The following is a 144,179-nucleotide window of genomic DNA, read 5'->3' on the forward strand; positions in this document are numbered from 1 at the left end:
AGGATAATGACACGATAACACTCCAGAGTAATTAAAGCTGAAAATGGGGAGAATAATTGCACACATGAATGAAATAAACAAGATTGCGACACCGACAATTCCGTTATTTTAATGTACTCTTTTATTATTTTTTCGTGACGTCAACAGTGCTTGTTTTGCTATGTTTTAAATATAAAATACTTACTTTGCACATGAAATTTTAAAACAAATAGTGAAAAAATAAAAATTAGTAAATTAAAAATTAAAATGCGGTGTGCAGTCAAAAATTGCAATAATAGTAATAATAAAAAATCAAAATAGTGTGCAATAAGTTTTTTTTAACTTTCCTTCAGATCATAGCTTATTAAAGCAATGGATAAGTTTTTGTTGCCGAAATAAAAAAATTAACATTAAAACGTCTAAAATCTGTAGAGAGCATTTCAAAACCGAAGACTTTGAAAACAATTTACAATTGGAAATGGGTTAGTATGAAGCAAATGATTTCTGTAATAAATAGATTAGTCCCTATTATTATTTAATTAAGTTTAATATTTAAATAAGTTAAATATTCCTAATAACATAAAACGTAAAATACATTTTATTTTATTAGAAACAAATAAGTTTTAAACATAATTATTTACTTTTCTATAATAAATCACAATTTTCATATCATACAATCAGTTCTAGGCACTGATGACGTCACTGAGCTTAAGAGTACTTTTTTAAGAGAGCCATGTCGCCATCTGTGTTTATTTCTTTATGAATTGCACATATATCAGACATACGCGAAGAGCAACCATAAGAGCTCTCTGGTTTTTCCTCATTCACACGTACGTACGTCATTCTCTTAATTTTGAAGTTTTTTGATTGAGATACACACAGAGAAATCTCTGGTGTTAAACATGAAGATAGGTTCCTGTTTGCCGAATGTTATTTTTTCTGAGTGAATGAGTTAAATAATGAAAAATTTAAAAATGTTTAATCATCGACACAAATTCCTAAATAAATGTAATATACTATGTTATTTCCTGACATATAAGCCAATTTCCGTGAATGCCCTGATAATAGTTTCATTTAATTGACATTTAGAGCACTCCATATGAGTGCAAAACATCATGGAGGATATTTTTATACACATAACAATCCATTATTTGTTAAATTTCTTAAAATCTTCCATTATTTATTTAGTTTTAACTGCACGAAGTATATTGCAAATGCATTTCCGATGCAATTAACAAAAATAATAGTTTATGCTTTAGTTTTTCCAAAAATATATTCAAACAAAATCCAAAATGTAACGCTTTTTTGTCATTTCATATAGAGTACACTGTAAACTATACAGCACTAGAAAATGTTACAAACTTTTCTTTCAGTGCAAAGAATGCAAAAACAAAAACTGAAGTGGTGTTAGTGAGGCAAGAAAATTTTACGGTCTGCCGATGTCGGACATACATACATATCATACAAGAGAACCCCAAAAACGGAGAGATGTATAATGACCAAAAAAAGAATATTATACCCTACACCGGTATATATCGCACGTCAATCCAAAGAAATATTAAATCCGCACCTTTCAATACAGAACGTTTGCAAAACTTTGTGAACTTACTTTATGTAAATCTTGGATGAAAACCTCCACATCGACACAAATATGATGCTAATTCTCGGACCTTCTTCTAGTAAATTTTTAGATATTTGCTTCGTTTGGATGATGTTATAATTATTATGTTACTTGAAACTTTCTTCTTTACTTTAATTTTCATACAGATATTTCCACTTTGATTTTCATACAAATATTTTCTCAATTTTCTAAATATTTATTTTTGTAACTACACGAGGCAGTTGAAACAAACCACAAGGCAAAAAAAAACTAAGCTGACTTTTATGAACGTTATTCAATGCACTTTTATGACTAAATCACTTTTTAAATAAAACATACCTTTTCCAATATGTAGAGAGACGAAAGGAATGAGTGTAGATTTAGCACAAGATAATCCAATGTTGAAATCTCAGAGAGTTGTTGTTAATTTTTTCCACCCGGTTCGAACTGGACCAAATATTTATTCAAAAGCTTTTATGGAATCTGGATGGAGTATAATTAACTTTCTCAGAGCCAATGTTAGATAAACAAAATAAATAAATGTATTATGTTTATCTCAGGAACAAAACCCCAATTGACAATGCAATGAAATTTAGAAATAAAACAAAAGGCAAGAAATTAGGATTTTGGAAAAAAAGGTGTTTATTGATGAGTAATATTACCTAAGGCTTTGGATGTTGGAAAAAAACAAGAAGAGCAAAAATCTTAGATTAGAACGGAAGCTACATTTTAGACACCTTGGCCAAGTTGACAGTTGGTTTTGGGCGTTATGAGGGAAAGAGATAGCCTCAGTTTTCATAACTTTCAGCCTTTATATAGATTAGAGCAAACAGAGTAAACTTTGCTCATCACTTATATTAAGGCCAAAAGAATGAAGTAGGTTTTTTGGCATTAACAAGTATGTTCTGTGTATAGATAAATCATTTTGATTATTTTTTTTCGAATTAGTCCGTTATTGGTCATAGTTCCCATATAAATTATCGGCAGGATCGGCACATATCTGAAAATCACTTAATACAAATGTTTCTGGGCCTAATCAAAATTAGTTACATACATACATGCATAAATAAGTTACAAAATGATAAATAGTATCTTAATTACGGAAACAAATCATATGCCGGGTTTTACAGTTCTCCATAAGGGAAATAAAGTACTTTTGTACTTAGTATGTATTTTAATACTTAAGTAAAATTTATTTCTTTGGTATAAATTATAAATTCGGCCCTATAACTTTAACCATTTATAACATATTTATATTGGGTTTTAATAAAAAGTAGTTTGCAGGTGGAGGGTATTTAAGATTCGGCAGAGCCAAATATAGCATTCTAACTTGTTTTTTTTTTCGAATTGGTCCATTATTGGTCATAGTTCCTATATAAGTTATCGGCAGGATCGGCACATAATAGGTCAAAGAATATTCGGTCGGTATCTGAAAATCACTTAATACAAATGTTTCTTGTCCTAATCAAAATTAGTTACATACATACATGCATAAATAAGTTACAAAATGATAAATAGTATCTTAATTACGGAAACAAAACATATGCCGGGTTTAACAGTTCTCCATAAAGGAAATAAAGTACTTTAGTACTAAAGTACATACTTAAGTAAAATTTATTTCCTTAGTATAAATTTTTTGTATGCTTGAACGTAAATTTGCAATAATAATTGCTTTACAAAAAGTTGGCGTAAAAAGGGGCGTGGCGTCCTATCCAGATCTTATATAGTTTATAGTTCCTTTCTATAAGTCTCGAATGAAAATTTTGTATAACAATTATATGGAAAAAAGTGAGCATAAGAGGAATCATGATTTTATATAGCCTATTGTTCCACTTAGAATAGAACTATTAATGTTCTAAATTTCATGCAAATCGGTTCAGTAGTTTGGCCGTGAAAGCTTAACAAACAGAGTGTCTCTTTCACATAATTATAGGATAGGATATAGGTAGGGATAGTTTTATAAAAAGTGGGCGTAGAAAGGGGAGTGGCATCAGATCAAGATCTTATATATATAGTCCTTTTCGAGATTATACCTATCGGTATGCAAAATTTCATGTAAATAGTTTTTGTAGTTTAGTTGTACAAAAAGTGGGCGGAAAAAAGGGCGTGGCATCCGACCACGATCTTATATAGCTCATTACTTCTTTTGGGGTTAGACCTATTAGCGGTCCAAATTTCATGTAAATCGGTTAAGTAGTTTTGCCGTGAAAGCGTAACAAACAAACAAACAGTCTGTTTATACCCTACACCACTTTAGTGGGCATGGTATATTGGGTTGGTGCTGATGTTTGTAACGCACAATAATATTGGACCTATACCTTAAAGTATACCAATCGGCTTAGAATCATTTTCTGAGTCGATTTAGCTAAGTCCGTCCGTCTGTCGTCCTTGTAATCAAACTACAGGTCGCAATTTTGAAGATAATTCAATGAAATTTTGTACATGATCTTCTATTGTCACAGGGACGAATCCTATTGAAATTGGTTACGATCGGTCCATTATTTCACCTAGCACCCATACAACTGAACCCCTGAATAGGCCTTGTAATCAAACTACAGATCGCAATTTTGAAGATAATTCAATGAAATTGGCACACGATCTTCTCTGTTACCGAAGACGAAGCCTGTTATAAATGGTTAACATCGGTCCATTATTTCACCTAGCCCCCATACTACTGAACCGGAATAATAGGGCTTTTAAGTTCATAATTATTTTTAATATAATCGTATCTCGACAAAAAGCTGCAAAACCAAGTTATATACTAGCCTTGATGACCCTCATGAATTTTATAATTATAGGGTCTCATCTGACCATAGCACCTATTCAAAGCCCCCTTCAAAATTCGACTTAAATGTCCACAATTTTATTCAACAATAAATGGCTTCAGTATATCTGAGGCAAGGTACAATTCAACTTAAATGCTTTATTATAAAAACTAAATCACATTTTTTTGTAACAGGTGTAGGGTATTATATGTTCGGCCTGGCCCGACTTACTTGTTTATATATACATATTTATAGGATATTATATGTTTTGAAGATGTTATGTGTCGTAGTGTTCTTTCCAAAACATTCATTATAACAGATTTTATGAAAATCGGATTCGTACATTTTTGTATGCTTGATCATAAATTTGGTATAATTATTGTTTTACAAAAAGTTGGCGTAAAAAGGGGCGTGGTGTCCGATCTAGATATTGTATAGTTTATAGTTCCTCCTGAGGTCAGACCTATCGATATACCAAATTTCATGTAAAACGGTACAGTAGTTTTCTGTAAGTCTCGAATGAAAATTTTTCTATTTAAGGCATGAGAAAATTTACACATTTCTTCAAATATTTGATCAATTAAAAAAATATTAATATAAAAGTAGCTGGTGGAGGGTATTTAAGATTCGGCTCAGCCGAATATAGCACTCTAACTTGTTTATTTATATTTTATTTAAAAGACTAGCTATACCCAGTGTGCTTTGCTACCCTAAAAGCAATATAAAATTTAATTCATATAGGCCAAGACCCCATTGAAAGTCCGCCCGTTATTCTCTAAATGTTCACATTAATGTCAAAGATCTTCATGTAGAATTTGAAGATTCTAGCTCTAATAGTTTCTCAGATATACGAATTTTTCTATTTAATTCATATGGGAACTCACAGCCCCCAGATGAAAGTCCGCCCTTTTTTTCTCCAAAATGTTCATATGTATAATAAAGTTCTTCTTGCAATATTTGAAGAATCTTGTTCTATTAGTTTCCCATATAAGCGAAATTTTGTATTAAATTCATATGTGAGGTGCCAAACCCCCCATTGAAAGTCCGCCCGTTATTCTCAGAATGTTTACATGAATGTCAAAGTTCTTCAATTAAAATTTGAAGATTCTAGCTCTAATAGTTTCTCAGATATAATAATTTTCCTATTTAATTTATATGGGGGCTCCAAGCCCCCCATGACGAAAGTCCGCTCTTTTTTCTCCAAAATGTTCAGATGAATATTTAAGTTCTTAGTGCAAAATTTGAAGAATTTAGTTCTATTAGTTTCCCAGATAAACCAATTTTTGTATTTTATTAATATGGGAGGTGCTGCTCCCCTCATGGGTAGTCCGCCAATTTATTTCCCAAGATGTTTACATGGATATTAAAGTTAATCGTGCAAATTTTTAATATTCTAACTGTAATAGTTTCCAAGATAAACGAATTTTTGTATTTAATTGAGCGTAGCCAAGGAGTAATCGAGTTTAAGTTTTGAAGATGAACCCTGCAGATGCGTTGTGGCGGCTCAAAGTAGGGTACCTACGACATGTAAAATTTTTAAACTCGTGCCATTGTTTTTGTTTGTTTCACCCAAATACAATATTTTCTGAAAGCGCTCGACGAGATCTTGAAAAAACATGCTTGGACATACTACTTATCTCTCATAATATCCAAGTTATAGGCATTTAAAAATTTAGTGATACAAAATTTACCATACCTTGGTCCGCCTTTTTTTGAATACATTTACAGATCCAAAAATATACGTTTTTTAATTTAAAAATTCAAAAAATTTTAGATTTTTGCCGTTTTTTTTTGCCAAAAATGTGTTTTAACTCTTTTATTAATAAAATAAAATTTTCTTTAAGAACATATAACATATAACTGCGTCCTTCCGAATATGACCTATTTTTTATCAAAACTTCAACTTTGGGCGACATGTTCTAAAATCAAAAAGCTGGGATCAGAAAACTGAAAGCAGTTTTGGAAACCTCAATATGTTTTCTATTTACTCCAAAAGAATTTTCCCAGCCCTGAAAGAAATGTGGACCCTGTGGGCAAAAAAGTAAAAAATCCCATTTTTGGGATTTTCATTCCTATTTTTGGGAATTGCGGGATGCCCTTTGACCTTTTCAATTCATTTTTTTTGCATTTTCTTATTTGAAATGACAAATTTAAATTGAAAATTTCATTGAGTTTTGTTCATAAATAAAGATTTTGTCATATATTACGTACTTGTTTAATTTCTAAAAATATGATTTATATCAAAATTTTAATAGGATCGCAGATAGCTACAACAATTTAGTCCATATTTATCCCTTAATATCTGTTTTTAGTTAGATATGGAAATTCTCGATTCTTTACAAAAAATTTCAAGCCAATATCTCAATTACATTCAAAAATATGTTCATTTAAACCTGTATGCTTTAATTTCATATTTTAGTATTAAATATGACAGAACATATTTAAATCTTATATTTACCTATTTTCTATTTGTTTGCTTATCCTAATAATTGAAAGGTCCTATTATGCTTAAATTTTCAGAAATTTATAACTATTTTTTACCTAAATTTTTTCGACAGATCATTTCGTTCTGTTTCGTTTATGATCATGTAGGTAAAAATATACAGGTAATGATAATTTCGATTCATTCACTAATAAGAAATATCAATGACTGAATTACAGGTTATAGTAATATAGTCCTTAATGTTAATAGGTAGACAATTCGTAATTTTTTACTTTGGAATATCTGTATCGGAAATGACAAGAATTGGTATATAAGTAAACTTCTCAGATTTTAAGTACCATATTTAATAAATCTACAATGAAGATTACATTAAAGTACGTTTTATGGAGTGTATCTTCAAAAGGGCCAGAAAGAATTGAAGACATTTCAAATTATATAAAAACTATATATAGTAGAAAAGTAGACAAAACAGGCATATCAAAAATTGAAAACTTTTTGATGTAAAAAGTAAGTCTGTGGATGGAAATCAAAAGAAATTTGGATTAAAATTTTGTAGTTGAATGGAAACTACTACGGAAATCTCAACTTACAACACATCAACAGGAGCGCCTTGCAAGTCATACGAAGACTTATGTTCAAGGTCAAAAAAAAGAGGGTCACACAAAAACTTTTTTCAATCTCAAATGAGGAAATTGCTGATACATTTAACGAAATGCTGAAAAAGGAAAACCAACCTATGGATGCCGTACATATTGCAACTATTCTTCCTAATGCATCACCAAAACGACTTAAGCGAATTGTGGAAAGTATACCAACTCCAACATCACAATCAAATTTTACTGAAGAGGAAGCAATAGCGCTTATGTTGGAACTGGTTCTCAGTCGAAATAAGTACTAAATATTAAGGAAAGCTCTGCATGAAAAAGGACACAATATATTACCATCATACAAGGCGATCCAGGAAAAAAACAAACTATCCTACCGTCACCTGTTGCTGTTAATGATGTGGAAGCTTGTATTGATATATCATCTTTGCTCGAAAACACAGCATCAAGAATTGTGTTAGACTTTTCAGAAGACCAACTAAGAAAAATTCATAACTGTGATGTTGTCTTAATGTGTAAGTGGGGATGTGACGGTTTATCAGCACTTCCAGAATACAAACAAGCTTGTGGATGTCGGATATTAGCAGACTACAAAAGTGTATTTATGTCATCATTAGTGCCATTACGAATTCGTTCATATTCCCTTAATCCATCATCGTCAAGCATCGGAAATTCATTTGAAGATATATGGATCAATACAACTCCGGGTTCAAAAAATTTTTGTAGACCCATTGGATTTGAATATATAAAGGAGTCAAAGAAAACAACAAAAGATTTAGTGGAATATTTAAAAGATGAAATAAATGCACTGGAGCCCATTTGCATAAAAATAAAGGAATTCTTTATTAACGTATCATATCAGCTAAGCTTAACAATGATTGATGGAAAGGTCAGCAATGCCATAACAGAAACTTCTTCCTTCTGGAGATGCTCAATATGTAATGAGAAAAAGTCGCAATTCTCAAATATAAACAAAAGCAGAAGTATTAATGAAGAAGTCCTGTCTTTCGGAATTTCACCACTTCATGCCAGAATACGATTTTTGGATTACTTTTTACACATAGCATACGACCTCAAATATAGAAGTGTGCCAAAGAATCTTACTAAATCAACAAAAAATAATGAAAAATTGAAAGAACTGAGAGCTGCGGAAAAGGTTTTTTCGTGATTTTGAAATTACTTCAAAAATAACTGGTATCGACAAGGAGTTGCTTCGAAGAGTTAACACTATTTTAATGGCACTGAATAGTAAACATAAAATTAATGGAAATCGATTTGGGGAATATACATCTGAAATTTCTAAATTACTTGTATCTCTGTATCCATGGAGGGAACTAACACCAACAGTACACAAAGTATTGTGTCATGGTCAAATAATAATTTAATCGAATATTCTTCCACTTGGAGAGTTAACAGAAGAAGCCCAGGAAGCGAGGCAATCACAGAATGAAGATATTTTTAATAGTTTACTTCTATCTTCTGATCCTGTTCATTCAACTATGCGAAAAAGATGGATTTGTTATGAAACTCTATCATCTCAAAACAAGGAAGATTTAAAGGACTTATATTACCTTCTGGATATGTATACCGATATGACAGATTATTTTATAGAAAATAAGTAGTGTTAGGAATTAACTATATAAGTAGGTTGTAAGAATTAGTTGTATTATGTTTAAGATAAACAGTTCAAATAAAAAAAGCTATTATACTAACTGATGATATTGTATTAAATTGTGTTTCATATTTCGGTGGGCGGGAAAGGTGGTTTGTGTGGGGTGATTCAGGTGTTGTTGTGCGTGGCTCATAATAAAATTATAATTTTTTTATTGTATATACAATGTTATAGTCTTTAATAAAATAATTAACTAAATAATTTTTAAAAATGGTCCAAATATTTTATTCAACACCAAATGTATGTTCTGTCATACTTAATACTAAAATATGAAAAAGATGAAATTAAAGGACACAGGTTTAAATGAACATATTTTTGAATGTAATTGAGATATTGGCTTAAAATTTTTTGTAAAGGGTCGAGAATTTCCATATCTAACTAAAAAATGATATTAAGGGATAAATATGGACTAAATTGTTGTAGCTATCTGCGACCCTATTAAAATTTTGATATAAATCATAGTCTTAGAAATTTAACAAATACGTAATATAAGACAAAATCTTTATTTATGAACAAAACTCAATGAAATTTTCAACGCTTGTTAAATTTGTCATTGAAAAATTGAAAAGGTCAAAGGGCATTCCGCAATTCCCAAAAATAGGAATGAAAATCCCAAAAATGGGATTTTTTACTTTTTTGCCCATAGGGTCCACATTTCTTTCAGGGCTGGGAAAATACTTTTGGAGTAAATAGAAAACATATTGAGGTTTCCAAAACTGCTTTCAGTTTTCTGATCCCAGCTTTGGGATTTTAGAACATGTCGCCCAAAGTTGAAGTTTTGATAAAAAATAGGTCATATTCGGAAGGACGCAATGGCAACATTTTCAAAAAATATTTTCAAAAAATAGGACGCCAAAGCGTTCTGTGTAAAGATACCTTTTAGATAACTATAAAATTGTTATATGTTCTTAAAGAAAATTTTATTTTACTAATAAAAGAGTTAAGACACATTTTTGGCAAAAAAACGGCAAAAATCTAAAATTTTTTGAATTTTTAAATTAAAAAACGTATATTTTTGGATCTGTAAATGATATTGATCTGAAATTTTTTTGTATATTATTGGAAATTTTGTTGTCTAACTAACAAGAATTGAGTCCATTTGGTCCAAAATTACGCCCGGTATTCAAAAAAAGGCGGACCAAGGTATGGTAAATTTTGTATCACTAAATTTTTAAATGCCTATAACTCGGATATTATAAGAGATAAGTAGTATGTTTTTTCAAGATCTCGTCGAGCGCTTTCAGAAAATATAAAAATCTTTGTATTTGGATGAAAAACAAAAAAATGACACGAGTTTAAAAATTTTAATGTCGTAGGTACCCTACTTTGAGCCGCCACAGCGCCGTCCCTGGGGCATCTGCGGGGTTCATCTTCAAAACTTAAACTCGAATACTCAGTGTGACCAGGTCTAAAGAAATGTTGCTGCTAAATCCCATCCAAAATAATGCTAGAAAAAATGCTAAATTGATTTTAAAAAGCCAAAAAAATGCTAAAATTTTTTAAGTGTTTTCATGAACAATTCATATTAATTTGTAACTGAAATTCATTGTAACTTATAACAACTAAGAAAGTATATTCTGCCGTGGTTGACCATATGAGTATAAAATTTGATTTATTTTTCGTAATAAAGCATTTTTGTTGAATTGAACCTTGGTTCCGATATATTTAAACTAATTTTCTGAGAAAGGCTTTATACATTTGTATATGTATGGGGGCTAGGTAAAATAAAGGACGGACTTTAACCATTTTTAAAAGGTTTTGTCATTGGACCAAAAAGCATACGTGCTTATTGTTTTGAAGATTTCAACCTCTACCAGACGGTCAGACTTACATGGCTTAATCGATTCAGAAAATGATTCTTAACCGATTAGTATACTCAAACGTAGTATAGTGGAGTAGGGTAAAAAATTAAGTTCCGTGGTATTAAGATAAACAGAAATGCTAAAAATTATTTCAAATTTTTTGTAAATTTAGCAATATGTAATGTCTCTAACTTTAAAATATTTCTGAATGCAAAAATTACATTAAAACTCTATTAATTACACTAGTTGCTCATGGTATAAAACCTATATGTGTTTTCGGAAGGAAAAGTATAATATTTCTAGTTTTACTTTTTTTATATAAACAATTTTATTTGTCTTCCTCAAAATACTTTAAAAATGGTTTTAATGTCACAAAAATATTGAAAATTCCGTTGAAATAATTTTAAATCTCGGTGAATACTTGTACCAAATTTTATATGATCAGGTTTATAACTAATACTTCCAAGATCAGGTTTATAACTAATACTTCCAAGATTTTTTCGGAAAAATATATATGAGAATGTATGAAATGAATTGAGAGATATATTCAAATCTGTAAGTTTGTAATTCTGGAATAAATTGTCAATAATATTTTCATATTTCTTGTTGCTTGTGTTTGGATAGACATTTAATTCTGATTTTTTCCGGTTAAACCTATTTCCAATATAAATCTTTTTTGCAAAAATTTGTCTTTTTTTTTGTTTATATACTAAAATTGCAAAAAAAGCTAAAAATGCTAAAAATATTTTATAAAAATGCTAAATAAAATGCCAAATGCTAAATTAAAATTTTACAGCTAAATCAAAATAAAAAATGCTAAATCTAGCTGCAAAAATGCCAAAATGGTCACACTGCGAATACTCCTTGGCTACGCTCACGCCAAATTTTATACCGATCGGATCAGCCGTTTAGAAATGCCAGATTTATTTCCAAAAAATTTCGATTCTGCCCCACTGTGCTATGTTAATGTTAATGCAATAAACTTTCATTAACATTAATTTTTTTTAATGTTGAAAAAATTGTTAATGCATTAACATATTTAATGCACTTATCCCAGGTCTGTCTAATAGTTTGTATTGCTAGTCCGCCAATTTATTACCCAAATATTCACATTTATGCCAAAGTTATTCGTGCAAAATTTGAGTATTTCAGCTCTAATAGTTTCTGAGATATACAAATTTTTGCATTTAATTCATATGGGAGGTGCCTCGCCCCCTATTGCTAGTCCGCCTATTTTTTGTCCTAAATATTCATGTTGTTAATAAAGTAGCTCCGAAAAATTTTAGAACTCTAACTGTTATATTTTCTCAGATATACTAATTTAAGATTTTATTTATGTTCATATGGATGTCAAAGTTGTCCATACAAAATCTGAGGAGCTGTTGCAGTTTCTGAGATATGCAACTTTTAATTATTATTTTGGATGTAGGCGAGGCACCTCGCCCACTTAAAATTTCTAAATAAAAAGTAGCCTATAGTTCCTTCCAGACATACAGGAAGGCACTGTGAAAATTTCAAGAAAATCGGTCCAGCAGTTTAGCCGTCTATAGACTTCAAACAAACAAACAAACCCACAAACAAATAAACACACATTCATTTTTATATATATAGATGCCGACTACTGGGTGATGCCGACATTAGGTGCATTTACTCTATACCCTTCTCACGAAGATGAAGGGTATAAAAAGAAACAAATTAAAAAAAGCAACTGGTTCAATTTTTTGTTAGTGTGTTTTGATTTTTTTAGATTTTACCTACAATGTAAGTCATTAAAAAAGTAGTTCATAGTCGCCTAGTAAGCGAAGTTTTTCCTGGGTAGGGAGGAAAAAAGTACCAAAAAACTGGAAATATTATTTTATTCAAACACATTGAGTCAATTTAGATAAAAATTTTAGATGTAGAAACTCTAACTATGCTAATGGGGTGTTATTCGGAACCCCGGTACCAAGTGATATTTTTTGCTAATTTTTCATTCTCCAACTGGTACTTTTTGAGTTTTCTATCGTACTTTTTCGTTCTTCACTTTTTTGAGTTTTCTTTAAAATTAAACCTAGAAACATGAAATTAAGCATGTAGAGCCTGGAGTAAATGAGAATCTACAAAAGGGGACTTTTTGATTCTTTATGGTACTTCGACTGGTTCTTTTTTAATTTTGAACCTACAAACATAAAATTAAGCATGTAGGACGCGTAGTAAGTGAGAACATACAAAAGGGGACTTTTTAGTACTTTTTCGTTCTTCAAAAGGTACTTTTTGTGTTTTTTATAATATTGATTCTAGAAACATGAAATTAAGCATGTGCAGCCCAAAGTTAATGAGAATCTATTAAAGGGGAATTTTTCGTTCTTTAAAGGTACTTTTGAATTTTCGATAATAATGAACTTAGAAACATAAAATTATGCATGTAGAACCAGAAGTAAATGAGAACCTATAAAAAACGGACTTTTAGATACTTTTTTAACTGGTACTTTTTATTATAATATTGAACTTAAACATGAAATTAAGCATATAGACCTCGGAGTAAATAAGAACTTGGACATTTTGGTAATTTTTCGTTCTTCATCTGGTACTTTTTGAGTTTTCTATTGGTACTTTTTCGTTAATTAACTGGTACTTTTAAAATTTTCTATAATATTGAACTAAGGAATATTAAAAAATTAAATAAAAGAGCTCTATTGGTACTTTTTCAAAATTCCGATCGGCCCATAATTGGTCATAGCTCCCGTACAAGGTACTCTCCAGAAAATCACTTAAACGCAAATAACTCATTGCTAAATTAAGATATTCATATAAAATTTGGTACAAGTATTGCTCTTATATACAGAAATATTACTATGGGATTTCCCCTTTTTTCCATAATTGGTCATTGCTCCCATACAAGGTCCCCAACCGAAAATCATTTAAACGCATATAACTCATTTCTAAATTAAAATATCCATACAAAATTTGGTACAAGTATTGCTCCTATACACAGAAATGTTACTGTGTTCCGATCGGTCCATAATTGGTCACAGCTCCCATTCAAGGTCCCCTCCCGAAAATTACTTAAACGCAAATAACTCATAATTGGTCATTGCTCCCATACAAGGTCTCCAACCGAAAATCATTTAAACGCACATAACTCATTACCAAATATTGATATCCATTAATTTAGCACAAAATTTTGTCTTTATATACATTAATGTTACTGTGGAATTTTTTTAGGAACGGACCATAATTGGTCATAGCTCCCATACAAGCTCCTCGTATGAAAATCTCTTAAACGCACATTACTCATTACCAAATAAAGCTATTGATACAAAATTTGGCACAAATATTATATTTCTCTACATAATTTCACTATTAAATAATATTTTTTTTTAAAATACAAACAATTTGCACGAAATTGTATTTATTTATTAATTTTCAAATCAAATTTTGTTTACGTACTGAATGGGGTGACCATATTTCTAAATCAAATATTATTTAATTTCAAAAATTAATCAATGTTAATAAAAATTGTGTTAATTTAATAAAATGTAACTTTATTTAGAAAAAACAAAAAATCTAAAATTAAAATCGATAACTCTAAAACAATTTATTCGTCGTTCGTCTCTGTATGAAATAGAAATAAACCTATTCGTTATGTACGACGAATTTCGTCATATGCACGATTGTGCGTATTTTCATACACTTTAGTTCTATATCTGACGACCAATTGTGCGTATGGCATAAATAATTTTTTACGATCGGTCTATCATTGGTCATATCTTGTCCTGCACCGAAAATTACTTTAACCGTATTTAACTAGTTGCATTATCAATTTGTTTAGAACAATATTATATATTTTGAATTTCCTTAAATTCTTCACACACACGCATACATGCAAATTATTAAATATCGCTAAAACATATCTTAGGGCGCTATAAAAATATACAAGAAAATGGCGTTTGTAATGTTCAATAAATCTTGCAATTGTAACAGATTTAAGCTGTTTAAATTTTGGGGTTTTTCTATTTAAGACATGAGAAAACTTACATATTTCTACAAATATTTAATCAATTAAAAAAATATTAAAAAAAATGACTTTAACTCTCAGTACTGCCTTAAAAGTACGGATACAGCGATGACACTTGACGTACAAGCCAAAATCTCTGTACCAAATTTTTTGAGGATCGGTTCATAATTGACCCTAAACCTAACATAAGGTCATTAATGGCTTAAAAATACGAGTATAGTGATGAAATTCGACATACATAAATAAGTTTGTGACAAGTCAAAATCTCTCTGCTGAATTTTATGAGGATTGGTCCATTATTGAACCCTTAAAAAGAGATTTTCATACATGTTTTTTGGTTCAATATTGAAAATCTGCGAAACTCCCTTTCAATAAGGACTCTATAAGTTTGACTTTATGATTCTAGTCTCAATATTACAGCAAATTTAAAAAACAGTTTAAGAACGGGCAAGTGTCCTTGTATCTGACCTACTATCCAATAGTACTAACCTTAGTGCAAATTTCGTCAAAATCGATTTTTTGAGTTAGGTCACTTGACATTAAATTCCCCATATATGTATTTCTTAATGGCCGATAGTTGGACACCACAGAATTGGTCTATGTTCAGAGTAGCCATTCTTGTCCCAACTTTCGCCAAAGTATCAGCAATGTTGTTGCCGTTTGTGTCCCCGTGTCCTTTGACCTAAACAAAGGAGAGACGCCCGGCATTCTTGGACAATTCTTGATGTATGGCGGCTTGACTATCTGTATAGATTCTGATATCTCTGTTTTATATCCAGATTACTGATCTCTTTGCCTCGTTAAATAATCTACAACACATCCTACGAGTTTTCGCAATTTCGGGATCCCACCAAATTTACATGCTCTCTTTGTGGCTACACTTAGAGAGCTAGTAATCCAATTTACGGCTAACTCAATGTCATCTCTATTCTCTATACTAGAAACAGGAGGAAGAATATTTGCTAAGGTCACTTTGTGTACATAAATTGGAAATACTTTTGAAACGACATACTATACCTTTGAAATGATCAGAAATTAAAATCGTAAGAATTATTTGAAAAAGGTCAGAACCATCAGATACATTTTATTGTTTCGCTTATGTTTAATAATAATAATTATAATATATATGTATGTACATATTCAGTAAGTACTAAGTGTACGAATATTGAACTATATCTATACTCGTATGCGTATATGTTGTTGTATATATAGATTTATTATATATATATATTTAAAAAAATATGTATATATATACTTCAGATACATATACATATGTATATATGTATAAACATATTTCCATTTATTTTTTTTTTCGTTGAGTTCCTAAAATTTATTTTATCTGAGAAACAAAGTGTCTATGTTAGCGTTTCGGTCCATGGGGTACTAACTAATCAGCAGTTGTGTCAAAAATTATAAATAAATAAATAAAACACATTTCGATCCTGCTTCTTCCGCTCTCTCTTTCTAAAAAGGGTAATAACAAATCTAATGTTAAACAAAAAATGTATATTGAGAATCTTTTTAAACAGTCCTGCTGTCAAACATTCTGATAATTAATTGTTTCCTTATTTTGTCATTTAGAACATTCGACACTGGACTCTTTAAACTTCTTTGCCTAAAGTTTTGAAGATAATTAAAGTTCTCGGGGATCAAATACAAAATAAAAAAACGTATAAACGGCATAAATTTCATATTTGATTCTTCTCCATATCCTATCCGTGGTTGTTGCAGTTTTTGTTTTTCTAGCCAATATTCATAAATTGGATAATTGTGCGTGAAGCTTAACTATTGTTTTATAAGTTGAAACAATTTGTGTTATTGTTGTTGGTGCTGTCGTAACGTTCTAGAACATAAATCGATATTATTATTGGTGTTATTCTGATGATCGTTGTTGGTGAGGTGTTGAGGAGGGTGGTGGTGATGATGCAGATAGTGATGATGGTGATGATACTGGGCATGTATCTGTTGTGACAGTCGCTGATCCACAGACTTGGACGTAGATGGTTCGAAGGTTTTTGTAAATCCCTGTTCCAAGGACTCATCGAGATCATTTGCATGGGATGACAGATGCTGCTGATTAGAGCTAGTCAACATTAAGGGAGATGATGATGTACGCTCGTCATAAATACTTGAATTGATTTGATGTGAATGTGTTGGTGCATCGCTGTTAGCTATGCTGGCCGCGGCTTCCAAAGCTACAGCAGCTGCAGCAACAGCTACTGATGCTGCTGCCGAAGCACTCGTACTACTTATATCAAGGTTTGCACTGCAGGATGAAGGGACAACAATCGACGGTGTTGCTGTGATAGGGCTGTTGCTGTGAGACACACCAGCAGCCTTTGTGAGCAATTGTGGTGTCAAGTCAAAGAACGTAGATCACTGAAGACGCGGCCAATAATTCGCTCCCGCCAAATCACTGCTACTTTGTGTTGCTATTTGTACTGGTACAGACACTCCAGCGGAAATAACGCCTGCAAATGTATGGTTATCTGAAAATTAATTAAAAATAGAAAAATAAAAAACTGTTTAAAAGAAAATTATTTATTATTTCTAAAAAATTAGTATTATTGTGCCAGCATGCTGATGTTGTGTATGGGCCTTTTTACGTTCATTTATGGTCAAGGTAGAGAAAAGGTTTCTTTATTAAAGATCCATGTTTCTAAAATTTGTTGCGATTGCAGAGGGGTGAGCTGAGTATGTAGCTAAGTTTACGGGAAAATAATATGAGAAAGTTGGACTTCTTCGATGTTGTTGCGGAATGCGTTATCTGCATTATATATGACTTGAACTCTTCGCGAAAGTTCTGTGTTTTTGGAACTTAAATTTTAATTTTAAAATACATACGAATTATTTTACTGAGTGCTGGTTTAACATATTGAACACAAATAGAGATCACCTCTGTTTCGGAAATATATTATGTTAGTCCTTTCAAACGATAACACGTTTGCTTACAATTTGACAAACTTAAATTTGCTATAATCTTATCATTGGGATACCAGTATCACTTATTTAATTGTAAGGCAGATCATTATCCGTCTGAAAAAAAACCTTTATTTCAGTACATATGTATACAGGAAATACAAATTTCAAATCACGTAATATTGATACAATAAATTTGTAAGGCCTAGCTTTGTCATGATAAACAACCGAAAAATTAAATTCAAAAAGTCACCAACAAATCTGGGATTATTGAACAAAAATTGTGTATTTTAGTATTTATAAAAAATTTGTAGATATTTTTAGTATTTTGTATTATTCATAGTTTTTTCGTACGTCTTCGCGGACCCTCTAGGAGCTTGCTACGGAACACAAGGTGTCCGCGGACCCCCATTTGGGAACCGTTGTTTTAAGCAACATAAGCAAAACAATTGCAAAATTATATAAAAAGAACATCTGTAACTTACCTGAATTATTTGCTCCAGCACTTGAACTGCTACCATAAACACTATGCTGGGGAGTCTGCTGATGGGCCGTTGATGGGTTACATGAGTTTCGCGTATGAGCAGCGTATGGTGAGCTAAGAGAAAGCGGATCATGAAACATATACGTGTAACTTTCACGTTGTTGTAAACATGGCGATGGCATTGAACTTAGCGATGATGTCATGGAGCTAAAAATTAATAAATTTTACTAAATAATAGCTTTTACTATTTGAAAACAGAATTATAATAAACAATTCGCTACACAAATAGCATTTATTATAATTTGGAACAAATCCGAAATAAATCTGTTTTTAAAATTCAGAACTATTTCTTAAAATTCCAGCCATTGTACTGTCTGAAATTGTATCTTTGTAGGATCAAGTTCGGGTTTCTCATTCCATAAAGCAATTTCAATTAATTACCGTTTAGACCATAGTCATGACCTACCACTTACTTGTAAGTTTCTGCCATTGTTGCAATTGGCTGGGAAATCGGTGAATACATTGAATTAAAGCCAGAGTTCAATGATAACCTGGATGTGACTGTTTGTAAAGGCGGACTAACAGAATTAACATGGCCAACGCCAGCGTTACCGCCACTGTTTTCCGGTATATTAGGTGCTCCGTTTGTACTATTTGTAGGTACACTTGATGACGCTGCCGTTGTTGGTGCTGAATCGTTTGTCGTGTTACTACTATTTGAATTGGGTGTATGACTAGATGTATTGCTTTCGACTAAAGATGTTGCATTATTAACGCTGCTTATAACAGAGTTGGTACCTGTTGGGTTTGTGGCACTTGTTCTACCACTATGACCGATGTTGTCGGCCGAACGTCGCTGAGTTCTCAACTTTTCTTCTCTACGCCATTTGGCACGTCTATTTGAAAACCACACCTATTTTTTTGATAAATATAATGATTTGCATTCTTAGATTATGATATATTATATGACTGATTAAATAATAAAAATTGTAAATCAAATAAAATTAATAAGATTTGTAATATAAAAAAGAAAACAGTTAAATAGTGGGACAAAGCGCCTTTTTGTACGTCATAACAAAATTTTAAGCCTAGATATGTTTGCAAATGTTTAAAACCATTAAGCATATAATTCAATACATTTCAGTAATTCCTTATGTACATCACACTGAAATATTACATATTACTTAAGGAATCTTATTAATTTTGTTCTTTTCAAGAAATTTTTTTAGTTTTGAAAAATTTTACAAAAAGATTTTATGTTTTTTTATAAGATTCATGAATGTGCTAGTACGAATTTTTGTTCAAATTGGATAATGCTTACTTGGTTTAGTCTGTGGCCATTATTTTAACAGCATCTCCAAAACTTCATTTCCAAAAATTTTGTTAAATGAATTTAAAAAGAAATTCAGTTTTCTATGCTGGATGTTATAAGGTCACGATCGGCAACGTCTATACACTGTGACAGGGATGGCAAATTTGGTACGATGGTACTTTTTTTGATACTATTTGATGTTCAAAAGTACCGTGGTACTTCCGAGTCTTATTTGATACTTTCAGGGCCAATATCTCAACCTCCGGTTATCGTTTAACAGGTGGATATACTGCCGGTAAAATGATTTTTGTATGTAAAATGTCAATTTATCGTTATGATAAAACATAATCAGACAAGTTCAAATTTGAAATTCTAAGAATGTTTTGAAATCTAGTTTTAAAAGACACTTTTTAGAAGTATGTTTTGCAAATAACCTATGCAGCTTACTTCGAATTTTTATCTTGATTGACATTATATGAATAATTCCATTGTTAATATTATATGAGAAAATTACCAAAAATTTCAATTTTGAAAAAATATTTGACTTTAAAACTAATTATTTCCAAATGATAGAAGATCGAAGGACTCAATTTCTATCTAATATAAAACGATATGTTTTGAAATTAAGAATTCAACCATAGATAATAAGAGAAATTTTTGGTGAAAATTATTTGGACTTTAAAGCAAATTATTGTTTCATGTCATGAATGGTCTTATGTATGGTCTCATGTGTAGAATTTGATATGACTATTGATTTTTTAACAAATGAACACCTATGTACATCGAATTTTAATTTAATAATATGTATATTAGGGTGGCCCCAAAATGGAAATTGCTGATGTTCCCACCGAAAAGGAAATTTTTTTTCATTCTAAGATACCATTTCTCAAAATTTTTGTCCTGACGTCAATATTTGGTGAGCTGGATCAAAGGATAAAAAGGTCCTTTTTAGGGTTTTTATGTTATTTTTTTCAAATTTTTGACAAATAAACCTTATGCAAATTTAGTATCATATGAAAGGTCCTTGGGAGACGATTTCAATGACATACACAAATTTGTATACAACACCAGAATGATTACAAATGTCGTAATTTTTCGGAAAAATTTTAAGTGTTTCATATTTTTACATAGAAATACATATACAATGTAATTAATTGAAATTATTATATTATAAACCTCACCTCACCTAAATTTCACCGAAATGTTTTTTTCTGTTTTTCTTTATGTTTTGTATTTTATCTTAATATTTTAAACTCTATTTTGTCCCAGGTATTCTGTTAGCTATATTTATCATACTTAATATGTACATCAGCATAATTTCATTAGCTTTACAATGGTATATAACACTTTATGGTTTCATTCTATTATCAATCAAATTTTTCAGTTTAACTAACATAGTAACACAATTTATCCTAAATATCTACTTGTTTGTTACGCTTGCTTTGTAAATATAAAATAAATATAAATATAAATAAATAAGTTGAATTTCTAAATTCATCCTTGAGTAGCGCCAAATGTGAATTTGGCCTGAATTTCTTTAAGACAGGATTTATTAAAATATAACAAATTGTATCATGACTGATTTTAATATACATATGTACGAAGTACAATAACGGGGTAATATTTTTATGGTAGCTATATGATACCATGGACATGGAAGTTCATCAAATTATATCTAAAAGGTTAACATTGAGGGACGGGCAAAGATTCATTATATCAATATTTGTATATTAGGGTGATCGATTCAGTTTTTCAATCGGTCTTAAAACCGGTTTTTCTGATTTATCAGTGTCGGTTTTTTCTAAATGTTGATTTTTTCGAATATCGAATAACCCGGTTTTTTAACTTTTTAAAGCCGGTTTCGAATACTTTTATTTGCTTTGTATTCAAAGATTACTTCAATTAAATTTTGAAATTAATAATAATACAGCCTGTCTAAATTTTAAAATATTCGAGTCAAGAAACTAGAGTATATTTTTCTAAAGCACCTTTAGTTAAACTTTTTTGATTTTCCTTATTAATTAAAAAAATTTATTTGTAAAATTGATTGGAATAACTGTTGGATAAAATTTTATCAATCTTAAGATTATATTCCAATTACAATAATTAATTTGTCGCCGAAATATTATAGCAGTGTTGGAATACCTATGAAAATTTACTAAACAGGGACTTTAGAATAAACTAGGATTATGATTCTTCCCAATTTTTTACATTAAAGAAATAATGTTTATTTTAAAAAATCAGTTCGGGTCATAATTTTTTCTCAAATTAAACTAGATGTTTTTATGTATAATAAAAAACAGTTTTCTCTGAATTTGAAAAATATCAACCGGTTTTTTTCAAATGTCAACTATTCGAACTACTCCAGAACCGGTTTTTGGAAAATGTCGAATAATCGATCACCCTAAAGTATATATAATACCTTTTCTACTTCTGTTGTTAATTATTTAAAAATGTCTAAATATGTGAAGGTGTATTTAAAAAATTAACAACTTTCAGCAAAAAAAAAAATATGTTTTAGTACTCTAAGATCCAAGAAAGTACCCTCTGCAATATTTTTTGATACTGAAACAAAATCTCATTTTCCATCCCTGTGTATTATGTTCGTTACCATAGTTGCTAGATGATTTGGGTGCAAAATCGTCAAATTACGAGGAAAAAATCGTCAAAATTGATTTTTGAAAATCGTCTTTAAATCGTAATATCGTAATACGAGTTTAGTGATAAAATTTAACACACATAAGTTTCATATGATCCAAAATCTCCCTAACTAATTTTATGTTGATCGGTCCATAATTGACCCTACCCCCATATAAGGTCCCCTTCAGAATAAGACTTTAACGCTCATTACTGGCTTTAAAATACGAGTATAGTGATGAAATTCGACAAGTTTCAATGAAGCCAAAATCTCTCTATCAAACTTTATGTGGATCGGTCCATAATTGACCCTACTCCCCATATTAATTAATTAAACGATCATTGCGGGCTTAAAAATACAGAATACAGAAAAGCGATGAAATTCGACATTTGGTAGAGAGTTAAAACCTCTCCTCCTCAGTTAATTTGATGAGTAATATCACCCTGATATTTATAGGGGAGCATTCCTTTTAAGGCATACGGTTTGATGGTGGGTATATCAGATTCGGCACAGCCGAATATAACACTCTCACTTGTTTATTAATTAGTTTAACTATCCAGACGTTTTTATCAATTTCGATTGATTTCATTTATCATTATCTGCTTAATTTAACAATTATACTTCAAAACACATTATATTGAGTCCTTGTAAACTACATACATATGTGATATGATATATGGTAAATACGAATATGAGATATTTTTTTTTTATTTAACTTTTTTACATGTTTTTCATGAATTTTTTTTAATATATTTATTGAAAATTACATACATATGTGATATGATATATAGTAAATACGAATATGAGATATTTTTTTATTTAACTTTTTTACATGTTTTTCATGATTTTTTTTTTAATATATTTATTGAACATTTTTTTCATAATTTTTATTTATATTAAAAAAATTTAAGAATTTTTTTTTTCAATCAGTGTTAGTCAGGAATGTTATTTCCGGAATAACATCACTTCCAAGATACTTGAATCTAACTTAGACGAATGCCTGATAGTGGCATAGAAAATGCTCCAGAGTTTCAAGTTTGTATAGTATGCTCGTAATTCTGTGCGTCCACTCAGTATACGTACAATCATACTAACCTCGTCTTGCTCTCATCAGGGTCACCCCATAGGATCTTTGTGATTCTACCCACCGTTTCATTATTCCAACAGGTCTTATGGGATTCTCTCATCCATATTTTTAATTCAGCTTTTGTTGCCGCTAACGGTTTTGCGTTCGTCAGGTTAACTACCTCGAGCTCCCTTCCCTTTAAAGCTATTACATTCGCCCTTTCGTTGCCGACTAATTTAAAAACTTGTATAAAAATCCTTTATTAAAAAATCGTCAAATTTAGAGGTAAAATCTTCAAATCGTCATCAGGCTATTTTTTACACTGAAAATCGTCAAAATGATGATAAATCGTCAAATCTGGCAACAGTGGTCGTTACTAAATTTTAAATTGCAACCATGCTTTGTTTATTTTCACGTTCTAAAATATAGAAGACGCAAAGTATTGTTTTTAGTAAGTCAGCTGTTTGTGTAATTTTAGCAAATAATTTCAACAAGCATCAACTTTAAAACTGATGAGCTGATTGCCATTTCGCTGCGTTTTTAATACTTGTCGATAACGTTTTGAAACAGTATGCATTGTCAATGTTTTGTACTGCGGCGTTATGAAACGCTATACTTTGTTCGTATATATATATTTTTGGACGTCAGCCTTATTGTACCCTTTTTATATATTTTTAACCCCTCCACCACCATCAGTGGTGATAGATGGTATATATAACTTTGTCATTCCGTGTGTAACATCAAGAAATATTCATATGAGACCCAGCAAAGTATATATATATTCTGGATCCTTATGAAATTCTGAGTCGATTATGCTATGTCCGTCTGTCTGTGTACAACACGTTAAAACGAAGCAATGGAAATTCACGAAATTCACTCAAAACATTCACATATGGCTTTATAAACAAGGATCAACTATGTCGAAAATCGGACCATAATTTAGCATACCAACCATAGAATAGGTCTAAAAAAGTGTTAGTAAATTGTTTAAAGTAGAAACTTTACGAGAAGACTGGGTTTGAACCTAGAGCCTTACAGTCGCAGTTTCCACGTCCTAACCACTGCACCATTAATTACTCTTGCTATTGTCTGTTAATTGGTGGTTTTTACATAAAAATACAATTTTCACTCTTAACGCGTGATCAAAAAAAAAAAAATGTACATATTGAGAAAACGTAACTGTTTAATTTGTTATGCAATTCAGCAAGATTAGCGTTGACAAAAATATATTCAGCAAATGTTTTTTTTTTGTACACAAAGGTTTTTATATTATAAACATTAGTTATTAAAATGAACAACCAACCAACAACCAGGGCTGCGGGGTTGGGGTAGAACAGTAGAATGAGAAGTGGAACGTCAGTGGTTCGAATTTTGGTCAAGTCATTCCTTTTATTAAAAAGATTTAATTTTTTTAAGAAACAAAATTAATTGTCGCAAATTTATAAGTACTTTTGTAATTCCCCTTCAAAAAATTGGATTTCTGAAACGAAAACTTCTGTATCTTTACACCTCCACCACCATCGCTGGAGCAGGTTTCTTATTCTGAGTGTAACACTGAGAAATATTAATCTTAGACCCAACATATGAATTTTGGGGGTCCTTATGAAATTTTCAGTCGATTTAGCTATGTCCGTTTGAATAAATAGTGTTTAAATTTAGAGAATCAAATTAAATCTCTAACGTATTTTTTCCATACATGGGCTAAATCAGAAATCGCACTTCAATTTGCAAAATAATTAGGTACTACCCAGCAAATAATAGAACGAAGTTTTTCCAAAAGAATAAAATTTTTCTGTGGAAGTGATGTTAAATAACTTCCGAAGAAGCGAAAATAATTATATTTTTTCAATACTGAAGTTATATTTTTTTGAGTTACATTTTTATGACTTAAAACATATTATTTTTGGCCTTTTGGGTTAAATGTGTCTATTTCTCTTATTAATGTTAATATTATTTATGTAAAATTTGTTATATTCTATAATATGTACTACAATTTCAATTCCAAATAACTTCCAAAAAAATTACATAAAAATTACTTCTTGAGAATGACTTCAAAAGTAGTGAAATTGGAACCAAATAAAAAGAACATCGTTCCTATACAAGTCTGTGTCAAAATCACCACTTCTACTCTAAAACATTTTAGTGTTTAATTTCATTTTCATTGGATATTCTAAATACATTGATTTTCTTTTAAATATTAAAATTAGTACGAAAATCTTCTTTTGAAGAATCATCAAATTTATCGTCAACAGGCCAGTTTTGATAGTGAAAATCGTCAAAATGACGATAAATCGTCAAAACTGGCAACAGTCCGCACACGCACAGAAAACACAATTTAGTCTCATATGAGCTGTCACAGAAGAAGGTAGTGCTGTCGCTCGTTTCTTGCTTTTGCAATGAAAGTAAACGAAAATATATTAATGTAGAGATGGATAATTATTGCTGTACTTTTGTAGCATCTATACAACATATATATATAAAGAAGTTTTTTGAATTATAAACTATATATATATATATATATATATATATATATATATATATATATATATATATATATATATATATATATATATATATATATATATATATATATATATATATATATATATATATATATGTATATATATATTTAATTAAAAACACAGTTAAAAGGTCATATTTCTCTTTTGGCTACTTTTAAACTAAAAAATATTTGTTCTGTTTTAGATTAATATTATTTTTTCAGTACCTGCGATGTGAAGTTGAAGGATTTCGGGAAAAATTGCCAACAATTAGTAAATATTATATTATTACAAATTGTTGCTTAATTTTGATCAAGTAACTTTAGATTATTATTTTTCAGTCCATAGAAAGTTATATCTGATCAAATTTCTCAAATTAAGAATCATTTACCGTTTTAAAAAATTATTAATATTTTATGTTCTTGAAGAAACAAGGGCATGAGGTTGTTAATTTTTTAAGGACATTGATGAAACTTCTTAGAAGTTATTTGTAGTAAATACAAATCATACGTTAAGCCAAATACTGGTCATATATACATTATTTTTTACGAAAACTAATTTTACAAAATTTCTATTTCAAAGTGTTTTTATTGCTTAAAAAGATGGTGTCGAATTGACCTCAAGTACGACAGAAGAATTTTTAAAGAAATTTGATTCCTCGATTTCTTGATATATGTTCGTGTATTTCGTCAAAATGAGTATCAAATATACAAAAACTTGACCGGTTTTAAAGGGTTAATGATTTTTAATTTCGGAAATTTGTTCAGAAATAACTTTCTATGGACTCGGAAATAATAATTTCAATTTACTTTATCAAAATTAAGCAACAATTTGTAATAGTATTATTTTTACTTATTTATTGATTAATGGTCTTTTCCCGAAATCTTTGAACTTCACATCGCAGGTACGGAAAACTATAAGAGGTATTGAGCTCATTATATTTGTGTTTAATTCTTATATATTTCCCTTATAACATCAAGTATATAAAACTTTACAAAGTTTGAAAGTGTAGTTTTAGAAATGCTGTTAAAATAATGGCCCTTTTTATATATGAATTTTTTATGAATCTTGTAAAGGTAAACACAATATTTTTTTGTAAAATTTTTCAAAACTAAAAAAAAATTTCTTACATTAATTTCGCGGGAAATTGTAATAACTCAAATATTTATAACCAATTTTGAGTTTTTCGATCTGTTTAGAAATACAATTTAGTAGACATACCGTATTTCTATTAAATGTTGCAACAATTAGTACTTAAAGTATTGAAAAATCTTCAAAAAGTGTAATTTTTTCCCTTATAAACGCATTTACAAACTTTGGCGGCGATAAGCGTGCTCTTACATACCTTCAAAGTAATTGAATAATATTTTACAGTTTTCCATTTGACGTTAAGCTACAACATAATTACACTATTATTATTTGCGACTCATACATACATACATACATACATACATACATACATACATACATACATACATACATACATACATACATACATACATACATACATACATACATACATACATACATACATACATACATACATACATACATACATACATACATACATACATACATACATACATACATACATACATACATACATACATACATACATACATACATACATACATACATACATACATACATACATACATACATACATACAAACATACATACATACATACATACATGTACTACATAAATAAAATTTGTATATATAATTCTTCATTATTAGGCTTAAAACTTTATTATCATATGTATCACAATTTACTAATAAAACAAGTGGCGCATAATAAGTGTTGTCATATAAAAATATATATAAATATAAAAAAATTAATTGACACAAAAATCAGAAAAAAAAATAAACTTAATTGAAAAATTAAATTAAAAATATACTTTCACACAATTACTTTAAGGAATTCTTTGGAATGTAGAGCCAACAATTTCCATTTTTTTAGATGCTGGATAGTGTTAAATCGAATATTTCGTATTAGGTATTGTCTTTGAAATTACAATAAATTTTTTAAATTAATTAAATTTGGCATCAACAAAATTTTTTTTTTATTGTCACGTTTAAATGGTTTTGAGCCTTGTTCTTTTTTCAATTGGACCGACATTCTTCTTATTTGTGAAAATATCATTCCTCCATCACATATCGTTCAGAATCTATTATTACAACAGAAGTACATTCATACTAACTTGACGTGATGGCAAATTTTACCCCTTTTATTTTTTTTGGAAAAACATCAACTACAAGATAATTTTATTATAACTAATTGTTTCTTAAATATAAGAGACAACATTTTGAAATTAAAATAATACAAAATTTTTTTTTTTATTATTCAGTTTTATAAAATAATATTTCATTTGAATCGAATTTTTGGGACAATTGCCAGAAAGTGACAATAATAATACCAATAATGATTCGGGAACAGTTAATCATATTTACTTGAAATCCTTTTAAGAAATGTTGGGAATTAAACAATACCAAAAAATTCTCAAATTCCTAAAGAAAAGTGTAATTAAATTTCTTACTATTTATGTACTGACAAGTTGTCAATTGGTATCGATAGAAAAATCCTCCCCTCAACTCTAAAATAATTATGAATAGGAGAATTATATAAAAAAATTTTAATTTCTGATTTGTTTTATAATCTTTCTCGATACATTACTCGTATTTAATTTCCTTGAACATAAAGTGCAGATAGAAACAAAACAACCGAAACTAAAAAGAAAACAAATAAAAGACAAACCTGAATACGTGCCTCTGGTAAACCTATTTTTTCTGCCAGCCTTTCTCTAGCAAACACGTCAGGATAATGGGTCCTCTCGAATTCTAAGAAAAAATAAAATATTAACAGTAAAAATTAATAAATTAATAAATAAATTATAACAAATATTCTAAATATGTTATATATATAAGTAGAAGCATACGATTGGCTCAAAATTTCTTACTTAGGTTATGATCTAATTTTTTAATATAACTATAAAGTAACTCAGAATTAAGAACTATATTGTTAGAAATATCAAAAATCAAATGCTTTTCATTAAACAAAGGATACATGAAGCTTCTGAGCTGGTGTACCATAAGAGTAAAGTGTTATAAAAAAGACCCCTAAAATTTACACAGGCCAATTAAATAAAAAAAACTAACGCAATTCTTGGGCTTTATTTGACACGTTTTAAAAGCTCAAGTCCAATCGACCTTTAAATAAAGGTTTAACCTTTATTATATATTCTCCCTTTTTCGAGATATAATTACCCTAAAAATAATGTATGATTTGGACTCTGGGTTAAAATGGTTGGCCGGTGTTATCAATATTATACTACAAGTAAAGCCATATCATTATAGGAATATATTTTAATAGTTTCTGTTCTTCAAAATTTTACTTATAGTCAAGATTTTTTAGTTGGCATATTTTTCGAATAAAAAATATAGCATTTAAATAAATCTTTAATCTTGACATTTTTACAGAAAAAATATAATAATTGAAAGGGCAATCAATATATAAAAAGAGTAAAAGGTCTAAAACAATCCTGTTTAAAAAACTTGAATTTTAAATTACTTAGGATAGTATTACATTAAATGTACGATATCTGTTTAAACAAAAATAATAAGTATACCTTTCTCCAAACTATCGATTTGTTCGTTGGTAAATGATGTCCGATTACGCTGTAATTTACGTTTTAAACGCAAACGCATTTGAGAGTCTTCGTCGCCGGAAGAATTATGATCGGAGTTTCCATCTGAGGTACTTTCATGCGAATTAGCATGGGATAGATCTCCCGAAAATACATCTGCAATAATAACGAGAGAAATAAAATAAATAAGGGCAAAAATATATTTATTAAAATAATATAAAAATTTAGTTTACATCCACTCTCAACCTTACCCTATCTTGAAGAAGAAAAATAAAACGAAAGAGAAGGGTACGTAAATGCGGAAAGACTTTCAGATTGAAAATATTTGTCGAAAATTACAACTTTTTTAAATTTAAGTTAACTTTATAGACGGTTAAACGGCTGAACCAATTTCCTTGAAATTTTCACAGTGTCTTCCTGTATGTCTGGAAGGCTACTTTTTATTTCGAAATTTCAAGTGGGAGGGGTGCCACGCCCACATACAAACTTAGTACTAAAAGTCGCATATCTCAGAAAGTACAACATTAACATTTGGTACCTTCCATATGAAGAAAATATTAAATAAGTATATCTGAGAAAATATAACAGATAGAGTTCTCAAATTTTGTCGGAACCACATTAGTGTCAATGTGATTATTTAAGGAAAAAGAGGCGGACTAGAAGTAGGGGGCGTGGCACCTCCCATAAGAATTAAATACAAAAACTCGCTTATCTGGGAAACTATTAGAGTTAAAATCATAAAATTTTGCACGAAGAACTTTAACATCCATGTGAACATTTTGGGTAATAAATTGGCGTAAAATATACAAAAATTCGTTTATCTGGGAAACTAGAGCTAGCTTCTTAAAATTTTGCACGAAGAACTTTAATATTTATCTGAAAATTTTGAGGGAAAAGGGCGGACTTTCATTAGGGGGGCTTGGAACCCCCTCCCATATGAATAAAATGGAAATTTTCGTATATCTGAGAAACTATTAGAGCTAAAATCCTTAAATCCTTTGACATTAATGTCAACATTTGGGTAATAAATTGACGGACTAGCAAATTGGAACCTCCCATATGAATTAAATATAAAAATTCATATATCTGAGAAACTATTATTATTTATCTGAAAACTATTATAGTTAGAATTTTCAAAATCGTAAAATGTTTTTTTATTTACATTGCTTTAAGGGTAGCAAAGCACACTGGGTATTTCTATAAATAATGAGATATGCATGAATTGTACCTGATTATGAGCAATAAACGAATTTATCTAAAGTCAATTCATACATAGCGAATTTTCAGAAAATATATTAAAAAACAAGTAGGAATGTAAAGTGGGGCAATAACGACACTCTACAACAGTAGGTATCAAATGGTATTTGTGAAATGATATAACATTTATATTAATATTAATTCTGAAATTTTTCCAATATGTTGACAACAAAGAGTTTTCTAAAAGAGGGGTTATATGGGGGCAAAGGTAAATATGGTTGATGGATTTATGCAGAATTTAGTGAATTTTGAACTTCAACTCATTTTACGAAGTGGAAGAGGACTATGGTGTGACCCTAGCGACCATAGTCCTCTTCCCAATGAGGACCGATCATTACCAAAATTATTAACTAATTTTAGAAAATAGAAAGAATTTCGAACATTTCGAAGGAGTTCATGTGCAATAACTAGGAATTTGCGAAATTTGTATTTTAATTCGAAGTTCCTTAGTTAGTCGAATGGTTTTTATTTATTAATATTTGTATGTATATTGATTAAACAAACTTTTAAAGAAAATAACAAATGTTTTGTGCAGGTCGCGTATTGAAATTTGGCATATACACTTATTTTGAACCAAATATTTAGCTTATTAAGACTGGTTAAAATCAGGACTTGAATTTTTCTAGACCTAAACAATTGATCGCATCGTATATGACTTCTTCATTCATATATATCGGAAGGCATTACTAGTTTATGTATAAGCCAAAATTACGATGTGAAATTTAGAAATGATCGACCCATATTTCGTTATTACGATAATTAGACAAATGTTGATTATCTCATAAACTAAACACAATATCGACAAACTGGAAAAAGTACCGCAAAAATACATACATGTTGGGTCAAAATAATAATATTCGTGAAGTTATATTTAAAATTAAATTAAAATACACTATTTCATGTAGAACAAAGGAAATGCAACAGCCATTTTTACACATGTAAAAAATCGATGTAGGAGAATCTAGAGACAGAAATTCCGTAATGATCCTAATGCACTTTCACTTTTGCAGCATTATTAAATTTTTCCATATAATCAATGATTCATGCACGATTTCCAATTTTGCTGTTTCTGCTCATCTTTGTTATCATTAATCAAAAATGGAAAGGTATGATATCGCAAAATCGGGAAACATTTTGTTTTTGAAACAAAACCTAATTTATACTTACTCCAAACCCCTATGGTTCAGTTGACTTTTGAATGTTGAAAAATAACTTTCTTTAATCTTTCCAATATATGTACATTAGGGTGGCCCCGTTTTTATGGATGAAAAATAAGGTGTCGATGTTCCCAACTAAAATTAAAGTTTAATTGATTATAAGATTTCTCAAAAATTTTGCCCTGGGGTCAAAGGATAAAAATGTCCTTTTTTGAGGTTTTTATGATTTTTTCATATTTCTTCCAAAGGAAAGATACAAAATTTTGGTATCATAAGAAAGGTCCTTGATTTTAATTTTTCAGATTTTTAACATTTTAACACATACGAATTTAATATAATTAGTTGAAATTAATACACAATAATCCTCAATAAAATCTACCGGTTTTTTGCGTTTTTGAAAATTCAATCTAGATCAAAATTTATTTTACTTTATAGACGTCTATGTATGCTACCAAAACATTGCGAAATAATGTAAACAATAATATAGAAACCGTTATTTACAAAGCAAGCATATCAAATAAGTAGATGTTTGGGATAAATTGTGTTAATATTTTAGTTAAACTGAAAAATTTGATCGATAATAGAATGAAACCATAAAGTGTTATATACCATTGTAAAGCTAATGAAATTACGCATATGCTGATGTACATATTATGTACGTTAGATAAATATACCTATCAGAAAACCTTTGACAAATTAGAGTTTATGATATTAAAATGAAATACAAAATATAAAGAATTTCGAAAAAAAAAAAAAACATTTCGGTGAAATTGTTTGAGGTTTATAATAATTTCAATTAATTACATTTATAATTCCATGTAAAAATTTGAAAAACTTAAAAATTTTCCGAAAACTTACGACATTTGTAATAATTTTGGAGTTGTATACAAATTTGTGTTATGTCATTGAAATCGTCTCTCAAAGACCTTTCATATGATACTAAATTTGCATATGGTTTATTTGCCAGAAAGAAAAATCATAAAAACCTTAAAATAGGACCTTTATATCCTTTGATTCAGCTCACCAAATATTGACGTCAGGAATAAAATCTTGACAAATGGTATCTTATAATGAACTAAATTTTTATTTTCGGTGGGAACATCAGCAACTTCCATTTTGGGGCCACCCTAATGTACATAATTTTTTTTATTTTTTACCAAATGTGGTGTTCTCTTGAACCATTGAACCTTTAACTACAAAGTTGCAGTATAAGATATTTCTGTTAAATGGTGTTAAATATAAGCACAATCGGATCAGACCTGGGATAAATGCATTAAGTATGTTAATGCATTGACAATTTTTTCACCATTAAAAAAAAAAATAAACTTGCATTAACATTAACATGGGTACATTTAATGCATTAAATTTGCATTAATATTAAATATTTTTGAATTTAATGCATTAATTTTACATTAACATTAAATATTTTTGAAACTAATGCATTAATTTTCCATTAACATTAAATCATATGTAATAAAATTAATGCATAAATTTTACATTAACATTAATGTATATAATAATTTATACAAATAAAAATACAGCGCCAAAGACCTCGATCTAACTAAATTCAAGTAAAATTCAATGTGTTAAAGTCCTTTCTAATTAGTCCCATACTCGATAATATATGTCGGAAGAATAGTATCACTTCCCACGTATTCTTTTTTGTTTATTTTGTCACACTGTGCAATCTTATACAACCTTAAATGTAAATATCATATTTAAAACTCACAAGTTTGAATGGAATATAAGAAGTTTTAGAAAGGACTTTAACCCATTAAATTTTAATTGTATTTATTTAGATCGAGGTCTTTGGCGCTGTATTTTTATTTATGTTTATCAATTTTATATATGTATATTAATGTTAACGGAAAATTAATGCATTATTTTTATTACATAATTAATGTTAATATAAATTAATGCATTAATTTCAGAAATATTTATTGTTAATGCAAAATTAATGCATTAATTTATTAAAATATGTATGTATGTATGTATGTATGTATGTATGTATGTATGTATGTATGTATGTATGTATGTATGTATGTATGTATGTATGTATGTATGTATGTATGTATGTATGTATGTATGTATGTATGTATGTATGTATGTATGTATGTATGTATGTATGTATGTATGTATGTATGTATGTATGTATGTATGTATGTATGTATGTATGTATGTATGTATGTATGTATGTATGTATGTATGTATGTATGTATGTATGTATGTATGTATGTATGTATGTATGTATGTATGTATGTATGTATGTTGTATGTATGTATGTATGTATGTATGTATGTTGTATGTATGTATGTATGTATGTATGTATGTATGTATGTATGTATGTATGTATGTATGTATGTATGTATGTATTTAGTATGTATGTGTATGTATGTAGTATGTATGTATGTATGTATGTATGTATGTATGTATGTATGTATGTATGTATGATGTATGTATGTATGTATGTATGTATGTATGTATGTATGTATGTATGTATGTATGTATGTATGTATGTATGTATGTATGTATGTATGTATTTATGTATGTATGTATGTATGTATGTATGTATGTGTGTATGCATTGCATGTATGTATGTATGTATGTATGTATGTATGTACGTATTTTTTTATGTATGTACATGATACATGGTACTTCCAATATTCCAAACCTTATGTCTGCATTTAATGTTCAATGTGACCATCACTTTGCAACAAAAGAACCCATCCTAATACAAATTAAACATTTACATTTGTATGTATGCATTTTTTTTTGTTGCGCAACAAACCAGTCAGAACAGCCCAACAAAACAGTCAGCCAACCAAAATTATGAGGTTTGACTATGAAAGGTATGACCCGAGGCGTTGTTTGGTTGTATATTGCAAGACACACCCTAAAATGTAACCAATTATATGAAATATTTTTATTCAGTGCGTGCGACAGGGATGGCAATAGTGTGCATTTCCTAAATAGTTGTATATTTTGAAGTCATATAGGTACATACATATGTAGGTACATGTGCGTATGTTGAGGTACGTGGGACATTTATTCAGTATTAAAATCAATAAAATGAGGCAAATTTTTGCTGAAAACTTTTTTATGGTTTTTTTCAAGTATATTTACCAACTAAACATTTATAAATCCACCAGCAGGCCACTTTTTATTAAAATTTTTAGATAACTTGACACAATTTTTGTTTCCGTTGTAAGGGTACTAACATTTATGCATATGTGGAACTAATTTTGATTAGGTCCAGAAAAATTTATATTAATAGGCCAGCTCGAAAACATTTTAATAGAATGATTTATCTATACACAGAATTTTATCTGGATATAATCATTTAATAAAGAATTAAGTGGTATTAAGTGATTATCAGAAGTAAAATTCCGCATAACGAAAATACACATTTATGTCGAATTTTATCCCGATAACTTTGATTGTCAATGTGCGTTTAAGTAATTTTCGGTAATGGTCCTTATATGGGAGTTGTGACCAATTATGGACCGATCAGGAAAAAATTTCGTATAATAATTTATATGCCAAAAAATCAAGTCGAATTTTACTCCAATACATAGCTATGACCAATTGTGGACCGACTGAGATCTACGTTGGTAGTGTTATTTCCGTTAATCTTATATTTGCATGTACACCTTGGTATGGGGGCTATGGGAAATATTGGATTAATTGTTATGAGTTTGAACATACTTGATCCCTGGCAGAAAATAATAATATTTGACAAAATTCCTCGAAATATCTTTGGTAATTTCTGAAAAAACTACATAAGAATTGGAATAAAAACGTTATTTTTTTTTGAAGTAGTCTGAAATTTTAACTTATAACTTTTTACTTTTACTTTACGTGAACCGATTTGACTGATTTTCAATACCAAACTGTACCGGATAATAAAGAATGTTATGGGTGAATTTCGTGAAATTCTATTCCTTCGTTTTAACGTGAGCGTGTTTTACACAGACGGGCATAGCTAAATCGACTCAGAATTTCATAAGGATCAAGAATATATATACTTTGTTGTCTCAGATGAATATTTCTTGGTGTTACATACGGAATGACAAAGTTATATATACCCTCTGTCACCACTGATGGTGGTGGAGCGTATAAAAATATTTAACTTTTTATATATTTTAACAATATTTATAGGTTATGGCAATTTTTTTAATAAATTTAAGAAATTTATGTTGTCAATTAAAATACTTTAAAATATCATAATTTTTTAATTTTCATTCTCTTGTGTGGAAGCAACCCAACAAAAATGCCATGTACTTCCAAAAAATTACATTTTTCACCACTTCAAAAGTTGCACTCATTCTATCCGGACAAAATTTCATATCAGCGCATTTGTGAATCTTAGAAAGAAGATTCGATTTTTTAGAAGCCTACTATATATTCCGCCTATTTCAATGTAACTAAAAAGGTTGAATATTGTTGAAAAAATCTTAGTTTAACAGCTAAACATTTTAAAATATTCGACACCCTGCCAACAAATGGGAGTTCAATTTTGGATACATAAACTAAATCGCCACTCAACTTTATGTTTCTCAGTGCTACATTACTTTTGAATTTTGATCATATTTATGTTAAATTTCAGCTCGTATCAATATACCAAAAATAAACTTAAATGATAATAAACAGATAAATAAAACTGTATACAAAGAACACTTTTTTATATACTAACAAGATATACTAACAAGATAACTTTATAACTTTATACATACATAATTATATTTGCTCCCAAATTTTATAAAAAGATTTGACTAAAACTTAACACTGGTAAGTTTTAGGCACTAATAAACAAAATAAGACTCATCTGAGCAAAATCGACAACAAATCGTTCTGTTTGTCACAAAGAAGAATATGTACATACATACATATGAACCCAGCAAAAAAAGAACTTCCAAAGAAGCGAAAGAGAAGTAGAATTTACTCCATGGAAGTACTGAAAAAGACCTGAAGAAGTAATGATTTCAACACAGGCTTGTTATAGGGGGGATGTCCTTTTTATTTGATTCCAAATTCACTACTTATGAAGTCATTCTCAAGAAGAATTTTAATGCTCTTTTTTTGGAATTATTCGGAAGTGAAATTGTAGTATTATAGAATACAACTAATTTGACTTAAATAATATTAATATTAATTAGGGTAATAGAAACATTTAATACAAAAGCCCAAATACAATATCTCATAAAAATGTAAGAACAAAAAATATATCTTCAACATTGAAAAAATATAATTATTTTCACTCCTTCGGAAGTCTTTAAACATCACTTTCTCAGAAGGTAAAAAATTCAATTAGTGCTATTTTTGAAATGGTGAAAAATGTTATTCTTATGGAAGTACTTCGTTTTATTTTTGCTGGGGATATGTATGCACCCCCCTAAAATGTTTCATTTTGTTAGATTTTAAGATTGTCAGAGAATTAGCACGATGGAAAGATGTTAACACGTACCACTGGGGCCTAAAAGTTTTCAAAATCTAGATTTTTTTTTGCAGTTTGCCGACCCATATCTCTAGAACAGTTTAACATATTTGGCCGTGTAATACATCAAATTGAAGCGGATACTATTTATAATATTTTATATACAATCAAAATACGTAAGTAGTACTGGATTCGAGATAATGAAGCCACTGTCCCTAAAACCGTAGCTATATACCCCTTGGAGCGAAGATGGGACCTATGTGAAAACGACAGTTTCCTTTCTATATTATCAATTTTTTGAATGGAAACATTTATGTATTTAAAAAAATGAAGTGTAATAGATGTCATTTTAATTTTATTCTTATTTAAATTTATTCAAGTGATTGACATAATGTGTTTTTTTTTTGCTCGTCCTTTGTGAGTAATTGGTTGAAATCTGTTATGAACTAGCTTAACTCCAACAACTTTCAAGTTGTTTACCATCCTTTTCCCTCCTGGTAGTTGAGGTTCTGCGAAGTTGAAGGATATTTATCCAGAAATTCGGTGTTAATGTTAAATCTCTTGAACAACAGGTAAGCCTCACTTTTAATTAGGGCTGAGAGACCTTTTTCTAGGAATTTCGGCAGTTGTAATTTTAGTTTGGGTCGCTTATTTCTGGAGATCTCCTCATTTTCTTCTGCTTGTTTGTCCCGACAGTGCCAATAAGCCAAATGATTTATCATTTTGTTAATTCCTTTTTCTGATATTGTTTTGTCAATGCTTTCTTGTTTTGCCGCTAAACACACTCTTGGAGCGTTCAACCTGGCTTTACAGTAGTCTCGGACGATGAAAGCACAAAGTGCTTCTAGGGCCTCTAGTTTTTGGGAAGTCTGCTTAAACTGGCCACGGAAGAGTTGTATTTTCAGACAATAAATAGGTTTTGCCATTCACCGGGCATGGTGTACTGGAGACGTGAAGCGCACATCTTTTCCGTCAAGATGGCCAAGATATATCAATGCCAACTGTGAAAGTAGTAGTATCTTGCTGGAATTTACAGTTTTTCTTTGATATTCTCTACATCTTCTTTGGGCAGTAGTTCCAACACTTTTTCCTACATCGAACTTGGTAAAACCATCCTAATGTACATAGATCAGAGGAGCGCAAGATTGCCATTACATAGCAAGCGTGATAGGGTAAGAAAATTCTGCTGACGCTAAGTTTTTTACGCATACACTATAGGTTTAATTCTTCTTCTTTTTATAATGAGCAATATCAGTTGGTTTGCTCTCAACTTGAAAAACAATATCAAATCAGTTGCTGATCATCACTTGTCGAAGCAAGGTCTGTACGCGACGTTTTTAAAATACACACAGAAATACAACACAAAATTTTGAGAAAGCCGAATTAATGTAGGAGAACATGAGAGAACAGTTGATAGTTTTTTATATATAGACTTTGATATACGCTGGCTGTCAAATCCATAATAAATATTGACAGTTAGCATATGCTTTATAGTTTATAGTCATTTTATTAGTATACTTTTATTTGAATTGAATTCTGTTCTCTGCGGCTTACCAACCAATAAAACTATGGTAGTCTATGGTAGTATGTGTTGAGCAACACGGACTAGTAAGACATACATACTACTACATACATACATACATTACATACATACATACAGACATACAGACAGACAACATACATACATACATACAGACAGACATACATACATACATACCTACATACATACATACAGACATACAGACATACATACATACATACATACATACATACATACATTACAAGGACATACATACATAATAATGACATACATACATACATACATACATACATACATACATACATACATACATACAATACATACATACATACATACATACATACATACATACATAACATACATACATACATACATACATACATACATACGATTGTATGCGACGTTCGTACCCCTTCAGAGTGGTATAGATTTGGTAAAAATTGGAGTACTTGGAATACAATATTGACATTCTGCTCCGTTCTGAGAATACTATATTTGCAAAAGGAATCATCCCATTCGGAATCTTGTTTTCCAAAATATATATTAAAATATGGCGATATCATACGTGACGAAAAACGAAAATGTTTTTGAAGTACATACATGTAAATATTTACGAAAATCTGCGAATTCTGTAGGTGTATCTACATATTTTCCATTCGTAATCCATAATTTTTATATAAAAAAAATAATATAATTTTATAATGAACATTTATGAATATCGTACGTGACACATCGGATGTGACAGATTTTTCTCCTGAATTTTTTTGGGTTATAAAACATATATTTTGGAAATATATGCACACACACACCTCAACAAATAAAAAGGAGTAGGAAGGTGCAGTCGGACGGACATGGCCATCCTATATATGTATATGTTTAAGCAATTTATAGATAAATTAAAAAACAGAAGTTTTATGGCGACTAGGGTCAAATATGGACCGATCCTTATAAAATTTTGGGGTGGGATTTTTATTCATATAAAACTTATTTGTGCCAAATTTTATTATAATACTAGTGCTTATAAGTGAGTTACGGACGTTTAAGTGTTTTTCAGAAATTAAACTTTGAATGGAACTAGGGTCAAATGAGGTCCAATCGTTATGAAAATCGTCATAATGGTTTAGGCTTATATACATTATAGATATGCCGATTTTGGAAGGAATAGTATTACAATTAACAGAATTATGAGCTAAAAAGTGATATTTGCGGGTCCGTTTGTATGGGGGCGAGGTGTAAAAATAGACCGATTTCAAAAATTTTCAACAGTTTTCGTCTTTGGTGCTACAAAAGATCATGTACCAATTTTTGTTGAATTATCTTCAAAAATGCAAAAGTTATATTTTTTCAGTCGTGGTTTACCTTTTCATGGAATTGCCCATGTGTATCTGCAAGTAATCACTAGGTTTATAATTATTTTTGGGAGGTAAAATACCACAGCACTATTTTGCTCTTCATTTTGTGATGAACGCAGAGCAAGTAACATCGTGTGTGCGTACACACAAAAAAAGGACTGTAATGTCAAGAAAGTTTGAGTTTGATTCAAATAGTTTTTACATTCGGATTATGCCCAACATCTTTTGATTTTGATTCAAATAAAATTTACATTCTGAATGTGTCCAACAACAATTTCTGCATTTGCGACAAAAGTATATTGAACTGTTGAGGCAACAATTTTTGCAATTGGGGCAAAAGTATATTGAACTGTTGAGACAACAATTTTTACAGTTGCGACAACAGCAACTTAACCGTTGGGGCAACAAATATGACATTTTAGGCAACATTTTTAACTTTGCCTCTACAATGAATTTAAACTTTAGGACAATAGAAACAGACTTGTAAGTACAAATGAAAAATGTTGTTGGGCACAATCCGAATGTAAATTTTATTTGAATCAAAATCAAATTATCTTAGCATTACAGTCTTTTTTTGTGTGTAGAAGAACTATAGGCATGAAATGGCGTCTTGGTCCTACTATGACACATTGGTTTTATAAAAGTGTAATTAGACCAATTCTAGCTTAGGCTTCAATAATCTGGTTGACTTCTGTGGACAAAAAGTGTAATATCAAACTACAACAGTGGTGCCATAAGTACAATAAACCAAGGATCTAAAAACGTTGCTAGATATTCCATTCATTAAAAATATTTAGAATATGAGGCGGCACTAACAACCGAACAGCTCATAACTTTAGGCGAACTGGCCAAAAGCGGTTATAGGACACGTCATCAATGTATACTGGACACATTGAAATCATTGGACGTGCCTGATCGCATATCAGACACAGAAACTTTGGAACACTGATCCCAGAAATAATGTCTTGGTCAATCGGAACATTTCTCACGAACACTGATTGAGAAATTCTTAGGAATTACGTCCAGGAAGCTTAATTTCTGAACATTGAAAGATAATACATTCAGTGGACAACAAACATTTTTCTTCCATGAAAAGCAGCGAACAACAGGCCCGATAGTGGCCACGGTGTATTTTTCGGATTTGATGTAGTATACATACATCCTCCTATCAATCTAATCCTAAGCTAAGTATTAGATTTATTATCGATTTTATTGCCCCTATTTTCCCATATAAGAGATCTTTAAGAAAATCAGTTTTTGAACATCTTGGTTTAAGAAAAACATCAGTAACTTTGTCAATAAAAACCAAATTGCGTTTTACCCAGAATAGACATAATTTTCTAATACATTAATAAATAGTACGGTTCTTATATAAAACAGTTTGTAAAAATGTCAAAACAGGTTAAGGTGGAAGTACACAACACGCGTTGAGGCGGCAACGCGTTTTACGCTTTTCAAACTTTTCGCGCTTTACAAGCTGCAAGTTACACACCACGCATCATTTTGATCTTTATTTTAAAGTTTTTTAAGACTTTTACTGTTTTTAAAAATCAAAATTTTAAGATTTTGTTTATTTTTTAATATTTTTTTTTCATTGTTGGTGAAATTTATTTCATTTCAGTTTATTCTTATTCTACACAAAACAAAATACAACCCTGATCAGCTGCCGACGCGTCAAAAGTTGAACTTTTGACGTTACAAACTACAGTGTGTAACTTGTTAAATGAAAATATACTATTTCAACTTTTTTTGACGCGTGTTGTGTACTTTCACCTTTAGTTAAACATCGTATATATTTATAATTATAAAGGCCTCAGCTTCCACTTTTAAATCCGTTTATTCGTCGTATAATCGAATAATTTTTAAAATTTAATCGACTACTCGAATGAAAAAATATAGTACATTTTTATTAGAATAATTTAAAACACGAATAATTGACAACCCTAGTTTATACTGTATGTATTTAATTTCTATAAGTCTGTATATCATTATAAAATTACCCTTATTTTTGTTTTGTTGTTGATTTTGTTTATGTATTTTTCTTTCTTTATTTTTTTGATGATTGTGTGAATGGTTGGATGAATTTCATGGACAATTTATCAATGACATACTAACAAATCTATACACTTTGTTGGCCAAACATTTGATGACAGTTATGATATGTTTTTCTATGTTCTCCTCTCTTCTGTTCAATTCAATTTAGTTCAGTTTTGTTCGTTCTGTTTATTTTCATTTCGTTTCATTTTCTACTGCTGCTGTTGTTGTTACTGTTATTGTTTTGTTTACGACATTTTTGTTCTTGTCATTTATAGTAATTAAGTATCTAAATAAGTGAATGAAATGGATGGCCTTTAATAATAACGATGTAAATCGAAGTCATCAAATTAACTTCCCATATATTACTGATACATATTATGTAGTGTGTGTGTCGCAGCAAAACGACTACTACCATAACATTAGGGGGTTATGTTATAACTAACTGGATTTCTGCACATGTGAAATTGTAAATCGTATCCCGATACCAACATAATATTAGGAGGATTTTTATGTGGGGTCTTGATAAAATAACTAAAATTTTTTAACAACTTGCTAGTTTCAAAGGTTTACCAATAACAAACTGGATACCAGAAAAAGGTCTGTCAACAAGATCAAGTACACATTAAAATTCTTTGAATTTTTATTAAAAATTCTCACTCGATTTTGCACAAATGAAGAATATATATATTTATCATTTTTATTTTTTTTCATATACATATATGTATATACAATATTATTTTGTGACAATAGATACAAATGTTATACAATTTGAGAAAATTAAATAATAAACGTATAAACGAAATCCACCCTAATGTAGAATATTTGCAACATCTGTGAAAATAATGTGTTTTTGAATTTGTGCGTGTGTTATGATACTCTACTCGTAATAATTGGCTACTGGCAGTGTCATTAAGGAGAAAATTTGACCATTCATTCATTAAATACAACCGAAACAATGTTAAACAAATAAAAACAAAACACAAAATAATTTTGGGGTCATAGTTCAATGCAAGTCTTTCATTTGTTATTTATTGTCTGTCTTTAAATAAAGTTGTTATTTTATTTGTTACAACTTTAACGTAAAGAAATCAACTTCCAAGGGCTGAAAGTGAAAGAAATATCTTCGAAATTCAATTGTAACTTTGATTGAAATCAAATGTCAGATGTTTATTAGTATTGTACATACAGAAATCTTTTTATTTTAGGATACACATAGCCCGAATTAGAAATTTCCAACATTTGCAAATTACTCAATTATTAAGTTTTATTACAGTTGGTTCGAATCCAGTTTAAGTGTTTGAAAAATTCAAATAGAAATGAAAACAAGTGAGAGTGCTATATTCGGCTATGCCGAATCTTCAATACCCTCCACCTGCAAGCTACTTTTTATTAAAACCCATTTAACTATCTAATTTTAAAATAACTTGACAAAATGTTTGTTTCCGTAGTGAGGGCACTAACATTTATGCATACGTGGAACTAATTTTGATTAGGTTCATAAAATGTTATATTAATAGGCCAGTTGCAAACATTTTAATATAATGATTTAAACACGAATAATTAACAACCCTAGTATATAAGATTCGTCGTAGTCGAATACAATGAATAACAATTTTAAAAATCCAGCTTTTTCAAAATATTTTCTTCAAAATCCAGCTTTTAAATGCATTTTATTTTATGAAAATATCGCTTTCTGTTTTAGAGTTACAAAGAAATTTCGGAATAAAATCACAATTCCCGAAAAATAAAAACGCCTATACATATGTACATAAAATCAAAAAAAAAAAAAAAGGAAAAATATTTTACTAAACAATTTTTGAAAAAGGATGCTTTTTAATGTATTTTTACTGATTTGTTAAAAAAAAGATTAAAATATATTAAAATTACGGCCCCCTGAATTAAACCACTTTAAGTGCCATCGAACACACTGTGCACTTTTTGTATGTCCGTTTGGCTGTTCATGTAATCCTTGTGCGCAATGTACAGGGGGAATTTTCGAAATAACTTGATGAATCTTCATATAGTCCCAAGTAAACGGAATTTTAAAGAACATATTTATGTTGAACGTCCATAATTCACATACATAATAAAAAAACTTCTTCAATAAGCTTTGTCCTGTTTTGTATGTTTTTGAACTAACCCATCAATTTTACTATGTATCTCAGATCCAGTACAAAAGTGACACAACAACGTGGGGTTTTAAGTGATTTTTGAAGATACTGAAAAGTTATAATAATTATTATTTGATATAAAATAATTATTAAAGCATAAAATTTTGGTGCTTTAGAACATTAATTTAACACAATGATAATTGCTTAAAAATGCTTTCTAGTCGTAGCATAAAAAAATATATAAACTTTTAACGTCTGCAAGTGAAATCTTTAAAATTTCAAGAAAATCAGTCCAGACTTATTTTTTACTAATTAAGTATATTAAAATTGGTACATATTTCCAAAAGTTTGAGCCGATGCACAATGCTTTGTTCCCATATAGCGAATCGGCTAGTATTATGAAATTTGGTATGTTAGTGTCTGATATACACTATCAAAATTAAGAAAAATTTTAATTTTCCAAAAAATCGGTGCAAGGACACGCCCACCTCCCATATAGCTTAAAAGATGAAAACGCCTTTGCATCTACATTTTTCATCAGAATGGAGTGTGTGTGTTTGCTAGTATATTTAATCAAAATCCTGAATTTCTAAAAAATCGGTCCAAGGACACGTCCACCTCCCATAAACCCTAAAGCTTAACCTTAAAACTACGTTTTTCTTCAAAATGTATTCAAAATTAGACTATAAGTATTTGATAATATAGTAAACAAAACTCCAGCATCAAAAAAAAATCGGTACAAGGACACGCCCACCTCCCATATAATATAAAGCGTAACAACGTCATTGTGCATAAATTTTTGAAAATTGATCGTAGGATTATGAAATTCGGTATATAGGTGTCTGATAGTCCAAATAAGAAAAATTTTAAGTTTAAACAAATCGGTGCCAGGACAAACCCACCTCCCATATAACCTAAAACGTAAAAACGATATTTTAACTATATTGTATAATTAGATTATAAGTGTTTGATAAGATAATTGTCAAAAATGTTGCATATCAAAAAACCGGTTCAAGGACACACCCACCTCCCATATAACCTTAAGCGTAAAAACGTTATAACTACATTTGTGATCAGGATGAATTCAAAATTGACATATGTTATAATAATTGTTTTTGAAAACTTTATGCCAAATTTTGTTTCAATCGCTCCAAGGTTTTGTTATGCTCCCATATTTCCTTTTATTAAAAATCGTTTTAGAAAGTTTAAATACTGACAGATTGTTATTTACATAACTGTAAGTATTAGTTTTCTCAATTATTTTTATTGAAATATGTCTTAAATATAAAGTTAAAAAATATCCTTTTAAAATATAATCATCCAAATGCCCAAAAAATTACAATGCCTTTTTTGAAATTTGCGGATTAAGGCATTAACAAAAATGCAAAATTTTCTAAGTTGTGGTTCGAAATTTAACATTTTTTATTTTGTATGCTAAAAGACATAATAATATATTGAAAACAAAAATTAAAATTAACGCATCTTTTAAAACAAATGTTTGCTACTTCATCAAACTTTGGAAAATTTCATATTTATATTAAAAAAATTGTATAATTTCCAATACAACAAAAAGTAACAATATGTAATTATTTTTTAGTCGAAAACCATCCTTATTTGTAAAAAATATTCCATTGTACAGAAAAAATTTACTTTGGAATAATTCCTTAAAAAATTAATTTTTGAAAAATTTGTTTCATACAAGCTTTGAAATGTATTATTCTGTCAAAGATATTTGGCTAAAATTTCATTCACTTTAGCGCCCTCTAGAGTCATCAAAAAGAGCAAATATAAATTATATTTTACATATTTAGTTAGGACATTTTATAAGCTTTCCAAAAATATAACATTCATCAATATCCTAGATACAAAAACAAAAATGAATTTTGCCTATGGGACAAAGCACTGTTCGATGTGGCTTCATTAAGAATCCAACTGCGCAAAAAAGTATAAATTGTAATTAAAATCCAACAAATATCTAATTTGTATTATTTAATAACTATAATGATATTTATTTAAACACTTGTCACTCTCTTAAAAATATCAAATAATTTTATTAGCCATTTGTTACACTTTTGTATTTAATACACAATTATAAAAAATCTTTATGAATGAATGATTGAATGTAGATGGGTGGATAGATAGATGGATGGATGGGAGTTATTTGTTAACATGACAACTACATATATTCATGAGAAGTGTGTATAAGTCTGTATTTTGAAATATATTTTATGGGATTTATTATAATGTTGGCATGGTAATAATTCATAATATTTACCTCGCTTAAGTAGTTCTTCGCGCGTTATTTGACTTGTTAAGGTTGCGCCGGCAGGTGTTGGAGGTAGGGCTAAATGAGCAGTTGTCGTGTTACCTGGATACCACGCCCAACCACCAGATTGTCCATTGAACATTCGTAGCTTTTCATATACTGATTCACTTTGCTGTTGAGCTTGTTGTTCTTTTTGTGATGCCAAATTTCTTAAAACGCGGTTGATAGATGACACCTGCAATATAATACATAAATACATATGTATATTGTAATAACAAAAGTATTAATATACTACAAATGTTCATATATACATAGTTCTATAAAATGTTAGTGTTGATATAGATAGAAAAAATATAATTAGGATTTAAATTTAATTACATAATTTTATTTAAATTGTAATGAATGTTATATAGTAAAATAATATGAATAGTTTTAAAACTACAATTAATATTACACAGGTCACTTCACATCAGGTTTTCGAGATATCTTGTCTTACAGATTGAAAAATATGCTCTTGACACGAAGACATCTTTATTTTAAAAATATTTTATGACGACTAAAATACAATATGTTGACTTTAAAAGATTACTTCTGTATTATCTGTAATATAATAGATTTTATTTATTTATTACAGAAGTACAGTGCACTCGCGGTAACGTGAACTAATTAAAACCAAGGGAGTTTATGTTAGCGAAATTGTTCACGTTAGCGATTGTCAAATTTCAAGAAAAAAATATGAAATTTTAATTTATAAATCTGTATTTTACACACTTGAGCGTGATATTCTTTTATTATTATTTATATTATTATAATATAAAACTAAAATTTTATTAAAATCCATTTTCTTTTAACATTAGACCACTTACAGGCCAATTCCTATCACGCATTCGGAGGAACCAACGGTAAAGAGTTTTTTCATTAACTGGAAGTTCTGATGATTTTAAAGTTTGTCTTTTTCCCGGTCCTTGGTATGTGTTGTTTGCACAACTCAAAATTGCTTCTTTTTATACCCTACACCACTTTAGTGGGGAGGGTATATTGTGTTTGTGCTATTGGTCCTATACCCACCTTAAAGTATACTAATCGGCTTAGAATCATTTTCTGAGTCGGTTTAGCTATGTCCGTCCGTCCATGTAAACCTTGTAATCAAACTACAGGCCGCAATTTTGAAGATAATTGAATGAAATTTGGTACATGATCTTCTATTGTCCCAGGGACAAACCCTATTGAAAATGGTTAAGATCGGTCCATTATTTCACCTAGCCCCCATACAACTGTACCCCCCAAAAAAGGTTGTAAACATTGTAATCAAACTACAGGTCGAAATTTTGGAGATGATTCAATGAAATTTGGCACATGATCTTTTATGGTACTGTAGACAAAGCCTATTGAAAATGGTTAACATCGGTCCATTATTTCACCTAGGCCCCATAGAATTGAACCCGCCAAATAGGGCTTTTAAGTTCATAATTATGCTTAATATACTCGTATCTCGACAAAAAGCTGCAAAACCAAGTTCTATACTAGTCTTGATGACCCTGATAAAATTTTTAATTATAGGGCCTCATTTGACCCTTAGCCCCTCTAAAAAGCCCCATCAAAATTTTACTTAAATATCCACAGTTTTATTAAACTGTAAATGGCTTTAGTATATCTGAGGCAAGGTACAATTCAACTTAAATGCTTTATTATGAAAACCACATCACATTTTATTCGTATACAGGTGTAGGGTAATATATGGTCGGCGTCGCCCGACTATAACTTCTTACTTGTTTCTTTTTAATACTGCATATTGTTGACTTAGCAACATTATACTTTTTTGATAAACTAGTCACACTTGTTCCTCTTTGCAAACTATCTAAAATGTCTGCCTTTTCTTTTAACTGCAAACATTTAGATTTTTTTACACTCATAACTTCAAATTTCTTTGCCATATAAACAAAATAATTTAGGGAATATACATTCATTTATATAAGGAGATTCCCAAAATTTAATTCCCGAATTTAATGAATGTATTTCAATGTTGTCTACATGCTTAGAAAACATATATTGTGAAAAAAAAATTGTTCACGTTATAGAGCTTTTTGTGTTTGTTCACGTTACAGAGTAGTCAATGTAAAAAACATCTTGTTCACGTTAGGCGGTGTTCACGTTAGACGGTGTTCACGTTAGACGGTGTTCACGTTACCGCGAGTGCACTGTATATCATCATCCTTTTTCAAGATATCGTAACATGAAATTTAAAACAATTGTAAAGTCCAATTCAGCGCACCTGAAAAAAAAAATTATACTTTGATCTCCGGGTTTCGCCTTTTTTAAAGTTGAGTTGGCCCGTGTTATTAAAGTGTTGCAAACTAACTTCTAGCTAATTTATAAAATATACATATGTATGTTTGTATGTATATCAACTTTTCTAAAAGATTTTTAAAAATTTAGTCGGTTCGGAAAGTGACCTTATTTATGAGTTAACTGTTTTGGAATGGGTCCTTGTTTGCTATCTTTCCAATTGTATATAAATGGGACCAATATTTTTTGTATATTAAAAACATCAGTAAAATATAAAATGAAGTGATCCAAGATCTGGTAAAACTGGTTTAATTCAAAGTGTTTTGATGCAATTCAAATGTCAATGGCATAAAATTCTCAACAGGAAAAATAATAAATAAGCCAAGCAACAGTCAAACGCACGTCTTTCATCACAAATATCAGAGCGAGCGGTGTTTTTAAGGACTGTTTCGTAAAGTGTTTTCGTCATCAAATCAAACGAAACGAATAAAGGAGAAACTCAAGTAATTCATTTGGCCACATAAGTGATGAGTGGGTGGTATCGAAGAGTACATGCGTTTAATAATCATTAATCATTTACATATAAATTGTCACTTTTATGCATTAATAACACAATGTACAACACTCGTCGACACGTGCCACCCACCGTGTGTTGAGCAGAATGAACGCAACGATAGAAATTTACAAATGCTGATCGTCAAATGCTCCAAACAACAAGCACGGCGGCAGTAACAGAAGGTTGTATGTTTAAGACCTCTTCTTAACCCAACAATAACAATGGCAGGCAACACACAAAAAAGTACAACATTGAGAAACAAATTACTTCAAAGAACATCAAAGAAACAAAATGATTCCTTTGTAGTTGGCTGGTTGGATGGACGGACGGATTGGTGAATGAATAGCCGTACATATATAGTGGTGGCCAAAAATAAAGTAACCAATATTATATTTATGTAGAATGGTGCATAACATTTTTGACTCTGAAGAAATTTTATAATTGCTTTTTGTTTTAAGTAATATAATTTGTTAACTATAAAAAAGTACAAAAATAATCCAAAATTTAATGCACACATATGATTTAAGGAGATATTCAATATGAATTGGTCAAAACTAAAGCAACTTCTTAATACATACTTTTAAAATTAATTTTTAGTAAAAAAATGCATACATAGCATATCCGAAATTTTTATAAGAGGAGCACATGTAGGAGTCATTGCAGGCATTATGCGCTTTATTTTATAATTTGAGATGCTGTTCCTTGCGTCGCTCATCCTATCCAAATGGTGTTTAGGTCAGGGATTGTGCTGTCCATTGAAGAATACAAATATTTGATGCTTTTAACCAATTACATGGCTTCATTTGGGGTGGAGTTTTATATTCTTATCGAAATTAAGTTATTAATCAGACATTTTTTTAAATATCGGTAAAAGTTTACTAGCATTCAGTAAATAGGTTCAATACCAGAACAGGAAAAGTCATTTCCTACCATGAATGATGAATGAGATGAAGCCAGATAATTGGTTGAATGTATCAAATTCTTGCATTCTTCAATGGGTGGCACAATCTCCTGACCTGAACAACATTTGAGTACCATTGGATCATTGTAGATCCGCGATCGACAGACATATAATACCACATTTTGCACTTGTATAAGTGTAAGAGCGAAAAAATAAGAAATGAGAAATAGTTGTAATCTCATCTTCACAACAAGGCATGCGTGGAAAACTGAAATTTAGAAATAATATTAATCTAAAACAGAACTAATATTTTTTAGTTTTATAGTAGCCAATATTTTGTTGTCTTTATATTAATTTTAAATATTGATATAGAAATATGAGATTTTTAATTATATTTATTTATTTATTTTTATTTATTTATTTATTAATTTATTTCATTTAGTACAAGTAAGACTAAGAGTCTCATAAGGTACCTCAAACAATAATATATTTTACAATTATTAACTGTTTAAAAGAGAAAAAATACAAAAGTCATAAAAACCAATACAATAAAAAGATAAACGTATATAAATTATTTAAATACTAAAATGTTTTATAACGGCCATTAAATTTAGTCTCATATGAGCTGTCACATAGTCACTAAATTGTGTTTTCTATGCGCGTGAGTAGTCTGTGTAAATTTAGTAACGACCAAAATACACAGTGTATAGGAGTTGCCGATCGTGATTGTAGATTAATTTACTGAAGGATACAGATAAACTAATAGGCACAATATCCTTGACAGGATAAGGGACGAAAGGAACAGCATCTCAAATTATAAAATAAAGTGCACAATGCCTGCAATGACTCCTAAAAGTGCTCTTTTCATAAAAAATTACGGATATGCTATGCATTTTTTATACTAAAAATTAATTTTAAAAGTATTTATAAGAAGTTGCTTAAGTTTTGACCAATTCATATTGAGTATGAAATCCTTTTTGTGTCCGACTTCTGATATCTCTGATCCTTCCCCAAAATCTAAAATTGTGTCGATATAAGAATAAAGAGCATTTAATTATATGAAAATGTTCAAATATTCATTATCAACCGTTTTCACAACAAACATTTTTTTTGAAAATGAATTATAAAACAGTTATTTTTTCAGTTACAAACCCTTTCAGATTCTACTTCCTATCAAAAAAGAGGAAAGGTTATTATATCCTACAGCACTATAGTGGTTTAGCTATGTCCATCCGGCTTATAATCAAACTACAAGTCGAAATTTTCCAGATAATACGATGCAAATGACTCATATGTTTCATTTTACCCAAGGACGAAGTTGTTTGAAAATGGATTAAATCGGCCCATTATTCCCTAGCCCTAATATAACCGTACTTTCCGAATAGTTAGCATCCCACAGAAAAAACCTTAAACATATGTACAGTGGTTGTCAGCTTATTTGATGCAAACTTATTTAAAATACTTAAATCAGTGTAACTCATAAATTAATAAAATTATTAAACAAAAACAAAACGCACTTTACTTGATAACACGGTCCCTTAAAAAAACAATTTTATTTTTTAAATTTTGTTGCTGTCAAATATGGAAAAAACAAAAACAAAAAATGCGCTTATTTTCAATCTCTCAGATTATTTGATGCAAGAAAAATTTTAACTGAAGTGATACCGTTATATTGAAAAAAATAACTTGTTTTATATTATGCTGACAATATCTACTAAGGTTTGCATAATTTTAGTATTTTGTTGGAGTTCAAAAGTATTAAACAGATTTTATTGAACATGGACCGGCGAACAACAATTGAACAAAAAAAATTGGTTATCCATCATTATAAAACTGGAAAAACTCAGCGTTAAATAGGAGAAATAGTGAATTTGTCTTCATCTACAGTCCAGCATATAATAGAGCGCTATACAAAGGAGAATAAAATTGAAAATAAGGGCAGATCAGCGCCTAACAAAATATTCTCCGCAAGTGATGAACGTTGGATAATAAGAAAAATTAAGGAAAACCCAAAGTTATCGGCACAAAAAATAGCTGATGAAGTGGCCACAGGTATTGGGAAGATGTGCAGTGCATCAACTATCCGGTGTGTTTTACGTTCACATGACTTTCATGGTAGAGTACCACTGAAGAAGCCACTTATTAGCCCAAAAAATTCTCGGTTAGCGTTCGCAAAAACGCACATTTCCAAAGGTCCAGACTGGATGACTCAATGCCAAATCGACTGAAAGCTGTTTTAAACCAAAAAGGCTACCATACTAAATATTAGTTAAAGTTAATAATATATTATATATAAGTTAAAAATTAAGTTTTTTTTGTTTTTTTTAGTTTTTAATTTTTCTTTAAGATAATATACAATATGAAATAAATGAATTAATATATCGAAATTGGAATAGTTCCTAATAAACTGGGAATTTTATTTTTTTTAAACCCAAAATAGTTTTAGAGTTACATGTATTTTAATAACATAAAATTTCTTCGCAGCTAGCATTTGGAAGATTGTTGGATGATTAATCAGTAAACTGAGTCATTTTTGACTCCTTTTGATGACCTAAAAGTGATTAATAAGTTGATCTTCCGACTGCGCGAAATATAACTACAAACTAAATTTATAAACAATCATATTTCAAACACCTGGATGACCTATTTATGATTGGTATACATTTTGTTATTGTTTTTCAAATAAATCAGATTTTAAACATTAATTGGGCTATTTAGACTTAGTTTAGTGATTAGTCGCCCAACTATCTTCCGTAGAAGATCATTAAACACAGAAAATTATTATCATTAAAGCATAATATAATTTCAATTTCCTTGAGAGAAAATCGTCTAAATATCACACAAATTCAAATACTTATACATTTAATTTTATAAACGAAATGAGAATTATATCAACTCATTTTAGGCCACACAAAATGTTTTGCTAACTCTTCCAAAAGAGTCTTTTCTGAGTCCCATTTCTAATTAGTTTCGACTAATTTTTGAATAGTTTCTGAATCATTTTTAAGTGTAAGTGTTGCTATTTCATTACAAACAAAAACAATTACATAAGGAACAATTTTAGATCTTCCAACTGCTTGAAATATGACCACAAAATACATTTTTAAAACCATCATATTTTAAACTCCAGGATGATAAATTTATGATTGCTATACATTTTGTTATTGTTTTTCAAATATTCAGTTTTCAATCATATATCGGGATCATTTTCGAGTCATTTTTTAAGCGCTCAACTTATTAATCACTTTTAGGTCATCAAAAGGAGTCAAAAATGACTCAGTTTACTGATTAATCATCCAACAATCTTCCAAATGCTAGCTGGGCTGGGTTACATCAAATAAGCTGACAAGCACTGTATATGTATAAATACTATATATGTATGTATGTGAGAGAGTATTTTGCCAAATATGTAACCACAGTCATTCTTGAATTATATTTATATACGCAAGACTTAGTCTAAGTCAAGTAATTAATTCTGTAATCAGAAGTAAATATTTAACTATGGATGATACCTTGCAATCGCTAGTTCGGAACTACAGGGTACATACTAGGGTGATCGACTCAGTTTTTCAACTGGTTTTACCAGTATCGGTTTTTTCTAAATTTCGATTTTTCGAATATAGAATAACCCGATTTTTTACTTTGATAAAACCGTTTCGAATACTTTAATTTGCTTTGTATTCAAATGTGACTTAAATTAAATCTTAAAGTAAATAATAACACAGCCCATCTAAATTTTAACGGGCTGTTAAAATTTAGTTAAATGTTTTGTTAACTTAAATATTAAATATCCATTTATTTGTAAGAAAAATCATAGTTTCAATTGTTTGTTTTTTTTGGTGTTTTGTTAGCGATTGAGATTTCAACAAAAGAGCATTACTAATCTTTGTTTATAAACAAAAACTTGCAATTATTTTTACAAATTTGCGTTCGCGTACTTTTTTGGATATTTTTTTGATTGAGAGTAATTAAAAATTCCACTCTATCATAATAGGCTTCGTCCTTGGGTCAAATAAAACGTGCATGGCAAATTTCATCCAATTATCTTGAAAATTGCGACCTGTACCTTGCGCACAAGGTTTACATGGACAGCCAGGCGGACGGACGGACATAGCTTAATCGACTCAGAAAACGATTCTAAGCCGATTGGTATACTTTAAGGTGGGTCTAGGACGAATATTTTTGTATGTTACAAACATCAGCACAAATCCAATATACCCTCCTTACTAAAGTGGTGTAGGGTATAAAAATTCTTATTTTGCTCTTAATGCAAACAACAGTTAAAGCACACTTTAGCCTTAGAAACCATTAATAAAATTGTGATATTCATAAACAAATAATAAACCTACATATATTTACAATTGTGCTGTTTTATGTTTAACTTGGTAGCACTGTACAATTTGGCTGTCATTTTATGTGTTAGTGTTGCGTACAATTAGGATAAAATATTCGTTGATTCAGTTTTCTTAATTTCATATTTTTCTTTATAATAGATTTTTGACAATAAAAACGAACATTTAAGAAAAATAAATATATATATGGCTATAATAAATATTTATTTAGTTCTGATGTATAAATCTAACGAATAACGAATATTTACATGATTACTTATTTTATGGCAATATATGTATTTCACCAACAAACTTTGAAAAAGGCACATCAAATGATTGTGTCCATCATTTGGTTGACAGACGGGCATTTCAAAATTGCCTAAAAATAGAGCTGGCCAATTGGAATATTGTCAAAAATTCATGCATTAATGTTTGGGTTTTCCTCAAAATATAACCATTTTCTGGGATTTTATTTACAAATTTGTAAACGGTAAAATAAGAATTTTTAGATTTAATTTTACAAGAAATCTGAGAAAAAATTGTATATGTATGTATATTAGAACATATACATTTTTTTTTTTTTTTTTGAGAAAAAGGTCAGAATTACGCAAAAATCGGGTAGTTAATACACCTTAACTCCTAGGGAACAAATGAGAACAAAAAAAGTCCTACACTGTGCTGTCCCCTACACGTGTATACCCGAAAATATTTTTTTTAGTTTAAAAGTAGCAAATATTTTTTTGGGCTTATTTGCACATATTTATTTTAAATATTGAAATCAGTGTGACCAGGTCTCGAAAAATGTTGCGGCTAAATCCCATCCAAAATAATGCTAGAAAAAATGCTAAATTGATTTTAAAGTGCCAAAAAAAAATGCTAAAATTGTTTAAGTGTTTTTATGAACAATTCATATTAATTTGTAACTGAAATTCATTGTAATTTATATCAAGTAAGAAAGTATATTCTGCCGTGGTTGACCATATGAGTATAAAATTTGATTTATTTTTCGTAATAAAGCATTTATGTTGAATTAAACCTTGGTTCCGACATATTCAAACCAATTTTCTGAGAAAGGCTTTATACATTTGTATATGCATGGGGGCTAGGTAAAATAAAGGACGGACTTTAACCATTTTTAAAAGGTTTTGTCATTGGATCAAAAAGCATACGTGCTTATTGTTTTGAAAATTTCAACCTCTACCAGACGGTCAGACTCACATGGCTTAATAGATTCAGAAAATGATTCTTAACCGATTAGTATACTCAAACGTAGTATAGTGGAGTAGGGTACAAAATTAAGTTCCGTGGTATTAAAATAAACAGAAATGCTATAAATTATTTCAAAATGTTTGTAAATTTAGCAATATGTAATGTCTCTAACTTTAAAATATTTCTGAATGCAAAAATTACATTAAAACTCTATTAATTACACTAGTTGCTCATGGTATAAAACCTATATGTGTTTTCGAAAGGAAAAGTATAATATTTCTAGTTTTACTTTTTTTATATAAACAATTTTATTTGTCTTCCTCAAAACACTTTAAAAATGGTTTTCATGTCACAAAAATATTGAAAATTCCGTTGAAATAATTTTAAATCTCGGTGAATAGATGTCAGGTTTATAACTCATACTTCCAAGATTTTTTCGGAAAAATATATATGAGAATGTATGAAATGAATTGAGAGATATATTCAAATCTGTAAGTTTGTAATTCTGGAATAAATTGTCAATAATATTTTCGAAATTTATGTATTTTTTTTAATTAAAAAAAAACGTGACAACAAAATTACTAAAAATTTGGTAAAAATAAAAAGAACAGAAAGTAGGATGAGAAAGTCTCAATTATATATTATTGATTTTTTTCAATACTTATTTTCAATAAATTAACAAGAACTCCTGAAGAATGATAAAAATTAAAACCTATTTATTTCGTATAGGAAAAAATAAAATTTGTTAATTAACCGTCATACATAACCTTTTCCAAAATTATATGTTTCATTCCATGAGCAAACAAAAAGTATTAGTTTGTAAAATAGCGTACTGAACGTATTTGTAAAAATATATGAAATCTCTTGAATTATTTCTATCACCTCGAATTTAAAAAAGCATTGGGTTCCAGAAAAATATTCTAGAATACAACATTTTAAAGTATTCACTTGTATTGGCGTAATTTTAAGTTATTTATCTTCATGAATCTTTTTGCATTATTTTGAATTACAGTGTAAATTATTACATTTCTCATATTTCTTCTTGCTTGTGTTTGGGTAGACATTTAATTCTGATTTTTTCCGGTTAAACCTATTTCCAATATAAATCTTTTTTGCAAAAATTTGTCTTTTTTTGTTTATATACTAAAATTGTAAAAAAAAAGCTAAAAATGCTAAAAATATTTTATAAAAATGCTAAATAAAATGCCAAATGCTAAATTAAAATTTTACAGCTAAATCAAAATAAAAAATGCTAAATCTAGCTGCAAAAATGCCAAAATGGTCACATTGGTAGTCAGTGTAAATTTAGTAACGTCTAAAATACACAGCGTATGGAAGTTGCCGATCGTGGCTATAGACTGATAACCGGTAAACCGATTTTCTTCAAATTTTCACAGTATGTCTAACAAGTTTGGAAGAAACCATGCACCACTTATTGTTTTGAAATTTTTAATGGGCGAAGTGCCACGCCCACATTAAAAATAAGTATTAATAGTCGTTTACTTTTATAAGAAACTTCATATTTAGAATCCTAAAACTTAGCACGGAAAATTCTAACATCCATATATACATTTTGGAAAAAAAATTTTGAACTAGCAATAGTGGGCGTGGCACCTCCCAAACAAAAAATTAGGCTGATAGCAGAACGTCAACGGATGCCGAAAAGATTCCGAACTTTCCCAGTGCAAGGCGAAAATATCGATTTTTTAAAATTTTGCTTAAATTTGGCCATATAGTAATAAATTTTGAATTTTACTAAAGGAATCGTAATGTGCACAGAGTAAGCATTTCGGAAACATATAAAACACAAAAAATTCTTGAAAACTTTAAATTTATTGCAAATTTCCCAGGCCATTAACGTGTCTCATAGCACATGAATTCGAAATGTGACAAAAAAAAATTTACTTTTTTTGCGATATATGCTAAAAAACATTTTGTTACTTAAAATATATCTATAATTACTCGAATATTACCTTTTTTGTCGTTGTAAGATAACGCAAACTTGTTCTCAGCTATGGTCAAAAAAGTTTGTTTTTTTCAACGGCCGTTTCAAATCTAATTTTTAAAAATTTTTAGGAGATCTCATGGGGATTTATGGACAATAGATAAGGATATTAAAAGGTAAAAGAATTAGATCAATATTTCTTTCAGTTTTGCTGTACCTGCGATTTGAACTCGGCGGATTTCGGGAAAATCGCATTTTTGGAATAATTTAGAGATTAAGTAGTAATTCTTTATTAATGTACATTTTAAATAAAGTATTTTCAGAGTATTATAGTCCAGGTAATATAAAAAATATATCCGAAGTTTTCTTAAAATCGGACATTCTTAACCCATAAACTGTGGAGTTCAAAGGTCAAATTTTGCAAAATTTGGGAATTCTTAGTGTACCATATCGAAATAATATTTATATGTCGGCCATACACTACCGCTCACTTAAATAGGTTCACTGTTTTGTTTACATTCAAATTAATTTTTTGCAAAAAATAATCTACTAATTAGTAACATTAAATAAAAATACGATATCTTAGGTATCACCTGTAAGACAAAAATTGCCACAATACCTAAGAGCTGATTTTTAATAATTTTTTTCTAACATACTACGTTTTTGAGCTATATTTTTTGGCCAATAGCCACTCGTAAAGAAAAAAACCTCTTCAGTTTCCACTTGAAGACAAGACAGCAATAGCAACATCTTGTTTTTTCGGATGGAAAAAAGTTTAATTTAGTAGGTCCAGATCGATATAATCATTATTTTAATGATTTTTGAAAGGAAGAGCTCTACCTGAGTCGTCTGCATAGCTGCGGATGTAGTGGGGGCAATATTGCATTAAGAAACATGTGAGCTTCAAGTTCATTTGTCTAGTAAGAATTATAATAATTGCAATGCCATACTGGAAATAGCTTTTTTCATATTTTTGGATATCTTTGAACCCTTACCGTGGATATTTAAAAAATATAATGCCCCGAGCCATAGCGCCAGGTTTGTAAAAGGATGGATTCCAAGCCAGAAAGTAAAAATTTTGGAGTGACCTCCATACTCTTCTCACCTATTTATTATAGAAAATGACTGGAATTTATCGTATATAGTTCGATATTTACAATAGAGTGAAAAAAGATAGATTAACTCCTAAAGGCACTTGGAAACAATTTAACACCAAAGTTTAAAAATTCGAAAATTATTACAAAAAAATGCAATTATCCCGAAATCCTCCCAGTTCTAATCGCAGATACAGCTAAACTATAAAAAAATGTTGATCTAATTCTTTTACCTTTTAATATCCTTATCTATTGTCCATAAATCCCTAAAAATTTTGAAATTTGTTTAACAAAGATTCATAAAAAACTGAAAATGGAGATTCGAAACGGCCGTTGAAAAAAATCAAACTTTTTTGACCATAGCTGAGAACAAGTTTGCGTTATCTTATAAGGACAAAAATCAATATTCAAATAGTTATAGATATATTTTAAGTAACAAAATGGTTTTTTTTTTAGCATATATCCCAAAAAAAGTAAATTTTTTTAGCCACATTTCGAATTCATGTGCTATGAGACACGTCAATGGCCTGGGGAGTTTGCAATAACTTTTAAAGTTTTCAAGCAATATTTGTCTTTCTTTCCGAAATGCTTACTCTGTGCACATTGCGATTCCTTTACTACTAAGTTAAAAATATATTACTATATGGAAAAATTTGAGTAAATACTGAAAAAATCGATTTTTTCCCCTTGTTAATGCTCTTGGAAACTTCAGAGTCGTTGTGGCACCAGTTAACGTTATCCTATCAGCCTAATTTTTTTATAACATAGTTTTGCAACCCAAAGAAGAATTCTAGAGGGGGACGGCCTGTCAGACAAAATTTGTTTTCCTTCATACAAGCTTGAATCACTCTAATGTACATATACATAGAATATCTGGTGTCGTTCCAGTAACCGTTTTTGCAAAGTAAAAAAGTGTTGGCTTTAGATATTTGCAATGCATTCAACAGAGTGTGACATAGTGCACATTTATTCGTATGAATGTAAGTATGTGATTCATTACGAGCTAGGTTCGGAACGGTGAAAAGGTAACGAAATATAGGCTTATTATTTTAGCGGTAACTGTATCTAGCCATCCTTCATTACGAGTTTAATTAAACTAATATCATTCAAAAAAGCAAATAAAAAATACTATATTTTCATTGTTGTAGATCTACATCGCCCTTTTTGCCCTTCTGATAATGACGATCATAATGGGATATATAGATGCTGTTCAATCAACTAACCCCGAACCAGAAAAAACATATTTAAACAAAATAAATTGTATTTGTTTGTTGTTTACACTGTTTCATAATTTTCTTATTTTATTTTGCGGTTCGATCTGTATCACATTTTCCATGTAGCGTTTCATTGTTTTCGGGTTGGTTAAACAATGGGCGTGATAAAAGGTATTCTGTACGTATTTATGACAAACTAAACAAATAAGAAAAAATCAAGGAATACCTCAACGCATCGTGTACGCAACACTTACTTTTCTTTTATTTATTGTATTTTTTTTATAATACATTCAAGTATGTTTGTTGTGCGAGTATTTGTATATGTACTTCATTCATTCATTGAAAACTCAGTTTCAGATATAAAAATGTACATACATACACAGTTAGATAGTCATGCACAATGGGTATTGTAAGAGCATTAAAGTTAAATACGGTTTAATGCCATATGTTGTGCAATTTTCTCTATTGTTTTCTGGTGATGTGATGGGATGGCAATAACGACTATAAGAATGAATGAATGGGAGCGGAGCGATGATTTTTTTGTTACCAAACTTTGTGTAATAGAGAAAATTAGGGTTGATTTTGTTGCGCACTGGTCTATGAATTTGCTTTTGAAAGATTTTGATATTCCTAATGAAAATTAAACAACTAATTTGTAAAATTTTATTATTTAACAGACTTAATTAAACTTGTTCGCTCATTATTTTGGACCTACCAATTTTATTTACTTTCATAAGGGTTTTTCCTTTTTATTAATACGGGGAAAACGGATGAATCGAAAAATCAATAGGAATGTTAAAACTGATATTTGCGTTACATAAAGGCAGACACACGGGTGGACAGACATCCAAAACACACTTCTTTCTAACCTATCATACCCTTTAAAACCAAACAATTTATTTTGTTTGTGTTTGTTAGTTAATACAAATTATATATTATATGTACATACATATGTATATGTATGTATATTAGGGAGCTTATTTTAACCTTTTTAAATCATTTAAAAGTGCAGGTTGGATTTTTGTTATAGTTGATATAAAACTGCACCGCTGACAATTTTAACCATGTCGGATAACAAATTAATTCATGTCACTGCTATTGGCTCTTTGGAATGATTGACCTATCTATCCTATTCAGACAAAAACTCACTGATTAAACTTAACGATAAAATATCTCAAAATAATAAGGACTTGGAGCTAGTGATCACAATTTTAGAAATTTGGTATAAATCATATTAGGCAATTTTATTAATGATTTCGGACTATAAACCATACGCAGTTCTCGAAATTTCCTTGACTATATAAGAAAACACCCTAATGTATATAATATGTACATATACATATGGGGAATTTCGTGTCAAATGACCCAACTTTAAAAATCGATGTCTTCCGATTTGGACGACTATGGGATAATTGTAAAAGCTTTCTTTTAAGTAAAAAAGGCCCATTTTGAAAAAAATTAAAAAAATACATATTTTTTAAAACAATAATTAAATCAAATTTTTGGAAAGAATCTATCTGAACTCCTTTGGACAATTTTTGTTAGGACCAATAGGTGAAAAGTTACACTCATATCAATAAAACCCGTTTGACCAAAGTGTCCAACTTTGATCCCATCTAATTCCGGCAGTTCAAAATTTGTGTCTGACCTACAATCCAATAGTACAAACCTTAGTGGAAACTTCGTCAAAATCGATTTTTTGAGTTGGGTCACTTGCAATGAAATTTCCCATATGTATATGTAAAATAAGTGAATGTGTGTTTATGAGTGATTGCCAACGTCTGCCACTTATCCCATTTCCACTTTGACTAAATTTAAGAGGTAAGTTGTGTTTTATCAAGTAAATATCGTGTTGTACAATGAAATTAATTGTATTATCCCAGCCATCCGTATGAACGTGGCTTTATAAGACAAGCATACACATTTACATAATATAATATAACTACATACATACGTACATACGGATATACATACATATGTATGTATGTGATCATTCAATTCAATACTAATAACTATGTAACTTAAAAATTCCAACCTTCTAATGACCAACCACAAAAGGGAAAAGTCAAACAACCATAGAATTATCGGTGATAAATATTTGCGTTGGCTACGTTTTAAGACAAACCTCTTTGATTAAAAGAATCCCTCCCCTAAATTAAAAACAGTTGTAAACATTTATTTTCTTTTTTATTTTAATTAAACGTCCTTAACTTAATTTTTAGATTAAATAAATCATTGATTGATTATTTTGTGTCCTTCCAATAATAATATTACTTAATTAAATCGCCCTGTAACAATTTTTTACAAAAGCATTAACACGTGCATTTACACGTCAAACTAGAGTAGTACTTAATTTCTGTCTTATAACCTTTTTAAAATGACTTTAAATTTTAAAGGACATTAATCTTTAATATACTAAGTTATATGTACACTATCGGACAAAATAAAGTGCAAAAGTGCTCATGCTACATTATTTTATCGGAAAATCTGTTAAATGATTATTGAATATGGAACTTTTTTTTTAAATTCATTTAGTTTATATACAATGCTACAAAAATAACTATAAAACAAATTTATTCCATCTAAAATTTTTCTGTATAACATTTAAAATTAAAGTAAATTCACATTTTTGTCGGACAAAATAAAGTGTAAATTTTATATATCATTATTTTAATTTTATGTATATCAAAATTTTTTATCTATTTTGGTTCTGATTTGAATATCTGGATCTACTCAAGTCATTTTTGTAATTATTTTACCATTATTATTCGCAATCGCTTTCACTTTCCCTTGCTTTCTCCCATACTATTATTTTCAAAAGAAATCCGTTTTTGTTCGCTATTTCAGCGGAATTTTGTGATCAATTGTGGTCAAATATTAATCTATTAGATTTAGGGCGATGCTCTGAGCAGGTCATTCAAATTTTTCAGTGTTTTTTTTTTTTTACAATAATGTTTTTAACCTTAGTCGTGTGTTTGAAGTCATGAATCGGTTGAGGCATTAAGTCTCCCAAACCCATTTTTACGGCATTTATTTCCAAATTTTTATTAAATAAGCTCGTGAATTGCTCATTTGTTATTAGTTACTCCATTTTCACTAAGAAATTAGGACTCATCTGACCAACTACGTAAATTTGATCTAAAAAATATGAAATTAAATACTAAAATCGAAAAAAAATTTTATGCTTTTAAATATGTTGGTGAAAGATTGAAGGTATGGGTCAGTTGACTCTTCGTAAGTGTCCAATTTTTAACGTTAGGTATGGTGAACCTAGGTGAAATTTATTCAAAAAGCTCCAATGAACACTATATGAGCATATTGCAGTGAAATCTTAAGATCAGTGCCTTCGAAATGGACTTGGGCAACTTTATATTTCGGCAAGATAATAAGCTTAAGCACTTGATAAAGTTAAAAAATAACATTACTGTAGGAAAAATCACTGAAAATTGAAATAAGTTGCTCAGAGCACCGCCCAAAATCCAATAGATTAATTTTGGACCACAATTTATCAAAAAATTCCGATGAAATAGTGATCAAAAACGTATTTCTTTTGAAAATTATCATATGGGGATAGCAAGGGGAAGGGAAAGCGATTGCGAATAATAATGGAGAACAAAATTACCAAAATGGCTTAAATAGATACAGATATTAAAATCAGAACCAAAATAGATAAAAAATTTTGATATACAAGAAATTTAAATAATGATATATGTATAAAATTTACACTTTATTTTGTCCGACAAAAAAGTGAATTTATTTTAATTTTAGATGTTATGCAGAAAAATTTTAAGTAGAAAAATTTAGTTTTATTGTTATTTTTGTAGCATTGTATATAAACTAAATGATTTTGAAAAAAAATTCCATATTCAATAATCATTTAACCGATTTTTCGCTGAAAGAATATACATGAGTACTTTTGCACTTTATTTTGTCCGATAGTGTATGTACATAAGTAATATTGGTATCAAATGAAAGCTGGGAATCTATACATTGTTAGTTGTCTTATTTTTACATAAAATATAATTTAAAAAAGTTAAAATTTTTCATAACTACTTTTTGGAACTAATTTCTAAAATCCCACAACCTAATGGTTTTTCCTTAAAATTTACCTAGGCTTTTTAACGTGGTTTTTATTAGTTTCCTAACAAACAAAAAAATTATATAACTTTTAGGCACATAAACCCATTGATATAAATATGAAGGTATGTATAATATTTGGCAACAAAATATATATGTATGTACCTACATACATATTGAATCAATTTCTAATAGAATAAAAAAGAAAACAAGTAAAAGACAACTTTGTATATGTTATAGTTCCTGAATTGTAACCACAAAAATTATATAAACAGATTAAGTAGGTAATGAAAAAAAGCTAAATAAATTGCATTGTAATTGAATTTCGAACAAATCTGGCTTTGAAGTGTTGTTCCTCCAATACAACAAATTAGAAAATGTAAAACAATAACAACAACAACATAACCGAACGTATATAAGTAAATAAAAACATTCAAGAGATAATAAAATCAGGGGTTGCCTGCCAGAATTTTGTATTTCAAATTCAACCGCAGCACAGCTGGATACTTTTAGAATCTTAAATAGTGCAACGAAGCGGCAAATAAGTGATGCTATCTGTGATGACAGCAGCTAAAGATAAGAAATATACATACATACGATACACAACAATAATAATGTACCACTCTATTCTATCATTTTATACATTTGTATATGTTATGTTTATACTTGGGTTGTTGCCATTATTATGCGAATATGTATAAGTATCTATTATCTGTCCGTCCGCTGTTTCAACCAACAGTGTGTTATACATACATGCTTTCATACATATAATCATTTTTATAATAATGTATATATAAAAGTGTTATATTCGACAGATTTATTCATATTTTCTTCTTATTTTTTTAAGAACAAATATCCGTCGTTATTTTATATTTTAAAGAATTTATGACGAAGGACAAATTAGGCATTTTCTTTGCTTGTATTTTTGTATCCCCGAATACTAACATCAGAAGGTAGCGAGACAGCCAACCATCCATCCAGCACAGGGGTATTTGATATCGTCTTCTCCTATGTATAAATACTTTTACGTTTGTTTGCCCCAATTGTTGCTGTTTTAAGTTAAATAACCGGATTAAATGACTTCAAGACTTAAGCATATGAAAGCAGGAAAATAGAATTGCGAAAAGAAAAACCAGTTTATCAAAGACTAGGGTATTCAATTATTCGGATTTTTGTTTTAACCGATTTTTTGGACAAATAATTATAACTTAATCTATTAATAATAAACGATTTTCCTTCATAAAATTATCAATATTAAAAGAATAAATGAATTATTTTTTTTATTAACTTTTACATTATCTTATTTATTATTGAATTAATTTCTAAAAGAAAATTAAAAACACTAAAATTTTATATTTTAATAAGATATATAATCATAATTCTATCGCGTTTTTCAAATATCTTATTTGAATAAAAGAGAAAATATTTTAATGTTTCAATGGTTAAACGAAACAAATTTTTTGGCAATATTTAACTATTCGAACCATTAATCTATAACAATTTATCGGTTAACCGAATAATGGTTGAATACCCTATCAAAACGCAGAAGACTCTGTTTCGCTTCCACATGGGATCCCCGAGAATATTTTTGTATTCGGAATGGAAAGTCACATATATATGTGTACAAATTCTTTTTAAAAATATACACATATACAGTAAATGTTTTGATAATGGACGACAGTAATACATATTATTAAAAATTAAAAATAGTTTACATTTTACTGTATATTAAATATTTTCATTAAAAAAGAAAGGAAAACATATTTTTAATATTGTCAAATTTGCACTCAAATTTAAATTATATATATATTTGTTCTGTTTTTTTTTTAATAGAAAGTAATTGCTTTTGATGACGGTACCTATATACTTATCTCCATTTCTATAGAGCTATCTCGGGAATCTATACGAGTTGATATATGTAAGTTTGATCTCATGAAATGAATTCAAGATTACCGAAAGGCTCTGTACTTTCGCCTACTCTATTTCTTATATTTCTAAATATAATTATGCAATACACATACATATGCTATTCCTATTATTTAACTAATATAGACACAATGTTGGGTGTGTTTTACTTTTCTATCGATACTAAATTAAAAGTATTTTTTCTGAAATTCCTGTTCCCGATGCCGGCAAAACACGCGTCTTTTCAATGGATCGATTCTATTACAAGGAAAACTCCTTCTTACCGTACTGTCCATATTTGGAATAAACTTCCAGCAGTCATGTACATATGCCGAATCTTACCACCACCAAATCATGCGAGTATAAATTGATCCTTATGTTATTTGTTGCCAAAAAATCACTATAAGTTATTAGATTTATTTAAATTTTTTTTATCGTTTATATGGACCGGATCATGGAACGCGCTCTACAGAATTTAAAATGAAAGATTGAAACATTCTTCCTATGGTACCTTTTGGATATTCTATAGTGGGGACACGGTCCTTATTAAATAGGAATTTATAAATGGAGGTTTTCGTACTTTTTCATTCTTCAGATGTCACTTTTTGAATTTCCTATAATATTGAACATATAAATGTAAAATTTTGTCTGCGTCTAGTATGATGGTACGTTTTCCTGTATATAACATCCCTCATGAACACTGATTGGAAAATCTTTAGGAATTACGTCCAGGAAACAGGATCTCTGAACATCGGATGATAATACATTCAGTGAACACTATATAAGATTTTTGTTGTTACCAGCAAACATTTCCCTTAAAAAGGAGTGTTCAGCAGGCCCGAATTGAATTAAAATTTTCTATAATATTGAACACAGAAACGTAAAGTTTTTGATTGAATGAGAATCTATAATAAGTATACTTTTGACTTCTTCAAATAGTACTTTCGAAATTTTCTATAATGTGGAAGCATGATAATTTTCTATATATTGAACATAAAAAACAGAAACATTAGAAAAACATTTTCTATAAAAAATTTGGATGTATTTTATTTTGGTTGTCTTAGCGAAGCTCCCTGATAGATATTAGATAATAAACATATTAACATATTAAGGGAAATACTTTCTTAAATTTTATTTAAAATTATTTTAATTCGCAGAAATTAATCAATATTTATTCACCAATAATTAAATCTATACGAAAAATGTATATTTTATACATAAATTCATTATTATTCTTTTGGGTACCACATAAGTTTTTAGGTATTTTTGAGTATATGCTGAAAAACTAAAGAAACTTATTTTTTAGTGACACAAAATTAACAATTTCAAAAATTTTATACATTAAGCGAATATAATTAGAGCTATTTAAATGTTTGTTGCAGTATTAAAACACTATGCATTTGAGAGTTAAACCAGGTTTAATTTTTAAAATCACATGATTTATAAAAAAGTTATTTAAGAAATATTAAAATGTCGTAAAACATTTAAAGCCGTTTTTCTAGAAACGAATTTAATTGAGTTATAGCAGACTTACTACAAGTCTGAGCAATATGTAATAAACTTTGTTTAATGATTAATTGAGTACAAATTTATTTTTTGCAAAAGGGGTTATATAATAGTTCGGTTCCTATAAAACTTATTAATGTCAAATTTCGTCACTATACTCTAATTTTGAGCCTGGGCTATAGAGTGTAGGGTCAATTATGGAGCGATCGTCATAAAATTTGACAATATTCCCAGTGTGACAGATTTTGTGCCTAATTTCAAGTCATTTTCTGCAGGGAACCTTAAATTGAATAATGAAATTTGACAGAAAGATTTTGGTCTCTATATAACTTGCTCGTTTCGAATTTCTTCGCTTACTGGCATTTTTAAGCAAGTTATTAGCGTTAAATTAATGTTCTGATATTGCCAATTTACAAAACAAACTGCGTCAATAAAAGGTCCAAAAACAACTGTTAACATAATATTATAGAAATTACTGATATATCGAAACCAATTCATCTGATTTAAAAAATTTTGATGGAGCATTTTTAAATTCCAAAGAAAACTTTTTTGCTACTGCTTTTTTTGCTTTATATAGGGAGGTTTTCACAGAAATACAAAAATATTTTTTTAATTTCAGTAATGCTATTTTAACAACATATGCACTGATAATAAAAGCAGTAGGATAAGAACTCGTTAATACTAATTAAATACAAATAATTTAAAATAGACAAAAAAATAAACACTTAAAAATAAATAAAAAATAATAAATATATGTTTTCTTAAAATAACTTAATAAAAAAATGATACTTTATAGAATTTGGAAATTTGTATTTGTTTCAAGTGCAAAGAAACATCATCATACTCACACTGGGAATATTATCACTATTGCATACTTGTTCCGAAAGCAATCGATCTCGTATTTCCCACGCAAAAATGCTGGGACATTCACGTTTGTAGTCTGCTATTTTTTGTACAACTGGTGTGGTGGCAACTCGAGGTTTTGAACCACCAATGGCACGTGGCTTAATTGACCCAGTTTCATAATATCTGAAAATAATTTAAATATAATTTTTAATAAATACTTTTGCTTTTTATTCACATATAATTTTTTAAATAAACTTGTCAAACAAACTTTTTTAGTTTTAACTGTTTCAATTTATTTTGTTAAAATGTAAAGATTGTCCAAATCCAAAAGGTTTATAAAAAAATCGATATCTTTCGTTGATTTCATTAAAAGGTTTATAAAATCGATATCTTTTGTCGATTTTATTAAATAATTTAAAAATAATAATTCAGTTTTACTTAAAAATATGGAAGGCATAAACATTTTGGCTTTTTCAAAATTTATAAATCTCTTATTGTATTGTAGGGGAGAAGCGCCTTTCTGTCTAGGACAAATTATACAATTAACATCCAGAAAAATGTTGATGTCTTGAGTATTGTTAACTGCCCTGCCAGCAATTTTGTAGTCGTATACGATAAAAATCCATTTCTAGTTAACTTTTACAGACTGACTATAAGCTAACTACATTGTAATGCAGAAATGTCATAAAAGTTGGTATTTGGCAACAAGCTAACAATCATGTAATGCAGAATTACTCAAAATTTTCTGGAATTTTTGATATTTTTTCTCACGTTTCTTTATTATTTAGAATTTTGATTTACATTTTTGTAATTTTCTTATATACATTTTGAAATTAGAGTCACTAATTGGACAAATAAATTATAAAAGGTTAAATATTACAAATACAAAATTCTGCTGATTGATACTGTAAATATATTATTAAATTATAAGCTAACATTATACATAACATTTTTAAATTTATTTTAGATTTGGAAATTTGGATCAATAGGAATCATGGAAATAATTAACAAATCATTCATAATTTTATGGATACCGCTGTATAGACATTAATTTCCCCTGCTGGAAATTGATGTCTATTAATTTTAAAGAACTAATGTCATGACTTGTAAAAGCAGATCACATCACATAAACTTTCCAAGCTTTTTAAAAAGGTGACTATATATATTTTTAATTACTTAACGGATCTTGAAAGAACTTGAACCGACTAGTTTCATGAAAAGCATTGGAACTTTTTTAGATTTCTCTGTTTTTAATATTTGTTGCATAATTATCAAACAAGACTTTAACAAAGCGCAGTGTAATTAATTTATACAGTAAATAATAAAAAAGAAAACTATTAGTTAGTTAAGCTAACTTTTAAGTAACAAGCTTTAAATTAATTGCGAGTCGGACAATTGACTACTGCCAATAACATCTCAACAATAAAAAAGAAAACTATTAGTTGAATTTCCTGCAACTAATTTTAAGTTAGTTAATAGTTTTCTTTAAGTTAACTTTTAAGTAACAAACTTAATTGAAAGTCGGACAATTGACTACTGCCAATGAATTCCCAATGTTAAAATAATAGATTTAAATATGCTATTATAATCAAATCATGCTCAATTATGCAAAAATTTGAGCTAACAAATCGACGCCAAAATTCTTGATTTTTCATCATTTAAAACAATTTTTTAAGACCCAAGATAAATTCGGGAAAAATTCCGAAACATTCCATGAATATGTATATTGTAAAAAGCTAACAATTCTTGTCATTGAATATCACAAGTAAACCTTACACCACTATAGTGGGGAAGGCATTATGCGTTTGTGGTGATGTTCGTAACACCTAAAAATATTAAAGTGCGTACGCTACAGGTCGCAATTTTCAAGACAATTTTATTAAATTCGCTACATACTTTTCCTTTACTTGGCCCAATACAACCGTACCCCCGAATAGGGCTCTTGAGCCCATAATTGTGTTAAATTTTCTAGTATCTGACAACATAGTCTTCTATAAGCCTAAATGTTATTGCCTGCATACATAAATTAAATGTATACGTAAATAACTCTAGCAAAATGATCAAGGATAGGACCATATCTATCCATGTTCCGTATAACCCTACTTTCAGAAAATCACTTTTTTTCAATTAAAAAAATATTTCAGAATTAAGACAAAAATTTAAATACTTTATTTTTAAAAATAATCCGGACTTTAACATACTATTCACAGGTGTAGGTTATCTTCGGCATGTTTGACATTGTCCTACCGAGACCCAACAAAGTATATATATTTTGGGTCTATAATTGGTCATAGCTTCTACATAAGATCCACTTCCAAAAAACACTCAAACGCGCATATTTCACTGATAAATAAAGCTATCTTGATAAAATTCGAGTTGAATATGTTTTGTGTACATGCAAATCATTCTACTAATTTTTTTTCGTATCGGTCCATTATTGGTCATAGCTCCCATATAAGCCCACTTCCGAAAATCACTTAAACGCACATACTTCATTGTCAAATAAAGCTATGTCGATAAAATTCGACTAAAATATGTTTTGTATATATATATGAATCACTCTACGAAATTTTTTTCGGATAGGCCGATAATTGGTCATAGCTATATAAGGTCCTATTTCGAAAATCACTTAACGCATATATTTCATTGAATTCTAAAGCTATAGGGATAAAATTCGACTTGAATAGGTTTTGTGTACATATAAATCACTCTACCAATTTTTTCCGGATAGATCCATAATTGGTCATAGCTCTCATATAAGGTCCAATTCGGAACATCGCTTAAACGCATATAATTCATTAAATAATAAAGCTATCGGGATAAAGTACGATTTGAATATGTTTTGTGTGCATATAAATCATTCTACCAATTTTTTTCCGGATTGGTCCATATTTGGTAAGAGCTCCCATATAAGGTATACTTCAAAAATCACTTAAACGCACATATTTCATTATCAAATAAAGCTATCTTGTTAAAATTCGACATAAATATGTTTTATGTATGTATCACTCTACGAAAATTTTCCGGATAGGCCCGTAATTGGTCATAGATCCTATATAAAGTCCACTTCCGAAAATCACTTAAACGCTATTTCATTAATTAATAAATCTATTGCAGTAAAATTCGACTTGATTTTTTTTGCATATAAATCATAATTGGTCACAACTCCCATATAAGGACCATTTCCGAAAATTACTTAAATGCACATTGACAATCAAAGTTATCGGGATAAAATTCGACTTAAATGTGTATTTTGTATATATAAATTATTATACGGAATTTTTCCGTATCGGTCCATAAGTCGTCTTAGCTCCCAAATAAGGTTTATTTCTGAAAATCACTTAATACCATTTAATTCGTTATTAAATCTTTATATCCAGACAAAATTCGACATGATTATGTTCGGTGTATAGATAAATCATTCTATTAAAATGTTTTCGAACTGGCCTAATGATATAAATCTTTCTGGACCTAATCAAAATTAGTTCGTATGTGCATAAATGTTAGTACATACCCTCACTACGGAAACAAAAATTTTTTGTTGAATGATAGTTGAATGGGTTTTAAAGTAGCTTGCTGGTGGTGGGTATTTAAAATTCGACATAGCCGAATATATACACTCTAACTTGTTATACCTACGGTGACCAGACAGAACGTATTATACAGAACAGTACTGTATTTGAGAGCCCTGTTCTCTATAAATTATTATTTGCTAAAAAACGTGAAAATGTTCTGTATTTTATTTAGTGATCTGTATTTGTTCAGTATTCTTTATTTTTTCAGTTTTACATAAAAACGCATAAGAAATACAAAAATATTAAAATATATGACAACATTTTTTTCAACTATAAACATTTTAATAAATTACTTTATCAATTAAAAAATTAATACATAACTGGAATTAATTTTTTAATAAATTGTATGAGTCGAACATGACTTTTTTCCCAAACTATTTTCATTCAGAATATTAAAAGTTCATAAAATGTATGAACTTGTACATGATGCAAATTTTTTGAATTTTTCTCTTTTTCAACGATATTTATGAAATAATTGCATAAAAGTCATTATTTACTATTCTGTTTACATTGTAACAGAATAGTAATCCTATATTAGCGAATTTTATATAATAAAAAATTGGAATTTAAATCTTGAAAAACAAAATCTAAAACAGGAAATCATCAGCAAACATTCAAAAAGGCCCGCAAATTACGGGTAAATTTTATCGATTTTAATCTAAAGAAATAAACAATTTTTCAAAGAAAATTTCTAACATTCAAATAGAAAAATAAAAATAAATTTGAAATATTTTAAGTTCTTCTAGATTATGTTTAAAAAAAAAAACAAAAATTAAAAAATTCATACCATGTAGGAACTATTCTTAAATATTATTAACTTTTGTCAATGAAAGCAGTTCATAATATTTATGCTGAAACTTTTTTCTGTGAACAATCAATATAATAATGTTTAACGGTTGTATTCATAAAAAGTTAATTTAGGTTTATTAAACATTATTAACCAAAATCCACGAAAATGGTATTCATAAACGTCAAATAGCTTAAAATACCTTCAATAAACCAATGACAAATAGAAAAAATTTATTGTACGCTCGACCCTACTTTAAGCCAACAATAAGTTGAATTCTTACAAATTTTGTCTCTTTTTTCATTAATTTTAGGTTGAAGACGAAAACTAATCATGTTTTATTCTGAAATGAAATCTAAAAATTGTAATTTTAACGTTTACAAATTTGTAAATAAAATTCCAGATAAATTTTAAAAGTTTCTATTTTGCTGATAAAACTAAAATCTAGGCATTATTGGATTAATAGATGAATATTTGACAGTATTCCAGTTGGTTAATACTATTTTTAGCAATTTGGAAATGCCCGCCTGTCAATCAAATCATGGCCACAATCATTTTATTTGTCTTTTTCATAGTTTATTCGCTAAATATAAAGCCATGAAGTAATTAAGAGTGTAAATTATATTGATTAGTGTTCTATCAATGCAAAATATCTTCTCCGGCAATAAAATGTAGTCTTTTATCAAAGAAATTTATCAGTATTTGCAAAAATTTATTAAAAATTGCTATAAAAATAAGTAAAAATAACAAAATGTGCATAGTGATGTTTATTTTGTCACAAAATATTCGTTATTCGAATACTTTTAATTATAATTAAAAATATATATGTTATATTCATTCATCTGAACTAAATATATATTTATTGTAGCCATGTATACATTTATTTTTCTTAAAAGTTTGTTCTTATTTTCAAAAATGTGTTATAACCAAAAATATAAAATTAAGAAAACCGACTCAACGAATATTTTATCCTAATTGTTCGCAACACTAACACAGAAAATGACAGCCAATTGTACAGTGCTGCCAAGTTAAAAAATAAACAGCACATGTAATGTAGGTTTATTATTTGTTTATGAATACCACAATTTTATTAATAGCTTTTAAGTCTAAAGTGTACTTTAACTATTGTGTGATTTAAATCTAAAATAAGCATTTTTTATGAATACAACTGTAAAACTTTATTGACAATTGAAATTTTGACGGTTAAAAATAACCTGTTTTAGAAAATGGTGTTTAGCGTATTTTATCTCTTGTCCTGTGTTTTGCTGAAAAAAATATGGTCACTGTTGTAATACCCTACACCACTTTAGTGGGGAGGGTATATTGGGTTTGTGCTGATGTTTGTAACTCACAATAATATTGGTCATAAGTGGACCTTTAAGTATATCAATCGGCACAGAACCATTTTCTGAGTCGATTTAGCTATGTCATGAACTATATAATTATAGGGCCTCATTTGACCCTAGCCCCTATAAAAAGCCCCCTTCAAAATTTAACTTAAATATCCACAGTTTTATTAAACAATAAATCAATCACCTGATAATTTTTTACTTAACTAGTAATTTGAGCTGTCAAATGTTAATGTTCATTTATTTTTAAAAATTTCGGTTAAATTAATGAACAGGGAAACTAAAAATACGCTCTAAAAAGGTGTTTTAAACGCATTAAACATGCAGCAAAAAACTACAAATATTTATGCTCCATAAATAAAAGATTTTAGTGACTTTCTTTACTTGAAAACATCAAAATGGTCTGAAAATTATGTTTTTAAATAAACAACATTTCGTATCTTAGTATTTGAGCTGTAATATAATATATGTAAATGTTATTTTTAACAATTAATTTGTTAAAGTTGATTCCTACAAAACAAATCAAAATTTTTTTTGAACCTCGTTGTTGTTGAAAATTTTATATTAACTTAATTGTGTTAAAAAATATTTCTTATTGAGTTAAATTTTATATAATTTCATATAAGAAAAAATTTCCAATAACCAAATTTATTTAAAATTTTTTAATTTATTTTAAATTTATTTTGGTGCAAATTTCGCCAAAATCGATTTTTTCTGTTGGGTCACTTGACATGAAATTGCCCTTATGTATGTATGTAAGTATTAAAAGCAATAACAAACAAGTACGAATGTATATTCGGGCATGAATTTTAAGTTGTTTTTAACCCAAATACCAAATTTAATATTTTTTGACAAAACGTGAGTTCTTAAAGAGGAATTATTTATCAAAAAAAGCCTTAATTTAGAGAGAGTACAAAACAACTGCGTGCGCCCGAAGTTCTGCTATCCAGTACACTTTTTTAAAGGAGTCGAAAAAACGCAACATGCACCAAATTTAGAAGCAATTCTTTTCTGGACAAGAGTGACCCTTTCCTGAATTCTAAAAAAAATTAAAAAAAAAATCTGTATTAAAACTATTAGAACGTCCGTGGACATTATGTCACGCCACCTGTAAATCTATATGTATGTACATTAGAGGTGTCCAAACAATATCGATTTTGCTCAGATGGGTCTTATTTTTTTATTAGAGTCTAAAACTAACTAATTTTCCAATTGGATAACGGGAACCCGTGCCGGAAATCAATTGACAAGTGTAAAATTAGGTTTTTTTTTTTTTGATTTCTTCAAAATTGTGCATTATTTTGTCTTTGTATTGCAAGTAGAAGTGATGTAAACAAAAATATTTACACAAAAAAACGAGTACAGTGAGAATTATTTCGTCGTTTTTGCAACATATTATTTCTAGCTCGATATTAATATTTTATATTTTGTTGGACACATTCATAAATTTCTTTAAAAGATAGGATTTGGTCGAAATTTAAAAAAAAAATATGACTTTAGTGGCACAATTTTTGAAGAATTAAAAAAAAAGTCCTATTATTTACCCAATTTTACACTTTTCAGTCGATTTCCGTCACGGATTATCGTTATCCGATTTGACTAAATTTTAACACCAGTAAGTTTTAGACACTAAGTGCGAAAACCAAGAGCGTAAACATTTTCTCTCGTTGCAAACTATTACAAGTTATATTTTGTACTACTAATAATAATCCTATACAAAATTTAACAGATGTCTTTTCTTTACCTTTTTGCCAGCCAACAATTTTTTGTTTCTTTTAAAATTAAAATGTTTGCGAAATGAATTATTTCGATATTACGTAAATTGCAGATGCTTTTAACTATTTTGGAAGCCTACACCACTATAGTGGGGAAGGTATTGTGCTGATGTTTGTAACACATAAAAATATTAGTCCTACACCTTAAAGTATACCGATCTACTCATAATCACTTTCTTAGTCGATTAAGACATGTCCGTCCGGCTGGCTGGCTGTCCATGTAAACCTTGTGCGCAAGCTACAGGCCACAATTTTCAAGATATTTGGATAAAATTTGGACCATACGAGTTTTTCGGCACAGGGACGACGCCTATTGAAAATGGTTGAAATCTGTACATTATTTCACCTAGAACCCATACAACCTGACCTTCCGATTTTGGCTTTTTAACACATAACTATGTCAAATATACTACTATCTTACCAAAAATTGGCACAACTAAGTTTTATATAAGCATAAATGACCTAGCCCTCATACAAACCCCCCTTTAACCAATAAACTCCGAATGGGTAGAAAAATAACCAAAAATAGAGGAATTTTAGAAAAATTGTAGAAAATTCTAGGAGAGTAGGGTAGAACTACTAGTAGTAGGAATCGAACTACTTTAACATTTTTTTTTGCAATATAAGACCATGTCTTGGTCCCTGTATTGATCGGCAAATCGTCCCTGTATTGAATATTAGTAGTATGTGGGTTTTAACAAAGTTTTCAGAAAAGAAAAAAAGAAAAAACAGGTTAAATTAGCTGTATTTTTGTCGTATCGCGTTACTTTAGAAAAATATCGCATTGCTTTAGAAAGATATGTATATTTCGGATTCGTTAACTAATGTAATTATATGTATTTTGAAAAATAACCAAATTTTAACGCAATTCAAAAAAACACATAGGACTTTTTGGAAAACAATTTTTATATTGAAATAATTTTCCCATTTTATGTAAAGATTTTAAAGTTTCGTTCTAAATTTGGGTTTAGAGACTTCAAGGGGTATATTTGACCAATTATAATACCATGCAGCGGATGTTAGTACTACATCAATAACATCAGCGATATTTACCTTTGCAAACGTATTCTATCGAAATTAGCGGGCAAATTGATCAAAATGAAGAAATAAAGACCTAAAAGTCTTGGTCCTAATGAGAGAGTGGAAGTCATAAGTATCAAATATCTCTATGATTCGTCGTACAACTTTTGATGTTACAACTTTTGTAAAGAATTCAATTTCCGATATTATGCTAATGATTGTTTTCGTGGATCATTAGTTGTTTTCGAATTATTTTCTTTTCGTTTTCTTTAGCAGTGTTGCTTAAAAATATTAATTAGATTAACAGTAATGAAGATTTTGTAATTACTATTCTTGCATAAATTATCAGAAAACATTATTTCTTATTAAATCATTTATCTTAGAATTTCGACTTATTTGCACAGCATCTGTCTATGCAAAAATTCAAATAGTTTTAGAAGTTGCAATTAAAGTTTCTATTTGAAACTTAATCTACTAAATACGTAGACTAGTCCCACAAAATTTCATAAAAATCGGTATGCAAAATACAGCCTACATTGTGTTTTCAAGTACTTCATATAAAAAGTTTCATAAAAATATTAACGTAAGGACGTATTTTGGCGGATTTATGATTTAAATCAATATAATTTGAAACATGATGATTTAAATCAATATAATTTGTTGGAGCATTTATTATATGGAAATTTAGCTTTTGCTAAATCCTAAACCAATTAAGATATCAAATCATGCTTTCGTACACATAAGTATAACCAGTAGAGCTACAAATTGCAGTACTAAATTTCTAAAAAAAGTACTAAAAGTAAAAGTACTAAAATTCAAAACAGGGACTACATAAAATATTTAGATGGTGAAAGGTTGACAGGACCTAACTAACATATTTTCGACCATGAAATAATGATGCCGAATCTGTTCTTTTATACCGAATATGATTACCAAAATTACCTTTTGTTGAAGAAAAGTTAGTTATGTATTTGTAGGGATTATTAAACCCACAAGTCCGGATCTAGCAATCTAACCTGCTTTCGGTTTACCACTAGCCACATTTATAATTAGATGGCAAGTTATTTTAACTTAAGCTTATAAAGTTACTGAACTTTTCGCGGCAGACGCGTTACAAACTACAGTGTGCAACTTGTTAAATGAAAACACACTATTTCAACTTTTTTTGTAGTGTTTATAAAAAACCGACTTTTGGAAAAACCGGTTTTTCGGTTAACCGAAAATTTACCATTTCTAAAAAACCGGTTTGTCGGTGAAACGAGTACAAAAAACCGGTTAAACCGGTTAACCAATATGTTTGGAAATCTTTAAAATATTATAATATTTAGTTGAAAAATTTCATTTTGCGAAATATTATGAATTACTTAATAAGATATTTGCACTTTTTAGTATAAATATGTACATTAATATATCATAAGAAAGCAAACTTATACAGATCTGAAGTTATTATTGATTCGTCAGGTATATGGAAGTTGCCATAGGAGGAATAAATTGACCTTTGAATATATAATGCATCTATATCAATAAAAAATTTTATGTCCAACACTAGTATAAATAGTGTTCAGGCTCGCGACGATTCATCGGGAACGGAAGTAGACGACGACTGTCTCGACATAGTCATTGAGCCACTGCTTTAATTGTGACCACCCTCCGCTCGCTACGCCTGTGGTTGTTCAAATTACTGTGAATGACACTTAGGAATATTGACAGGTGTCATTACTTACTTCCTGATAATCAACCTAAGCGCCATTACAGTTTGTGAAAAACCCCAGCAGCATAAATTCTCGGACAGCGACAATTACCCTTATGTTTCGATAAATAAAATCCGTTTTGAGAACGTTTGACGAACTTCTCGATTTTTATTATACTCACGCAGTAAACAAGGAAGTGCATTTTATAATCAACGTTATTTATTCGTCTTAATAAGTAACAAAATTCTTCATATAATGGTTGGAATTTGTTTAAATACTTAATTTTTTATTGGTTTAAATGCCAACTTTTTACTAATTTCCTGATTGTCTGAAATTGTAAATCTCCATTTTATATGCATAGTATATGTTTAACATTTCCTAACATTTGTTTAACAATCTCAACTATCCAAAATTTTTAAAAATCACAATAAAAAATCAAAGAAAACATACAATTTTGTACTAAAAATTAGATTTTTTTGAAATCGGTTAACCGATACTTAAAAACCGGATAACCCGGTTAACCGAAAACCAATGTTTTAAAAAAAACCGGTTTGCGAAAAACCGAAATATGCAATAAAAACCGGTTCTTCGGTTAACCGGTTTATAAACACTATTTTTTTGACAGAAGCTTATAGCGCGTTGTCGCGTACAACGCGAGTTGTGTATAGAATAAGAATGAACTTAAATGAAATAAATTTCAACAATGAAAGATTTTTAAAACTGTAATAGTCTTAAAAAACATTAAAAGAAAGATCAAAATGACGCGTGGCGTGTAACTTGCAGCTTGTAAACCGCGGAAAAAAATCTGAGGCAAGGTACAATTCAACTTAAATGCTTTATTATGAAAACTAAATCACATTTTTTTGTAACAGGTGTAGGGTATTATATGGTCGGCCTCGCCCGACTATAATTTCTTACTTGTTTTGGAATGTATTTTTATACCCTACACCACTTTAGTGGGGAGGGTATATTGTGTTTGTGCTGATGTTTGTAACGCACAATAATATTGGTCCTATACCCACCTTAAAGTATACCAATCGGCTTAGAATCATTTCCTGAGTCTATTTAGCTATGTCCGTCTGTCCGTCCATGTAAACTTTGTAATCAAACTACAGGTTGCAATTTTGAAGATAATTCAATGAAATTTGGTACACGATCTTCTATTGTCCCAGGGACGAAGCCTATTGAAAATGGTTAAGATCGGTCCAGTATTTCACCTAGCCCCCATACAACTGAACCCCCTGAATAGGGCTTGTAAACCTTGTAATCAAACTACAGGTCGCAATTTTGATGATAATTCAATGAAATTTAGCACATGATCTTCTACGGTATCGGAGACAAAGCCTATTGAAAATGGTTAACATCGGTCCATTATTTAACCTAGCCCCCATATAACTGAACCCCTGAATATAGCTTGTAAACCTTGTAATCAAACTACATGTCGCAATTTTGATTATATTTCAACGAAATTTGGCACATGATCTTCTATGGTACCGGAGACGAAGCCTATGGAAAATGGTTGAAATCGGTTCATGATTTCACCTAGCCCCATACAACTGAACCCGACGAATAGGACTTTCAAGTTCATAATTATGTTTAATGTAATCGTGTCTCGACAAAAAGCTGCAAAACCAAGTTCTAGCCATTATGACTCTCATGAATTTTATAATTATAGGGTCTCATTTGACCATAGCCCCTATACAAAGCCCCCTTCAAAATTTGACTTAAATGTCCACAATTTTATACAACAATAAATGGCTTAAGTATATCTGAGGCAAGGTACAATTCAACTTTAATGCTTTATTATGAAAACTAAATCACATTTTTTTTTGTAACAGGTGTAGGGTATTATATGGTCGGCCTCGAACGACTATAATTTCCTACTTGTTTTAATTTGGTGGTCTTCCTTCTTAAGTTAAATATGTTTTTTGATAGATATCCCACTCGCATCCCATTATGGGACTATAAAGCCCTTAAAGAAAATTGTTTAAGCTCTCTTTTGAGCAAAAAAAAGGAGTTTTTTGAAAAAAAATTAAAAATAAATTTAATTGTTAAAAAAAAAAAAAAAAAAATTGTAACCATGAAGAAATTGGTATCTGAACACCATTGGACAATTTTTGCTAGGACCAATAGGTGAAAAGTTAACTCATTTGAATAAAACCTTGTATGACAAAAAAGTCCAACTTTGACACCCTCATAAGTGTCTGGCGTACTATCCAATAGTATTAACCTTGGTGCAAATTTCATCAAAATCGGAAGACATCGAATTTAAAAGTTAGGTCACTTTACACCAAATTGCCCAAATATTAATTCTTAGTTCAGTTTGTTGTGACAAAACATCAAAACATAAACAAAGGACAACACTGAACTAAGAATTAATATTTATATTTCCCTGAAAATGACCAACAAAGTTTTTCAAAATATTGGAAGAAAATAAAAATATTAACAACAAAAATAATTTTTTTCTTTATATCTGACCATTTTTCACATGTACATACAAATTATATTAAATATTTAACACAAAAAGGAAAGAAAAATATTAACCAAGACAGTTTAAAATTTTGGGAAATTAACAGATTTCGGAACTAGTTCCATAAAATCAGTTTCGAGTTGTTCGTTGTATATAACAATTCTCAGAACTTTTTAAAAGAGTGCTTGAACAAAGTAATTAGTATTACAACATTCTTAAAAAATTCGTTGCCCTCGATATTGTTAAATAAAAGAAATTTAGTTAATTCTTAATTGATTTTGATTTAAAAAAAATATTCTTAAACCTGTTCTAAGAGGTTATTTTGAAAATAACTAAAACTTTTCCTTCCCAAACCTGGTATGTACATATATTCAAGCTCTTAATTTCCCTTTGCACTACATTTTCACTATAAATCTACTGAATTTAGAACAAATTAGAATTTGTGTAGTATATATAAATAAAATTTTCTTTTAAAATTGGAAAATATTTTTCTTAGTGTTTTTTTCATGAATACGCGTTTTATTCTTGAATTTTGTGCTTTTTAAAATTGGGAAATTCTGCATAACATTTCTATTACACATTAAGGTAAAAGACGCCTATAGACGTCGTAGATGAAAATAGCGTCTATAGCTGTTATTTTTTAAAGACTGATTTCGCGATAAATTGGAGTATAAATATTTTTTAATTCCTTCAGCATTATTTTAGCAGGAAACTAATATAGTTTCGTTATACTAATAAAATTTTTCATTAAAATTTTAATTGGGCAGTACTCGTGGAATTTAACGAATTACTCGAATTGCATAGAACCAATATTATTACAATTTTTTGCCATCAGGTCAAAATCATATTTTGATATTAAATGGGACAGTATTTTTTATTTTCAATTACTTCATACCAAGTCGAGCTTGTTTTTAAATGAGTATATAATTAAGCTCTGTCCATCTATCTGTACGTGTTTCCCCCTGGGGCTGTTAACTTGGTGAAATGTCCACCTGCACGGTGGTCAATTCCGACCAAAAATTATTTCTTTCAATTATTTAATTCTGATAAATTTTTGATGGTAGATTATAGCTGACACTTCAAATCATACAATTTAAATCGTATATTGATTATTGCTTAACCTTGTGACTGTATATACATGTGCAAAGTTAATAATATTTTGCCTGTCGTTTTAAGGCTTTTGAATTAGGTTTTATACACCTTTACATAAATGAAGGCTATAATTTTTTCCTTAAAGTTTTTCTTTGTGAATTAGCACGTATTTTTAAGTAGTCTTAGTAAGTAATCATTCCATGTGGTTATTGCGATTTTGTGCGGTTTAATTTAAATAAAAAAGCTACACAAATCCAAATTTTGAAAGACCGTAGAAAAGGGGCTATAAGAGGTTGGGTGAACATTGCATCTACTACTGTTATATATTAGGAATAAGTATTATAAATTTCATTTGCAATTTCCTGCAACTCTAGTAACTAGAGTATTTTTAATGACTTCGTCTATTACAAATGCTAAACTTTTCCATATATTTCAACTTCATAAAAATAGATAACGGGACGACATATTATCAATAGTACAAAATCAAATGGAGGATGGAAGGTTCAATTATGAACTGAACATAAAATTTGACAGAAGGATTTTACTGCCTATAAAACTTGTTTATGTTGATATTTATCACTCAGTTAAATCCTTTTTCTTAAGGATCCTTATGTAGGGGATAGGGTCAATTATGGACCAATTGACATTAACTTTGATACATATATTTATGTTCATATAATATGGGAGGTAGGGTCAATGATGGAGCAATTCTCATAAAATTTTATAGTGAAATTTAGGTTCCTATAAAACATACAAGCGCAGCGAGCTCTCAATTGAACTCTCTGGTTTATTTTCCAACACACTTACGTAACTTCCAAACTAAGAGAATTAGAGCTTGGAAGTTTTTTGATGGAGTTACACATAGAGAAATCTCTGTTGTTAAACATAAAGATAAGTTCTTGTTTGCCGAAAAATTTTTTTGCATATGAGAATGTTTGATATTTAATATTTATTTTAATTTTAAAATATCTCAAGAAAAATTATCATTAAATACGTAAAAAAATTTATTTGAAGAATTTTTTTTCTGAGTGATTGTAAAAAATAATGGTAATTTTAATAAATGTGAATCAGCGACATAAACTCCTAGTACCCGCTACTATGTTAATTCTTGATTCTTACAACATTATCCTGTAAATATTTTTAATTAATTGACATTTATAGCACTGTATATGAGCGCAAAAGTTCTTGGAGGATATTTTTATACACCTAACGATCCATTATTTGTTTCATTTTTCAAAATCTTCTATTATTTCTTTACTTTTATTTACATGGAATATATATTAAGATTCATTTTGTATCTAAAATTGCAAATAAATGCATTTCCGAGAGCAATGTTCAAAAATAACAGGTCGTGTTTAAATTTTTTCCAATCCTATTCACAAAATATCCAGAAATTTTAATGTTTTTTTGTTATTTATAATACATTACACTGTAAAGTAGTGAACTCACTACACCAAAAACACTAAAAAATTTTACAAACTTTTCTTTCAGTGCATGGAATGCAAAAACACAAAGTGAAGTAGTGTTAGTGTGGGAAGAAAATTTTACGCTCTGCCGATGTGTGCTTTAGGCCTGCCAGATTTTTCGATTTATCGGGTTTTTTGCCGATATTTTAACATCCCAGCAAAAAAAAATTCTCGGCCGGGATTTGAACCCAGGCATTCAGTTGTTTTCTATGTTTCTCACTCCAGCCGCTTACTCGATGCTCCATTAACATGTTGCTTTTTGTAATTTTCAGAACGGCATTTTACAAAAATATATAAATGAATGTCATTTTGAAAAACATAAACAGTATCCAGCAGGGCTCGAACCACGAACCCCCTGTTTGTTAAATAAACGACCTAGACAATTGAGCCATAACAAATCCAAATTGCTTTATTCTTTACCTGTAATAACCTAAATGAAATAATGTGGATGATAATGTACACTCATTACCAAGTAATGTATGAAATAACTACTGGCTATTACCAAAAATTTCAGATTTTTTGCTGGGATCAAAATAGTAAAGTGCCGATTTCCCAATTTTTGCTTCAAAAATGCCGTTTTTTACCCAATCAAACCCAATCGAACAAACTAACGAATTTATTATTATTTATTATAACTTTACAAACGACATGGAGCTTTTAAAACAATTGGGAAAAGAAAATTTACATTACGGTAAAATACAATTTGCTCCATCAGCAATGTCCATTGGATCGATTATGAAAAGGAAACACAATTTATGTATGAAAATCTTGAATAGGTTTCCAAAAGCCTGATCTAAGGGTGCTAAAATGTTTAAGAAATTTATTTATGGTTTGAAATTAAATTTACACATTTTGTGAAAAAGTAAAAATCTGGAGATAATTTCCCATTATTAAAATTTCCTCAGCAAAATCTTTACCTATCCGGTAACACGTTATTTGATTGTGCTATTTGGAATGGTTTTAACAAAAATTAAAAAACAATTAGAACCATTAACTAATTCCATATTAGACACACGCTCTAGACAATTGGTTACAAATCCAATTGAAAAAAATTATGTTGTTGATAACGATTACTCACTGCCAAGTAATGTATGAAATAACTACATCACTCATAACCAAAATTAAAAATTTTTTTACAGGGTAGTATTCCACAAATAATTATATATCTACATTTTCCTGCTAAAGTGATACAAACTCTAATAGATTACATTGCGGATATTTCTACAAATATATCTGGCAGCCCTGAGGGGTTATTGTGTATTTCGTTTCGAAAAGGAAAAATTACGAATTCGACAAAATTGTATTATACAGTAGATTTTCTGAAATTTATTTACGAACGTTCGTAAATATTTTTTATTTTGGGATTTTTTTTTCTTCTTTCGAAAAATCAAAAATCCCTTTCGTAAATGCAATCATGTATTACATCATAAGAATGCTATTTTGCTTGCGAAAAGAAAACAATTTTAAAATATAAGTAATTAATAAATATGTATACACTTGTTTTACTAATAAATTTAATCAAATTTCTAAAGGGAACCAGTAATAAAAAATATAGCACTTTTTAGAGTTTCTTGAAAAAATGAGGTATTAAGTATTAATTAAAATTTCTTTAAAATTTTTAGAGAAATCTGATACAAAATTAGTTATTTTGTCATTTTTGTGTCCCATACTAGTTCAAACATGTGATTCCTGACAGAATGTGCGATTAGCTTCGCTCATTGCTAAAGCAAATGACAAAACTTTATTAAATACAAGCATAAAAAGTTTAAATTTTTAAAAAGTACAACATTTTATCAAAAAGAGTACCTTTTATGTATTAAAACTACTAAATTACTTTATCTATTGACTAGTTACTAACCTGGGCAAGTGTAAGACTAGGCTATTTACTATTATATTGACTTCTCAATTTACTAGTCTTTTTACAAGTGTATTGTGTACACTATGGCCTAACCTAATCACTGGCATATTGACTATTATACTTACTGTTCTATGGACTATCCTATTGACTAGACTACTGGCTAGTATGCTCTATATAATATTCTGTGAACTAATCTTTGTATTAGTCTATGGACTAGTTTATTGACCTCTTTATGGACAAGTTTATGGAACAATCTATTATATATTTTTTCCTGAATTTTAAAATTTCAAATCAATATACATATTTAAGTACAAATAGAAGAACATCAAATACAAATACAGCGTAACAATTCTCACAAAATTTTCCAGTATTTCAGGATAAACATTTTGCGAACTTCGTGGGATTTCAGTGAAAAACTTAATTGGTAAACGAACAAACCGGAACCATTCATATTAATAAACAATTCTTATATTCTTAATTTAGGTAGAGTATTGCCTTTATTTTGTTGTTGGATAGCTATAAAAAACTACTATATATTCCATTTACTGCTTTAAATAACTATTTTCACGAAATAATTTGTAATATACATATTCATAATTTCTAATCGTGTTAAATAAGTTAATTGAAATTTCTTGACAAATATTTTAAAAGAAATACACGAATATTAGAACATTTTGTTCTTGCTGAGCACTCGAGGCATGTTTCGTATCAACTGGAATAGGAAAATAACAGTTGAACAGTTGAAATGAAACAAGCTTTCAAGCGTTTGATAAGTATTCTTCAAAATCAAAAACACTTACCTGCCTAAAATTTTACTGACGCAGCCATTGGAAACTTGTAGAATACGCGATATATCACAGGGACGAGCACCCGAATGGGCGAGCTCAACTATTTTTTGACGTGTAGAGTCCGGCAGCGGTCGGCCATTGACATACACACCGCCCAGTTGATTGATACCACTATGACCAGCTGTGGAGCAACCAAACAATGCACTTTGACTAACCGATGAGGCATGGCCATGCATGATGTGTTCTGTTGTTAGCATCATCATTTGACTGATTTTTTTATTTTACAAATTATTTCACTTTTGCTATTTTCTTGTAATTTTTTTAATTATAGAACTTTGTTGGTTTAGAGATTAACACATGTGGAATGACTAAAAGCGACAATAAGTGAAAACTTTTTCTTTAGTTTTGGTTTAATTATAAAATTAGTTTTGAGATTGATTCTCCAAAAAAACATGTATACACAGATATACGTATATGTATGTGTAAATTGTTTATATGTGTTGGTATATATATTTTTTATATTTTAATTTATTTACTGAATACATAAATTGTTTTTCGTACTGTGTAAATTTTTAAAGATCGATTTTTTAAATATTTTTTCTATGTTTAATGTGTAAAAAAGAACATTTTTAAATACCTGCAATATATATTTTTTGTTTTGTATTACTATTTTATTTATTTTATTTTAACTTTCGTTTTTATATTTTTTTTGTATAAATAATTAGGGATATTTTTATTCTTCAAACTTTAAAATCACAATCACATACTACATTATTATAATGGAGTTACGGCGGGTTTGTTGGTTTTATTTCTTTTTAAAATATGGAAATTTTATTTATAACTTTTGGTAATTTTGGTATTTGCATTTTTGTTATTTATTTATATTTTTGTACACGCTCAAATTTTGTATTATATATTCTGTAACGATTAACAAACAATATTTGTTGTTTTTTTGTTGATATACATTACTATCCTGTTTGTTGTTGTTTATCTTGTATGGATTTTTTTTAATTAATTGCTTTAATTTGTGCTTTATGCTCGATTAGCGACAATGCAAATTAGAAGAAGAATACACGCCATACGACGAATACGAACGTCGATCTTCGTCTGTCTGTGTATGAGTATGAAATAAAAAATCAACAGCAAAAACAACTGAGCAAAAACACACACAATTTATAAGGTTCGTTGCTTTATAGTGCTCCTGGAATACGGTGCAAATTAGTAGAGATCAGATACGTATTTACTCCTACATAAACCGAGGCAGGCAGGCTGCTTGCCAACACTTGATGACGGTGGTTTAAAATCCAGTAAATAGCTAGCTAGCTAGATAGATGATGTTGTGGTACATACAAAACACATGTGTGTGACTAACTGACTCGTGTTCTGACCGCTAGTCTTACGTTATAACGGAAGACACGACATTTTTTAATTAAAATATTACTCTAAATTCTGGTTTTGCGGCAGTTGATTTTTCGGTTTTCTTGTTGTTTGTTTTTTGTTCTTCTTTTTTACTTATTTTTGTTATTCTGCTGTGTAGTTGTTTTGTAGACTTTTTCCACAACAAAAAACTCATCGACAACTTTCAATGAATGCGAGTGTACAGTGCACTTAGCGAAGCGAAACGTTAATGAGCTCTCATGCGAAAAAATATCCAAACAAACGTGCCAAAAAGTACTTCATATACCGGAGTACGGTTAAAATAACTAAACAACGTAAAAGCCAACAAAAAATCACACACATACACAAACAAAAACAGCGTTGGATATAGCTATAAAATTCAGCCCAGAAAATAAGACGATGAATGGAACAACAACAACAACATCTTACTCAGCTACAGTCAAACAAACAAACATACATTCATACCAACCAACAACCAACCAACTTACATACATACATATACACACAAATGGAAAACCAAAGCAGTAAATAAAAAAAGAGCTGCATGTGCATGCTCGAACGAATAAGCAAGCATGAATGGCTGCCTACAAAAGCAAAAATTCACACAAACTTATATTAATATACAATAAAAAAAGAGAGAGAGAGAAAAAAAACAACTAGTACGTGTGTTTATATTAATGTGTGTTTTTACATGCCTACAGTACGGAGCATTTGATTAAGGTTTTGAACACTATGTATGTACAACATTCTTTTCTTTAAGTTTTTAAAACATTTGCAATTTGTATAGCGAAGAAAATTTAATATAGCGAAGAAAATAGCTTATTTTATTGTTATTTAAATTTTTTTATTTCACGCAAAATATAGTAAAATAACTAGGACAAATCCTAACGTAGCCGGATTTTTTTTATTTTTGACATGTGAGAGGAGAATTAACAAAAAAAAGACAAAGGATGCCGAACATTGCCTTGCATATAGTACTAACAATGGAATATAGCGGATCTAATTTTTGGACTACGGGCGAAGAATTGAGAGGAAAAGTGGCGTGGTAAAATTGCGTTATCTTTAATTTCAGCTAATTTAGAAGTCCTTTAAAGCATACCATAAAGTACATAGTTAGAATAACAATTTTTGGACTATGGACGGCGAATTAAGAAAAAAATGAGCGTGGCAAAATGTTTTATTATTTATCTAATACAATACAATTACAAATTTTTTCTTACCTAACTTACCTAGCAGGGTGACGATGACCATACGTCTGTTGTAGTTAAGCAGACCAGAGTATCGAAACCACAACACCCAATCTGATAAGCTAGCATATTACCAACTATCCGGGGATTCCGCCGAAATGTTGTTTTTTTTACATATTAACTGATTTGGAAGGCCCTCAAGTACCTAGGAAGATTAAATTGGCATGCCTGTTATATGAGGAGAAGATGAACATTGAACTTATATCCGCTGTTAGGGCGGGGACGCAAATGAAAAAACGGGGTCTGGTAAGTGAAAAGTTGTACTTATTTAACATAATTATGAGGGCAAACTCAATTGCTACAAATCAGATTAAAATAGCAAAACCATTATTTGGGACGAGGCAACAATGGCACTAAGTTACGCACTTAATGCTGTTGATAAATTATTAAAAACTTAATTGCAAAATGATTACCCATTTGAGGGAAGGTATTATTGCTAGGAGGAGATTTTCGCAATTGTTTTCCTTTGGTTCCACATCCTAACAGAACATCTTTAAAATATTAAGGTCTCTGGTCACTTTCAAATTTTACACATTACACATTTTGAAAAGGGTATGTTCAAATTTTTAAACAGCCTTTTGCCATCAGATTTGCCGCCTCACAAAGTAATTATCAAGGTAGGAGCAGTTGTTATGCTTCTTCGCAATTTAAATTTAAGAATGGACTATGGAACGGCACATGATTACAAGTCATAAAGCTATAAAAAATCGTATTTGTGAAACTATTCTCTTAGGCAGTGCTGAAGGAAACACGACATGAATTGACCTAGCACTAATAAATCCAGATCTTCTACTTGTTTTACGCCAACGACAGTTCCCAATAAGCCTGATATTCTCCATAACTACATATAAATAAAGCGCAGAGTCAAACGTTGCCTGTTGCATTTTCATCGTCCGCAGATTAATGCTATTCATACAGATGGAAAGCATGGAATGCATCACTTAGACCCCATACAACTGAACACCTCCACTCGAGCTTTTGAGCTCATAATTATGTTAAGTATACCTGTATCTTGAAAAAACGCTGTTTTATATTTTTTTATAATCCTGTCAAATTTCATTATGGTTGGAATTCATTTGACCCTAGCCATCATCCCAGAAAATTACTTGAATACTTATTTCGCGATGAAAGCATAATAAATTTAATGTACATAAATGAATCCACCAAATTTTATAGGGATCGATCAATATTTGACCCAATCCCCTCTTTCTGGAAATTAGATTTTCGTCAATAAATGTTTTAAATGTATCGGAACTAAAGTATAATTCAACATAAATGATTTATTAAATTAATCTTACTGCTGCAGAGTATCATATGTTCGGCCACGCACAAATATATATTATTTTTATACCCTCCACCACCATCAGTGTTGCTAGAGGGTATATATAACTTAGTCATTCCGTGTGTAACACCCAGAAATATTCATCTGAGACCCAACAATTCTTGGACCTTATGACTGTCTGTCTGTATAAAACATTCTTACGCTAACACGAAGCAACAGAAATGAACGAAATTCACCCAAAATATCTACTTATTATTGTCCTAGGCAGTTTGGTGTTGAAAATGAACAAAATCGCTTCACATCAGAAAAAGTTATAAATTTGAAAAAACACCCAGAAAATTAAGCTTTTTTTACATATTCTAATGTAATTTACACAAAAACTGTGCAATATAACTCCATGCTTTACAAGTGCTTTATTCTTGTTAAAAATTGGCGAAATCGGTCCACAATTTCATATACCTCCCATACAAATGTACATGTTTCCGGAAAATGAGTTTTTTGTTAATAACTTCCGTTTGAATGTCGATATCTTCACAACATTTTATAAATTAAAGTTTTATGTCAGTAGAATTCATCCAAAGAAAAAAATTTCAAGATCGCATTGGCACACATATTACCTTTGTATACAGAAATGTTATTTTAAAATTTTTTCACGATGGGTCCCATACAAGGTCCCCTCCCGAAAATCACTTAAACGCACCTAACTCATTACTAAAATAAGATATTCATATAAAATTTGGTACAAGTATTACTCTTATATACAGAAATATTACTGTGAAAGCTTTTTCCGATCGGTCCAATATTTCCATCGTTTCTCGATTTGTGAGTAAAAAGTGTTTCTGTAACTTAAAGTGAGAAGAGGCAACACGAATTACGTTTTTATTGGAAAATGTTTCCAATAAAACAGCTGTCAAAACATAAAAATAAAAAGAAGAAATCAAAAATTGCCAAAAAAATTTATAAACGAAATTTAAATAAATAAAAAATATAGAAATTAATCAAAGTTTATGCCCACGTACTTTTTTAATTTTAATCTTGATTAATTATAAAAACATCAGTACTTTTTAATTTTTTTTATAGAATTCATGTTTAAATTAAATTGTCAATGAAATTGTGCATTTAATTTATTTTCGGAAATGGTCCTTATATGAGAGTTGTGACCAATTATGGACCATAGTTTAGGTTAAGATTTTAATACTTATTGTAAATTTCTATATAAGAAAGATTCAATAAGGAATAAATAAAATGAAAAAGAAAAAATATAAAAATTTTACATCGATAGCTTTATTAGTTAATAAAATTGTATGTGCCTTTAAGTGATTTTCAGAAGTTGACCTTATATGGATTAATACATGCACAAAATATATTCGTGCCGAATTGTACATCGATAGCTTTATTTGTCAATGAAATATGCTCGTTTGATTGATTTTCGAAAGTGGACCTTATATGGGAGCTATGACCAATAATGGACCAATACGGAAACAATTAATAGAATGATTTGTATGTACACAAAACATATTCAACTCGAATTTTATCTCGATAGCTTTATTTCTCAGTGAAATACGTGCGTTTTAGTGATTTTAGGAAGTGGGCTTTATATGGGAGCTATGACCAATTGTGGACCGATACAAACCAACGTTAGCAGTATGATTTCTGTTTATATTATATTTACATGTGCAAAATTTTGAGTTGAAACTGACATATTTGAGGAAGTTATTAACAATAAATATATTTCCGGAAATATGTGCCTTTGTATGGGGGTTACGGGAAGTTTTAACTCGATTGTTTTGATTTTCAACATAACTAATCCTTATATAACGTGTTACAAAATTCATCGAATTACCTTTTGTAGTTTTTGAGAAAACGACTTAAGAATTACGAAAAAATCTTAATTTTTTCGAGGTAGTCTGACTTTCAATACCAAACTTCTTAGGACAACAATGAATATTTTCAGTGAATTTGGTTGATTTAATTTGCTTAGTTTTAACGTGAGCGTGTTTTAACCAGACAGACAGACGGACATAGTTAGATCGACTTAGAATTTGATAACCACCCAGAATATTTATACTTTGTTGGGTCTCAAATGAATATATCTTGGTGTTACACACGGAATGGCAAACTTATATAATATGCCCTTTATCACCACTGATGGTGGTGGAGGGTATAATTAAACATTAAAATTAAAGTACTTCTTAAATTAGTAAATATTTATTAAAAAAATTATCATACTAAATATTATGAAGTTTAAAATTAAAAAGAACAAGTAAGAGTGTTATATTCGGCTAGGCCGAATCTTATATACCCACCATCAAACCTCGTTTGACTCGAATGAAAATCACTTATGTCGAATTTTATCTATATACTCGTATTTTTAGGCCAGTTATAAGCGATAAAGTAATTTTCTGAAGGGGACCTTATATCGGGGGGTAAATTTAGTAGACAGAATTTGGTTCGTATTAAATTTATTTGTGTCGAATTTCATCGCTACACTCGTATTTTTAAGCCATTAATGAGCGTTGCAGTCATTTTCTGAAGGGCACCTTATATGGGGGGTAGGGTCAATCATGGACCGATCCTCATAAAATTTTTTAGATAGATTTTGACTCGTATGAAACTTACTTATGTCGAATTTCATCTATATACTAGTATTTTTAAGCCAGTAATGAGCGTTAAAATCATTTTCTGAAGGGGACCTTATATGGGAGGGTAGGATAAATTATGGACCGATCGTCATAAAATTTTGCATAGTAATTTGGGATCACAAGAAACTTACTTATGTCGAATTTCATCGCTATATTCGTATTTTTAAACAAGTTATGGCTGTTAAAGCTGCTTTTCGAGGAACCACTTGTATGGGGGCTATCCGAAAACGTGGACCGATATTGCCCATTTTCAATACCAAACAAACCTTACCTATAAGAAATATTTGTGCGAAATTTTAACCCTCTAGCTCTTTCTATTCGGACTCTATCGTGCTTTCAACAGACAGACAGCCAGACGGACGGACATAGCTAGATCGTCTTGGAATTTAATGAGGACCCAGAATATATATACTTTTGTGGGTCTATGACCAATATTTCGATGTGTTACAAACGAAAATTAACAAGTAAGAGCCATGCCGAATCTTATATACCCACCATCAAACCTCGTTTGACTCGAATGAAACTTACTTATGTCGAATTTCATCTATATACTCGTATTTTTTAGGCCAGTTATAAGCGTTAAAGTAATTTTCTGAAGGGGACCTTATATAGGGGGGTAGGGTCAATTATGGGTCGATCCTCATAAAATTTGGTAAACAGAATTTGGTTCGTATTAAATTTATTTGTGTCGAATTTCATCGCTACACTCGTATTTTTAAGCCATTAATGAGCGATGCAGTCATTTTCTGAAGGGGACCTTATATGGGGGGTAGAGTCAATCATGGACCGATCCTCATAAAATTTTTTAGATAGATTTTGACTTCTATGAAACTTACTTATTTCGAATTTCATCGCTGTATTCGTATTTTTAAACAAGTTATGGCTGTTAATGCTGCTTTTCAAGGGGCCACTTGTATGGGGGCTATCCGAAAACGTGGACCGATATTGCCCATTTTCAATACCAAACAAACCTTACCTATAATATTTATGAGAAATTTCAACCCTCTAGCTCTTTCCATTGGGACTCTATCGTGCTTTCAACAGACAGACAGACGGACGGACGGACAGACATGGCTAGATCGTCTTAGAATTTAATGAGGACCCAGAATATATATACTTTTGTGGGTCTATGACCAATATTTCGATGTGTTACAAACGGAATGAGAAAATCAATATACCCCCCATCTTTTTTGATGGTGGGTATAAAAAGTGAGAGAGAAAAAACTCTGACATATGTGTAAGAAAACATAAAAGTTGACATTACTTTCAACATAAACGCCATTAGAAAAAAAAGAAAAGACCAAGAAAGAAAATAAAAAAATGTGTTTCGATAATATTTTTACTTTTTATAATTATTTTAATTATGTAATAATTATATAATAATATTAATTTATTTATATTAATTAATCTAGCTTTAAACACAAAGAAAGAAAATCCACTCTGATTTTTGTTACAAAAAATCAGAGTTGCTTTTTTAGCTTATTCTTAAAACCAGCTGCTACGTTCTTACGTAGAAACTAACTACAAAGAAACAGTTAACGGAACGTCACAGAACGGAATCGTTACGGAACTTTCAGACTAACTGAGCCTTTAAATGACAGATAGTTCTCACAAATAGAAATTACAGGAACAATTGCATGTGAGATATGATATTTTGTTTCAATTCACATTGTTTTTTCTTCAATTTCACTGTTTCATGCGAGAAATTCTCGATGCGAGAGGCACTGGCAACACTTGATCTAACAATGTTATAGCAATGTACTAACAATAAAAAATTGTTAAGGTACGTTCACACCAACGTTTGGAGACCAAAAATGGCTGAATTCATTGCAAATTGTGGCTAAAATGGCTAAAGCAATTATTAATACATTCGAAACGTTATTTACAAAGGAAGCACAACAGTAAATAAGAGAAATTGTGTTAGTATTTCATATATACCGAATATTTGTTCTATATCCAAAAAAAATCAAAAAGTTTTATATGTATATTAATTAAAAGCTTATGAAATTTTGTGTAGTATATTGATACATTATGAAAGTCCTGATTAAATATCTAACACAAGGCGGGAGAGAAAATGGGGCTTAAAAAATTGAAATAAAATACAAGCTAGATGGTATTTTGAGTTAAATAATTGAGTTATAATTTTGAACACAAATGAACCTTGGGTTAAAATAAAGTGTGACAAAATTCATTGAATTATCGTCAGTAGATTCTGAGAAAACTAATTTTCAATAATTTTCAATATCACACTGCTTAGAACAATAATAAATATTTTCAGTGAATTTGTCTGATTTCTATTGCTTAGTTTTAACGTGTGCATGTTTGAGGCAGACGGACATAGCTAAATCGACTCAGAAATTTATAAGGACCCGGAATATATACTTTCTTGGGTCTCAGATAAATATTTCTTGGTGTTACACACGGAATGACAAACTTATATATACCCTCTATCACCACTGATGGAGGGTATACAAAATTTTGAATAATCTAAATTTTAATTTTCGGTGAGAACATCAACAATATTTAAGGGCATTTTTTGGAAAAACTATGGGTTTTTAAAATTTTTACATACATTTAATTAAATACATACATTAAATCAGACAAATTCACTGAAAATATTTATTATTGTCCTAAGCAGTGTGATATTGAAAATTATTGAAAATTAGTTTTCTCAGAATTTACTGACGATAATTCAATGAATTTTGTCACATTTTATTTTAACCCAAGGTTCATTTGTGTTCAAAATTATAACAATCGAACCAAAATTTCCCATAGCACCCATACAAAGGTATATATTTATCATTAATAACTCCCTCCAAAAAAATCGGTATCACACCAGATATGTTTATAATATGAAAATAATCGATATTACCAACGTAGACCTGTATCGGCCGATAATTGGTCATAGCTCCACTTCAGATATCCACGTAAACGCATACATTTCTAATTAATAAAAGAAGATATCGGTATACATAAAGCACCCTGATTGTCCAAATATATCTTCAGGGTCCATCACAAAATCTCAACTGGATTGATGTCAGTACTTTGGGCTGATCATTTTATCAATGAGAAATATTGTCAGTTAAGCCATTTTCACGATTCTTGACATGTGCTTTTGGTCAGCATCCCGCGGAGAAATCAATTATTCCCCAGTATAGGTGTTTTTATCCACAAAAGCAAAACGATGAATCTTCAAAATATAAAGAAGACTGTGTATTATGGACTTTGAACTGGACACTGGTAACAATATAAAAATAGAAAATTCTGCTCACTTAGAAAATTTCACGTTTTTAAGAGCGTGCTTTGGGTTACTATCCAGCTGACATATTTATTAATCAGCAGAATTGGCGTTCTTATCTACATGATCCGGAAGATGAGTCTACAAATTTTGGATGATAAATTTACAAAGGTGGCATAATGCGTCGATTCGGTCAAATTGGCTGTCTACGAAGAAGAGGAATAAGAGAAATCAAAGGCACCATCGCAAGGAGACAGTAAAACACGATTATGGCATGGGATTTATTTACATAGTGCCACCTGGGACCAATGGAAATAATCGACGAAACATTGGAGGGTATTTATGACTCGACATACACGAATATAGCACTCTAACTTGGTTATTTTTATCGCATTTAGTACATTGAGACCGTGGCGTGTCATAATATACAGTGACATGATGTCCATGGACGTTATGACACATCAAAAAGTGTCATAGTGTCCATGGATAATATATTTTCTTTACTTTTATTACTGGTATTGCTCAAATGTGTGCAATGGTTTTTGATACGTCGTCCATGTAAAGGTTTGGTTATGTAGTGAGATCTTCAGTTAGCGAGAATAATAAAATCCAGAGGGAAACATAAGGTACTTCTAAAAATTTTTATTAGATTTATTATTGAAGCAACCTTGAGATAGTCCAAATTATGGAAGAAGCTTATACAATGTAATATGCATCCAATATCACAGTGACTAGTGTTCTCACTTAGAATTAGAAAACTTAACGAACAAGTGGTTATAATTGTGCCACTAAAGTTCTGATTTTCTCTATCCGTTTCGTCAATCGTGTTAATTGTACATTTGTTGTCAACTTCATATATCGACAGAATTACGAATACGTTAGGACAGTAGTAAATACAACTTAGAAAACATATCGACTTTATTTTTGTAGATGTTAAAGGTGAAAGTTTCTCGAATGTTCTCGTCGAAGATAATGCTCTCATCGAAGATAATTCCCGTAATAGTTACCGTAATAGTTATTGAGGCTTCAGTGTAGACTGAGATCCCGACGTCCAGAAGGGCAGTATTTGTTACGCAGTTTAGTCTTGTTGGTATTCTCGGAGTAGCATGTAGTCTGATTGCTGCCTTCAGTTTTTATTAGATGGTGCAAGTGAACCATAGGCCTTTTGATCGCCGATTATAAATTCTTAATTGATTTTATTTATTTTATTATTGAAGCAACCTTGAGATAGTCCAGATTATGGAAGAAGCTTATACAATGTAATATGCATCCAATATCACAGTGACTAGTGTTCTCACTTAGAATTAGAAAACTTAACGAACAAGTGGTTATAATTGTGCCACTAAAGTTCTGATTTTCTCTATCCGTTTCGTCAATCGTGTTAATTGTACATTTGTTGTCAACTTCATATATCGACAGAATTACGAATACGTTAGGACAGTAGTAAATACAACTTAGAATACATATCGACTTTATTTTTGTAGATGTTAAAGGTGAAAGTTTCTCGAATGTTCTCGTCGAAGATAATGCTCTCATCGAAGATAATTCCCGTAATAGTTACCGTAATAGTTATTGAGGCTTCAGTGTAGACTGAGATCCCGACGTCCAGAAGGGCAGTATTTGTTACGCAGTTTAGTCTTGTTGGTATTCTCGGAGTAGCATGTAGTCTGATTGCTGCCTTCAGTTTTATTAGATGGTGCAAGTGAACCATAGGCCTTTTGATCGCCGATTATAAATTCTTAATTGATTTTATTTATTTATATCATCAAGAAATACACAATACGCCAATGAAAACAACATACATACATACATACATACATACATACATACATACATACATACATACATACATACATACATACATACATACATACATACATACATACCATACATACATACATACATACATACATACATACATACATACATACATACATACATACATACATACATACATACATACATACATACATACATACATACATACATACATACATACATACATACATACATACATACATACATACATACATACATACATACATACATACATACATACATACATACATACATACATACATACATACATACATACATACATACATACATACATACATACATACATACATACATACATACATACATACATACATACATACATACATACATACATACATACATACATACATACATACATACTACGTACGTACGTACGTACATACATATGGGGCATTTCGTGTCAAGTGACCCAAAATTTAAAAATCGATGTCTTTAAAGTCCCATAATGGGATGCGTGTGGGATATATATCAAAAAATTTAAGAATAAGATAAAATAAAAATAATATTTGGCACTTAATTTTCCCCTAATTTTTTTAAATGTATTAAAAAATGAAAATAATAATATTTGACTTAAATTTTTTTAAAACTGTTTCTTTGAAAAGTGTTTTTTATGAAAATACGGGGTTCTTTTTTTCTATTCTAAAGACAAAATATAATAGACTTAGATTTTTATAATCTCAATGTATATTTACAAACCCCACCCTTAGGGGGTATATAGGTAAAAAAGGACTCAATAAAGTCATATTTTCAGACAATTCAAACTACTTCAATGAATAAATAAATAATATAAATAAATATATTTATGGATGGACAAAAACGGAACTTTTTTGGTACTTTACATACAATTCTATCTCGAAAAAGAACGGGAAATATTAGTACTTCTGTGTTTTAAGTCTGATTTTTTTCTTCTAAAGCTAAAATATTTTAGACGATGAGTTTTAGAGTCTCAGAAATATTATATTTCGAAAGTCCACCCTTAGGGGGAAAAGAGGAAAAAAAGAAGTTCAGTGTTCGTTTGGAAATTTTTTTGTACTTTTATGAAATTTGAGAAATATGTAATTTTTTAATAATATATTTCCGTAATCGGTCAAAAAAATGTGTTTTTCAAAAATGTCTTTGCAAAACATCATTAAAGAGGGAAAGGTTCCACCCTGACATGATTTTTCTTAATAAATGTTCTACAGGACTCAAATTTTCAACATCGATTTTTGAAGAGAGGTATGGGTAGTATTTTTGGTGTTGGTACCTTTTATAAATATTGTTCAAATTCAATGGAATTTAATTTGTAGCTCAGTGGTGCTCAAACACATACTACCATAGCTATTTGTGTAGGTAAAGCAGCAGGGAACAGAATTCAATTCAAAATAAAAGTATACTAATATAACGACTACAAACTATAAAGCAGACATACGCGAAGAGCAACCATAAGAGCTCTCTGGTTTTTCTCATTCACACGTACGTACGTCATTCTCTTAATTTTGAAGTTTTTTGATTGAGATACACACAGAGAAATCTCTGGTGTTAAACATGAAGATAGGTTCCTGTTTGCCGAATGTTATTTTTTCTGAGTGAATGAGTTAAATAATGAAAATTTTAAAAATGTTTAATCATCGACACAAATTCCTAAATAAATGTAATATACTATGTTATTTCCTGACATATAAGCCGATTTCTGTGAATGCCCTGATAATATTTTCATTTAATTGACATTTAGAGCACTTCATATGAGTGCAAAACATCATGGAGGATATTTTTATACACATAACAATCCATTATTTGTTAAATTTCTTAAAATCTTCCATTATTTATTTAGTTTTAACTGCACGAAGTATATGTTAGGGTCCACTTATATCTTAAATTGCAAATGCATTTCCGATTGCATTTCCGATGCAATTAACAAAAATAATAGTTTATGCTTTAGTTTTTCCAAAAATATATTCATACAAAATCCAAAATGTAACGCTTTTGTGTCAATTCATATAGAGTATACTGTAAACCAATGGTGCCCAAAATCACTATTCCCTATCACGCGAGATAGGGCAAGAATATTCTGCTGACGTTGCGTTGACTCACCTACACTATAAGCTTACTTGTGTATTTTCTTATTTGAGCATGTGCTAGTTGATTATCTCTCAACTTGCAAAACAAAATCAACTCAGTTGCTGATCAGCATTTGTCGAAGTAAGATCTGTACGCAACTTTTTTAAAATCCACACAGAAATACAACAACAAAATTTTGAGAAAGCCGAATTTATGTAGGTGAATGAGAGAGCACAGCTGATAGTTTTTTATATATGAACTTTAATGTACGCTGTCTGTCAAAATCCATAATATCAATTTGACAGTTTGAATATACTTTTTAGTAAGCAGTCATTTTATTAGTACAGTTTTATTTTGGGTTACATTTTGTTCTCTGCTGCTTTACCAATACAAATGAATGTGTAACAGTGTGTGTATGGGCAACACTGCTGTAAACTATACAGCACTAGAAAATGTTACAAACTTTTCTTTCAGTGCAATGAATGCAAAAACAAAAACTGAAGTGGTATTAGTGAGGCAAGAAAATTTTACGCTCTGCCGATGTCGGCTATAACGTATATGCTAACTCACAAATATATAACTCACATAGTATATCGAAGTCTATATCAGGGTTGGCAAAATTGGTACTATTGTACTTTTTTTTGGTACAATTCAAGCTTCAAAAGTACAATGGTACACCAGTGACCCATTTTGTACAATTTGAAATTAATTTTCTTACTGAAATAATAATCTAAAATTGTACTTCTGACATAAAGTTCAAAGGTAGGAAGTCCTTCGATAAATTCTTAAGAGGAAAAATAAAATTCTTGTTTATATTCTCTCATATTGTTTAGAAACCTGAAAGAACTTACAACCTGACAAGCAGAGTAATAATTTTCCACAATTATTTATTTAGGACTTATTTTATCCGATTTTAAATAATTTTAAGGGTATTTTTAGTGCTATTTTGAATAGTTTTAAAGTACATTTTACTATACTTTGGCGTAGTCTAATGAAATTTCTATGGTCTGGTCTATAAATTAGTCTAGGGACTAGTCTATGAAGTAGCCTTTGCGTTATTTACCGTCTATCCTATTATCTAGTATTTAGAGTATAGTCTATAAGCAATTCTATTATCTAGTTTATAGACATATCTATATATCTGCCTTTGGACTAATATATAATATTATAATCTATAGACTAGTATATTCTCTAGTCTATAGAGTAGTCCATATTGTGTAGTCCATAGGGAGTCTATAGACTCCCTATTAGTGTATGGACCAATCTGATGACAAAATGGACTTGTTTATTTACTAGTTCAATGACTAATCTAGCCCATAGATACAGATGAACTGTTAATTTTGAGAGTGCTTCATATTGATACATAATTTCCAAAAAAAAAAAAAAAAATGATTTGGTACAAATGGAATCAAAAAAGTACAATTGTTAATGCTGTTTTGTACAATTTGAAAATTCTATTTGCCAACCCCGGTCTATATATAAAAAATTATCAACTGTTCTCTCATGTTCTCCTACATTAATTGGACTTTCTCAAAATTTTGTAGTTGTATTTCTGTATGTATTTAAAAAAAAGTCGCGCACAGACCTTGCTTTGAAAAGTGCTGATCAGCAACTGATTTGATTTTGTTTTTCAAGTTGAGAGCAAACCAACTGATATTGCTCATTATAAGAAGAAGAAATAAACCTATAGTGTAAGTGTATCAACTTAGCGTCAGCAGAATTTTCTTACCCTATCACGTGTGCTAGAAAACTTCAATAAAAACCGTCACTGCTTTATAAGATCACAAAAAATTGTAAGGAGTTTCTTCATAAGGACACCTTCAGTATTTTTTGAAGCATAAAAAAGAAAGGGAAAAATTTACGCTTTATGCTTAAAGTCAATAATTATTCTTTCTCCTAAAAAAATATGTATATTTTAGTTTTAACTAAATAGTTTTATAATTACAATTTTGGAATTTTTTCATGCTCTTTCTTTCTATAGATCTGATGCAAATATATTTGAGTTGTAGCTTTATAATTTGGCAAAAAAAAATTTGTGAATTAATCTCTTAGTGAGGGGTAAAGGAGTGAAATTTTTTAATTTCGTAAATGTTATGTTATTTAAGTCAACGAAATTTTATATTTCCGAATGTTGAAAATTTTTTGAAATTGATCTATGGACATAATACAGTTTTTTTTTTATTTTACTCTGATTGGAAGAATACTTAAGTACAATGTTATGAAACCACTTAAAACGCCGGGTACAAAAATCTAGTAAAAATATATTGTAAAGGAAACTACAAGTTAGTTTTTAAATAGTATTGATTAATAAATTCAGTCTTTTAGATTTAATTTCGGAATGGTCCTCCGTCATTATCAGAGATATCTCCGAGTAGTAAATATATATTTAAAAAAATTTATATCTATTAAATTCATACATACATACATAACGTAGTCGTATGCCCAAGAGTGTATGCAATGAAAAAATATATTTGTACATTACAAATGAAAAGAAAAAAAAAAAACAAAATGTTTGTGAATTGTTACACAAAAAAAAGAAGGAAAAGCAGCAGTTAAAGAACTCTTAAGCAAGAAACGTATTAAAACTCACACAATTTACATACAAATGTACATAAATTGACACAAAATTAATGCACACATTCACACAAGTAAATAAATTTCTTAAATAAAAATACAACCCACAAACCAACCAACCATTATAAATAACAAAAAAAAACAAAACAAAAATAAATTTTTCCAGACATCATCAGAGTATACGCGCACGAATGAACGCACGCATTACGATTGTACAGCCATCTCTCTTTCTCTTTTTACTATACAATAGTTCATTGTAATATAGTGAAATGAAATGGCACAATATTTACAAATCACAAGAATAAACACGCACGCACACACATATATTCATAAAAATCAAACTCACCATTGGTGAGACAGAGATAGGGTGTATAATAATATGTAGTATATACATTCAAAATTACAATTGGTGTGTAATTCGTTAACATTTCTTCATAGAAGCATAGATAAGTATGTATGTACATATGTGAGAGTAGCAAGAATGTATGTGAATTTGTTAAAGGAAAAGAAACAGAGTGTAGCGAATACTTCCCTGCCAGCAATTTTGTAGTCGACTACGTGAAAAATTCACTTCTAGTTAACATTTACAGACTGACTCTTTGCTAACTACAATGTAATACAGAGCTATCCCGAAATTTGGTATTTGGCAACATAAAGCTGGAGGCCCACACCACGCGTTTTCGCGTCAAAGCATTGCGTGCTTTCCATACCTTCTTTGCATCCTACGCATCAAGTTACATGCAACGCTTCTTAAGCGTCAATTTTTTGCTTTGTTTATAAAGAACTTCGCGTTTTTTTATATATATTTTCACAATTTAACTCGTTTTAGTTTATTAAAATTGATAAATACAAAATAGAATATAAATTGTCAAAATCAGGTGACATGTTCGTGCGCCGCTTATAAAAGTAAAAAGTAGATCTACTTTAAGCATTCTACGCGTCAAGGCATCCTACACTTTTGTTCTTGTATCTTGAAGCATACAACAACATTGATTTTGTTTCGACATGTTTTCACATGATTCTTTATTATATGGGATTTTTTATATATTTTTGTCATTTTCTTGTATACATTGTAATATTAGAGTCAGTTAATTGGAAAAATTAACTATAAAAGGTTAAATAATGATTGATACTGTAAATATAATACATTAATAGTTAACATTACACATAACATTTTGAAATTTATTTTACATTTGTATCAATGGGAATCGTGGAAATATTTAACAACTCATTCATAATTTAATGGATACCGGTGTTATTATTAGTTCCTCTGCAGAACTACTATCACGACTTGAAAATGCTGTTCATATTACATAAACTTGACAAATTTTACTACTTCCACAGTGTTTTCAACTACTTAGTGGATCTAATGAACTTGATAAATAGCTTCAAGAATAAGCACTGGAACTAATTTTCATTCAGATTTCTTCGTTTTTAACAAGTTTTGCATAATTATTAAAAAAGAAAAAAAATTTAATAGAATCTTTAATTAAAGCGAAGTGTAATTTAGGTAACTAATAGTAAAATAAATTGTAACTATATGTTTTTAATCTTACATGCATTTAATTAATACAGTAGGTTATACAAAAGAAAACTATTAGTTTACTTTTCCGCAACTAACTTTAAGTTAGTTAATAAAGAATTAACTTTAAGCTCATTTTTAAGTAACTAATTTTAAGTTAGTTGAAAAGTCATGCAAAGTCGGACAATTGTCTACTGCGTTGGATCTCTCCATGTTAAAATATTCAGTTGGCTCCATTAAATATAATCCATGAATCAACCGTAACTAGTTGATGGAAAAGTCGGCTTTTAATGCATTTAAAGTTAGTTGAATTGCTGGCAGGGCTTCTTATTATGTAAGCCAGCTAGCCCACTGCTATTGAAAATCGTTTTCATAACTTGTTTACACGCATTCATCTGCATACTACAGTTGGGTTTGGGTAAAAACAATAAGAACAAATTGTGATCACAAATTTAAAAATTTGTACTTTTTACCATTAATTGTACCAATAATTGCATAGTGGATTTTACATTAACAAATCTTCTTTAAATAGCGATTTCCAAAAGCATAGTCGGTTATGATTAGCACCAATAATATATTCTAGTTCAAGCGTATAAACCACAAAATAAAAATTTTTAATTTTCTGATTTTTTCCAAAAAAAAATATATGTACACTGAATCAAATAAGTCTCCGTACAGAATGTATTTGAAAACATAATTTGTAATATTTTCCGAAATATTTTTATCATAGGTAATAATGTCCTACTAAATTTTCTAATTGCAAAAATTTTAAATAATACTCTATGTTTTTGTAAATTATTTCTTAAATGCAACACCACTATAATTAAACTCAAAAAGGTCTCCGTACAGAAGAAAAACATTAAAAGGATACAGCTCTAAAATAGAACGCATTAAAATGAGGTGTATTCTAATTTCTAATGTTTCCAGGACTGCTTTAAAGTACTTTCGTTAAATTTTTACTTTATTTACATTTAAAATAAGTGTAGGAATTGTGCCGGTACCAAAAAGCCTATGAAAATCAAAGAATTAGAGAATTAATAATTAAAGAATTAAAATGAGTAATGAAGGAGCACTTTTTGCAAAATGTTCTCAAATTGTATCTATGCCACTACATATCTTCTGTTTAATATATTGTAGAAAAGTATTTGTATGGCGTGAACAAAATACCGTCTGTGAATTAAAAAAATTATAAAGAAAGTGTGAAAACCCTTGGTGGTATAGTGATGGTGTGGGGTATAATGTCTGTAGGATGTTTCGGAAATATCATATTCGTGGAAGAACAATGGAGAATATGATTAAATAAATATTTTAAAACAGTATTTGGAAGCCAATGCAGTAAAATTAGTCATAGAAGACGATTTTCAGTTCGTTTATGATAACTACCGAAACAGCTTATTGAAAATTTAAAGTGAATGGTTAAGTGACAACTTAAAAGAAGTGCTTCCTACCCTTCTCAAGTCCAGATCATAATCCCATAGAACACATATGAGGAATTTTGGGGGAAAAATTGTTAATATACAATTTATAACAAATCAATATACAAAAAATTCAATTTATGCGGAATGGCGGAATTTTTACAACGAAATCGATAGTAAATCGGTCACAATCAGCGAAAAATAGTTTTTGATATGTTATCCCAAGGCGATTTTGTAAATCGGACAAATATTTTAGAAAATATTACAAATTATGATTTTAAGTAAAGTATGTGTTGTAGGAGTCTTATTTGAGTCATACAATAATACTTAAGTGGGTATAAGACCATTTAGCAAAATCGGCTAAGGGAAACCCTATCAATCGATTTTCCTCACGGGTTCCCGTTAGGTTAATATTTGTTGGTATCAACTATGCATAGAAATTATACATATATGTATATTAATTTTCCTTTATTTTCGACATTCATCCGGTGCGTTGCAAGGTCAAGAAGTAAATACCAAACAATTTTATGGCTTCGACGCAAAAATAAATTTCAACAAATCACAGAAGTTTCTAAATTTAGTTTACGTTTGTGCTTTTTGAAAAAATTGTACCAAAACAAAGTACCATCCCCGATCTAATCGTTAGAACGCATGAATATTGTATACATACATATGTATGTGTACGAATGAACTTACAAACGTTCACATTGTCATAAATTCGTACGTACATACATACATATAAAGATATTACTGTTAAAGCAATGTGCGAATTTTAGAAGTTCTTAATATTGAAATCAGTACTTTTGTAAAAAATCTATTTAGAACACACACTACTCGACGTCATAAAGAGTCACAATTTGTTTTTCGCTTTTCCAATTCATCAAAAAATACGGAATTTGCTTTGATTTTATTTTTGTTTTATTGTTTGTTGAAGTTATTATAGTTAAAAACAAAAACATCAAATATTGTATAATCAACATATCAAAAGACCAACATCTATCTACAAAGTCAAAAATGTTAACCATTTATCTTTATAAGTGTTAATATAGTCTGTTTTCAAAATTGCTGTTGTGTTAAGTGATATTAGTAAAGCATTTTTTATAATTCTTAACACTTAATAGAAAATAACTTTTTCTCTACGCCGACCGAAGCATTTTCTCCTAAGCGTATATTTTATTTAGTTATTCGAATACAATATTTTATACATATAATTTTTTCTCCAACAATTAGTTTCCATAACAAAGAAGTGACAAAAAGTATCAAATAACACAAAAATAAGGCATAAAATTTTAATTTGTAAATATTATACATGGCGACAAAATATTGTGCAGTAATCGGAATAAACATATTTAAATTTGTTTAGTGTTCTGCATATAAGTTTATATAAGTATTATATAAAACAGTCTCCTGTTATTCAAGAAGTTTTTATATTTTTATTCAGAAAAAAATTACGAGTAAATGTATGTATTATATTAATATTTTCTTCCAAATATTAGGATGATTGAATATCACTAACTCGTGCCATGTATTTTAAGGAAATTCTCAATCTTAAAGCCTTATAAGCAGATAAAACTGCTAGATTTCCTCCTCATTGGATCCATGCTAGGGTATTCAAACGAATTACCAAATTTTAAATAACGAATAAACAGAATAATTTCTATCAATTAACCGATTAATAAGAACTTACTATTAACAGTAAAATTGATGTATATTTCATACAAAATTTTATGATTTTTTTTTTTGACCTTTGACCTCCAATGTTTACGACTTAGGATTTTCCGATTTATATATAACTTCAGAGACATATTTTATATTATCTAAGATATAATATTCCATACATATTTTTATTTAAAATGTTTAAAAGTAAAGAATTAGGACATATTTTCTAAAACATTACAAAAAATTAGTTTTTCGCGAATTCAAGGTAGGTACAGCTAAACTATAAGAGGTATTGACCTAATCTCCCGGTGATAATTAAAAAATTTGTTTAACAAAGATTTAAAAAAACTGAAAATGGAGTTTTGAAATTGCCGAGAAACTTTAAAATTTTTCTACCAAGTTTTGTGTTTTACATCTTTTTGAAATACTAAATCTATGAATATTAGGATTATTTAACAGTAATATGTGAAATATTTACCTAATAGCAACATTTATCACATAATATTAAAATATACGAAGTAACACTGTTGTAACACTGTTTGACATAAAGCAACAAGAATTATGTATTTAATATAAATTTTGAAGTACAATATTAGCTTTGTTTTGAGGTGTTTATATTATTTACCGATCTGGAGTTAAAGCTTCATATGTCAGCTTTTTGGCCAAAAATTTGGATTTGTTCAGACTTTGTGCGACGAGCGTCACGTGTTAACGTCTTTTAATCGATCTCAAATTTCGGCTATCTAATATTTGGAAAGGGGAATCGTTTTAATCGTTAAGACGAACAAGATTCTTACATTTTTGCTCATTCTTACATTTTTTTGCCAAAAAAAATAAAAATCAAAAATTGAAAAATCATAGCGTTTTATATAAATATAGCTCAAATCAATAAAAATGGTATGTTTGATTTTGTTCTCCGATATTTTATTGTAATTGATTTTTTCTTTAAAAATTCAAAGATAATTTTCGATCCCTGTTATAAAAATTTTCTTCTTTTATTAATTAATTATTTTTCAAGAATGAAGAAAATTGAGGGCGTAATTTCGTAAATCAAAACTTTTCATAGCAATTGTTAAATTTGTATTTTATAAAACACTTTATTATGACATGTGATTGTTTGCGTTAGAACAAGTAAACATGTTCCGTTATTTGTAAAAATTTATAGAAATTTATATTTTATAAAACGCATCACCTGAAAAATACTCACTTAAAACATCAAATCGAACACCTAAATTATTCAGGCGTTCGCTTTGAAATTTTATTTAATAAATGAATATAATAAATTTGTACATGAAAATGTAATTTCTTATAAGCATGTAACAACTATCTTTAAGGAAAAGTTGTGGTATTGGAGCTACTCGATCTTGCATGGGAGAGGACGCAAATTGGAATGTATTTCTATTGATACTATAATGAAACGCGCAAAGTATATTAATAAAGTAGCGACATCTCGTCTTGTACAACAACATCTACAACAACTACATGCATTTTGTTTTTGGAATAATTTAAGATTGTGTCAAAATCATATGGTTTTTGTTTATAAAATTTAACAAAATTTTCTTTCAACAACAATGGGAAGAAAACTTAAATAAAAAAATTACTTTTAAGTTTAAAATGTTAAGGATATAGTTATATTATTATACAATTTATAACACTTTCAAACCACCTTTCATTCACTTTTTCAACATCTTTACAAGCAGAAGGTAAAAATTGATTTTAATTTTCTGTAATAAACACGACTTTTGGAGTACCGTTAATCTCTTTTGGGTCACATTTCTTTACTTTTAAATACATTTGTTTACTATTTAGACAATTGTCTCCCATATTGAATTTAAACAGAGGCTGAAAAGAATAAAAAAAAAATTGAGTTTAGTCCCACAAAATTAGCAAAATCCGACACGGTGGTTCATTGAGTCAATAAAGTTGGATTCCAGCCTTCTCCTGTACGCGATGTGGAAAAATCTTCCTTCCTTTATGTCAAATCTTTTGTCTAACACTAATACCATCATACCACAATCTATTTTACTTGTTTCATAGTGTAAGGCTTGAACTTCTGGAACTAGTTGAAAAAATCTCAAAAAAATAATTGGCTTAATTTTTGTATATAGAAAAGGATTTCATATGAAAAGAAATAATTTCTAATATTTGAAAAAAAAACACTCTCAAAAAATGGAAAATTATAAATTTGTTTGTTATAAGAAGAAAAATATTGTAAAAGAACAATAAAATTAATAAAAAAACAACCAGTTTCTTTTTATTCGAATAACCGAATAATTCTGAGTTATCTGCTAACATAAAACCTCAAATAATTATTTGCCGAATAAACCGAATAATACAGAAACCCAAACAATTGAAAAGTTTTCGATTTTTTCTGTTCGTAAGTGAAAACGAGAACACCAAGAAAATGTGATTTCGATCGTTTTCACATTTGGTCTTGTGAATTCGGCAGCCAGAACATATACAAATATGTTTGTATCATGTAAAACAATAATATATTATTAATGATATTACATGTTTTGTTAACTTTAAATATCAATTTATTTATAAGAAAAATCATATTTTCAATTGCTTGTTTTTTGTTATTTTGTTAGCGATTGAGATTTCTGCAAAAGGGCAAAGTTTTTGTTTATAAATAAAGATTAGGTTTATAAACAACAACTTGCAATTTTTTGCAAATTGGCGTTCGAATACTTTTTAGGATATTTTTTTAATTGAGAGCGAATTAAAAATTACTTCTCTATCATAAAGTTACCGGATATTTTTTACTGGAAAGTACGCGAACACACCTAGTGGCACATTTATTCAAACCATATATATAACATATATTGTATTATGTGTAAAATGCATTTATCTTCGTGTAAATATATGTATCTATAGATCATTCGTATTTTTAATCTAGATCATATACATATGTACATACATTTTAGGAAAGATAATTAGTTTTATTACTACTGTCTAAAACTGGTGCATTTTGGCTTTGTAAATGCTATAAATATCAAGCCTCTTTTTGAGAAACAGCCATGTGACAATGAATACAATAAAAACATTCAATGGTAGATCAGTTCAAAATCTATTTTGTTTGTGGTTTATTTTTTTGTTTCTTCTAGTTCCCTCCGTTTTCAATTAATATGATGAACTTTGAGTCTTTCAAGATTTATTATTAATCTCTGGTAAAATAGTCAGTTAAAACCGTTCTTATTTATTTGTTTTAATATTTTTTGTTACAAACGAAACCTTTTAAAGGCTCTAACATTCGTACTTCAATAGTAGATAAAAGAAAGCCTTTTATCACGCCGTCTACATAAAGAAACAATATTAAGGAAAAGCACTCACTCACCGTAATACGTGCATTGTGATACAAAACAAAGCGCAAAGATTATCCCAGATTAAAGGAGTTTGAGGCAATGTGTACCTATGTATACATAACTACACACTGTGTTGTACAAATTGTATCAGTGGTTGTACGTACTATATTCATATTTCTTAAAATTGCAGTCATAAGTATCGATACCGATACAAAGTAGAGTTGTCAAATATTAGAGGAAAGATTTTTTTTTCTTTATTTTCAAATTTTGAAGGATGCGGATCGGATAATAGTGACACTTTATATAAATTAACAAGTTGAATTAGATTGGTTTTCAACGTTGTTATAAAACGACGTAAAGGTTGTAAATACATTGAAAAATTTCTCAAAATATGTAAGTCAATTTTGTGCCATGGCTTTGTTGCCACAGATTTACTCTTTTGACGGTTTTTACGCATTATTTTTGACATATTGCCACATGTCAAGCTTTTTTAATCGACACTAATATTGTACTTCAAAATTTATATTATATACATAATTCTTGTTACTTCAAGTCAAACAGAGTTACAACAGATTTTCTCTCAAAAAACGTAACAATAATATGTAAAATATTTACCTAATAGCAACATTTATCATATAATATCAAAATATAAGAAGTATGCTCCTACTGCGACCAGGTCACGTTTTTGGCAGGCAGAAGTCCGAGCAATAATGGAATGCGCCTACAGACAGTGTTGCCAAAAAATAATTGAGAAAAAGTGCTAGATTGTTTTGAAAAAATAATGCTAGAAAGTGCTAAAAATAAAGAAAACAAGTTAAAGTGCTATATTCGGCTAAGCCGAACCTTAAATGAGTTATGCGTGTTTAAGTGATTTTCGGGAACTTCTGCCATACACATTTTACTTATAAAGATAACACTAGACAACACCGAAAATGCCTTTTAAATTCCTATGTATTTCCACCCGCTGAGTTCAAAAATTGTTATGAAAATTTCCGGTTAGCTCTAGTTTCTAAGATATTTTGGTTTTTGCAATAATGTTATTTAAGAAATTTTTTGGTATTTTTTACATAATTTCTCAGAACCGGACCAATATTGATAGAGTTATTTAACAACATGATAATCTACATAAAATTATCCATCATTAGAGTATAATTATGCTGACAGTTATTAGAGGATACCTTGGATGTCCTGCAGTGAAGTTGAAAATTGTACTTTTTTTGTTTTATCCTTATAACTTTAATTTAAAGTAAACGAGTTTTATTTCTTTTTACAATATAGTACCAACGCATAACAATAACAACATTTTTAAATAACAATTGGAAATTCGTTAAAAATTAAGTGAAATATTTCGAAATAAATTCGTGATTTTGGTTAATAATGGCAAGCACTTACAAACATCAACAACTATATTTTTTAAAAGAAAGGACATCGCTTTTGTCCAATTCACTATCGGTATCGTATTGTTGCATCATCATATGTCATTAGTATTTCGCAGACAAAATTTTTTGACACAACAAGAAAGTATAGTCGGGCTTGGTCGACCATATGATGCCCTACACCATTTATGAATATTAAATGTGAATTATTTCATAACAAAGCATTTATCTTGAATATTACCTTGATTCCGATTTATTTAAGCAATTTATTGACGAAAAACTTATTTTCTAAAAGAGGATTTATATGGGGGATAGGAGCAAATGTGGACCGATGCCGATAAAATGGACTGTATAGATTTGTATTTATATAATATTTGTCTGTGCCAAATTTCATTGCAATAACAGTGTTAATGAATGAATTGCGGATATTCAAGTCACTTTCTGAAGGGGGCTTTGTATGGGGGCTAGGGTCAAATGAAGTCCGATCATTTCGAAATTCGGCAAGGTCATCAAGGCTTATCTAAAACTTAGTTTTGCGAACTTTTATTGAGATACATTTATATTATACACTAGTTGCGCGTACCCGGCGTTGTCCGGGTTTCTTCTAAAATGAAGAAAATATTATTCTGTCTGTAATGACTATACTTTTTTAATAGATGTCAAAGTTTAGCTTATACCGATAATACTTAAAGTCAGTTTCAGGACAAAAATGTCCCTTTAAAATTTACAAATTGAAAATGAGCTTTAATTTTGACTAATTTGTAGAAACATTTAGGAAAGTTTTTTTTGAGAAATTATACTGAAATCAGCATTCTCAATCACTGGTTGGGAACTACGGACACTTTCAAATTAGTTGTTTTATTTTTCCCATGTACAGTTGATTTAAATAACTGTTCAGTTTAAATTCGGACACACTGTACTTTGAATTGTAGTGCCCCTGGTGTATAGAGACAAAAGGCTTCGGGACATTTTATTAACTACAAAAATACGTACCATTAACCGTACAAAATTTCACGCGATTTTCTTTCTATTTTAAAAAGTACAGGCAATTGAAAAAATTCTGAAACGATTATGAAACATTCTGCACAAAATTATGAAAAATTTGGAAGATTTCAAATGCATTTAAAAATAACAAAATTAAGTTTTTTTCTGTTCTAAAAAATATGAAGAAACTTGAATCTTGACAGAGAAAACAAAACAACTTTTAATTTGACAAACAATTTTGAGAAGTTCATTAAATAGTAAAACTACCGTTTTTGTCTTATCATTGTTTCTCAAAAATACGTCCATTTATACAAAAGTATGTTTAAACATATTATTTTTATTCATTAGCTTTTATGCATCCACACTAAAGTTTTGACTGATTTTAGACACCATTTATTAAATCCGAAGAAATAAAGGTCAAATATCGTTAGATATACAAAGCAGATACCCAAGTAATTTTACTTATTAAAATATCCAAGTCTTCCTCTAATTAAAAAAAATCGGAATTTGTAAATGGTAAATGGAAAATGAGTGATGGAGTTATTCGAAATTAATATTTAATTTGAAAAGCTTAGAAAAAATACGGCGCTACATACAGAAAAAGTTGTGCAGAATTTTGAGTTCATAATTTTCTAAAAGTATAAAAAGATATCGAAAGATCAATTTATCCAAATTTTATATGAACAATGCTTTCTATGCATCGTTTGAGTGATCTACCTATATAAGATTTGCAAAAGTGCTGTCTTTGGGACACTCTAATGAGTAGTCAAATACATATCTTCATGGTTTTTTAGATTTGAGCTGCATTTGAAAAATGGAAACCGAATTTATATAAAGGTAATTTTTTGATGGCATATTTACCTGATCATAGATTTTTATTGTTATCTCGAATAACAATAAATTTAAATTTTTTATTTTTGATATAAAACTCGATTTGTATAGAAAATATGAGTGATTACGGATCTTTATTGTTTTCTCAAATTGAGAGTTATTGAAAGTAAGTTTTTAGGGAGTTATGTAAATAGAAATTTTAAGGGGAGATATGAACGACTTTCTAGATAGATTTAGGTGTTAAAGAAAGGAACCACAGCCGATTTAAAATCCGAATTTAAGTGGAAATGTAATATGAATATATTATTTTCTCCATTTTAGAAGCGGTTTTTGTTCAGTAGTTTTTATTCTGCATACAAATGTGGCATCGTAGACATTCATTTAAGATCTAATAAAGATTCTGTTTTAGTTATAGTTATTTTCTGAGAATATACAGAATATTACAAGTTTTTAAATAAAAACAGTTTTCCGGTGGAAAACACTTAAGATGAAAATCGATTTTTGATAATAAATTAAATTGAATACAGATTTTTATTTTACCTAATCGTAAAGTTAGTTAAGGATCTACAAACATTTTAGAGTTTTCATATAAAAATAAATTTTTGATTAAAAATATAACTAAATAATAGGTCTCATATACTATGAGAATTATATATCATGTTCTTTAGCATTATAAACGTAACAAAAAGTGGACGGAAAAAGGTCATTGCATTTCATTAAGATCACAACAGGCCCGAAATAAGTGCCATAGGTGCATTTATCGGATTTGGTGTATTAAACATTCTCTTGCTCAAACACTGTATGTTGCGAAATTTCTTAAAAATCGGCACATGATTTTTTTATATTTAGCCTAGAAAATTGGTGTTATAGCAGTTATTCAAAAAGTGAACATAAAAATTTGCGTATTATCCATTCATATCATATAGAGTTTTTTTTATACCCTCCACCACCATCAGTGGTGATAGATGGTATATATAACTTTGTCATTCCGTGTGTAACATCAAGAAATATTCATCTGAGGCCCAACAAAGTATATATATTCTTGATCCTTATGAAATTCCGAGTCGATTTAGCTATGCCCGTCTGTCTGTCTGTGTAAAACACGCTTACGTTAAAACGAAGCAATAAAAATTAACGAAATTCACCCAAAGCATTCCTTATTATCCGGTCCAGTTTGGTATTAAAAAGCAGTAAAACCGGTTCACGACGTAAAAAGTTATGACTAAAAATTTCAGACTACCTCGGAAAAAATAAAGTATTTTTCCCAATTCTTAAGTAGTTTTCTCAGAAACTACCAAAGATATTTCGATGAATTTTGTCACACATTATTTTTTTGTGCCAGGGATCTACTATGTTCAAACTCATAACAATTGACCCATACAATGGTGTATATTCCCGGATATAAGTTTATCGTTAATAACTCCCTCAAATATATCGGTATCAACACAAAATTTTGTACATGCAAATATAATATGAATAGAAATCATACTACCAACGTAGATCTCAGTCGGTCCACAATTAATCATAGCTCCCATGTAAGGTCCACTTCCAAAAATCACCTAAACACACCTATTTCATTGACAAATAAAGCTTTTGTGATAAAATTCGACCTGAATATGTTTTGTGTACATACAAATAATTCTACCAAATTTCTTTTCAGATCGGTCCATTATTAGTCATAGCTCCCATATAAGGCCGACTTGCGGAAATCACTTAAACGCACATATTTAATTGTCAAATAAAGGTATCTTGATAAAATTCGACACAAATATGTTTCGTCTATATATGAATCACTCTACGAAATTTTTTTCGGATAAGACCATAATTGGTCATAGCTCCCATATAGGGTCCACTTCCGAAAATCATTTAAACGCATATGTTTCATTGATAAATAAGATGATTGGTATAAAATTCAACTTGAATATGTTTTGTTTACGTATAAATCATTCTTACAATTTTGCCCCGGATCGGTCCATTATTGGTCATACATAGGTCCCATATAAGGCCCTCTTCCGCAAATCAGTTAAACTCACATATTTCATTGTTAAATAAAGCTATCTTGATAAAATTCGACACAAATATGTATTGTGTACATATATATGAATCACTCTACGAAAATTTTCTGGAGAGGCCCGTAATTGGTCGTAGCTCCTATATGAAGTCAAGTTATCTAAAAATTAGATAGTTAAATGAGTTTTAATAAAAAGTAGCTTGCTGGTGGAGGGTATTTAAGATTCGGCATAGGCGAACAAAGCACTCTAACTTGTTAACTTCTGAGGTTAGACCTATTAAATGCCAAGTTTTATGTAAATAAGTTTATTAGTTATGTATTGAAAGAGTAAAAAAGAGTTTCATGTATATTTATTATTATATATTATAGGTTTTGAAGATGTAATGTGTAGTACTCTTCATTCCACAACATTCATTATAACAGATTTCATGAAATTCGGATCAGTAGTTTTTTGTATACCTGAACGCAAAATTGGAGTAATAATAGTTTCACAAAAAGTGGGCGTAAAAAGGGGCGTGGCATATAGGATAGGATAATTATGAGCTCAAAAGCCCTTTTCGGGTGGTTCAGTTTTAGGGGGGCTAGGTGAAATAATGGACCGATTTTAACAATTTTAGGCTTCGTACTAAAGCCAAAACAAATGTGTATTCCAAATTTCATCAAATTATCTTTAAAATTGCGACCTGTACTTTGATAAAAACGTTTACATGGACACACGGACGGTCGGTCGGACGGACGGATATCGTTAAATCGACTCAGAAAGTGATTCTGATCGGTATACTTTAAGGTGTGTATAGTACTAATATTTTAATGCGTTACAAACATCAGCACAAACGCATAATACCCTTCCCACTATAGTGGTGTAGGGTATAAAAACAAAAGAATAGTGAAAACTTACGACATACAACGTTACGGCACCGAATGTGAATTGTGTAATATTTATGACTATGTAAAAATTACAAAAAAAGTTGAATTCAATTCGAAATATTTCACTGCGTTTTTAAAGAATTTCCGATTTTAACAGAAAATTGTTATTATTGGTTTGTGTTGGTAGTACTTTATGGAAAAACTCAAATGAATTGTTATAAGGATAAAACAGAAAAAGGCTCAATTTTCACCTTCTTTGCAATGCAATCTAGTTATACTGCAATAACTGTCATCATGACTATACACTTTAGAAAAATAATTTTGTGTAGATTTCCATGTTGTTAAAAAACTTTGGAATTTAGTTCCAGTTCTACAAAATTAAGTAAAAACTTCCAAAAAAGGGCCTAAACAATGTCTGTACAAAAATCACAATATTTCAAAAACTAGAGCTAACCGAAAATTTTTATATCGATTTTTGAACTCAGCGCCTGGAAATACATAGGAATTAGCTATTTTTATTTAAAAGGCACGCAAAAAATTCGATTTTGTTGACTTGTGAAATTTTTGTCGTGTGTGTTGTTTTACGCGACAATAAAATGAGTTCAAAATAATTCTTATTTGGTTTATATCATTAAATGTGTAAGTTAATCAGTTTGTATAGAATTATGTAGTTATGTTTTTGCAAAGCACATTAAAATTTAATTGAATTGTGTCAGGTATTGTAAGCATAGTTGCCAGATGATTTGGGTGCAAAATCGTTAAATTTTGGGGAAAAAATAGTCAAAATCGTCAATTGATTTTTCGAAATCGTCATTAAATCGCCAAAACTATTTTCAATAGATAATATACACATTTGATGGTATTTAAACTAATTTTTATACCTTACACCACTATAGTGGGAGGTGTGCTGATGTTTGTAACGCACAAAAATATTGGTCTTACACCCACCTTAAAGTATACCGATCGACTCAGAATTACTTTCTGAGTCGATTAAGCCAAGATATTTTGATGAAATTTGGACCATACGGGTTTTTCGGAGACGGAGAAATCGGTCCATTATTTCACCTAGCTCCCATACAACCCCACCCCCGGAAAGGGCTTTTGAGTTCATAATTATGTTAAATATTGTAGTATCTGTACAAAAATCGGCGCGAGGTACAGGTCGCAATTTTAAGGATATTTTGATGAAATTTGGACCATACGAAGCCTATTGAAAATGGTTGAAATCGGTCCATTATTTCACCTAGCCCCCATACAACCCTACCCGCCGAAAAGGGCTTTTGAGTTCATAATTATGTTAAATATTGTAGTATCTCTACAAAAATCGGCAAAACTTAGTTCTATATAATACTATCGATTTTCGTAGTTATCGGACTTTATTTGACCCTAGCCCCTATACAAAGTCCCCTTCAGAAAATGACTTGAAGGTCTATAATTCACTAATAAACACTAGTATCACGATGAAATCCGGCATACATATCTTTACGTTTTACGTAAAGCCATGTACAAAAATTTATAAGGATAGGCCCATTTTTACCCTTGCTCCAATATAACCCCTCTTTTAGAAAATCACTTTTTTCAACAAATTGTTAAAATATTTCGGAATTAAGGTAAACAACATAAATGCTTTGTTATTAAAAATAATACACATTTTCAACATAGTATATCAACATAGGTATCATATGGTCGGCCATGCCCGACTATACTTTCCTACTTGTTATACCCTACACCACTTTAGTGGGGAGGGTATATTGGATTTGTGCTGATGTTTGTAACATATAAAAATATTCGTCCTAGACCCACCTTAAAGTATACCAATCGGCTTAGAATCGTTTTCTGAGTAGATTAAGCTATGTCCGTCCGTCCGTCCGTCTGGCTGGCTGGCTGGCTGTCCATGTAAACCTTGTGCGCAAGCTACAGGTCGCAATTTTCAAGATAATTGGATGAAATTTGGCACGCACGTTTTATTTGACCCAAGGACGAAGCCTATTGAAAATGGTTAAAATCGGTCCATTATTTCACCTAGCCCCCATAGAACAGAACCCCCCGAAAAGGGCTTCTGAGCTCATAATTATGTTAAATATACAGATTTATCGATAAAATATGGCACAACTAAGTTTTATAGAAGTCTTGATAACTCTGCCAAATTTCATAAAGATCGGGCCCGATTTGACCCTAGCTCCCATACAAAGTCCCCTTCAGAAAATTACTTGAATGTCCCAAATTAACTTATAAACACAAATATCGCGATGAAATTCAGCACAATAAAATATTATGTAAATATAAATATATTCACAAAATTTTATCGGGCTTGGTCCATATTTGCCCCTAGCCCCCATATAGAGCCTCTTTCAGAAAATTAGTTTTTCATCCATAAATTGCTTAAATGTATCGGAACAAGGGAATATTGAACATAAATGCGATATTATGTAAAATAAATCACATTTAATATTAATAACTGGTGTAGGGTATCATATGGTCGGCCACGCCCGACTATACTTTCTTACTTGTTTTTTATTTTTTTTTTAATTATCGAGACATTTCCATCAATATCGATTGATTTTAGTTGTTATTATCTGTTTAATTTGACAAATATACTTCATAATCAGTGTTGCCACTTTGGTTATTATTAACCAAAATTGGTTATTTTTATTTTGCATGTGTACATGTGAATTATTTTTTCGTTTTGGTTATTTTTTTGCAAACAATTGAACTAAATGCTGTTTGCTTTTATTCTAAAAATAAAATTAAAAAAAAACTTCTTTTATATCTAGTTTTAAATCAACTATGTAAATATACATATCGTTCCTGTTTTGAATTTTGGTAATATGTGGAATTTTTTTTACTATTCGAAATTTTTTATTTCTGCAATTTGTACAGCTACTGGTTATACTTATGTGCACAAAGATATTTTTCGATATCTTAATTGGTTTAGGATTTAGCAAAAGTACCTATACATTTTCCACATATTAAATGAGTTGATTTAAATCATAACAACACCGCAATATTATTTTATTTACACTAGCCAATCTAACACCGTGAATAATGAACCCTCTCTCTCCTTTTGGTGCATCCATGAACTTAAAAACGCTTTTTGGGTCGATTCAAACTCGTCCGTCCTTCCGTTAATATTTCTATTGGAACTTTTTATGTAAAGAGCTCGCGGTACTTATATGAAAAAACGAAGTAGGCTGTATTTCGCATTTCGATTTTTATGGAATTTGGTGGGAATAGTCTACGTACTTAGTAGATTATGTCCTCCAAATTTAATTTAAAGTATAATTGCAACTTCTATACCTATTTGAAATTTTGCATAAACAGATACTGTGCTAATTTGCCGAAATTCTAAGATAAATGATTTAATAAGAATTAATAAAGTATTTTCTGCTAATTGATGCAAGAATAGTATCACAATATATTTAAAGTATTAATCAACAGATATTTTAAGTAACACAGCTAAGGAAAATTAAATTGTATTGTCTACAAAAGTTGTAATAATCTAATCTCGTACGACGAACAATAATCGCGATACAGTAGTTTTCCGATTTAACGAACCCATATGTTGTCAGGCCTGTTCGTAAAATTGAAAAGTTCGTTATATGCAGTACTAACTAAAACGTGGGTTTTTGGTAGGAAAATAATTAAAAATAGGTACATAAAATATTTTTTAAATGTATTTTATAAAAATAGCACAAAACACAAAATTCCGAATCTTATATACCCACCTTCAAACCATATTTGTGTCGAATTTAATCGCTGTATTTTTAATTCAGTCATGAGCTTTAAAGTTATTTCTCGAAGTTCATCGCTATACTCGTATTTTTAAGCGAGTAATGAGCGTTGAAGTAATTTTCTTAAGGGGGCCTGATATGGAGGGTAAGATCAATTATGGACCGATTCCCATAAAATTTGTTAGAGATTTCGGTTAGTATAGAACATGTTTGTATTGAATTTCATCGGAGTACTCGTATTGTTAAGCGAGTATTGAGCGTTAAAGTCATTATCTGAAGGACGGACGGACATAGCTACATCGAACTAAAATTTAATAAGAACCCAGAATGTGTTACAGTTTTGGGTATAAAAGCACCGCTTAAAACAACGGTATAGTTTTTTGCTACAACTTAGGTTATTTGTTATTTTTGATAAATGTCATTTTATCTTCATTTAAATAATAATATTTTTATTAGTTCGTTAAACAGAGTACAAAAAACAAGTTTTGTTCGTTATTTAAGGTAATCAATAGGAAAAATTAGCTTGTTCGTTAAATGCGATGTTCGTAGAATTGAATGGTCGTTAAATCGGAAAACTACTGTATATGCAAAGATTTGATACTCATGACCTTTGACTTCTACTAAATATCTCACCATGACTTTTAGTTCTTTATTTACATTTTCTAGATGATGTTGTATACTTGTTTTTATTTTACCGTCTTAAAATCTAAATTTTGGTCAATTTGTCGGATAATTTGGATAGATTACGTTTACAAATATTGCTGAAGTTATGAATGTAAAACTGAAATATTTTGCCAAAATATTTTTAGTTGTCCCAGTTTGCGAAATATCGGTCAACAATTTCACCTAGCCCCCATATTATGCCCTATTCAGAAAATTACTATATTGCTTAAAAAAGCATGTATAGCGATGAAATTCAGTATGAAAAAGTTTTTTTGGAAATGTATTTGTCAAAGTTTATGAGGATCGGTATATAATTGACTCTATCCCTCATAAAAAGTCTCCTCAGAAAATGACTTTAAAGCTCATAATGTACTGCAATATAGCAACAAAATTCAACATAATCAAGTTTTAAAGGAACTAAAATATCTCTGTCAGATTTTATGAGAATTGGTCCATAATTGACCATACGTCTCATATAAGATCCCCTACAGAAAATTACTTTAACGCTCATAACTGTCTTCGTAATACCAGTTTAGCGACGAAATTTAACATAGTTACAAGTTCCACTTCAGAAAATGAATTTGTTATTTTAATGTCCAAATGTAAACATGAAACAAATAAAAATAATTTTGTTTACTTTTTTCTGAATTTGGTTATTTTTTATTCGAATTTTGGTTAGAAAAAAATTTTGTTGTGGCAACACTGTTCATAATACCTTATATTGAGTTCTTGTAAACTATTTGATATGATCTTCAGCAGTGTTACTCCCTCAGAATAAAGTGCAAAACGACAGTCAAAAAAGTGCAAATTCGTCAAAAAAAAAGTGCTAAATTCAAATCAAGTTTTTAAAAGTCCATTAAGCCATGTCTACCCGTCGGTGCGGCTGGCTGTCCAGGTATTATGTACAGGTCGCAATTTTTCATATAATTCAACGAGATGTTTTATATGAAAAATACAAAATACTATTTCAAATTGGTCCATGATTTGACCTTGCCTATATAAATATCCCTTTACAAAAACGATAAGTGGTAATTTCAAAAAATTTTGAACAAAAAAGTAGGATTTTGAAGATGACCCTCTCCGATTTCGATGAAATTCGGTACACACATACGGAATTTAAAGTTCTCCAAAATTTTCAAATTCGTTACGGTCCAGATTTTATCGATGTTTAAAGTTCATATTTTTTGGATTTTTCCAACAAGCATTAAATTTAACATCGTATACAAATTTTCTAAAATGTTTATCCGATTTAAATCGTTTTAGTTCCCAATTAAAGCCTATGTCTTGTAGTTTGATAATATTCAAGATATTTAAAAATTTAAAGATTTATTTGTTGATGAACACAAAAATAAATTTTAAAATTTGAAAAAAAAATAAAATTGTTTATGAACAAAAAATTAAAAATTTTAAATTTGTTTAGAAATGATATGGATTATTTTACTAAAAGTTGCTAATATTTTATTGAAAACAATATAAGCAATCTTATGTGAGGGAATAAAGAAAATGTAAGGTACCTTTTTTGAACGTTGATAAAATCTAAACTGTAATGAATTTGGAAATTTTGGAGAACTTTAAACTTCGTATTGATACAAGGAATGTGTGTACCAAGTTTTATCAAAATCGGAAAGGGTAAGGTACAAAACCTGTTCGAAAATTTTTATACATATATATGAATATGTATATTAAATAACTAATAACACTAGGTAACAACGATTTTGTTTAGGATATAAAACCTATATGGTTTTCTTTGTTTAGGACGTCTAAGACCAGAAAAATTATGTATTTAAAAAATCTAGGACGTCAAATCTTTTAATTATTCATTAAGAAAAAAAATTCTAAAAAAGGGTTAAATTCGGAAGAAAAAATCTAATATTTATAGTTTTAGTTATTTTTTATATAAACAATTGTATGGGTCTTATTCACAACACTTTAGCAAAGGTATACTTATCGCAAAAATATTGAAAATTCATTTGAAAAATTCTTAAATCTCGGTGAATAGATGTCAGCTTTAACAGCACTCCTGAAGGATTATGCAAAATTAAATATAACCATAATAAGTTTTATAGGATCATAAAAGTCTCTTTCGAATTCCATAAGAATCGGTCTTTATTATATCCAAGCATCCATAAATAACTTGCTTAAACTCATGTATAGCGATGAAATTCTTCTTAATCAAGTTTCAACGGTTCATAGTTTACCTCTATATAAATCCTCTTTCAGAAAATAAATTTTAGTATTATGATACATTCGAAAAAATTATTTGTTTTAAAACATCCTTCTTAGAGCTCGGTCCGTGATCCAAACCATTAAGATCGTATTCCGAAAATAAAACCGATACACGATAATAAAATTTTAACATAAATCTAATAAATGAAACGTGTTGTGTTGGTGCGTATGTAAGATTCGGCATTCCCGAACTTTTCCTGTTTTTACATGTTCATACATTTTTATCTGTATATTTTAAATTTTAATGATTATACCCTACACCACTATAGTGGGAAGGGTATTATGCGTTTGTGCTGATGTTTGTAACGCATTAAAATATTAGTACTATACCCACCTTAAAGTATACCGATCGACTCAGAATCACTTTCTGAGTAACGATGTCCGTCATTATATGGCGGCCAAGCCCGACTATACTTTCTTACTTTGTTTTTTTTTTCAAAAAAATGTTTTTTGAAGATATTAGCCTTCTTTGCATGTAGTCATTACATTGTAGTGACACCAAATTCTTAGCATTGGTAATTTGCAAAACATACTTCTAATCTAGATTGCTTCACTTTTAAAACTAGATTTCTTTAATTCTGGTAACATTGCAGAAAATTCCATTACTCTATAATTTTATCGGCCGCTTTTCCTCTAACTTTTAGTTGATGCATTTTTAATAATTATATGTAAATATGTTCCAAAACATTCATAGAATATCAAATTTGAATACAAATTTTAAAGATACTTTGAGAGTATCAAATAATACTCGGGAGTACTTCAAATAGTATCAAAAAATGTTTCAAATAGTATCAAAAAATGTTTCAATTTTCAGGTTTATTAAAAAAAAAAAAAAAAAAAAAAAAAAACAAATAAGAACATGTCAAATTTTATATACCAGACATATGCGAAGAGCAACCGTAAGAGCTCTCTGATTTTTCCTCATTCACACGTACGTACGTCATTCTCTTAATTTGGAAGTTTTTTGATTGAGATACACACAGAGAAATCTCTGATGTTAAACATGAAGATAGGTTCCTGTTTGCCGAATGTTATTTTTTCTGAGTGAATGAGATAAATAATGAAAATTTTAAAAATGTTTAATCATCGACACAAATTCCTAAATAAATGTAATATCCGCTATGTTATTTCCTGACATATAAGCCGATTTCCGTCAATGCCCTGATTGACATCTAGAGCACTCCATATGAGTGCAAAACATCATGGAGGATATTTTTATACACATAAAAATCCATTATTTGTTAAATTTCTTAAAATCTTCCATTATTTATTTAGTTTTAACTGCACGAAGTATATGTTAAGGTCCACTTATACCTTAAATTGCAAATAAATGCATTTCCGATGGCAATGAACAAAAATAATAGTTTATGCTTTAGTTTTATCTAACATATATTCATACAAAATTCAAAATGTAACGCTTTTTTGTCATTTCATATAGAGTACACTGTAAACTATACAACACTAGAAAATGTTACAAATTTTTCTTTCAGTGCAAGAATGCAAAAACAAAAAGTGAAGTGGTGTTAGTGAGGCAAGAAAATTTTACGTTCTGCCGATGTCGGTTATATACCCACCATCAAATCATCCTTATTAATAAACTTTGATATTATCGAAGCAATTTTCTCATTTATTAGATCTATGTTGAATTTAATCATCATAAATATGTCGATATTAATATGAACATCAGGGAAATATTTGGAAGAGGGTCTTTAATAAGGGCTTTAATATGGCAGAATTTTCAAGAAGAATTTTCATGCAATAAAAAATGAAGAATATGCGCTTATAACACGCATTATAAATGGGAAAATATGCACTAAAAATGTGGAAAATATGCACCAAAAATATTTCCTTGTGAAATTTTTTTATTAACACTAATTTTTCTTTTATCGTGTTTAAGTAAATTTTTATAGATATTTTTGACAACAAATATATAGATTCTTGATGACAGAGATACCACTTTATGTACTCTAATACCAATTTAACAGAATCACGATCTCGTGTCAGGTGACCCAACTCAAAAAATCGATTTGGATGAAATTTGCACCAGTACTATTGGATAGTAGGCCATACACATAGGTCAAGAACTTTATCGTTCAAGTACTGCTGGGGATAGAGGGGATCAAAGTTGGACATTTTGGTCATACAGGATTTTTTTTCATATGAGTGTAATTTCTCGCCTATTGGTCCTAGAAAAAATTGTCCAAAGGAGTTTAGATAGATATTTCTTTGCTGTTTACATTTTTTTTGGAATTTTAAAAATATGCAATAGAAAAAAACACAATCTGTGTTCGAAAAATTAAAAAATATGCTAAATATGCTAGAAAAATTTTAGAAATATGCAAAATATGTGCATTTTAAAGCAAAATATGCAATTTATGCATTTATAACAAAATATGCAAAAATATATAACAACGAATCGATGCCATTTTGTTCTAAATTCTTTGATTCGAAAAGAAAACTACTTAAAAGTTATTTTGAGTTACTGACTACAAACATGCATTTGCATACAAATCCTTGACCTGTTTATAACCATAAACTGTTTTTTTTTTTTTGTAAGAGTGGTTATATGGAGGGTAGTGTCAATTATGGACCTATTCTCATTTGTTTGTACAATAATAAAATATCTTTAATTCAGTTATGAGGTTTTAAGTAATTTTCTGAAACCGATAATGGGGGGTTGGATCAGTTATCGACCGATCCTCATCAAATTCAGTTCAAAAATTTCAGTTCCTATAAAATTACTGTAATTTGGAAGAACTTTTGAGCCATAGTAAGCTTTAAAGTCATTATCTGGAGTGAATCTTATATAAGGGTCAATTATAGACCGATCTTCATAAACTTTTGCACATAAATTATGTTTCGTATAGAAGTTTGTTATTCGAATTTCATCGCCTAAGTCGTAATTTTAAGTCATTTTACTGAAGAGGTCATTTATCGATCCATCTTCATCAAAGTTGGTTGGAAGATTTCAGTACCCATAAAACTTGTTTATGTTGAATTTCATATATCTACATGTATTTTAATGCCAGAAATGAGCGTTAAAGGAGCCCTTATACGGCAATTATGGACCGATCGTCCTAAAATTTAGAACGATTTTTGTTCATACAAATATTGTTTATGTCGCATTTTTGAGCCAGTAATTAGCGTTAAAGTACATTTTCTAATAGGGACCATAATAGGGGGCTCATACAAAACATTTTTATGTGAAATTTCATCGCTGTAGTCGTATTTGACTGTACTTCTATACGAAACATAAATTATTCGGTTTGTTAATTCACTGTTTCATACACTACATCACTTCATTATTTCGTCCCCCAGTAACTAATATTTCATATACAAACATTATGTTATTTTCAGTTTGTGCAACAAACTGCTGCTGAATTACTTTTATCAACACCCATGTTGCTGAATAGCATTAAAAATTAATCAGTTACACTTTTCAATGTGCTCATTTTATTTAGTCATGTTTTTTACACAAACGGGAAAGAAAATTTCTATGTGAGTCGTTAGTTGACAAACAATTATAAAACTAGTTAATAGTGTAGTGGGTATGACGTAGGACTGGGAACTGAGAGGTTGTAAGTTCAAATCTTGCCTGTTTGGACTGTTTTTATTTATTTATTATTTTTATACACTCCACCACCATCAGTGGTGATAGAGGGTATATATAAGTTTGTCATTCCGTGTGTAACACCAAGAAATATTCATCTGAGACCCAACAAAGTATATATATTCTGGATCCTTATAAAATTCTGAGTCAATTTAGCTGGGTCCGTCTGTCTGCCTCAAACACTCTCACGTTAAAACTAAGCAAATTCACTGATAATATTCAATATTGAAAATCAGCCAAATCGGTCCACAACGTAAAAAGTTATGAGTAAAAATTTCAGACTACCTCGAAAAAAGTTTTTTTCCTAATTCTTGAGTAGTATTCTCAGAAACTACTAAAGATAATGGAATGAATTTTGTCACACGTTATTTTGTTTATCTAGGGATCAAAAATGTTCAAACACAAAACAATCGATTCAAAATTTCTCATAGCTCCATACAAAGGCACATATTCTCGGATATATGTAGATTTATCGTTAATAACTTCGGCAAAAATATCTGTATCACCACGAAATTTTGTACATATTTATATAATAAGTACAGAAATCGTATTACCAACATAGATCTGTATAGGTCGATTATTGGTCACAGCTCCCATATATGGTCCACTTTCGAAAAATACTTAAATACAAATTACTAATTAAGAAATAAAGATATTGGAATAATATACAACATAAAAAATATTTTTAGGCCCATTTCCGATAACCACGTAATCGCACATATTACATAACAGAATGAAGATATCGGTATAAAATTCATCATGAATGTGTTTAAAGTAGATATAAAACACCCTGCGAAATTTTTTCCGGATCGGCCCTTCCGAAAATTACTTAAATGCACTAACTAATTTAGAAATAAAGATATTGAAAAAATATTTAACATAAATATGTATTGTGTATACATACAGTGTCTCTCATAAGTATTCGAATTTAGGTAAACTATGAAAAGAAACCAAATTTAATAACATATTTTGTGTGGAAAATAAATAAATTAATTTGTTATATTGTCTAGATAGTCCTTAGTTTTGATATCACGCCCCTTAAAACTTGAAAACTTTACATTTATTTAAATTAGTTGTGCTTTTTTTAAAAAAAAGTCCATGAAACTACTTCACAAAAGTATGCGAATATTTCCTGTATTTCATATTTGATCACATACGATACACAAATTTTTAAGCATGGTTTTATGGTTAATATTGTTTTAAGGGGTTACTAACAACCGCATGGATATATTTTTGACCCATTTGGTCCATTTGGGGGATTTGTATCCTCTTTTCATGTAATATCATTTGGCTATATTTGTAATGTTTTCACCCTTTTTCCAGAGATAAAACCAAAATTTAATATTGGAATTTAATAGAACCCATAGGGTATCTAAAAATAATATTTTTTGTTGTAAGGATCTGTACTTAAACGTTCCAAGATGTATTTTTGGTATCGTTTTTCAGTTTCTAATTGAATTATCTGGATCATAAGTCCCTTTTCGTACCTCTACGGACGATATTTTCCGACAGAGTTGTCTAGTGTATATTCATGTACATATTGGCACTAATGTATTTTAAATTTTCAATATATTATAGCGTATACAACCCCAAAACATGCCTTAACAAAACGTCATCCTATATATTAGATTTCAGTTTTTACTACTCGTAACTTTCACGCTTATGTTGCCCGTTACAATAACACTGTAAGTCCTAAATTTTGGTTTTAATTTGATCATAGTAAATAATATTTAAACACATATCAACATTTTTGATGTGATCATAATGATATCGTGCCATGCAGTATGGAGGCCATTGGTATATAAAAATAATGATTTTACTATTTTGAATGGTGCTTCTTCGAGGCATGTTTTGGAGTTGTACGATTCCACAACACATTGAAAACTTAAAATGTATAAAAGCTGATATCTAAAAGAATATATACCAGAAAACTTTCCCCGAAAATAGTTGATCCTAGTATTATAAAAATGGACTTAAGTTCCAATATATTGAATTAGCGACAGAAGAATGATCCGAATAATTTATCTTGGAACGTTTAAATACAGATTCTTGTAACAAAAAATATTATTTTTAGATACCCCAAGGGGTCTTTTAAGTCCCAATATCAAATTTTTGTTTTATCTCTGGAAAAAAGGAGAAAAATTTACAATTATGGCCAAAAATCGCCATTTTAATGATATTACATGAAAAGAGTGTACAAATTCCATAAAATTGTGGACCAAATGGGCCAAAAATATATCCTTTCCGTGGATAGTAACCCCTTAAAACAATATTACGCATAAAAACCATTCGATTCTAAAATTTGTGTTGCGTATAATATGATCAAATATGAAATACAGGAAAAATTCGTATACTTTTGTGAGGCAATTTCATGGACTTTTTTTTAAAAAAGCACAATTAATTTAAGTCAAAGCAAATTTTTAAAGTTTTAAAAAGCGTGATATCAAACATAAGGACTATCTAGACAATATAACAAATTAATTTATTTATTTTGCACACAAAATATATTATTAAATTTGGTTTCTTTTTATAGTTTACCCAAATTCGAATAATTATGAGAGACATAGATTATGGGCATAGATCCCATATAAGGCCCATTTCCGATAACCACGTAAACGCATATATTTCATAACTGAATGAAGATATCGGTATAAAATTAGTCATGAATGTGTTTAAAGTAGATATGAAACACCCTGCGAAATGTTTTCCGGATCGGTCCATAATTAGTCACAGCTTCCATATAAAGACCACTTCCGAAAATCGCTTTAATGCAAATATCCAATTAAGAATAAGTTTTTTTCGGATCGGTCCATAATTGTTCATATCTGTCATATAAGATCCACTTCAGAAAATCACATATTTCATTGATAAATAAAGATATCGGAATAATATACTAGTGTATATAAGAATAATAAATATACACTGATAAAATCCGTTTTTTTTTATCGAAAAATCATTTTGCGAAATTTTGTTCGGATTGGCCAATAATTGGCCATATCTCCACAAAAGGTATATTTATATGATTTCTAAATGATAGCACCCTCATCACAAAGCACAATTTAAACTTTCACAATTTATTAAATACGTATCTAGTAATAGTTATAAGGGTTTTCATAAAAAGTAGCTTACAGGAGGGTATTTAAGATTCGTATATTGATTTTCAACACAGTGGATCCCCGTACCAAAAACTATACGTGTGACAAAATTCAAAATATTTGTGCCAATTTTTTTATGTATATAATTATTTGGTAATGAGTTATATGCGTTTAAGTGTTTTACGGAAGGAGCCCTTGTATGGGAGCTATGACCAACTATGGACCAATTCAATAAAATTGTTTCTTTACATGAATTCTATTGGCATAAAACTTTAATTTGTGTAATTTTGTAAAAATATTTAACAATGTTGATTCTGACACCAAGAGTAGTTTCTGTAAAAAATACACATAAATATGTGAAAAAGCACAATTTTTTCGAGGTTGTCTCAACTGAACTCAACTCTGAACCTATTTGACCGACCTCGATGATTTTCAATACCAAACTGCTTACGATAAAAATGAATATTTCGGGTGAATTTCATAAAGTTCCGTGCTTTAACGTGAGCGTGTTTTATACAGACAGACAGACGGACATATCTAAATCGACTCAGAATTTCAAAAGGACCAAGAATATATATACTTTGTTGGTTCTCAGGTGAATATTTCTGGGTGTTACTAACGGAATGACAACCTTATGTATACCTTCTATCACTACCCAGCAGTTCGGTCGGACAGTCCCGAACTCTCTATTTAACCTACCACATAGGGTTACACCTAGCCACCAACTGTCCAGGTGACTAGCTATTTTAACATGTGCTTGTCCTACGAGGAAGTCAATCGTCACCCCACAGGTTACGAAGAGGCAGACAAGTGCTTTTTAAGTGTCCCCTCTCTCGCTTACAAAGGGGACACCAAAGTGACGATTATCTTCACCCTCGTTTACAAAGAGTACATCCGTGACGAAAGACAAATTAAAGCCAACCAGGTGGTTAGACGTTAGTGGAAATCACTGTCTTTTTCGTATGCATTGACTCCTTGTCGAACTGCAGGGTACTGATGATGGTGGAGGGTATAAAAAACTTAAAAATCTCTTAACATCACCACCTATCTTGCAACAAGTGGATGAAAATAAACCGTTCTTCTTAAAAACCGATGAAGACGAAGAAGAACATCCCGTTGAATACGCTAGCAGATTGTTACTTCCGGCAGAAGGAAATTATTCAACGACGGAGCGTGAAGCCCTAGGTGTAGTTAAGGCAGTAAAAAAGTTTCGTGGGTACATTGAAGGCTCGGAAACATCAGTTTTATCTGATCATCAACCTCTAAAATGGCTTTTTAGCATAAAATCACCAACTGGACGCTTAGCTAGATGGGCTCTACTACTCCAACCATACAACATACAATTTGGCTATATTCCAGGAAGGAAAAACCGTAGTGGCGGATACATTATCAAGGCCACAATGCACAACACACATCGATGTTTCCTGTGAATGTTTTATGATACACTCCTCGCCACTTTAATAGTACATATATAATTTTTTTTTTTTTTTTTTCAAAGCTTATATTTTTGGGTCAGGAATTTCTGGAAACTTGTTTTTTCCCCTCATTGTAATATTTTTGTTCTGAATAAAATGTGATACGAATGGTTGTCATATCTGTGATATTTGATTTCATATAATTTTGTTGATGGTGTCATGGTTTGGGGGCTATTTCCTATTATGGCACCTTCGAGCATAAGTTTTTAAGCTCAAGAATAAATGCTAAGAACTACTTTGGGTTAATAAAAAAGGCTTTTTTCGGTTTTCAATGACCTATATGGACCTAGCCCTTGGACCCTACAACAAGATAACGCCCCAAAATGTTGAATTGTTGAGCTGCCCTCCATATTCACCAGACTTAAACATTATAGATAACTTGTGGGAATGGGTTGCTCGGAAATTTTATGAGTCTGAAAAACAGTATTCAACAATTCCTGAACTAATCAATGCAATTAAAGAAGTCTGGAGCTCAGTACAACTGAATTACATGGCCAAGCTATATGAAAAATTATATAAAATCAAATATAATATAACCATTCGTATCACATTTTATTCAGAACAAAAAATATTACAATGAGGGGAAAAAACAAGTTTCCAGAAATTCCTGATCCAAAAATATAAGCTTTGAAAAAAAAAATTATATATGTGCTATTCAAGTGGCGAGGAGTGTATCTATAGATTTTCCTCGCCAAGGTTCTGCAGAGATAAGAAGTGCTCAGCTCGAAGATGAATATATAAAATCAATCATAAATGCGTTTGAAACAAATGATGACAGTGCAACCTTATACATAAACCGTGGATACATTACAATTGATGGAATTTTATATCGATATTGTGCATATTAAGACACAGAAAATGGGCAGTTAGTGGTGCAAAAATCGATGCGTGGAACAATATTAAAAAGACTGCACAATTATCCAGTGACAGGCCACAACGGTATCGAAAAGGCTACTGGCCAGGTATGAAGTCAGAAATAGCAAAATATGTCAAAATATTTGACTACAAAATTCACAGATCTGAATCCAAAATTATTCAATTTCCAGCCTACAATGATTTGTGTCTCACTGACTACGATATATGTAATTTTTTGTCTTGTTTTGGTTTTTTACAGTCGATAATCGACTAAAATATTACTCAGTCAATTTTTTACTCCCCAACAAACATTTTTATCAAACCAGTAAAAGTTTTTGTTGAATTTTTTACTTATTTTTCGATAAAATAATTTGTTGGTTTGATTATAAAATTTGTTAAGTAATTAGAAAAAATATGATAAATATTTTTATTAGGACAACCATTTTTTTGTTGGATTTAATGCCAATTTCAATTAAAAATATCATGATTTGACTATTTTTTTTATCAAACTTGCTTTTTCCACCCCAAGTAAAAAATAAATGTTTTAAAAAATTTATTTTTACTTTTATTTTATTTAAAAATATATATACGTATGTAATGATATTACAATAAAATATAATATTATATTGTACATTTTAGGAATATAATTAATTTTTAATTTATTAAATTGTGTTTAAAAAAACATAAATAATTTTTAAGTTTTAAGCAACCTTGGTTGGATTGTACACAGAAAAAAATAAATTTACGATTCAATACAAGAATTCACCAAACCAAATGCAAAATTGCTTAAAATCGGAAGTATCACGAAAATTGTATAGATTCGCACAGAATTAATTGAAAAAAAAATATTTTTTCTCAATTAAAAAAATATGCTATTAGCTAAAAAATGTATTAAAAATTCACTACAATTTCAAAAAATTTTTTTAACCAAAACAAACATGAATTTTGTTAAATTTAAAGTTAATTATCAAACAAATTTTTTGCTAGAATCGGCAAAAATCATTATTGAAAAATTTTTAGATTTAAATCAAATATGTTAATAGAAAGTAATAAAATATTTACTGATTTTTTTCATATATAATTTAACATATTTGTTTACCAAATCTACAAATATGTAATTTGAATACTGAAAAGAAGAAACTTTTTTAGTTGCAACCCCAAATTTTATTTCTCATTTTTGAAACTATTATTTTGTACTGTTAAAACTGAAATACTTATACATTAAATGTTATAAACCAAATAAGAATTATATTAATTAATATTAGTACATTCCAAAAGTTGTTTTGATGTTGTATTCCACATGCAGACATAAAAACATAAATCAAACAAAAACATTTATTGAATCAAATAGAAATATTTATACAAATCGAAATTAAATTTAAACAAGTGATTGTTTGGAAAAAAATTTGCAATATTTTTTCTGTGTACTATGTTGAAGAATAAGGAGTTTTAATTTCATATTCTGCTTCACTTTGGTTTCTGCAACTATGGCAAACGAATTATGGGAATCTGTTACGGTAAACTTTTTTCTGGTATGGGTGGAAACAAGTAATGTAGGAAATATAGAATAGAAAATAACCTTGATTCTGATAAAAAAATAAATAAAATGTAATTATCTGCCGGTCCACACTTGGAAACTTTTGATTTTTGTGTGTGAGAGAAATAGAAACACATATCAACGATCTCTTTCTCTCACACGATCTCTTTCTCTCACACACAAAAGTTTCTCAACAAAAGTTTTCCAGTGTGAACCAGGTCTATGTAAATATTAAACGTCAGTTATATTACAGTCAATAATGTAGCAGCTTACCATCATTGTACGACTTCAAATTTTTCAGCATTGTTGTAACAAAAACGTTTGGTACTTTAGTCTGAAGCAGATGTAACAAATTACATATTTTCCGTAGAAACCCACTTGGTTTTACTGATTTAGCTTCAGATCAAAATCTATGTCAATCTGTAAAATTTACGTTAGTTAAAAATAATCTAATTTATAGTGTATTAAAAGTTAACTTATGGAAGGTTTTATGTATTCAGGACATAATTTTAACATCTCGGATAAAGACTTTGATCCCTTAATTTGCTGAAATCTACATGTATAACATTTCTTCCAATATAAATCCATTTCATCGTTACTATAGTATATTCTTACCTAATTCATTACGCAAATTCATTACGTTTTAAAAGACAAAAGACAGTACATATTATAATAATATTCCTGAAATTATATAATAGTTAATTTGTATTTATGTATATATTTTTCACAAAATATATATCTGTGGAGGATGCCCCGGTAGTCTAGTTGGTAGTGTATCTGGGGGTTGTGGGTTTGATTCCCACCAGAGACTCTGGTCTGCTACACTAAAACGGGCATATGGTCATCGTCACCTTGCCCGATAAATATGGTTAGAATATAATTTTTAAATGTGTTGTAATGGACAAATAAATAAACATTTCTGTGGAGTCAAATGACTCATCACAAGAGGAACACCTTATTAAACACACCACCTTTATGTGGCTTCTGAAGAAAAATTATAGATGTAAATAATTTAAAACAAGTACAAATGCGTATTAAATTTTTACAATTATAATTACTTTTATTTTTTAACAGATCACTCTTAACAAAATACGTCCTTCCACTTTGATTTGCAAAATAAAACGAAACATAAACACAGAAACATAAACAAACAAGTAAGAAAGTATAGTCGGGCGTGGCCGACCATATGATACCCTACACCAGTTATGAATATTAAATGTGATTTATTTTACATAATATCGCATTTATCTTCAATATTCCCTTGTTCCGATACATTTAAGCAATTTATGGATGAAAAACTAATTTTCTGAAAGAGGCTCTATATGGGGGCTAGGGGCAAATATGGACCAAGCCCGATAAAATTTTGTGAATATATTTATATTTACATAATATTTTATTGTGCTGAATTTCATCGCGATATTTGTGTTTATAAGTTAATTTGGGACATTCAAGTAATTTTCTGAAGGGGACTTTGTATGGGAGCTAGGGTCAAATCGGGCCCGATCTTTATGAAATTTGGCAGAGTTATCAAGACTTCTATAAAACTTAGTTGTGCCATATTTTATCGATAAATCTGTATATTTAACATAATTATGAGCTCAGAAGCCCTTTTCGGGGGGTTCTGTTCTATGGGGGCTAGGTGAAATAATGGACCGATTTTAACCATTTTCAATAGGCTTCGTCCTTGGGTCAAATAAAACGTGCGTGCCAAATTTCATCCAATTATCTTGAAAATTGCGACCTGTAGCTTGCGCACAAGGTTTACATGGACAGCCAGCCAGCCAGCCAGCCAGACGGACGGACGGACGGACGGACGGACATAGCTTAATCGACTCAGAAAACGATTCTAAGCCGATTGGTATACTTTAAGGTGGGTCTAGGACGAATATTTTTATATGTTACAAACATCAGCACAAATCCAATATACCCTCCCCACTAAAGTGGTGTAGGGTATAAAAAACGTTGATAAAACTGTAAATATGTCAAAAAGACATAGAAAAACGACGAAACACGTGAACTTAATTTTCGGTCGTAGAATCTAGTGGGATACTCCGTTTTGAAAAGTTGGGTCAAAATCGGGAGATATTGGGTTTTAAAGGATTTTTTCATTTTTTATATTTTGAAAAAAAAAACATGCATAGACATACAAACAAATTATGAAAAACTAACTAAAAGTTTTTGTAACGTCTTTCTAAAGCATAGTAACAGCAAATTGCATATTAACAGCAGAAAAAGTACAAGAAAATGTCCTTGATTACAAAATTGTAGATGAATTAATCAAACTGACTAATTTTTTTATTCAAACGGATTAATTATTTTATTAAGTGAATTTATCGGTTGCTATTTTCCCAAAGACACCTTTTGACTAATTATTTTATCAACTTAACAAAATTTTTAATCAATAAATTGTCTATTTATGACAAAAAAAATTTAGGCAATTTTAGAGCTCCAGTTTTTTCTGTGTACTGTATCAAGCAATCAATGATTTGAGGTAATAGCTATTGATCTTGTTGGGCCACTGCCACGTACAAATCAAGGACTTGACCGGATATTAGTAATCGAAGATATTTGCTCTAGATGGGTTGAAATGTTTCCATTAAGAGAAGCATCAGCAGAAAATTGCTCATTTGTTATCCTGAATAAAATCATATTGCGTTATGGAGTACCAAGGCGCATACACACTGAAAATGGTTGTCAGTACATATCAGCGTTAAAAAAACGTACATACTGTTTAGGAATTAAACAAACATTTACACCAGCGAATCCGGTAGAAAGAATCGCGATTTAAAATACAATTGACCATATGCGTAGAAAAAGAGCACACATCGTGGAATTTGACATGAATACCTCTAAATGCGAAATCACAGGACATTCAGCAGCGTATTTAACGTTTGGACGAGAGCTAAGAAGTCCTTTAGAGGCTCACCATGATCTCAAATCAATAATTATTTTTGAAAATCTCATACCACAAATTACTACACATCTAATAAAACTTCCAACTACTTTACAGAATGCTCAAGAAGCTGAAGAGAAGGTACAAGACAAAAAAAAAAACAACTTTAATTCAACACGAAGACATCCTGCAGATTTTAAAATTGGAGACAAAGTTCTCGTGGCAACACATGTCTTAAGTAAAGCCACTAAAAACCTCACATCAAAATTTGTACCATAATGGACATGAAAGGATCATGTTTTACAATTGCCACAGAAGAAAACCCTTATACACTTCTTGGAATGCAACACGTGTCCGATCTAACACCATATGAAGAACCTGAAGATGCTCCTATTTATCCCATTCAAAAACGAGGCCGTCAAAAACTAGCACCTAAGAAAGCCAATTTAACAACAAAAACAAAATGCAACAAAATGAACCTGAAATGGCAACCAGTGTACCTGATAACAGCAACAATACAAACAAAATTTCTCAGACCAAGGCAGCTCAAAATATGAAATTCAGCACATCATCGAGGCGATTAATGGCGCTGAGGAGAAGGCTGTAGCAGAGATTAATTAAACTTATTATTTTTATTTATGTTAATTTTTAATTTTTTGCTCTCAATAGTAATTCATTTCATTTTGTTTAATATTTATCTTACTTTTCATTATTATTATTAATTCATAGCGTTAACTCTTGTTCTCTACTGTAAATCATTTTGTTTATTTGTCTTTACTTACTTTTGTTTTTGTAAGTGAATTGTAACACTTGATTTTAATATATGTAGTTAATATGCAATTATCGCGCTAATCTGCGCTCATCAATAATAAAATCACTTATTTCCAATATCTTTTCATTGATTTCAGTTGAAAGTTGATTGATAAAAGCCATAACAAAATTGTAAACTTTCTCTTTGGCTGCTGAAGAATAAACATCTACCGGAAGAAATTACTTTATAAAAAAATCTCTTTGTTTTATTTCAATTAAAACAAGTAAAAAAGTATAGTCGGGCGTGGCCGACCATATGATACCCTACACCAGTTATGAATATTAAATGTGATTTATTTTTCATAATAAAGCATTTATCTTCAATATTCCCTTGTTTCGATACATTTAAGCAATTTATGGATGAAAAACTAATTCTCTGGGGGCTAGGGGCAAATATGGACCAAGCCCGATAAAATTTTGTGAATATATTTATATTTACATAATATTTTATTGTACTGAATTTCATCGCGATATTTGTGTTTATAAGTTAATTTGGGACATTCAAGTAATTTTCTGAAGGGGACTTTGTATGGGAGCTAGGGTCAGATGGGGCCCGATCTTTATGAAATTTGGCAGGGTCATCAAGGCTTCTATAAAACTTAGTTGTGCCGTATTTTATCGATATATCTGTATATTTAACATAATTATGAGCTCAGAAGCCCTTTTCGGGGGGACCTGTTCTATGGGGGCTAGGTGAAATAATGGACCGATTTTAACCATTTTCAATAGGCTTCGTCCTTGGGTCAAACGTGCGTGCAAATTTTCATCCAATTACCTTGAAAATTGCGACCTGTACCTTGCGCACAAGGTTTACATGGACAGCCAGCCAGACGGACGGACGGACGGACGGACATAGCTTAATCGACTCAGAAAACGACGAGTCACGACGAGTGACGATATCATCTGGCGATGGCCCAAACCCACAAATCTTCAAGAGACTCATCCTCTACAATACATATTTGCAATGTATGTATGTAGATCAGTCTTGCTAGGTTAAGCTAAATTTTTAGTGGTTTAATGAGTTAGGCAAAATAAATAAAACTCAAACACTAAATTTTATACTTTATATAAAAAATAATTTATTTAAAAATAATAAAAGAAAAGAAAATTTTTTTACGAACACTCAAAATCAAAATTATCAAGAAGAATGAAAAATTATTTTTCAAAAACAGAAAACATATTAATATAAAATGCAAAGATATTTTGATTAAAAATATTTCAAGAAACAAAGTGTTATTTTCAAAAAGTATTTTTAAATGTTAAAATATTATAACGCCACAGTACCCCCGCCCTAGTGACAACGACAATTTAAGGTAAAGCGAAGGTAACTCGACGACCAGAACGAAGTTTGATTCCATCATCATTTTTCTGGGGAATTTGTTTGGGTTCTATATTTGCTTCTTCTCTTGTGTCTTCTGTAAATATAAATGCTGGTTTAAGTCGGTCGATAGATACAACTTTCTCCTTTCCAGATACCAGCAATTTAAATATTTTGTCATTACGACTTATCACCTTAAAGGGACCATCATATGGACATTGTAAAGGTTTTCTGACTGCATCATGTCTAATAAAAACGTGAGTGCAGTTTTTTAAAGTGCTATGTATGAAGCTGCTGTTTGCACCGTGATGTGCTGTAGGGCTGGCTTTAAGCATTTGCATGTTTTCACAAAATTGTTTTACCCAATCATTGTTTGTTCTTGATTCTTCATAAGATTCAAAAAAATCACCAGGGAGACGTAGATTTGTTCCATATAACATTTCTGATGGTGAATATCCAATGTCTTGAATCACTGATGATCGTAAACCCATTAGGACTAACGGTAAATTATCAACCCAATTTTGATTTTTGTAGCATTTTAAAGCTGCTTTCAATGAACGATGCCATCTTTCAATAAGGCCGTTTGCTTGAGGATGATAAGGCGTCGTATGAAATGTTTTAATTCCAAGAATCTTGCAAAATTCACGAAACAACGAACTTTCAAATTGCCTCCCTTGGTCAGTAGTGACTTGTGCAGGCACTCCATATCGGGATATCCAACCATGTAGAAAAGCAGTAGCAACCGATTCAGCAGTTATATCTTCCAGTGGTATAGCTTCCGTCCACCTGGTAAATCTATCAATACAAGTCAAAACATACCTGTAATTTTTACAAAGCATTAGAGGTCCAACGATGTCAATGTTGATATTCTTGAGACGTTGGCTTGGTAACTCAAAATTGCCAAGTGGGCTTTTTACATGGCGCTGAACTTTTGATGATTGACAGGCAATACAACATTTAGACCAATTACGTACATCTTTAGAAATTGACGGCCACACATAACGACTTTTGACAAGTTCCACTGATTTATTTATTCCTGGGTGTGAAAGATTATGTAAATAATCAAAAAGTGGCTTGCGATAACTTGGAGTTATATAAGGTCGAATATTTGTTGTTGACACATCGCAGTAAATTTGTACATCAGCATCAGGTAATTTCATTTGTTTCAAAGATAAACCTTGTGGTGAATTTAGTATTGCTTGCAATTCTTCATCAGATTGCTGCTCTTTTGCTAATAATTCAAAGTTTATAGGTGATGGCATTGTCACAACATTTAGGCGCGACAGTGCATCGGCAACTACATTATCCTTTCCAGGTATATATCGAATGTCGACTGTGTGTTGGCCAATGAAGTCCAAATGCCTTAGTTGTCGTGGAGAAGCTTTTTCTGGCTTTTGCTTAAATGCAAAGGTCAGAGGTTTATGATCGGTGTATATTATAAATTCTCGTCCTTCCAAAAAATATTGAAAATGTTTTAAGGCGGAATATGCTGCCAAAAGCTCTCGATCATATGCGCAATACTTTGTTTGTGTTTTGGTCAAACTTTTTGAATAAAATGCGATTGGTTTCCACTCACCATTAATTTGTTGTTGAAGTACACCTCCCATACCAGTATCTGAAGCGTCTACCCAAAGTGAAGTAGGGGCATTCATCGATGGATATGACAGCAGAGTAGCATCAGCGAGTTGTTGTTTACATTGTTGAAATGCATTCATGAGTTCTGGAGTCCAATTGATTTTCCGATTGTCGTTTTTCTTACAACCAGAATGTAATTCGTGAAGAATAGCTTGTTGTTGTGCAGCTTAAGGTATGAAACGTCGATAAAAGTTGATCATACCCAAAAAACGTCTCATCTCTTTAACGGTGTTTGGCTGTTTATAGTTGATAATGGCTTCTACACATTCCGGTAATGGTTTTAAACCGTTAGGTGTTACCAGATAACCTAGAAACTTGAGTTCCGAAGCACCAAAACTGATTTAGATGCGTTGATTGTGATACCATATTCACGAAGTCTATCAAACAATATCTTGACATGCTGCTTATGTTCTTCCAGGTTTTTCGACGCAATTAGTATATCGTCGATATAGGCGTAACAAAAATCCAAGCCTCTGACAACTTCATTGATGAACCGTTGAAAAGTTTGTGCAGCATTGCACAAACCAAACGTCATGCAGGGGAATTCAAAAAGACCTATAGGCGTGATTATAGCGGTCTTCTCAATGTCGTCTTTTTCAACAGGTATTTGGTGGTATGCTTTTACCATGTCTACCTTGCTGAATATAACCTTACCACTTAGCATGTATCCAAAGTCATGGATGTGGGGCACTGGATAGCGATCGGGAACAGTAACAGCATTTAGACGGCGATAGTCGCCGCATGGACGCCACTCTCCATTTGATTTTAAAACAAGATGTAGTGGACTTGCCCAACTACTTTTTGAAGGCCGGCATATACCTTGTTTGACCATATATTCAAACTCTCTTTTCACAATTTCAAGTTTTTCAGGTGATAACCTGCGCGCTTTAGCAAACACAGGAGGTCCTTTTGTTTGGATATGGTGTGTAACAGAATGTCTGACGTCTTTTGTGAATGATGACAGTTCTGTCAAATCAGGAAATTCACGGAGCAATTTGGAAAAATATGACTCATCTTGGATAGTTTTACTTGTCAAAGGGGTAGTTTCATAATACAATGATCCTTCACTTTGAGACTGGGAAACATTATCAATCAGACGATTGTTTTTTATGTCCACCAATAATCCAAAATGGCTTAGAAAATCGGCACCAATTATCGGCTTTTCAACGTCAGCCAAAATAAAAGTCCACCGAAAATTTCGCTTTAAGCCCAAATTTAAATTTAGTGATTTATTCCCATATGTTTTGGTAACTGATTTATTTGCAGCAAATAATTTTAATGGGGCAGGATTTTGTTGAAGTTGAGAAGATGTGACAGGATATACAGAAACGTCGGCGCCAGTATCGACAAGGAATTTTTTATTTAGTATTCGATCTTGAAGAAAAAGGCGACAAAGTTCTCGGCTAGCCTCGTCTGTCACCGTGGACGAGGAGCCTAGTAGTTTTCCGTCGAATTGGAATGTGGGCTGGAGAAAGTGCATGGCTGGATGCACTTAGTAGCTTTTTCGCCAAATTTGAAATGGTACCAGCAGTAGGGTTTGACTTTCTTACCTGCGGATGCTTCTCTAATGCGCGGCTGTTGATTACTCGGCTCTTTGAACGACCTCTACCTCTAGATAAAGCTTCAACTTGTTTAGTAAGTGCATCAATTTTCTTCTCTATGGCACTATTAGACAATGTTGATGAACCAGCTATGGCATTCACTTCCCAGGATTCAGATGTGTCAGCGATTTTGTCTGTCATAAGCGCCAATTTATTTAAAGATTCGCTACTTACGGACAGAATTGCTTGCATTTGCTTTGGCAAACGTTGCATCCACAAATTCTTCAGAAGTTCTTCTGATACTTTTCCAGAAGATAATGTAGACATCTCGCGGAGAAGTGTTGAGGGTTTTTTATCTCCCAACTCTATGTCGCGTAACAATTTCTTCAACTACTTTTCTTCAGAATCAGTGAAGCGTTCTTGTAGCCGTTGTTTAAGTGTTTCATACATATTCGTCTCCGGGGGTTGTAGAATGATGTCGCTGACCTCACACAGAACATTGGCTTCGATAGATCCAACAATAGTATGGAATTTTGTTGAATCCGAGGTGATTCCAGCGGTGATAAATTGGCTTTCCACTTGCTTAAACCATAAGGCCGGATTCGTCTTCCAAAATGGCGGCACCTTGACGGAAACACGAGCTATTTCATTCGCTGGTGGAAGCGAGGCAAATTCTTCCTCTGAGCTGTTCACAGACATGTTTGCGGCTCTTGCGTTTGTGTTCTTGTGTTCGGGGTCTCCAATTTTAGTGGTTTAATGAGTTAGGCAAAATAAATAAAACTCAAACACTAAATTTTATACTTTATATAAAAAATAATTTATTTAAAAATAATAAAAGAAAAGAAAAATTTTTTACGAACACTCAAAATCAAAATTATCAAGAAGAATGAAAAATTATTTTTCAAAAACAGAAAACTTATTAATGTAAAATGCAAAGATATTTTGATTAAAAATATTTCAAGAAACAAAGTGTTATTTTCAAAAAGTATTTTTAAATGTTAAAATATTATAACGCCACAAATTTAGTCATCTTATTTATCATTTAATATCGAAATTTATTTTTTTTTTGCTTCTGGCTATTTATATTGTTATTTAGCTTTAAGAGTCTTATTTAGCTTTGAAAAGGTTTGTGGTTTATAACAGACGTCGGCACTAGTATTGCTCTGAATACGAAGATTTTCGTAGGGTACAGATACCAATCGAATTCAATTCGCTAGCGAGCGAGTTTAATTCGAGCGATTTAAATAATTCATTTTCCAGCGAATAAATACACACATACATACATACATACATACATACATACATACATACATACATACATACATACATACATACATACATACATACATACATACATACATACATACATACATACATACATACATACATACATACATACATACATACATACATACATACATACATACATACATACATACATACATACATACATACATACATACATACATACATACATACATACATGCGTACAAATGTGAAGTGTAATACTGAATTTAAGCTCATGAAATGTCATAAAACTGTCAGTGTACTTACATACATACCTACATATGTTTATTTACAAATTGCAGCATCAATATTGGCAAAAAATAATAAATAAAACTACAACTGGCAGTAGCAAAACCAAAATAAAGTTACATTGCTGCTAGGAAAAACTAAACGCAAATAAAAATAACCTCAATACTCGCCATATTAGTTTAACAAATTTGAGTGTGCGCTGCTAAAGCACAAAAATTTATTTGTGTTGGCCTGCAATTATGTCTGCCTGCTACTAGAAATTGCAAACACGAGTTGCAATTTTTATATTAATACGAATATATATGACTGCAATTCTTAGTAGTAAAGTGATACAAAAATTATAAATTTTCATATTTATTTTATAGTCATATACAAGAGAGGTGGTGCTAGTGCTGCATATTTAAACGCTGCTTATGAGTGATTTTTTAGTATTTGTGTTAATTTAAACAAAACGCATTGTTACAAGAATAAAATACAATTAGTAGAATTTAAAGTTTACTTTTAGTCGAAAAAATGCAAATAGTCAATGGCTATAAACAATTTTTTACATTTTTTCACACATGCATTCCATAGTTTGTAATAAATTCCATTATTTGCAATAAATTGTAATTTCTGAATCAAAGCTTTCAAGCAACTAAATAAATTTTTTTTATTTTTTACGCCCTAGTTAAGAGGTTCGTTTACGATCGTGTTGTGTACAT

General features: G+C 29.9%; 1 protein-coding gene across 2 annotated transcripts; it reads right to left on the bottom strand.

The window, feature by feature from the left end:
* Positions 1–17,069: 17,069 nt before the first annotated feature.
* On the bottom strand, positions 17,070–88,020 carry LOC119602297 (paired box protein Pax-6). 2 transcript variants are annotated; one of them, XM_037953729.1, is made up of 8 exons: positions 86,336–88,020; positions 68,455–68,635; positions 46,592–46,817; positions 29,411–29,584; positions 28,552–28,622; positions 18,740–19,179; positions 18,268–18,473; positions 17,070–17,352 (listed from the first exon to the last, which is right to left on the bottom strand). In XM_037953729.1, exons 1-8 carry the CDS (start codon positions 86,584–86,586, stop codon positions 17,240–17,242), a joined length of 1,662 nt encoding a protein of 553 aa, XP_037809657.1. In that variant the 5' UTR covers positions 86,587–88,020; the 3' UTR covers positions 17,070–17,239. The 2 variants fall into 2 exon arrangements, with proteins under 2 accessions (XP_037809657.1, XP_037809655.1); XM_037953727.1 differs by having other exon boundaries at positions 28,540–28,622; positions 86,336–88,019.
* Between the last annotated feature and the right edge of the window lie 56,159 nt (positions 88,021–144,179).

This window comes from Lucilia sericata, unplaced genomic scaffold, assembly GCF_015586225.1.
Source record: "Lucilia sericata isolate MDLA Ls3-8-SP2 unplaced genomic scaffold, ASM1558622v1 Contig000219F_arrow, whole genome shotgun sequence".
NCBI classification, from domain to species: domain Eukaryota; kingdom Metazoa; phylum Arthropoda; class Insecta; order Diptera; family Calliphoridae; genus Lucilia; species Lucilia sericata.

Coding starts and splice junctions, on each gene's coding strand:
- LOC119602297 (XM_037953727.1), bottom strand. CDS start 86,586: ATGATGATGCTAACAACAGAACACATCATGCATGGCCATGCCTCATCG. Junction 68,636..86,335: donor GTCAGTAAAATTTTAGGCAG/GTAAGTGTTTTT, acceptor AATTATTTTCAG/ATATTATGAAACTGGGTCAA. Junction 18,474..18,739: donor ACAATGGCAGAAACTTACAA/GTAAGTGGTAGG, acceptor ATTAATTTTTAG/CTCCATGACATCATCGCTAA.